Source organism: Tiliqua scincoides, chromosome 1 (genome assembly GCF_035046505.1).
Source record: "Tiliqua scincoides isolate rTilSci1 chromosome 1, rTilSci1.hap2, whole genome shotgun sequence".
NCBI classification, from domain to species: Eukaryota; Metazoa; Chordata; class Lepidosauria; order Squamata; family Scincidae; genus Tiliqua; species Tiliqua scincoides.
In genome coordinates, this window is record NC_089821.1 from 76,516,584 (window position 1) to 76,660,762 (window position 144,179).

General features: G+C 45.0%; 1 pseudogene; it reads left to right on the forward strand.

The window, feature by feature from the left end:
- The first annotated feature begins 111,080 nt into the window (after positions 1–111,080).
- On the forward strand, positions 111,081–111,202 carry LOC136637932 (5S ribosomal RNA; annotated as a pseudogene).
- Positions 111,203–144,179: the final 32,977 nt, after the last annotated feature.

Below are 144,179 nucleotides of genomic sequence, written 5' to 3' on the forward strand. Positions count from 1 at the left end.
GAGAGAGTTGGACTGTCAGCTGGGCTAAGTTTCATCCACCAGAAATGACTGCAACAGGAGAGAAATAGAGGATTAATGGGAGATTTAAACAAGCAATAGCAAATGGAGGAGTATACGTGTTACTCAGTGTTATTCAAGAAGACGGGTTTGCAGGCAAGATTATGCCAAGGTGAAGAGCTGAAATTTGCGAGACCTTGGAGGAAGGTGACACACAAACTATTCATGTTTGGAAAGCAAAGTAATTGGCAACAGGTTACTGACACTGACAGATAAACACCCATACCTTCATTTCAGAGTCTACCAGATTGCAAGGTTAACAACATAGAATAAATATCACCATCCTGTCTAGGTTGTGCATCTGCTTGAAACGTGCTTAGCTGCTATCAGAAGATGGGGCACTGATGGACCATGTGGTTTACCCAGCATGTCCTTATGTAGATGATATCCTTTACTCATTTCTTTGTCTTTTCACTGAGAATTCTACCTTGACAAAGATGTGTTTGCTGCTGGAAAGAGACTTTTTCAGTACATTGATCAGTATGACTGAACCATCGGTGCATACAGAGTTTATTCTAATTTATTTCACCCCATAATTATCTCTGTTCAGTCAGGTTTCTGAAACACTGCAAAAACCTATAAAGCTGTCTGAACAGGAGTGCTAGTGAGATAAGTATGCAGGTTATGGACAATGATATCTCTATCGGACTATAGCATACTTCAAAATGATGGTCTCCAGTCATGAGGTTGCCCAACTTCTAAGCCTGTCAAATATTCAGCTGTGTCAGTTTAATATCATGCAAATACTGAAATCCAGGACACCAATATACTGCATGGAGTTGCCAGTTTTGACTGAAGATATTCCTGGATATTCTCCCCCCCCCCCCAACATGGTGACATGTCATTGTGCTCCAATCCTAAACCCACCATCACCAGCATAACTAGAGCTGTGCCAGTGGAGGCTGATTTACAGAAGTTTAAAAGCAGCCTCCGCTGATGAGTACAGTGGGCCTGCTGGTTTGGAGGCTGGAGTGGCCTCCCACATGCCAGTGAACCCACAGAGACCTTACGGAGTAGCTAAGCCTGCCAAGGAGTTGGAGAGAGGCAGGAAGGGTGTGGAATGGGATAGGGATGAATGTGCAGAATGGGGTGGTGACAGGGCTGGGGAAGAGGACTAATCAGGTCTAGGAGGGGTGTGGGATCAGCAGCAGGGACAAATGTCCCCTTACCCTGAGGAGACCTCTAGCAGCTGAAAATCCCCTGTGGGATACAATGGTAGCCACACCATTGCGTCACCACGCAGGGATTTAGGTTGGACTGGGTTGTAAGTCAAGGAGACCATATAAAAATATCCAGGATCGCTTTCAGTAGTCATCTGCAGAAGATCACTGCTGATTCTTGAAGACTCCATGTGAATCCTGGAGGGCTAGCAACCTCACTTTTTAAAAGTGATTGATTCTGCTCTTTATCAAGTGCAATGCATTACAGTGTTAAATAGTTCTTTTGTTTCTTGCAGCAACCCTTTCCTCCCTATCCAGCTTAATATTGCTACTCAGTTTAGCAGGAGCACTGTGTTTCATTTGCTTGAATAAACTACCACAAAGTGCTCAATGACCTACAGTTCCATAATGTTCAATTACTCCCTTAGACTGAATGACAAAAGAAAGGTGACTATTAATGTCTCTAAAAGCATCAAATGAGATCAATAAACCATCAAAGCCTTGATCCCAGGGGACCTTTTAACATCTCTCTTGGCACACAGTCTCTTTTCAGAGAAGATTGTATTTGAAAATGAAATCCTCCATCTGTTAATGGCATTTCAGGCCCCTTTGTGAGCATTAAGTAAAGGATAATTAGCACCTGTGCATCTTGGAAGGTTTTGAAAACGGTGTTTGACAGACCTGCCACGCAATATTTCCTTGTCCACCTGCTGATCGAAGCTACAGCCTTTTGGCCTCAAGACCTTTTGCCGTAAAAACAAATAGTCTAAGGGAAGAAAAAAATGAATCAAACTATTAGGAACTACTGATGCATAGATTAGAGTTTCCAACAGCCCAAAGTACTGTCATTATTGTGTGCCTGCATGAGTGACGTCATGTGCACTGCTCCAAGGAATAAGATTGACATGTTAGCATTCTTCCATGCTCACACAACTTTTGACTTACTACATCAGACCCAGACCAACAGCCACAAATGATATAATACCAATCAACATCCTATTTTGTCTTCATGCCTCAGGGCCCAATCCTATTCAACTTTCCAGCACCAGTGCAGCTGAAATGCAGACTTGAGGTAAGGGAACAAATGTTCCCATACCTTGAGGAGGCTTCTGCAATTGTCCCACCACCCATTGGCACGGCTGCACTGGCATTGGAAAATTGGATAGGATTGGATCCTCAGCCTGGTGGGTTACATAGCTTCATACCTCATGCCTTGGCTGGTGGGTTACACAGCTTGGTAAGTTACAAATGGCGCAGGATCGGCATTTATTTGTATCTCTACTCTGAAAGATTCAGGACTGGAAGAGGTATAGAGGTTGTCTGGTCCTTTTTATGCAACCCAATCTAAAAATAAGCCTATATTGTCCAAATAGTAGCAAGTGTGAACAAAGAGAGGAGTGAACAAATGCATGACCCCTACCAGACAGGCCTCTGGGATGGATCTCTGTCAAAAACACTTAGCAAGGCAATTGCTCTAGTGATAGAGTGGAAGTTGGCCAAACAGAGTAAACATGAACATCCAGGGTGAATGGGGGAATTACTTCCTAATGATGTCAATGGCCAAGAGTGTCATTCTTCTTGCATCCTCCTGTTTTGAAAACTTGCAAATCAGTAAACATTTCATCCCAAGTTTTCAGCTGTTGTTGTTTAGTATAATGCTTAGCATAATGCTTAGGGGCAAGAGATCTGGTCTAGAGGGTAGGCCGCCATTAAGCCCAAAGATAACATCCAAAGGTTGCCAGTTCGAGATCACTGGAAGCTTCTGTGAGCAGCAAGATCTCAAGAAATGACTGACAAGCTGAACTGAGCTATTACAGCTGCTCTTTGGTGAGAGAGAAGAAGCCGTCTCTGCTGCCCATAGGTGAGAGAAAAGGAGCTGTTTGTCAGTCAGCATGGCAGCCAAACTTGCCTATGTGAACTGCCTTGGATTAAAGTCAAAGGAGTAATCCAGTGACCAAGAAAGGAGAACACCTACAATCTTTGGGGCAGGTTGATATTTTTAAAGAGAAAGGCAAGGCATTCATCAACTGGGTGTTGCTAGGGAAGAATTACTCGGTGAATATAAAGTTGTCTAAACTAGTATTTCAATAACAATAATTCAGTCATAATTTACTGAGTGTCTTTCCACTGTGGTTTCACTGTCGAGATCTGACAACTAGGGCACAATATTTCATTTCAATGGATAATATATTATTTGCTGAAGTTCTGGCTTCTCATCTATATACTCTTGGCTGGCATACACCACCATTTCTGGGTTAAAAGCATGAATAGATCAGGGGTGGTGTGTGTGTGAAAAGTGTTGTCTGCTTATATAATTAAGTCATAACAAACTGCTGGGAGAAATGTAATGTGCCTACTGGCTCCTTGGATGCTAATCAATGATTCATTCACTCAAACATGTCGGTCTGCTGTGGCGATACTCTCTCAATACCATGTCATGGAGACTAATGAAGTCAGAGCAATTGCATACCACATACAGAGGTGCTATTATTTATGGTGCCCATTCAGTCCACAAGGAACAGTGAGACTGCTGCTGGGAGAATCACTGAGCAGAATATTACACTATTGTTATTTGGATACTGGCCTGAGGGAGGCCGAGGCAGAACTAATCAACTTATTTCCTCTGATGATACTTCCTCACCCACATTGCTAAAAAGATATCCACACTAACTGCATGCACAAAGCCCGGCCCCTCCCCTCATACTGCCTAGACGCCTTTAAAAGGGGATTGGACATACATAACTTTCTGCCAATCCCCTTAATCACACTATGGGGAAGATGTAATTTTGGAGAAACCACCCTCTACGTATTCTGATAAACCTACTTTTCTATGCCATCATGGAATGTGATTGACTCGGAAAGGAGGCCAAGCTGGGACATGAGCATGTAGTGGGAGCATGCATGTCCTTTGGTGCATGTGGCTGGTCATGTGTTAAGACTATAATCTAAAGTGGCCCCAATTTTTTTTTTCTTTAGCTCAAATCTAGTGTAACTGTGCACAGAACTGCCTTGTTTGCTTAATATGTTTCACGCTGGCCAGAGAAATTTAGGTTCTTATTCTGATTTTTATCCTGATTTTCCATTATTAAAATAACATGCAAGGTGTCTTACAGAAGTTGAAACACAATACAACCACACAGGGAAATACAAGAGAAGACAGCAGTTAAAACAATCTAAAGTTCAACAGCAACTCAACATTCAGCATTCTGCCATTATATATCAAAACCCAACGCCTAATTATGCAGGGGATGGACAGAGTGGATAGGGAGATGCATTTTACACTCTCACGTAATACCAGAACCAGGGGATATCCACTAAAATTGAGTGTTGGGTGGGTTAGGACAGACAAAAGAAAATATTTCTTTACTCAGTGTGTGGTCGGTCTGTGGAACTCCTTGCCGCAGGATGTGGTACTGGTGTCTAGCCTAGACGCCTTTAAAAGGGGATTGGACAAGTTTCTGGAGGAAAAATCCATTACGGGGTACAAGCCATGATGTGTATGTACAACCTCCTGATTTTAGAAATGGGTTATGTCAGAATGCCAGATGCAAGGGAGGGCACCAGGATGAGGTCTCTTGTTATCTGGTGTGCTCCCTGGGGCATTTGGTGGGCCGCTGTAAGATACAGGAAGCTGGACTAGATGGGCCTATGGCCTGATCCAGTGGGGCTGTTCTTATGTTCTTAATGCCCCAGTTACTCCAAACTTTGGAAAATTCTTCCTTACAAGTCCTTGTTTGTACAACTTAATATGGCTAGTCTTTCTCCACTCCACTTCCAAATTTCATGATCACACATTTTGCGATAAACCTCACGTCACACAGATGCTTGTGACTTGAGTGGAGCTATTACTTACCAAAATCTTGTGACACATTTTTAAATTCAGACTTTTCACTCACAGGCTCATTCACTGTCAGGTTGAGTTCAATCATGTAGGCGACATATTGACAAAAAACCAAAAACAGAAAATAATAGTTATTGATCTAACAAATTAAGGCTGTGCATATAATGGTAACCAGGGTTCTTTGTTTCAAGACCCAGGAAAGAAGAATTTATTGATCATCCAGATGAATCCTCATGAAAACAGTACATGGTGTTTCATTTGTACTAAGACTGCTAATATTTAACAGACTGTGGGCACAATCCCAACCAGGTCTACTCAGGAGTAAGTCCTATTTTGTTCAATGGGGCTTACTCTCAGGAAAGTGTGGTTAGGATTGCAGACTGCTAGTATTTGACAGAGCTTTCAAATATAAGTTAGAGTGACTAGAATTCAGACCAGAGTCCTCCTGGCCTACATACTGATGCCCTTTTTGGAAAGCGAGGACACAGGGAACAATGCAGGAAGGGGAGGTTCATGTTTTCTTTGCACATCATTTCTCCCTCAGAAAAAAAATCAGCCCCCTAAAGTAGCAGTTTGCTCTAGAAGTGGCAATTGATGGGATGGATGGACGGATTGATAGCCTGTGTTTCCCATGCTGGAACACATGCCCAAGGTGGCTTACAATTCCCAACTAAAATATGCAATATATAAAAGCAATAAATAAAACCATAATAAAAATAATAAAAACCACTGGAGGAGGGCAAACTATTAATAACCAAGGCCCTGCTACAGAGGCACAGGAGGCAGACAAACCATCACCCAAACACAAGATGAAACAAAAAAGTTTTGAGCCCTCACCAAAAAACCATGAGGGAGGGGGTAGTTCTTAATTCCCCTGGTAGGAACTTCCATAATTGAAGAACCACTACAGAGAAGGCTTGCCCCTGCGCCACCATTTCCTAAACGTGGGATAGAGACAGCACTTGCAGGAAAGGCCCCATCAGATGACCTAAGATGGTGGGTTGGAATGTATGGGAAAAAGTGGTCCCTCAGATAGACTGAACCGAAACTGTGGAGGGTTTTAAAGGTCAATACTGTACCAGATTTGAGGAATTCACTGCTTCTGGAGCAAACTATTTCAGAGGAGTAATTCAGAGAGGCCAAAGGAAAATAGTGCACAGGTTAAAAATGAATTCCTCCTCCCCCAAATAACCAGGGGGGAAAAAAAACAATCAGCCCTGCTATTCCTCTGAGCTTTTAATCACTTTCTGAATGCAACTCGAGGCTAAACTGCTTCTTTCTGTTTGATTATTTTGGTTCTGGGGAAAAAAGAAAATTGTACTTGTTAAGACTTTAGAAGTACAGTGGATTCATGTTTGTTTGCCTCTCTCAGCTTAACAAGAAGAAAGCTTCCATCAGTATCCTTTCTAGAAGTGTACAGAATATATCTTCACAGAAAATGCATATTGCGTTTTTCATTTTCAGAGGGTTTTATTGAAAATCAGTCCCACATGCGGGAAACAATGAGGCGCAGGAAAGTAAATCTCAAAGAGCTGTTGATTTCGGTGTTCTTAGATGTTCTTCCGGTTCTCTTACATGCTTGTTTTTTGTTTGACACAAGCTGTACTTGTAGCAACAGGACACTCTCAAGCCTGCCAGCACCTGGTAGGCAAATGTCACTTGCCAAAGAATATCTAACACTTGTTTTTCTTTTTTCAAGAAATGAAAAGTTTAGAGAGATTATTCTAAATTTTTTCTTTCTTTCCTAAATAAGAGAAATGAACTCTTCAAGGGTATTTTATGGAAATCTGGTTGATTTACAAGCTGGGGCTGAAGGAAAGGAAAACAAGATGCAGAAACAGCCATATTTCAAGAATGACATCAAAATATGTAGTTTGCAGGACAGAAGGAGATTAAATAGATCTTTAAATGACCAGAGAGACTAGTTTATGTGACTGGTATAGATTAATAACAATGATGATGATCACTTCTTTATTAAAGCTGGGATGGACCTGTATCACTTTATATTTCAAATATTGAGAATAATTTTTCAGCTCTATTCCTATCAATTTTTTTTTTAATTATATTTTAGATTCCACATATTTCTGCCATATATGGTTCAGTCTGCATTGGCAAATTTGCTGACTTTCATGTCCACCTAATGTGCAATGATCTAAAGCCTATCTCACCTGTAGCACCTACATGGATCACACTTTGGAAGTGGCAGAGACCCCATCATGCTAAAGGGAGTCCCTAGTGCAAATACAATGACCTTTCATTGCCACTGAAGGTTCATGGATCAATCAGGCCAGACAGACCTTCTGATGGGTGTTGGTCCTTGTCCGTTGCCCCACTTGATCAACCTCTGAAGCCACATCTGATCATCACGACTGGCGCCACTGATGCATAAAATCCTGCTGGTAAAATTCTGCTGCTGAATTCTGAGGACCTCATTTGCTCCACTGGTACAGGAGAAGATGCCCTTATCCAAGTGAGTCTCCTATCTGGTGTTCTTTCCCTCCCTCCCTCATTCCCTCCCTCCACCCCCCCCCCCACACACACAGCGGCATGGGTCGTTTCTGCAATTATTTGTAGCATGTTGGATAACATACTGTAGTTCCATATTGTGGCAATGCTCAATCAAATACACAGCAGTGGGTCCAGATCATCAGATAGCGAAGCAAATGATATTCAAAATTAACACCAAACTATGCCTACCAGCTTCTTCTGCACAGTTAGACAAAGTGAGAACTTTAATCCATAAATGGTTTTAGGCTATATGAAATATGCATCAAGATATTCCAAAGCAGTGATAACAGCCTCCCTCTTTTATATTCTATACTAGAAAAAGGTGAAACTCTCTAAGGAAAATTGGTCTGTTTTCTATATCCAAACAGTATATATTCCTATATCAAAATAAAGGAAAACAAATCTTTCATTGTATGAGAGGTTTGTTTCCTCTCTTTCGATTTACTTATCTTCAGAACCAAATCTAGTGAGGAATTTAAAACAGGACATTTAAAGGCTAGAAGTAATCACTATGTCTGAATAAAATTTGCATTAAAGTACAGATGGCCAGCTTGTGGCGTGGATGTCCCAAGCTGCACAGGCACAGGGTTTAACGTACTCCTGCAGGACTGTCTATGACTTGGAGTCAACCCTACACTCCTGCCTGCTTCTCTTGCCTTGTGCAGCTTCCTTCCTGCTCCATAGCTCAGTGACCCAAAGGATAACCACCAAGTTATGGCAATGGCAGTGAGGGAGATGTATGTACCAGAGTGTACTATGACACTATGGGCACAATCCTAAGCCCTTATGCCAGTGCTTTTCAGCACTGACATAAGGACAATGCAGCTGTGAGGTAAGGGAACAACCATTCCCTTACTTTGAGGAGGCCTCTGTGACTGCCACCCAACTCTGCAGGATGCTGCACACATCCCATTGGCACCACTATGCCAGTGCTGGAAAGCACTGACATAAGGGCTTAGGATTGCGCCCTATCTTACACTGTCAACTTGATCTGTGTAACATGAGTCAAAAAGTTTCATTGAATGAAAATCACCACTGGGTAAGGGAACAATTGATCCATTACCCCGGGCTAAGGCTCCATGGCATGGGCAGGAGTGTCTGACCTGCACTAGCTAAATAGCTGGCACAGGTCCACGTGGACCTATGCCATGGAATTGGGTCCAGGAAGGGAGTTAGGATTCCAGATGGCCCAGGCAATAACAAACCAAAATATACAGTACAAAACAAATTTATAACCGAAGAAAAATTGGGTGCCTCAATCTCAGCCTATCCAGGGCTGCGTTTCCACTACAGCTTTAATCCATACTAAATGTATTTCTATTACTCCAATGCATTTAGAAAGGGGGGGGAAAGCAAACAAGCTCTTGCCCTGGGCCCTCAGTGGCACTGTAAATACCCCTTCCAGATGTAGAAGTGGCCGTGAGCCAGGAACAAGTTGCTGAGGTTGCCATCCCTGCCTTTTGTTTGTAAATGTGTGTGATGCACACATTGGCTAGTTTGACTTCAGCTTTCGAACACTGGTATATAATCCACTGCTTGTGACAACAACCTGCTTTGCTGTCGCATAGGTATTTTTGTCACCTTCACCTATGAAAACATACTGTTCCTTTTTTCCGGTAGAGAAAATGCTGCACATGTTGCAGCCCCCTAGCAAAGAATGCTTGACTGCTCTGTTCTAGCCCCAGTGCTCCATTTTTAAAGCTTTTACTTCCACAGTCTAAGAAGGATCTAATATACAGTTCTACATATTGGAATGCACTTGCTTATGTTGGAAGAAGATGAAAAGCGATCAGCTTGCAGGACAAGATGTGACATTCAGGCATGGGGAAAAGATGGCTAGGATATTGCAAGCTGACTCAAGTAGGCACAAAGCAAATTGGGTGTACTATAGAACAAAATTGTAGGCATCTATTGTCCTTGAAGGCATACAAGTGGTAATAGCTAAGCCTGCATTTGTCTGAAGCAGAGCACAGGTAATGGATGCCGTTATGTTTTCCAATATCTATGGAGTCCCTAAAGCATTTGTGTCATTTCTGGCAAAGAACATTTCTTATATACAGGTAGAAGCATGATCTGTGAGATTGTCTAGTGTTTAAGTAACAAATGACAATGTCTGCCTGTGCTACTGATCCTGTACAGTCTGACATGTTCAAACATGGTTTTAAGCAAGTTGGGGGCCCACAAGGACTCATGGGAGGGAGGAAGATAAACAATAGGGACCCCCTTGCTCTAGCATAATTGCTGCAGAGATTCAGGATAGGTCAACTGCAAGCAACTTATCTATATCTCACAGTGAGTGAAACAATGCAGGGTAGAGAGATATTTTTTACTTGACCATTCCTGCAGAAGGTGGGAGAGGATTTTGTGTTTTGTTGTTGTTGTTGTTGTTTTTGTACTGTATTGTCTGTGAGCTGAACAGGGTGGCAACAGGGGCAGGAAACAGGGCAGATCAGTCTGGGTAGGTGTTTCAGTATTTTGCCAGACAGTCAGTTAGTCCAGTGGTCAGTCAGCAGCTCCAGTAGTCCATCAGCCCATCCATTAGTTCATCAGTCTGGCAGTCAGCTAGTCTATCAGTCGGTCCTCTCTGTTCCAAGCTCCTTTGTTCTGCTCCCTCAGCCTCTCCAAGCTCCTTCCTTCTACACCCACTCTCACTGCTCCAGGTGCTGTATTTATCCCTGTAATGACCTGGCTGCCTCTAGAGGCAGCAGCTATGCAGCACACCCACTGCTCAAAGCCTAGGTTTTAACCCTATGCTTGCCTGCCAGAGCAAGGGGCCACAGCTGACACCACACCCTATCTCCTTGAGGGAACTTACGTATTTCCATTAGGGGGCAGGCTTGGTGGCAGCAGTGTTCACCAAATCCAAACCCCATTCCTAGACCCAGGTCCACCTGCACTTGTGCTAGTGAGAGCACAATCCTAATCCTTATGTCAGTGCTTTCCAGCACTGACATAAGGGCAATGCAGCTCTGATGTAAGGGAACAAACATTCCCTTACTTTGAGGAGGCCTCGGTGAGTGCCACCCAACTGCAGGATGCAGCACATGTCCCATTGGCACCGCTATGCCACTGCTGGGAAGCACTGACATAAGGGGTTAGGATTGCACCCTGATTTTGCTGGCACAAGTCTGAGTACACCGTTCTGGGCCCCAGAGGCTTACCCCTAGGGAAGAGAACAAATGTTATGTTACCCAGAGGAGATCTCCAGGACTGCCCCCCCCACAGGATGCAGCGCATGCTTCTGTAGCACAGGGCATCAATGGGGGGAGAGAGGAATAGCCTATGCAAGTGCTAGCCTATGCATGTTTTACTTAGAAGCAATTCCCACTGTGCTTAGCAGGATTTACACGAGGTGCTTAGGAGTGTAGTCCTAATGTAACATGAGTTACCTACTGTCTTTCAGGCAGGTCTTGGGGGAAGATGATGGCCTAGATCAGCAATTTTCAATGGCACACATTGGTGCACCGCAAATGGTCCACAGGTGAGCCGTGGGAGGGTCACCTATTTATCAGGGCAATGATAGGGGGATATGAGCCCCTGGCTGACAGTGTAGTGTGCCTTGTCAATTGTCAAAACACTGATCATGTGCTTTGATAATTTTAATGTCTTGTCAGTGTGCCATAAGAGGTAATAGTTTGAAAATTGCTGTCCCCAATATTAACAGATGGCCCTATGCAAATATCTCAGTTTGTTTCCAGCTCAGTTTGCAACCTGCTTCTTCTCAGGTCAGAACTTTTGAAAAACCTTTCAAGAACAACAGTCGAGTACTCTTGCAGGTGACATCACCACTTCTGTTCTAAGAGATGTCCCAAAACTCCACTCTCCCTCAACTGCATGCCTTGTGCATGCTGTATTCTGTGGCGGTAAGCAGGATGGAGCAGAACTAAACAGTCAAGTTAGCACTGCAAATATATTGGCAATGTTAAAACAGGAAAAATATATATTGCATTATACCTATTTTTAGTCAGAGATTTGAATGTAAATGACTTACCTACCCCCATCTTAGCTAGATTTTCTTTCCTCACAAACATTATTACCTACACAAGGTTTTTGAATTACTACTAGCCAAGTAAACACAGCAGGAAACTAGAAACATAGCTAACACTGAAGGTAATGAAAGCACACACCATCAATTTATCAGTTCCTATATTCAAATGAGGCCTAGTTGAAGGAAAACAAATCCTTCCCATTATAAAAACTGACCTTGAATCCAATGTAATTGAAAGAGGAAATACTGACATTTGTTTTTTGACAAAAAAAAATGTTTTTGAGAGTGTTGCGAGCCGGTTTTTATAATTAGGGGAGCCATTATGGTACTGCCCTTATGTAAGATATCAAACCTCATGTGCTTATTAGCCAGAAGAATATCTATTTCTGTTTATTAGGAGAAATAAACCTCCTGATTTCATATAACCCCAACGAACGGCCTGAAAATACATGGCTTTTTACCAATGTAATCTAGAATAAATCCAAGAGCAAGACTGTTGAATGTTGCTGTACGTCCCTCCCCCTCCCCAAATCTTTTCCCTCCTTCTCAAACTTGTAATGGGGCATCTGTCTAAAATCCATTTCAGAACAAAACTCCTTTCAATCAGGATGATAAATTTAACTTTGTCTGGAAGGTGATCAAAACAGAGTGACTTTTTTTTCTTTTTTCAACAAAAAGAATGTTAGGATTCTCAGCTGTGTTCATTATATTTTCATTTAAAAATAAGAATATATACTACATAGAGTTTAATGTAAACACCTTGATTTAAACAATGTTTTTTGTTGATAGCAGTCACAGTCTGATCTGACCTGCAGCCTGAATACCCGTGACGAGTCTTGGCATACTTGCCAGTCACCCAGTGCAGCTGGGATTGAATCCTTGTCAATCATTCTTCTACAAAAATAGAAATATTAACTTGCTTCTCCTCTGTAAAGCTATGGATGGGATCACAAATTACCAAAATATAAAAAATATATCTTTGTAGTCAGTTTGTCTTGACCCTTCAGTATACCATTTGAAATGGTGAACTCTAGATATCTTACATGAGATTTTCCAGCCAGAGTCACATTTAGCTTCTTTTTTTAAAAAAGAAAAGTCTCCTGACATAAGAACATAAGAACAGCCCCACTGGATCAGGCCATAGGCCCATCTAGTCCAGCTTCCTGTATCTCACAGCGGCCCACCAAATGCCCCAGGGAGCACACCAGATAACAAGAGACCTCATCCTGGTGCCCTCCCCTGCATCTGGCATTCTGACATAACCCATTTCTAAAATCAGGAGGTTGCGCATACACATCATGGCTTGTACCCCGTAATGGATTTTTCCTCCAGAAACTTGTCCAATCCCCTTTTAAAGGTGTCTAGGCTAGACGCCAGCACCACATCCTGTGGCAAGGAGTTCCACAGACTGACCACACGCTGAGTAAAGACATTTTCTAGCTCAGTCTAGGAAGTCCTCGGAGATCATTGCCAGTAGTACAGATGCATCTTCATTTTACTTGGAGAATCTCACAGCAGTCCAGAGTTCAGTTCAGACCATCAGGAGTGGACAGGATATGAGGACAGGGAATCAACAACTTTTTATTAGGCAATCTAGCGTTGCCCACAATGGTGTTCTTCAATACGTGCGTTTTTAAAAAAATTAGTTTATTAGGTTCACAGGCCACTCAAAAGGGGTGACCACCAGATATTTATGATGATGAAACTGAGATATTGGTGCCAACTCTAGAGTTATTCTTTACCGCTACAAAATGGCTACCCTAGATTGTTTTTCTTGATTAAATCTCCCTGGATTAATTTTCTGTTTATTTACAGAATATTGTCATATTCATTCCAGTCTCTGACCAGTCAGTGCACCTGCAAAACACTTATATCCATATCTCAGACAAGATGGAGTACCAGATTAATCCAAATAACCAGACAGAATTTTCTGGATGGAGACTAATTTATCTTTTATTGACAAAAATCAAAGGCATTTAAGCAATAAGCACGCAAAGCATTAGCAAAGTCACCAGCTTATTGAGAAGGATAGTCTGCAATGGCAAACTCCCATAAAATGAATTTCTTGACATAATTGAAAAAAATATATTTTTTATAATAAATCTCACCTATTAAATATTCATTTGTCTAAAATACCAAATGATATATTGGAGTAATTTTCATGAAGATATATGTAAAGCACTCAGCATCCTATTCTTGCAGATAATTGCACACATGACTCAAGGTGACAGTCCACACAATTCGGCAGCAAGCCCACATTTTCCCCCACTGAAGGGTCAGTCCACCTCAAGATCTGCCTTTCCAGAGATGTCTTCTTTTCTGGATTACCCTGTTCTATTATATGAAGTAAAAAAAAATCATCCAATTTTGTCTGGGGACCTGGACAAAAAAATGCCCAGGTGGTCATAGAACTATGGTCAGTTTCTGATATCACCTTTAAGTCATGGAACACTAGAATGTTATAGAAAGCACATCAGAGAAGGCTAGGCTAGAACCTGCAGCAACCAACTGTATGGAGCAGGGATGAGAAGACCCCCAGAACAGCAGTGGTAGAGATAAGTGCTTTACAATGGATCAGGATGCCATTTTGGGTCTATGAATCCAGCAACATGTAGTTTAGCCTACAGAGTTAACATTTAAAAAAGGTGTAAGGCTTGATAGGATTGTCTGAACACCCTGAGCCAGAGCATGTTGTATGGTGCCTCCTGTAGAAATTTCCTTACATATGGATAGTATGTCAAAGAGTGTTGAATCTCTCTCTCTCTCTCTCTCCCTCTCCCTCTCCCTCTCAACAGATGAGTGCCCACCTAGGGATTAGGGCTTCGTCACATGACTCTGCAACCAATCCTTTTCATGCATGCACTCAATCTGGAGATGAGTACAGTTGGAGATGAGATCTGTGGAATTCAACAAAGATCATAACACCCATTTTTGCTAGATGTTTGAACAAGCACTTTCTACAACCACTTGCGGGGCCCTATATTCAGCAAAATGGAACTTAATAGGTCAAGGATTTTAATTAGTTCTGCCAAACTGCACAGAGAGTCATAGTCTCCCCTCACCCTCCCCCAGTTATTCAAATTATCATAAGCCTGGACACCAGAATGTAGCAATGTCTTGTAATAGACACTTTTCCACCCCTTCAATAAAAATAAAATACAGACAACAATAATCTGCTTTTGCAGAACATTTTAAGATCCTTGGAGGGAAGGTACTAAGTGTAATCTATAAAACTTTATTAAGATTGTACTTCTTCTGCCTCTAAGGGACAATCAAAAGCTGGCTCATGTCTGCTGCACCCACTGAAACCCTTTTACAATCTCCAAAATGGAACTCCATTTTCTGGGTTATTATATTAGTGATGTATTTATACAATATGCAGGCTCTAACACAATCTTATAGAGCAGCGATTTTCAATCTCTTTCAGCACATGGCACACTGCCAAGGCACTAAAATTGTCAAGGCACACCATCAGCTTTTTGGACAATTGACAATTCACACCCGCTGACAGCAGGGGCTCGCACCCCCCAGTGGCCATACTAACAAATGACCCTCCCCCAAACTTTCACAGCACAGCTGCAAACCTTGTTGAAAATGCTGTTATAGGGGGTTGGCACACTTTTGAACCGGCATGCGTGCACACACACCATGAATCTTTATTTGGGGAACCGAAAAGTTTCAAAGTTAAGAAGATCCTGTCTGTACAATCGGTTTCCTTTACCCTTATTTTTATATGACACCCATTACTATATTAAGGCTCCAATTCAACGCATGCCACTTGCTGGTGGTGTGCCTCTTGCACTGGTCCTGACTGCCATAAAGCAGATAGTGCCTGTTGTAAAAAGTGCTCCAACAGTGTCACTCAGAGCACTGTCAGGAGCGCTGGCAGGAAGACCTTCCTGCCCATTCCATCACTTATTTAACCCATTCCCATCCTATCTAGGAAAGCCTGAATATGCAGTGAAGCATATCACTATAGGAATAACAAATTTTCCATAACAACAGTGGTGGCATCCAGGGTCAGCCTATCAAGGATCCATATCTATCAAAAGGTCCAGCCAGTCAGATCGACCCTGAACTTTCAATACCAGTGGCAGTGATAGCACCGAGTGCATTATCAGGAGGCAAGTGGGGAGTGCTACACTGAAAGCAGTGCAGTGCCCCCCCCAACCCTGAAACCTGGTGCCAGCACTATTTGCTTCTGCTCCAATTTATATCAGCAAGGTATATCAGTTCAGCATGTCAACAATATAAACATTAATGTTTTATCTCAGTAAGATAAATTCAGTCACAGGAAAAAGATAAGTTCAGTCACAGGAGCATCAGTCAAGACAGCAACTCCTTTTCAGGTGTCCTTATTTATGTTCTGCAAATGAGCCAGCGTTCCAAGGTCTTTGGCGCTGAGGGAAGACGGGAGAATAGTCAGTTTCATTTCCTTGGACCAGCTCTGTGATCTTTGTGCTTTTCTTTGCTTCACTGAGAAGGAGTGGAAAATCAGAGAGCCGGGTTCGCTCACAGTTTATCTATCAGAGTCACAAAGGCCATTCTGCCCTGCAAGCAACAGGGCGCTTTCGGTATGCAAAACACCAACCTTCTTTTCCTTCTGCATAATTTGAGCTGCAAGAAATGCATCTGACCCTGGGGGTAGCACAGGAAGGTGCTTCCATTGTTCTCGTGCCTTATCTTCTTCAGCAGGTGTCACATGAAATGGAACACGGCTGCTAATATATATTCATGTTCCTGTTGATAACTTTGACAGGGTGGATAAATAGAAGCACTGCAGTTTTGCTCCTGTTTGAGACAATGATCCCAAATGCATAGCAGTTGTTGAACAGCACTTTTGGAAGGTTGCGACTCAAGCCTTACATTCTATTTCATAGATCCACTTTTTTGGGATTATCCATTCAAGTGTCCCTTGATAGATTTCTAGGCAAGTTTTTTGTCGTACTGTAGGGATAAAGACATAAGTTATGTGAAGTAAGTTATATGCCTGCCCAATTTATGTCTCAGTCGTGTCCTCAGCTTTGATCCTATGGCTATTAGGCACAGCAGCTTTAGAACAGAGGGTAGCCAGCTCCAAGGTGAGCTTTCAGTCTTTGGCACTCACCATACTGCTAGTGATAAGGTCAGCTAATAAGTTAAGAGCCAAAATAAACCTTAGAGACCATCATAGCAAATGCACTCTCCCTACAGATTATTGGAAACTAGTTGTTCCAGAACCAGGCTGGATTTAGCTTACAATACACACACACACACACACACACACACACACACACGTTCAGTTTCACTGATATGTTTATCTATGTATGTATCTATTTGTTAGATAAGAAGAGCTAGAGAGAGAGAGAGAGAGAGAGTATAAAATACGGAACAGAACAAACACTCACATCATCAAAAGGGGCCCCACAGCAGACAACCCCTGAATGCAAGATGAACAAATAGTATTCAAGAGCCACTTGAATACTGGGCATGCAAGAGTGCCTGGAACTTTCGTGGAAAGGAGTTCCAAAGTTTGGGGTCCATTACAAAGAAGGCCCTGACATGTGTGGTCACCGGCTGAGTTTCAATCAGTGATCATGCACAGAGCACAGCTTCCCCAGTAGATTTCAATGGGAAGGTAAAATCATGCAGCAGTAGACAGTTCATAAGGCACTATGAAGCCCAAACCATACAGGAATTTAAAATTAACAACCAACATCAGAAAGAGATGGAAAACCAATATAATTATTGCAAGATTTGTAGGTGCATGTTTGAACTGCAGGGCCCCCAACAACAACCTGGCTGCAATATTTACCACCAATTGAAATTAATGAGTCTTTCAAGGGCAACCCCCAAAAAGTGTTACAGTACTTCATATGAGATGTGAGTAAGGCATGGAAGGCAATGGTTATATTTGCTTTCTCAAACTCTCACACAATCTGACACTTGGTTAGAGCTCTAATTGCTCTTTGATACAGTTCTTAACGCTTGCCTGTGACTGGTCTATGTGACTATGCTTGTTTTCTTAGCCTGAGTCATCTACTCCTCTTGACGATCATCTTGGATCCATCCAGACTAGTGGTTCCAAAACTTTTTAGCATTGGGATCCAACTAAGGTTTCACTTTACCAGCCGCTCAAGCCTCTGTAGCTATAATGGTGATTGCACAGCAGTGCACCCCCAAGTAGCAGGTAGTTTAACCCTTGATGCACATAGCCTAATCTGCCTTGTCAGTTTCACATCCTGGGTCATGACCTACTGATGGGCCACAAACCCATAGTTTAGGAACCACTGATCTAGATCAGTTTTCTACAACCAGCAGAGTCCTTAAGGTGGCTCTTATGTAATGAATAACAATTGTCTGTATGGAACCAAACAGAGTGCCAGCTATTTGCTCTAATGAGCAAAAAAAAAAAAAGTCTTTTAATTAATTCTTGATGATAAACACTCAATAATAACCCATTCTGGCCTTGAACAAAGTGTTAAAATGTTACAGCTCCAAAACTTTTAATTAAATCAAGTATAGAATGCATTGTCTGCTATGGTTTAAGAGGGCAGATAGCATGAGGTTCATTATGAACAGAAGAATTATAACTGTGAAACAGAAAGATTGCACACGTGCTACTATTTTTGTCTTCCTTGTGTGTGGATAAAATGTAAATGGTTATTGCTGGTTTTGAAAACTTTGGTGCAACACCTGCTACTCATTCTCCTGTCACATGTAATTGGGAATCTTTGAATAATAAAGCAGATATAGGTAGGGCTTTTGTTGTTCTTCAGTTTTTAAGTCATGCCCGACTCTTCGTGACCCCATGGACCACAGCATGCCAGGCCCCCCTGCCTACCACTAACTTCCGGAGTTTGTCCAAATTCATGTTTGTTGCCTAGGCGACACTATCTAACCATCCCACCCTCTGCAGTTCCCTTCTCCTTTTGCCTCCAATTTTTCCCAGCATCAGAGTCTTTTCTAAAGAGTCCTCCCTTCTCACGAGATGACCAAAGTATTTCAGCTTCAGTATCTGTCCTTCCAATGAACAGTCAGGGTTGATTTCTTGTAGAATTGACTGATTTGATCTCCTTGCAGTCCAGGGGACTCTCTTCTGCAACACCACAATTCAAAAGCATCTATTCTTTGACACTCAGCCCTCCTTATTGTCCAGCTCTCACAGCCATGCATTACTACTGGGAAAACCATAGCTTTGATTATACAAACCTTTGACAACAAGGTGATATCTTGGCTTTTCGTTGTCTAGGCTTACCATAGCTATCCTTCCAAGAAGCACGCATCTTAATTTCATGGCTTCAGTCTTTGTCTAGGAGCCCAAGAAGGTAAATTCTATCATGGTTTCCATTTCTTCCCCTTCTATTTGCCATGAGGTGATGGGACTGAATGCCATGATCTTAGTTTTTTTTTAATGTTAAGTTTCAAGCTACATACTGCACTTTCCTCTTTCACCCTCATCAAGAGGTTCTTTAGAACCTCCTCACTTTCTGCCATTAGAGTGGCATCGTCTACATATCTGAGGTTATTGATATTTCTCCTGGCGATTGTAATACCAGCTTTTGATTCATGCAGCCCAACCTTTTGCATGATATACTCTGCATATAAGTTAAATAAGCAGGGTAACAACATGCAGCCTTTTTGTACTACTTTCCCAATTTTGAATCAGTCAGTTTTTTCATATTCGGTTCTAATGGTTGCTTCTTAACCCGTATACAGATTTCTCAGGAGACAGATAAGGTTGTCTGGTACTCCTATCTCTTTGCCACAATTTATTATGATCCACACAGTCAAAGTCTTTAGCATAGCAGTATTTTAGGAGTGCTTTATATTTACATTGTCATTACATTTAGGTCAAATAGTCAGCAGATAATGGTTAATTGTTTATCCTGTGTATTCTTGCATAATCTTGTATATGAATTTTTTACTTTGATCTAATTGCTTAAACAGAAATCTTGGGTATTTATTTTTTTAAAACTGCATATCCCGTATCCCACCTTTCTCATGCAAATGCCCAAGGCAGCTCACAAAGCTCCATAAAACAACAAATTTACAATATACAAAACAGTGACTGAAACAATAAATGAAAAGCCATTAAAAACAATTGGGGGGTTGGCTACCCAGACCAGAGCAAAGAAGCAAAATGAAACACCACACCCAGAGGCCAGACACCAATCCCTCACCCAAATGCCCAACAAGAAAACAATATTTTGAGCCCTTGCTGAAAAGCCATGAGGTTCTTAATTCCCCTAGTAGGAAACGCCATCATTGTGGAGCCACTACAGAGAAGGCTGCCGTCCCTCTAACTTGGAACAGGGACAGCACTTGCAAGAAAGCCCCCCTCAGATGACCTAAGGGGGTGAGCCAGAATGCATGGGAAAAGGCAGTCTGTCAGCTAAGCTTTATGGTCCCAAACAATAAAGGGCTTTAAAAGTCAGTACCAGCACCCTGAATTGGACTTGGAAACGAATGGGCAGACAGTGTAGTCACCCAAGCAGAATCAAACCACGTAGCTCCAGTGACTACCTGGATCACCAATTCAGCACTAATTGCAGCTTCTAAACTGTATTCCAAGGCAGCATGGAAGCACCATAAAGCATGTTACAATAATTCAGTCTTGAAGTCACTAATGCATGGTAAGGTCCAATCAAGTTCAGCCACAGCTGGCACACCAGCCAAAGTTGGGCAAATGCATCCCTGGCACAGCTGCCATCTGGTTCCCCACTCCCCAGGGAGAGCTGTGAGTCCAGGAGCATTTCCAAACTGTGCACCCATTCCTGTTTGGGAAGTGTGACCCCATTCAGAGTGGACAGGTGACTCAATACCTGCATTAAGGATTTTTGTGACCAAGGGATCCTCTGTCTTCTCTAGATTTATTCTCAACCTGCTGGCCATCATCCAGACTGCAACTGGCTTTAGACAGGTCCACTTTTCCCCATAGTGACTGCTGGGGCTTAGCCATGGGCTAGGGGACAAATGTCCCTCAGGGAGACCTCCAGCAGCCAAAAGTCCCCTGAAGGATGCAGCATAGCATTAGATCTCTCTGGACAGGAAGGATAATTAAGAGACTACCTGTCTTAGCAGGATGCTTACCCGAGCAATAAAATCTCCTTGCCTGGTACCTCCTCTGACATCAGGCTTGGTGTTATGATTTGACTCCTGGCTTGTTCCTGACCCTCATCTCTGACCTTCAGTGGTCACTACCCACGGCCCAGGTTTCAAAAGTAGATTCCATGTCGTATATTCTGCAAAGTGCCTTCCTGAATATTGCCAAGGCAAATTGCCACATTATTCAGAATTTTCCAACAGTGTTAATTCAGATCTCAAAAGAAATAAATGCTCCAATTAAATCTGCCTATTTGCAATTGTAATGGGCTTGCTTGTTATTTTTATATGCATCTATTTCAAGCAATTACCCAAACAATAACCAACTCAACTTGTTATTATTATAATCTTTGTTATCTGTTTATAATAAATACATTTCTTCTCTTATTAGGAAGATAGTATTTCATTTGAAATGCAGAAAAATGAAGCATTAAAACACGCTGAGACTTAGGCATAGGTAACAATGCTTAATTACACCAACTTTATCTGATCAAACACAAGATTCCTTGTAATGCAATCTACTCTGAAATCAAATGTTTTACTTGGCCTCAGTAACCTAGAATAATTCCTGAAAAGGTAACATTGTTATGCTAGGACAGGGGTGCCCAAACCCCGGCCCTGGGGCCACATGCAGCCCTTAAGGCTTCTCAATGCGGCCCTCAGGGAGCCCCCAGTCTTCAATGAGCCTCTGGCCCTCTGGAGATTTGTAGGAGCCCACACTGGCCCAACGCAACTGCTCTCAGCATGAGGGCAACTGTTTGACCTCTCACATGAGCTGTGGGATGAGGGCTCCCTCCACTGCTTGCTGTTTCATGTCTGTAATGCAGCAGAGGCAGAAAAGGAAAGGCCAGCCTTGCTTGGTGCAAGACCTTTTATAGGCCTTAAGCTACTGCAAGACCTTCATTCATTCATATAAGTTCATCTTTAATGTATTCATTTATGTAAACTTATGCAAATTTATTCACATTTTAAAGGTAAATTAATTCTTCCCCCCCCCCCAGCCCCTGACACAGTGTCAGAGAGATGATGTGGCCCTCCAGCCAAAAACTTTGGACACCCCTGAGCTAGGATAATGGTTCTAAATTTGGACCAGGAAGAGCCAGGTTCAAATCCCTGCTTAGCCATGAAGCTTCCAAGATTACCTTGAGCCAGTCACTCAAAGATACTAAAAAGTCAAATAAGCCAGTGACAATTGGTTCCACAAAAATATATTGTGGTGCTGCAACCCTAATCATCAGCTATTTCTTCTGCTCACTTTCAGGTGTGTGAGACTGGATGTATCTGCAGGCAAAGGGGCTAATGCTCTTCCAATTACATTACCCAGCACCCCCCAATAAAGACACAGGCAAGGGCATATGGTACAAAGGGCCACTTTATTAACTATTTAAATATACTTCAGATTACAACAGGGCCTAACAAATAAGTCATGCGGGTTCTACATGGGGGAAACGGAGCTGCCCGTCTACTTCCCCCTATATTGATTTGGGCAACCACACCAGACTCTGGGCAGTGTCAGTACAAGCCTGCCGCCCCCTTCATTGTCACCCCGAAGGGACAGGGTGGCAAGCTAGCTCAGGCCACCCGAGCGAACCCGCGGTACGCCTTTACCACCAGGCCGAGGTTCATCCAGCCTGCGTCACCCAGCCGGGAATGCCAGCATGACCAAGCGTGGAGTCCACCCGGCCCTTGCCACCCTGCGGTGTACACCAATATGACCTTACCTACCCAAAACCCGCACGACACCTGCCACCCGGGGGGTCAGCTTAGTGCTTGGCCCCACCGCCCCACACGGAAAGAAATTTCCGCAGGCCCTGTTGCAAATCACGAAGAAAAACATCATTGCCAAACACCAAAAGGTGTACTCCATCGCTTCTGAACAATTGGGGCACATCATAGCTGATGCCTGGGTGAGAAATGACACCGCCTCCGTGACGGAGCACCGCCCGCCTCACATACGAATTTACTTTCTTCCTAGCCAGTTCGATCTTTTTAACATTAGAGGCATAACGCCAAACCCTGCAAGGCAAGAGGTCAGACCATAAGATGACCATCCCGCAAAAACGCTGACTAATGTGGAGAATATCGCTGCAGGCCTGAAGCCTCAAGGACAGAGTCGTCCTCTGGCCCAGGTCGTTCTCCCCCAAATGAATAACAATGATGTGAGGCGGGGCATGGGCATGCACAAACTCATAAAAAGCGGGAAGAAGCTGATCCCACAGCATTCCCCGCCATGCAACCCAATGCACAGTAGCCAATGAACCGAGCTGCAGCTGCGTGCCAAAGCTACTGGAGGCCGCCCTCTTCCTTGCCCAGAAAACAATGGAGTGGCCACAGATAAGGACCCAAACAGCTCCCGCCCTGGAACCTGTGGACAGGAAAAAACAGGAATCACAATTCCAGAAACATGCATCACTTGACTATATAGCACCTGGCAAAGCCAGAGCAAGAGAGCGCCCAACCGCTGTCACGGGACAAACCCGGAAATATAGCATGCAACACAGGAACATGTGGCAGTGCCACTATAAACACCTGGCAATGCCAGAACAAAGAGCGCCCAACCGCTGTCACGGGCCATGCCCGGAAATTTGTTGTGGTATCTGCATCACCCCTCGCCCCTACCACCAGGGCGAGGGGGAAATAGCGGAGCCCATCCCGCTCAGCGCTCGTCAGGCTCTCTGACATAATATTTAAATGCCCAGGAGCGCCAACGGCCAATCCTCTGAATGTCCCGAGCTGGGAGGCCGATATCAGCTGCAGCCGATGCAGCCCCAATCCTGAAAGAGTGCAGGCCGTAATCTTCCGCCCGAAACCCAAGGTCCGCCACTGCCCTGCGAAAAAGGACCCTAAACTGAAAAAACGTAACAGGTGAGGCATCAACATGGCAGAACAAGGCACCCCGAACCGCAGGACGTGCAGCCAAATAAGACCTTACTGGGCACAAGGCTAGGTTCTGTGCCAGGCCCAGTTGCACTTTAAAACCCACCCCCCACTGGTCGGTTTTCGAACGACGGAGAGTGATAATGACCACATCAGCCTTAATAAGTACATCCTGCAGCTGTAGGGCTCTCCCAGACTCGTCGCCCGCTGAGGCATATAAAACCTCACTGGGGCGGAAGGCACCAAAAAACATAATGATACTGATGGTTCTAAACAACAAAGACTCATAAGGAGTCGAACACAGCACCGCAAAACGATTAATCAACCTGACTAAAATCCCAGGGGTAATGGGCTTACGCTGGTCAGGCGTTGGGGGACAGATCCTCTTCAAACCCTCGACCAACTTGCATACCCTAAAGTCTGCAGTAGCATCAGCAAAGCCTGAGGCCTTGGCACAAAATGCCAATGCCGCCAAGTACACTGATAAAGACCTACAAGCTACATTAATGCTATGCAGGTATAACAGGAACCGCATCAGGTGTTCCGGAGGAATGGGCCAGACTTGGGGTAAGGCCAGGGCTGCCCGAAAGGCCTCAAATTCCCTTGCCTTACTTTGATAGCTGTGACGGGTAGAAGGCGCGAGCGCAGACCAAATTACATGTTGCGCTCTGCACAGCCAAGGGTCCAAAGCCAAAGGGGCATCGGGTCGGGCTCCCCCAGCACCCCCGGTGCCAGCTGACGGAAACGCTCCACCTGAAAACGAGATAGGGCGTCGGCTATGCCGTTGTCAAGACCCGGGACATGCTTAGCCAAAAACAAGATGTTATTTTTAAGGCAGTGCAAAACGAACACCCTCACCAGCCTCATAACCCGTGGGGACCAGGACGTCTGCTGGTTAACGACAAACACCACAGCTTGGTTGTCGCACCAGAAACACACGGTGGAGTTGGCAAATTCCTCTGCCCATAAATGAACTGCCACCACAAGGGGGAACAGCTCCAAAAAAGTCATGTCCGCTGTAACCCCCTCTGAAACCCATGCATCCGGCCAAGGGGCGGAACACCATCTCCCTCTAAAATAAACTCCAAACCCAAAACCACCCGCAGCATCAGAGTGAACCTGCAGCTCCGCCTCAAGTAAACACTCCTGCCGCCAAAAGGATACACCATTATAAAGTTCCAAAAACTGTAACCAGGTTACCAAATCTGCCTTCATGTCCTGGGTGATCCGCAGGCGGTGGTGAGGTTTCTTGATACCCGCCATGCAATCACACAGCCTCCTCAAAAAGGCTCGACCAGGGGCAACTACCCTGCAGGCGAAATTCAAATGCCCCACCAGAACCTGCAAATGCCTCAAGGACAATTTCCGAGCCTGGAGGCCAGCAAGAATTAACTGCTGCATCCTTATCCAACTTATCACCAGGCAGTCTTCTGCACTGCTGTACAGTGTCCAATTCAATACCCAAAAATGTAAGGGTAGTCGAGGGGCCCTCAGTCTTTTCATGGGCAAGGGGAACCCCCAACTCCTTGCACACAGCCACAAAGGTATGTAGCAGGTGCAGGCACTGATCAGATCCACCTGCGCCCACGAAAAGAAAATCATCAAGATAATGGACCACTGAGGCGAGTCGTGCCCTGCTCACCACTACCCACTCCAAAAAGGAGCTAAATTTCTCAAGAAGGGCACAGGAGATTGCACATCCCATTGGCAGCGCTTTATCCAGGTACAGGGAACCATTAAACTGAAAACCAAGCAAACAAAAATCATCGGGGTGGACGGGCAGGAGTCTGAATGCAGACTCAATATCTGCCTTGGCCATGAGGGCACCACAGCCACAGCCACGTACCACCCCGATAGCTTGGTCCAAAGAAGTGTAGCGCACTGAACAAAGGTGCGCAGGGATCCTATCATTAACTGAGTCCCCGTAAGGATAGGACAGATGGTGAATGAGACAGAAGGTCCCAGGGACCTTCTTGGGGACTACACCTAAAGGGGACACCTGAACTTTGTGAAATGGAGGAGACTTAAAGGGGCCCGCCAAACGGCCGGCTCCCAATTCCTTATCTACCTTAGCTTGAACTATCCCCTCCATTCCCTTGACAGATGGGAGATTCCTGGTCAGGTAGAACTGGAGGGAGGGGGCGCAGGAATCCGAAATCCTTTAGAAAAACCTTCCAATAATATTTGAGCATCTTGAAACTTCGGATACCCCTTCAAAAATGAAGCCAACACCTCTACTCTAATCGGGGTGGGCCCCCTTTCCAGCTTGAGGGGGCTGACCGCCCCCTCTCTTGGCCTGCCCAGCTTGGGGCCTGGGACCCCTCCTAAAACCTGCCAACTTGGGGCACACAGACACTGAGTGCTGACCGTTGCACTGCCCACAGACATGTGCAAAATTGCAGCCTCCCTTACTGCACCGCCCTGTGGTGTTAAACTCATAGCAGGAGCGGGGGGGTTGAACCCAACGCACTCCTGACATCCCTGCCACCGGCCCGGTGGTGCTCCGAGCAATCAAATGCCCGCTATCAGATCGGTCACCCAAATTGGACTGGGCCGGCAGGACAATTTGGACCCACAATTCCCACTGTGGAACCCGCCAGTCAAGGGCGGGGTCGTGTGAAGCACGTAAACGAAAATGTTCATCATATGCAAGCCAGGCCGCGCCCGCATATTCGCAGAAAGCCCTGTGGATAATATCCAGGTACTTAAAAAGCGCAGTTGCCCGTGCTGGCTGCATCTGAACAACAACTGCAGTATAAATAATGTATCCATTTAACCAGTTATTCCAATTCTTATCAATTTTCCGCCTTCGTGCCACTTGGGGATCAGGCGCTGGGTCACCCACCTTCAGGGCTGGCTCAGGTTCCTTATGCAATAAACTAAAAACATCAACAAACTCGCCCCTCCAAATTTTCTCTTTAACTGCCAAGGCAAGGTGACCACCCAAAGGCAGGGCCACATCCGCATAAGCCACTCACGGACGCTCACCTGACCCTTCTGTGGCTCCCTGAGAAAAAACCCCATATGGGACATTGGCATAAGGGGCAAGGCCATACGGGACACCAGAGACAGGGGAAACCCCCGTAAACGGCAGAGCGGCAGCCACCGTCTGCCCCACTTGGGATGCCGGCGCCCCTGGGGAGATCCCAGGTTGCTGCCATATTCCTGGTGAATATGGAAAGGGGGGGGCTTGCGGCACCTGAGAATAACCCCAAGTCGGCCAATATGGCAACGGAGTCGCAGCTGCCAACACTGGGGAAGTCACACCTTCACGCTCATCCCATACACCAGCCCAGGCTGAGCTATCCATCTGCCCGCTCTCACCCGATGAAGGCATGGGTACTGCCTGGCAAGATGCTCCTTGCGAATGCTGCTGCTCCTCAGGGTCTGATGCCTGCACCTGAACAACAGGAGGTCCAGGCGGAGCGTGCCGCTCAACGGGTTTCTCCAAAGCAGTTAACCTGGAAGAGAGGATTTCCATGAGCTTTGCACCACGCCCTTTTCTGGTAGACCTTTGACTGGGGGGGGAAGCACCTGATGTGCTACCACCATCTCCCAACCCAGCATCACGCATTGCTTTCTCCTTCTCAAGAGCCTCCACCCATGCAACCAGGGCCCGCAGCTCAGCTGTATCATTCTCCTCATCCAAGGAGGAAGCTGGTGCGGGATTGGGGGGGGCGCTTTGGGGCCTTCCCCCCGGATTTCTTGTTTCTCTTAGGCATAGTGACGATTGAACTGTGGGGGGGAAGCAGTGATAACTAACCAATCAACCTTATAATACTTACCACTAAGCTACTCTAATGATCCCACTCCCTTGATCTTATTTTTATTCAATTTTAATTTCAAAATTCCTTTTTTTTGTTATTAATTTATATTTTAACTACAACTTCCTTAATTATGGAATTTGTTTTTTTAATTAAATTATTTATTTATTTATTATTTTTATTAATATTATTATTATTATTATTATTAATCTCACCTCTTTATTTATCCAATCAACTTCTTGTTTTCTTTCCTCTCCCCCCCCTTTTTTTTTAATCTAGCATGCAAATGACACAGCAAAACAGCTATCAACTTGTGGTCTCCCATCCAATTCTGAACCACAGTTGACTCTGCTTAGCTTTACTCAATGTTGAGTGTAAAACACCACTCAGCCACCAAGCCTTACAGGCAAGTGAAGGGAGCAAACTACTAGCAAAATGCCCTTCCCAGCTATGTGCTGGGGAGGAGGCTGGTGATGCCCTGAAAGCCCCAAACACATGGAGGAAGGCGCGGAGAAAAGCTCCTGGTGCCTCTGCCAGCAGGCTCAACAAGCAGCCGGGCAGGAGGCAGAGCAACCCCAAGGGTGGCAGGCACCAGCTGCAGCCAGGCACGCGCCCAAACAACGCTCCCACGGGGCGCCTGCACACCAAGCAGGCGACCCGTTCCACACAGGCACCCCAAACGACCAGCAGGCTCAAACACGGACCCGCGCAGAGCCGCCAGGCGCCCAAGCGCTGGCCACCCAAACTGCCCTGGGGAGGTGGGGGGGTTGGGCACTCAGCGAGGGACGTGGGTGGGAGGTCGGGCGCTCAGCGGCTCCCGCTGAGCGCAGCCAGCAGCCTGGAGGAGAGCAGCCAAGCGAGCAGCCAAGCACCAGCCCCAAGGCACACCAAGCCCACTGGAGGCTTGGGCACACCAGCCGCACACACGCGGCCAAAGAGGGGCGCAGCTGGACCACCGCCCTTGCAAGGCAGCCCACCGCAACCCAGCCAAGAAGCCCAACCCAGGCAACACCACCAGCAACCGCTCGCTGCCCACAGGTAAGCCAGGCGGGCAGGCGGGCTCCCGCAGCAAAGTCTGCTGGGCTCAAGGCCCCAGCAACGTGGCCTGAGTCGGGGAGCAGCGTGAAGGAGGTCCTTCCCTGACCGCTGCCTGGTCCCAACTGTGCGGGCTTCTCTGAGCAGCCTGCACGTGGCCCCAGACCAATTAGCCCCCAGCCAGTCGGCTGCGAGGCTGGCCCGTCCTGTGTCTCGTGAGGGGGCAGGGTAAATGCTGGTGGCGCGCTAATACACGTGCCACCAGAATTCTTGAAATATCTATCTACTTTCCCAACCCTGTTTAATTGATAAGCCAAATTCTGTGGGTCAAAAGAAATTTAACTGTAACCCGATGCCCTTGAATTTGCTCTCCCTTGCAATCCAGTTCATTTCTACTCCCAGAGCCTGCCTGAGAGCATGTTAAAATGTAAAGCTATACTCCACTTACTCCACCCACTATTCACCGATTCCTCTCTACAAATGACTGCTAGTACCTGAATTCCTTACCTGAGCAAATTCCATGTTTATCTGATGAGATCTAGTTTGGTCCCAAGGTCTAGTTTGGTCCTAAGGTCACAGTCTTCAATTCATTCACCTAGAAAAAAGGTCCCCATGAAATCAGACGACCATACTTTTCAGTAGTACACTGAACCCTGGCTCCACACAAAGTGGGGAAGAAACAGGAAGGAGAGGCTATTTCTTGAACTTGAGGAAGTGCAAAGTAAGTTTCTGATGAATCCACTGAAATGTACTCAAATTGCCGAAAGGCATGTGCATCTCATAAAGATCTGCACTTTATCTAATAAAAATACCTCCTGGGCCATGCCCCTGGCCATGCCAGTGCTTTGAAAGAGTTGGGTCCTGAAAACATCTCATGCATATTCCTATCTTCAGAAAGGGCTTGGAAGACTCTGCAGTTCGATAATGATTTCAAGTGGAGGAGGTCCACCTGCGGTGTATAAAGGAGCTCAGTCCTTGACACTTAAAAGGAGAAGCTCCTTCTGTGTCTCAGCATTATGTCAAAGAGACGAGACATGGGATTTCTGAAAGAAACTGTGTTAAGAATTCCACCAACTGATTCGCCTTTCTTTCTCATTTTCGTAACAACATCAATTATTTTCTGATAAAACAGAAACATCTTGTTTCAAAATCCATGTGTGCTCTCTCTGGGTGTGCATCCCTCAGCCTCACTGTAGCTCTTTTATTGAATATGGTTTGTTTAGTTGTTTTTGTTTTTTTTTTACTGTTAGAAGTTTTGGTTACTGTACTTTTAACAGTCCATTGAGTAGACAGTTGCAGGTTAAAGCGCAACACTTACTCTATCTGAATGAGGGAAAAGTCATCTCCAGTTTGCCATTTTGCCCAGGATACAGCTGTTCCCACAATCCACAAATCCCTGCTGAAACCAGGACTTTGCACAGCTCCTGAAATATCTTCCAGTTACAACTTTTAGCACACATCCAGAGAAATACAGCTCCAGAAATCTGGGCATGAAGTATGGAAGTAGAATTGAAAAGGGTTGGGAAGCTAAGCTCAGCCCAAGAAGGGATCTCCTCTTTTATGATTCTAGGAAGAACGAACAAGAAGAATCAGCCCAAGGCATCCCTTTTCTATACTTGTTTGTGCATACAAGCTTCTAGGGGCTTGTGCAGCAACAAACATCACTCACTGATACTGATGTCTCTTGTGCTGTGGAGAACTGATCAAAACAGGCTTTCCTCCGCAGTGATCACCTTCTCCCAACCTTCAAATTCACTGGCAGGTAGGGGCAAGCTATGCTTCTCTGCAGCAACCACAGAGCCTGCGTTACAACATAAAGAACCATCCCCCAGGTCAGAAGGTGGCAACCCTGAATGAAGAAAGTGGTAAAGCCAATAGGCTTGATCAGAATGACAGGTGAAAGTGGAATTGGAGAACTGAGTGGAGAGAAAAATAGTTGACAGTTTTGCAGGAACTGGGTTCAGTGAATAGACAAAGAGGAAGGAAGTCAGGTCTGGGCCTTGGAGATAAATCCCCACATTCTCCCGTGTATGGACAAATGCAAAGTGCCCATCTGAGACTGAGCTGGTGATACCGTTAAATTCTCCAATGCATTGAGCAGGATGCCGTTGTAATGTCTTCATCTGATCTGCACATTCTACTTCTATCTCTTACAGGACAAATCTGAATGCTGTTAGAAATATCCAGTTAGAAAGGAGAAGCAAGCAGCTTCTGAGGCAGCGGTGTAATAACTGTAATAACTTTCTTGATGCCTCAATTCTTTGCCTCAGTATGGAAAGAGTCCTCCAAAAGGGTCTAAGAAAGCAATTCTTACAGTTGTCAGTATACTGTGTGCTGGTTCAACATCCATAAGAGGTGATCCAACAAACAAGCTCTTTCTACTTCCCTTTCCTTCTCCTCTTATGTGTGCTTTTCTCTCTCTGTCTCTCTTTCTCCGTCTCTGTGTATGTCCTAGCTTTTTTTTTTTTTTTTTTTTTTGCCATGCCAAGGCATGGCTTGTGCCATAACGTGTTTCTCAGAATAACACAGAGTCAAAAATGACTCTATGATGAGTTGCAACAACCACCTGTTATGCCTCTTGAGTCGACTTGAGTCAGGGGGTCAGAGACTGGCTTGACTCAACTCATGACTCCTTCTAGTGACTCCTGTGCACACACTGAAGTGTTGGCTGTAGCTGTAGGTAGTCCATTTGCCATCTCTGGTTGTCCAGCACTTGCTGAAGTGCCACCTGTAAGAGACTCCATTCTCCATCCTTTCTGGTGGTCTGTGGAGGAGTGTTCACTCAGCGAGATACTTCCCCATTAATCACCAGAGAGGGTGGAGAATGGACCCACTGCAGCTGGCATTTCCATTGACTCGCCAAGCACTCCCCCATGGACTACCAAATTGAGTTGCATTTTTTGTGTGGTGACAATGGAAGGGGTTGCATGAGGTCCATGCCAATTCCAATTTTTGCCTCAGTGGTCCAACTGCTCCTAAAGGTTGGGAGCCACTCATGTTGAGATTTGTAAGATAGCTGCCAGTGGTACTGCAGTTTGTGGCTCTGGGGCAGGCCATGTTATACAGAAAACAAGTAGATTGGTTTCCTCCCTAAGATGCAAGTGTCTGTCCTTCTGGAAGCTAAGTGTTGGACATTTCTCAGAGAGCTTTTGGATGCCACAGTACACTTGGCCAACAGTCTGAGGCTAAGAGGCAAAGAAGGAAGGCCCATAGCCAGGGATACAGACCAGGGACAGACTGCACTTGCTCCCGGTGTGGAAGGGACTGTCACTCCCGAATCGGCCTTTTCAGCCACACTAGACACTGTTCCAGAACCACCTTTCAGAGCGCGATACCAGAGTCTTTCGAGACTGAAGGTTGCCAACTAGGTATGTCAAAGAAGGCTAAGCCACCTGTTTTTGACTCCACTGGGCCATTAATACAACATAATTTTTGTGGACTAGCAACTATGCAGATGTGTTTTGTAAATGGCTCTGTTCCCTATGAAGCTTTGGACAAGTATCAAAGAATGAATGGCACAGTCAGATCAAATTCAAGTAATTGATATGGGCTATTTACTTACAGCTCAATCCTAATTTAGGGCCCAATCCTATCCAATTTTCAAGGGCCGGTGCAGCTGTGCCAATGGGGTATGCACTGCATCCTGTGGTGGGGAAACAGTCACAGAAGCCTCCTCAAGATATGGGAACCCCCTGACCTCGGGGCTGCATTTTGGCTGCATTGGTACTGGAAGGTTGGATAGGATTGGGCCCTAAATCTCCACCCGATGATGCAGCCGAACCAATGGAACATGTTTTGTTCTGAGGGGTGTGGCCTCCTCAGAAAGGGTTCAGAGGCCTCCTCAAGGTAAAGGCCTCCTCAAGGTAAAGCCTCCATTACCCCAATGGGTCTCCTTGGATCTGCATCAGCTATTTTGTTAATGCAAGTCCAAGGAGAGTAAGGGAGAGGGAAGGGGTCAGCGAACATAGTTAGGATCTGGTGCACAATGGTGCCACTGAGATCCATCCCTCTCTCTCTCATTCCACCTCCCACCCACCTCCTCTGCCCAGAAATTCACCTATTCCCCCCCACCCTGCCCACTCCTGCCACTTCCCACCCTGCCACCAGCTTCCCTGTGCTGCCAGATGCAATTGGCAGTGATGGATCCAAAGTGGCTGCCGGCAGCACACAGAGTGCATCATCATATGGCTATTTACAACAGCAGAACCATGTTCCTCTGTCATAAAGGGCAGTCTAGTTAGTACTGAGCTGCCCTTATGTTTATCTAGCAGGGAAGGCACTTCTGAGAATCACTTGTCTCTGCAACTGGAATGTTTGAATCAGCCCTCACTCTGTTTATGACATAGCAGTCACCAAATTATGTTGATGGGTCAGATTCCTATGCACATGGCTGCAAATTGATTCATATATCTTTTTTGATGACATACCCTACTGTGGCAGGTAGATTTAATTAAAATACTAAAAATGACGCATTTAAGAAGCAGCCCCATTCTACAACACTTCTAGCACAGGAGTGGGCAATGCACAGATTCAGATATGCCCTTGAATTATTTTTATATGACGTGGGCATGTATGTGTTAGCATCTTGAACTTTTCAGCTTTTCACCTCTATTTTTGTTTTAAAGTAAGTGTCTATCATGACTGATGAACGAAACGTAGAGGCAAGATGGGAAATGCAGAAAGGTTAAAAAAGTCAGATGACAAGTATGGAAAAAAAGAACCCAAGCTAATAGTTTTAGAACTGACATCTAATAAATAAATATACTCCAATGGTAGGCAGCAAAATCCTACCTAACTTCCCCTGCACTACTGCAGACTTGCCAACAGGGCACAGCTGTATCCCACAGGGGAGTTTCAGGCCCCAGAGGTGTCCTCCAGGTAAAGGAATGTTTGTTGCTATGCCCAGAGGTAAATCCTTGCTGCCCTGCTGAGTCTTCTCAGATATGCACCAGCCATGCACAAGTCCAAGTGAATCTGGAAAGGCAAATTAAAGCCAGGAATGGAGATAGGACATTAGCAGCACCACTGCTGCCAGTACAAGCCCCCCCCCCCCCCACGCCCACTGTGATTATCCTAAGAACACAAGAACAGCCCTGCTGGATCAGGCCATGGTCCCATCTAGTCCAGCTTCCTGTATCTCACAGCGGCCCACCAAATGCCCCAGGGAGCACACAAGACAACAAAAGACCTGCATTCTGGTGCCCGCCCTTGCATCTGACATAGCCCATTTCTACAATCAGGAGGTTGCACATACACATCATGGCTTGTAACCCGTAATGGATTTTTCCTCCAGAAATTTGTCCAATCCCCTTTTAAAGGCATCTAGGCCAGATGCCATCACTATTTCCTGTGGCAAGAAGTTCCACAGACCAACTACACACTGAGTAAAGAAATATTTTCTTTTGTCTGTCCTAACTCTCCCAACACTCAATTTTAGTGGATGTCCCCTGGTTCTGGTGTTGTGTGAGAGGGAAAAGAGCATCTCCCTATCAACTTTGGGTCGACACTTTCATAGAGCCGTCCACCACCACACCAAGATCCCTCTCCTGTTCTGACAGCTCAGAACCCATTAGCCTATATGTGAAGTTTTGATTTTTTGCCCCAGTGTGCATGACTTTACACTTGCTGACATTGAAGCGCATCTGCCATTTTGCTGCCCATTCTCCTAGTTTGGAGAGATCTTTCTGGAGCTCATCACAATTGCTTCTGGTCCTTATCATTCAGAAAAGTTTGGTGTGGTCTGCAAACAAAGCCACCTCGCTGCTCACCCCTGTCTCCAGGTCATTTATGAAGAGGTTGAAGAGCACCGGTCCCAGGACAGATCATTGGGGCACATCGCTTTTCACCTCTCTCCATTGTGAGAATTGCCTGTTGACACCTACTCCCTGCTTCCTGGTCCTCAACAGCTCCTAATCCAGGAGAGGACCTGCCCTCTAATTCCCTGACTGTGGAGTTTCCCCAGCAGCCTTTGGTGAGGGACCGTGTCAAACACCTTCTGAAAGTCCAGGCATACAATCGCCACAGAAGGTTGACAAGAATGCATCTTACTCAGTGCATTTCAGCAATAGCCCTACAGCATTTCTGCAGTGATCTTCACTGCTCCCAACAAGTAACTCATGTTTTAGTATACTGCTTGTGATCTGTTGGACAGAGATCTTGGTGTTTCACATGCACATCTTACAGTCATTTCTTGGAAGGTAAATAAAGGCAGGAAAGTTCAACGTGAAATCCTGGAATCTCAAAGCATTGACTGCCAACCAGATTCCAGTCCCTTATACTAAAAGAACCAGAGAGGAAGGGTGGAGAAAAGAGATGCTCTAGTCCCCCACTCTCTTCTCTTCTGCACTTCCTCTCCATCCTACTCTTCCTTTTTCAACCGAGGAAATGGGAGGAAGAAGGGGAAGAGCAATGAAGGCAATGGGACAAAAGAAGGTGTTCCACCCTACCAATCTGCTGCCCATGATCAAGCTGGCCAGACACTGTATCTCCCAATATTCTATTGCTAAGCTCAGGCTCATATTGTAGGAAAGGGATTGGTTGATAATTCTAAGATGCACTTTTGTTGCCTAAACTATGCCTTTGAGGGGATAAAAACATTAACAACTGAAGGAACAAGGTGTGCTGTCCTTGATTCAGACTACATTCTCTTCTCTAGCTTTTGATCTATGGCTGCAGCTTATGCATTTGTGGCGAGGCCATGCTGAAGCGGAACATGAAATTAAAAAGTGCTGAAACACCAATCAATCAGAGAGCAGCGGCAAATAAAAGCCCTCGACCCTCTTGCAGTCACCTTACATCAGCCTTTTCTGTTGTAATTCAAAGCTCCACATCATTTTCTTCCTCCAAGAAAAAAAAAAATTATAGCATCTCAAAAACATAAGGAGGGCAGCTGAGTTATTGGAAAATCATTAGCTCGTGATTTGTTTGCTTTAACACTGTTGGTTTCAGGCATGACTGCCTCTGGTTGGTGGCATACGGGCTCCAATCAATAGCATGCAAATATTGCCCTAACGCACACACACATATTTTAAGAACAACACATCCACGGGAGAACTAATGGCATCGGAGGAGGAAGGCAAGAAGCCGGAATGGTATCAAAAGGCACATTTACAAAAGAAATGCTACAGAAGGACTTAAGCGTCCAGGAATTTTCCATTACCACCAAATGTGAGGTGCTAAAATGGCTCCCTTGAGCCACGTAGTCAGAAGCAATAAACGAAACCTGCAGACTTTGGCTCTCCCGAGTTCAGCCGTTCCTTTGAAAAGGGTGCTTTCACATCCTTTGGTGAGCCAGACCTCAATGGCTAATGAATTTAAGATTCCCATTCCCTTGCATAGCTGAGCATCTTCTGCTCCCAACACCGTTACACAACAGGCCTATACATTCGAGAATACAGTTGCAAGCCTAGGTCTATTTTATTTTCCACCTACCAGGGGCAAATATATACTTTTTCAAAATAAATCTATTCCCAGGAAATGTCAGAAACCTGCCAGTTATCTGGATTGCTCCTCATAGTTGTATCACTATGTATCAGAGAGGAGACTTAACACTTATAAGAAGAACCCCCTGGATCAGGCCACAGACCCATCTAGTCCGATATCTCACAATGACCCACCAGATGTCTCAGGGAGCACAAAAGACAGCAAGAGACCTGCATCCTGGTGCCAGAGCCCAAGTGTATTCTCCTCCTCCCCCCACCACACATACACTGATGCAGCAGCAACAAAACGGCTAACACTACACCCTGCAGTGGCGGGGGGGGGGATTGTGGAGGTCTCCGCTGGGCAAGGGGACAGTCATTCCCTTACCCAAGAGTAAACCTCTGTAGCACCAGTGGGAGGGCCCTACTCGGAGCTGAGTTAGCTAAATAGCTGATGCAGGTCTGTGTGGACCTGTGCTATGGGTTTGGGTCTGGGAAGGGGGTAAGGATTCAGCAGCAGCCGCTGCCACCAAACCAACCACCTTCTTGAACCCAATCTGCTCATTCCCATCCCCACCCAGTTTTGCCCCTGTCCCGCCATCACCCCAACCCTCCCACTTCTCCCACTGACTTACCTGCTCCAGCAGGAGAACAGACCACGCAGGTAGGAAGGCTGCAGCCTTCCCACCAGCATCCCTGGCAGTGAACAGCTAAGTGTGCTGCCGCATCTTCTTTTATGATGGCGCTGACTGCTTTACAGCACTCAAGGCCAAGGGAAGAGACACGACAACAACAGCCAGTAAGTATAGGATTGGACTGTCACATCTTAAGTCAAACAGATTTCATTCTGGATGTGGTCCTCCCTGCCCCAGCTAACAAGCCCACCCTTCCATCCATCACCCTTCCATCTGGGTGGCTGAGGGATTCTGTTTTATATGTTGTTTTTATCACCTTGTTATAATTTTTTTCCTTCTCTGTTATTAGCCCCTTCAAGCACCCCTGTTTGCAGAGGGAGAAAAGTGAAATACACACTTTATATATGAATACATGGTCACTGACAGCGAGATGTCAGTTAGTATGGGTTTATATACAACTTCCTTGCTAATCTTGTAGCACAGCGGTTAAGAGTGTAAGATATGAGCTGGGACTCTTGGGTTCACAGTTTCATTTCTGCTATGAACTAATGATATTTAGGCTAACAACATTCAGCATTCAGCATCTACATCTACAATATAATAATAATAGTGGATGATAATACCACCTTATTTAAGGATTACTGTAGTCCTAGATAGAAAGCATGTTGAGCACAAGAGAAGGTAGACTTTAGAAATGCTAAATACAACAAGCAAATATACTAAATATTTTGGTTTTAACTATTATTATTATTCTTCAACTTGGTCAGTCAGGTTATTATTAGTGGCTAGCTTGGATGTTATTTTCCCCATCCAAATATTCCATGCATTGAAAGATGGGGGGAAAGTATCACCTGAACTGGCTCTAGGTTTCAGCAAACAGACATTGCTTGGGATTGTTTTAGGATCACTGAATAATAAAGGCACAAGCCACAAAGCTGCAGCATTTATAATTAGTCCAGAGAGAGAAAGGCCTTTCTCCACAGCCTAGAAAAGATATTGCCAGCAGGGTGTGCTCACAACGCCAAAGGGATAAGAACATAAGATACTTTGATCCTCCCCAACAAGAGAAATGCATGTTAGCAACTTGTTAACCAAATCAAAAATTGTGCCATGATAATTGGTTCAGGTGCTTCTGACAAGAAAGCTAAATGCATTTCAAAGACAAGATAGAGATGGGGTGATACCATCAGTGTAAGTTCAACAACAACCTGATACTAGTTTTGTGCTTTGTAGGTTTCTAATGAATGATAGTTACCAAGATTAATACCCCAAGAGTTTAGACAGATGCACATGACGACCAGGAAACACTGGTTTAGGCTGCAATTCTGTGGGAGTAAGGCCCATTGAATAGAATGCAACTTACTTCTGAGTAAACATGCATAGGATTGCACTGTTAGTGAGCAATTGTTAATACACCATGCTTTAGATTAAGTCTATTAGAAGAGCCCCGCTGGATCAGTGCAGCTTCCTGTAGCTCACAGTGGCCCACCACATGACTCTGGGAGCACTCAAATATTTATAACCCCTTGCCATTTCCTTGCATCTGGCATTCAGAGACAAGCCACCTCTATAACCCAGATGTTGCATACAGTCATTATAGCTCGTAACCTGCAGTAGTGTAGCTAGAGTGCTGCAAAATGATAAGTAGTGCAGGCTCCCGAACGCAAACAGCCCCTTCCACTTGCCCCGGAGTCACTCAGGCAGCAACAGCAATGCTCAGCTGTTGCTGCCTGAATGGCTCCAAGGGCAAGTGGGAGGGGCTGCTTATAATCACACTTGGAAGCCTGCACTACTTACCATTTTGCACCGTTCTGGCTACACTACTGGCAACATGTGATGGAATTTTCCTCCATAAATCTGTCCATTCCTCTTTTAAAGGCATCTAAGCCAGGTGCTGTTATTTATAGCCTTGAGCATTGATGGCTAATGAGATATCAGAGCCTTCCTTAGAAGCAATAACACATTACACCCCCCCTGCTGTGGTTCTCATCTTGCTCATTCTCATCTTGCTCATTCTCTATTCCAGTCTCTGGTTGTGTCTCACCCAGATCAGATCTGCCTGTATGTTCCTTCCCAGAAGCTATTAGCCAAAGCTTTCTTTGTCCTTCCCACACAAAACCACCTTCTGGTTTGCAGGAAGCACAGTTTATAGCACCGGGGAACTTCACAGAGGTTTCCCTGGCGTGGGAGGAGGTCGTGCGAGGCTCCGTGAGCCTCTGGTGAGTAGGGGTGATGGATTTCTGTAGGGGGGGTAGTGATAGCCTGCTGGGGGCGCCATTGCGGAGCTTTGCCCCGGGCATGGGGCTGCAGAGGTCTGCAGCTGCTAAGTTCAACACCAGAACCATGACACCATCCTGGCTCTTATTTAAACCTAGAATAAGTATTGCCAGCAAACCACACTCTTGCTCCAGCATATGACACAGAGTTTTTCTGTGATCACCCAGCTTTTGGAGGAAGCCTGGAATTGAAGAGCAATGTTTCAGACCACCAGTTTCACACTCTTTAATCCCTGGCTAAACCCTTTTTAACTTTCTCATCCGCTGGGATTGCCAATCAGCTCCAGCAGCCATTCTGAGGAAAGAGCACACAGGATGACACACAGGAGAGATTTCCTACAGGTGCCATTGCTTTCTTCCTAGCAAGCAAATCTAATCAGGAGGAGGCTGAAAAAAGTAGAAGGCATTACCTGCCACCTGATTCTACAACCAGTTTTAGGAACAATCATGAGGATCATCTTATTAATAAATAAATCAGTCAATCCCATTTGTTACTGTGCCAGGAAATCTCTCATGAAGAAAAGTCTCCCTTTTCGCTTTAGCTGTCACTCCATAGATTGCAATTGTAATTCCAAGTTCTGCCTTCCTTTTTTCTACTGCTCAATACTGTTAAGTACATCAACTTCATTCCCTTTCAGTAACTTACCCATCAGTCTACCCTAGGGATTTCTGTGTGTGTGCGCGCACACACTTACTTCAGCTAAGGTCACCTTCTTCTTCCATGTACCTGTCCGCAGTATTTATTTGGCCTTTTATTCATCTTCCTTCAGTGTTTATTTGAAAGTGTGATTGTGCATATTTTATTTCCTGATTCTTATGTTGTTACTAACACCATGGCAACAGAACCCATAGGTGTTTCAATTCATTTTAAAAGCTGAGATTAACCTCTTGCAGAAGTTACCCAGGCTGCTGCACTCACTGACAGCATGGAAGAGGTGAGGGGGGCTCTGCTAGACAGCCACTTACTCTACACCAGTGGTTTTCAAACTTTCAGCACTGGGACCCATTTTTTAGGATGAGAATCTAAATATTCTAAATCTAAATCTAACATTGAAATGAATAGGTACCTGCCTGAAACCAGCTCGCAATCCACCTAGTGGATCCCAATGCACAGTTTGTGAAACACTGCTCTATGCCAATGTGGCCACTGGCCATGCCTCCCCAACATGAGTCCATAAGATCAGCATTTAGGCAGCACTACCTTTTACAGACAAAGAGAAGTTTCATTTCCATGATTTAGAAAGCTTGAATTGCTCAATGCATCAGGAAGAAAAGGAAGAGAGAAAGAGTGTGTGTGTGTTTGAAAGCCACTCTGAAATATTTGTATTCTATCAAAGATTATGGCCAAATAACCAGAAAAGGAAAACAACTCCCCTCTCCTTAGTTAGCAAGATGGAGTGTAGAGGAGTTCCACAGGTGAATATGGAATAGCCTTACAAGGTTTTTTTTAAGCCAAGCCTGATATTTATGTGGTTGTTCACACCATGGAAATAAAACCCATAGGAACAAAGAAACTATTGGTTGTTCACTGCCCATTTTTCAAAAATTGGGGGCCCAATCCTATCCAACTTTCCAGAGTCAATGTAGCCACAATGAAGCTCAAACGTTTGTTCCGTTACCTTAAAGAGGCCTCTGTGTCTCCTCCCATATGGCAGGATGCAGCACATGCCCGGTTAGCACGGCTGCAACTGCACTGGAAAGTTGGATAGCGTCGGACTCAGCAGTGGCGTAGGTAATGAACATGTAGCCCAATGCAGAAATGATGTTCCAGAAATGGTGTCACAACCAGAAGTGACATCACACCTGGGCTTTTTAAAAAGTGCAAATTGAGGGAAACGTGCCTCCTCCTCCTCCTCCCCCCAGCAGTTCAGCACCCACTTGGTCTGCCACCTCCCCCCAGCCAGTGGCATAACTATCTGCTACCTGGGATCAAAGAAGATTTTGTAGCCCCCCTTCACAACAAAATCAAATTTAATTAAGTAAATAAATAAAACATGTGCCCCTTATTGATTAGAGACACTGGGGGGGGGGTGAAGAGGAACAGTTATTCTCTACATGCTAAATATAAGAGGAACCCCACTTGAAAAAGTGCCTCTCTACCAGTTAGCAGGAGTAGCTGTATTATGATACATAGAAACAAGAGCTGACTCATATTAACACCTTATTGGTTCCACACTGTGCCATAATAATTTCTCATTGGCTCTCTGAACAGTCAACCTCATAGGTCAGTTTTGAGTTAAAGAAATCCACTTTTTGTTCCATAAGGCAGTTGCATTTTTGTTTTTGGTTAATTGGCCATAACTTTTGATAGAACACAGATGTTCCAATGAGGTTTGTTTCATTGCACTCTGCATTAAATCACCTTTCCAATGATATATAACATGATGGTATTATTCTACATACCAATTTTTTCACAATTTTGGCCGCTAGTGTCAAGCTAAACTTGTTGTCTCCCTAAAGCTTGTTTCCCAGTGCAACTGCTACCCCATGCAGCCCCTTAGCTACGCCACTAAGACCCAGAAAGGTTAGCAGTAATCCTGTTCTGTGTCCAGCACTGCTCAGAGCACAGGCCCCTTATAAGTCAGAGAACAGAAGCAAAAGAGAAATGTGATAGTCTTTACATTGTGTGGTTATTTATATAAATCCAATTATCTATTCTATTGCAAGAGATAGCATTTTGCTTTCAAAAATAGGAGATTTTTGTAGGAAGAATTTTCTGTTCCTGATCTTCATAGGCTGCACTCCTATACACACTTACCTAGAAGTAAGGAAACATGAACACAATGGTATTCACCTCTGAGTAGACATGCCAAGAATTGTGTTGTTAATTTGTTGTTCCCTCTCACCACACCAATTTCCAATTTTCTGTGTTATTTTAGTCTTCATTGGTTCCATGACAGGAATCCTTTAAAGTATTCCTAGCCATTCCTATCTGAATTCCTAGCCATTCCTATCTGAGAAGAATTCAGTCATATGAAATTGCCCTAATAGTGTCTACCATCCACACCAGGAGAACGAACAATCAATGCTCATTGGAAAAGGAGGGGGGGTAGTGTGTTTTAATGCTGGTCTGCTTCATAATGATTCCCTCATGATGGAAATCAATTGATTCAGTAAATGAATACACTTGTGTAAAATGGAAGAGCCAAGCAGCTTAACTATTCAGGGCCTGTACTGATCTGGTGGCCTCCAGTAAAGATATTTACAAAGCCCATCCTTGCCCTGGTTTTTAACTCCTAAAAGATGCTGCACCCAGCTGCTCTCCCCTTTCTGCAAAAGCCTTTTCAAATTCTGCAAGTGAGGCATTGGAAGACCTGCCTCTAACATAGTCTGCTTCATAGTTGACTTTTTGAAACCATCTTGAAATAGGGAGTGGGAGGTGTCTGGTTTTAACAAGGCTATGTTCTGTTGCAAATTCAAAAGCAGATTTTAAGCTATCAAGTTTTGCATATGAAATTTGGCTTTGGGAACTCAGGCTGCAATCCTATCCACACTTATCTGGGAGTAAGCCCCACTGACTATAACAGGACTTACTTCTGAGTAGACATGCATAGGATTGGGATGTCAATCACATTACAATACTGTTGTTTTGTCTTAATTTGGTTTTCTTTGTAGATTTTTTTAATTTCACTTTTCTGTGATGCCATATTCAAAGCAGTACACAAAACACAACATTATACTTATGGACAGCCCTGTCCTATGTGACTTGGGGCAACAGTATCTGAGACACTGCCTTCTGGCTCTTCCCTGTGACATCACTAGGGTTTGCATCACCCTCATGATGGACCTCCTACCATGCAGTGGGTGGGGCAATGCCCTAGGCGGTGGGCACGGTGATACACCATCACCCTGCCCCTGCTGTTTTTTTTTACTACAACTTTTAATATAATACAGATATTTTAACATGGTGTGTTTCATTACAGTCTGCATGAAATTGCACGTCAAATGATATGCATGATGGAATTATCAAGATTTAAAAAATGTTGGTCGGTAGTGGTGACACGCCCCTGTGAGCATCACCTAGTGAGGTCCTCAATGCTTCTGCACCCCCTAGCGATGCCACTGGATCATCTGGAGCCGTCACCATCACCAGTTGGGAGGGGCTGCAGCAAGAAGCAGGGCCTTCTCAGTACTGGCACTAACCTTATGGAACCTCCTCTCCCTAAGTTTACAAACAGGTGTCTCCTTGCAGGCTTTCCAATGGGGTCTAGAGATACTGAGCAATTGCACACAAGAGTTTGTGTGTGTGTGTGTGTGTGTGTGTGTGTGTGTGTGAGAGAGAGAGAGAGAGAGAGAGAGAGAGAGAAAAGGGGGGCAGGAAGGCAACAATTCTGGGCTGGCTCAGGCACCAGCTAAGCCTGATCAGTTCCCCACTCAGTCTCCAACACAATCTAAGTATTAAATTTGTATAACTTGCAGAAACAGAGATGGACCAATTAAAATATAAAGTCTATCTATTTCCTTCCTTGTTGCTTTTACTATTCTTATCCCAAAAGAAACCTGTTTGTTAGATGACCATACACTTCAGGGAACAAGTTAGCTACTTAGCAAATTTAATAAGCAAATTATTACTTTACAGTGAAATCCTTTGTCCACATGCAAGACCAGCTGTGCGCAGTGAGGCTTACTTTCAGGTAAGTGGGCACAGAGCTGCAGCCTTCTCTGCTTCATGGCATTTGCAAGAAATAAGGTTCATTTAAAAATCCCCATTACATGCTACTCAAGTTCTCCTACATGATTGATTCAAAATGAAACTAATCTGAAAGGGGAAGGAGGGCTTATGGTCTGTGTTTTGTAGCCATTGCAGAGCTCTCGGGATTGTTCTCAGACAATTACAGGCTTTCTGCAATCTATAGACTAACTGTTCCCAAAATGTCCAGAAGTTTGGGTGCCTCTGTAAGTCTTTGCAGGGGAGGGGGAGAATGCAGTGGGATGATTGCGCCACTGCTGGGGCTTTCAGGGGCATTTTCACACATTTTTACGTACCAACGCAAGCTCAGGTAAGTATTAAAATGCCCCTGAAAGCCCTGACAGCTGTGTGATCATTCCAATCACATCACTGTGTCCCCAGAGCTCCTCTGGCTGGGTGATCGTGACGCCCCAGTTTGAGAAGCTTTGCTATAGACACTTTCCTGAGAGTAAATCCCATTGAACACAATGGAATTTACTTCTGAGTAAACCTGGCTAGGATTGCGCTGTGAGATTACAGGCCCCTGCCCCAATGCACTTACAATTTAGATATTGACACAAGGAAGACAAAGGGAAAGCAGAGACAAGGGATAAATAGGAAGAAGTACACATGCTTTGGCTGAGACATTGCTCTGAGAAACAATTATAATGTAGCCTTTAATCAAGAAGTCTTTAATGGGTAAGGGATTTCTAGCTTTATGAATTAATGATTTATTTAGAAGATTTATATTTCACCCTCCAATAGGGTGTGGAATATAACATTGGGGGTACCCAGGGTGGCTTGCACTCATAAATTAAAATGACATTAAAATTTAGTTATAATAAATTTGCATTAAAAATAAAATAAAATAAAACATTAAAAGAACCACAAGAAACCCAGAGCAAAGTATCCATCAAACAAAAGAACAAGAAAAGCAACAGAAACTAAGGCAGGAAGGCTTAACTAAATAATTTTTTTAAGTGTTTAATCCTCATTAGAAGGATACTAGAGAGGTTATAGATTTCAATTCAACTGGGAGTGGGTTCCATAATATCTGTGCAACCACAGAGAAGGCTCCCCCCTTGTCATTGATCTAGCCTCAGCCATAGGAGGCTCCACCATATGACCTCAGAAACAAGTCAGTTCATACGAGAAAAGGCAGTTCCTTGGGGTCCTCTGTTCTTGAACTCTTGCTCACAACAAAATCACCTTGAATTCCTCCAGAGTGTGATTGGAACTTATCACACAAGGTTGATATGGGAAGAGAGGAAGGACTTTTGGCTGCCTGTTCCCTGTGAGATTGAACCTGCGTGATGTGGATGATATTGAATGTGGCAGCATTTGTGTACTGGAGACAAAGAAAAGGAAGTCAACGGTGTGGACTCAAGTTAGCAGCACCTAACCTTACTCACCTAGTGAGTAGCACTCCCTACTACACAATGGTGGGGCAACCTGAAATGCTGTTCGATGCCACTTCTGCAGGATTACAGAAAAAGCAGTGGTTTCCCACACTCATGATTTCTTCAGTTGTGCAAGTGCAGAACATCTGGTCTGATCAAAAGGGACATCTTGAATGGACTTCTGATTCCCTCATCCACGGGATTCCTGTAAATAAAATCAGAAGTTTTGCATTTGAAGAAACCGCACCTGGAGCAAAGTAAGGATACCAAACCTTTAGTGGGCAGAAAGTGCATCATGGCATTGGGGGGGGGGGGGAGAGAGTGGAAGCAGCAGACTCAGGTTGAGGTTCACCCCGAATCTGCGGCTCTCTCATTCCCCTCCCCTGCTGTCGGCTGCTAATCACACAAGGTTGATGTGACCTGCACCATCTCACCTAATTGATGGGCTGTGACTGTCACTACATAAAACAGGGTGAAGACATTATCAGGTTCAGCAATTGCAGATGTAGTCTGTGATTTGACACTGATACAGAGGCAGGGAAGAATTAATTCCAAAGACTGGAATTTAACAGCAACTACTATTTATTGGCAATAATTTCCAATTCATGTTATTAATATAATGTGTTATAGGATATGTTCTATACCTAAGAGGCTATTAAAGGTCTCACTAAAATCTATGTTCTATATTTAACTGCTACTCAGACATAAATAAGTGAACAGGTGGGAACTGGATACTTGTGTGGCTTTTTTGGAAGGGATCTCTGCCATTAGAGATTCAGTATGTTCAATATAGGTTCTTTATATCCAGTGAAATGTTATCCAGAGGTATCTTTTAATATATCTACATCCAAAATAATGGTTTTCTAAGCACTTGGTTGTTGACACCACCACACTTCTTAAGTCTTCAGTTCTGGGAAGTGAATAATTTTCAGTCCCAACTTTTTTTTTTCCGTAAGAGATCTAGCTATCCAGTTAGTTTATATGCATTAAACTGATGCATATTTACTTAGAACTAAGTGCCACTGAGTTTATTTCTCACTGTTTTTTATAAGCAGATGTCCCCAACCCTTTATCTTTGGGGGATACATTCCTGCTGCTACTGTGGATACCTAAAACCACATGTCTATGTCCTTTTTCAAAGCAGTATGAAGAAAAAGCTTCCTTTCTCAATGCATTTGTAAATGAAGAGGGGTGGATCGTAAGTGCAATGGGGGGACCTAAGAACCGCAAATATGTGAAACCATGAATATGGGACTACTGGCTACTGCACCATCTTTCTTTCTCAGTCAACTCAAAATGGTTTACATTGGCAGGCCGAATATAAATCCATTTTTCAAATGTCCCCGTACCCTGAGGAGATTGCCAGCAGTCAAAAATGCTTTTTGGGATACACTGTAGCCGCAGCTGCACTGCTGCACCACATGCGGATTTAGGCAGGATGGGGCTGTCTGAAATCCACTGAATAGGTAAGCACCAAAATATAGTATACAGGTGGAGCCTATTTATCCATGTTAGTTCCGTTCTGTGACTCTGCGCGATTAACAAAAACGTGTTGTGCTAAATTCCATAGAGTTACGCAAATACACTCTAGCATGACACTTCTGGATGGACGGAAACTAAGGCAGCTGATATCAATCCCCTCCCTTCCTGCCTCCCCCTCAGTTCTCAGCCCTCCCCGTTGCCAGCTGCCCGGCTTCTTTCACATGGGATGCTGATCTTTTAAGACTCCAGCCCTATGTGTTTCTACTCAGATGTAAGCCTCACTGTAGTCAATGGGGCTTACTCCCAGGAAAGTGTGGAGAGGATTGTAGGCTATATCTCATGCTTTGCTTGGTGGGAAGGCTTGCTTGTGTTCGTGATAGCCTGCACCATGGGGGGTGTGTGTGCTTGTGTAAGTGATTGCCTGCATCATCTCAAGGGGGGGAGAATTTGGCAAACACTCCCTGGGTTTTTTAAAGCAATCATCTCTGTTGCTACCACACCTGCCCCTGTGTGAGTAAGAGAGAGTAAGCTCCACCTTGCTGCATGTGTTCTGGCTACAGAGATTTTCAGCCCCCCCCCCCCCCAGCCTCTTTGCTGGCTCAGGGGCTCCAAGAGTGTTACTGTTCCTTTGCAAGGGGAACCTCTTCCAGGGCTATTTCCCTGCCTGTGTGAGGCAGAGCCTTTTTGTAGTGTTTTGGGCTGCTGGAAATGGAGCAAGATGCCAGCACAGGGCAAAGGAGGCAAAGATGTGTGTGACTTTCTGTTCCCCCACCTCATTTGCATTGAGACAAATCTGCAGATAAAAAATCTGTGGATAAATAGGCTGCACCTGTAGTTGAATCTGTGTCAATGATGGCAGCATGTGGTACCTGAGGATATCCTCATTCACCATGATCTCAGCAACTGGAACTTATGTCTGAATAAACTTGCATAGTTTAGGACATCTCCTTCTCAATCATTCTATTTTTTGTGACTTTCTTCTTAATTGCAGATTTTATCTTATGAATGCTTCACTGATTTCCAGTGGTTGGAGCCCTTCAACAAGACCAAAAAGATAAAAAGCTACTAGACCTACTCTCATGATTCAGCTAATAATTATTTGATCAATATTTATTTCATTCCTTTGACTGTAATAAACATTTTTGTCCCACTTTTCTAGCACATAGCATCCCAAAGCAGCTTACATCTTAAGAACATCAAACAAGATGTTATAGCAATTAAAAATAATCTAACAACAATAAACACAAGAGACATTGTGGCAAATAAATTTGTATTTAAACAGAGCACTATAATCAAACTTCTGATAATCCACAGCCTGTCAGTTATAAGAAAATAAGAGTTTTGCCTTTAATCTTTTCTTCTCCTTCAAGAAAATGTTGAACTTTATCCATCTGCATATACTTATATAAGTCTGCCTATGTTATCGGCAACTGTTTAGTACAACTGGAGATTCCTGCACAAATGCAAAAGAAATGGAATGATGCTACCTGTTATTTATTAGGCAGTACATGTGTAGCTACCTCCAGGGAAAGCTACCTTATACTGAGTCTGATCTTTGGTGTAGCTGTCCAAGTACTATTCACAATGACTGGCAGCAATTGTCTAGTTTCTTTCTCAGCCCTTTGATCAGAGATCATTTTCACCTAATACACCTGTGTTTAAACGTAATGCCTTCTCTCTAGTATGAATGTACAGGCCCTCCCCAGTCCAAAGCAGCTTGAGTGGGCATACTATGCAATGCTAAGCATGTCTACTCAAAGGTAAATCCCAATGAGTTCAATGGGAATTACTCTCATGTAACTGTGTAGGATTGCAGCCATATTGTGTACCAGTCCCAAAACACATTGGGCAGATTCTAAACAGCCATGGATAATAATTCCATGGGAGGTCTGCAAGGGATGATACCATATCTCTAAATTCCAGTTTCAGCAAAGGGATGATGGGAGAGATATGACTTCATCTCCTGCCTGGGGGTTACCCAGAGGCAAACGGGTGGGCTACTGTGGGAAACAGAACTAGATAGGCCTTTGGCCTGATCCAGCTGGATTCTTGTTATGTTCTTATGAGCACTGGATTTTGTGCATCCCTTCTTTCATGCTCCAGTCCCCAAGGTCCCAAATCTACTACAGAAGGTTGGGAACTACTCAAAATGGCATTGAATGCAGGACAAACACCTGCAATTGGGAGAGAAAATTTGAACATTGGGTCGACACTTTCGGTGGACAAGTCAATGAAAGTGTCGACCCAATGGGCGGCGGCAGTAAAGAAGGCCAATTCTATGCTTGGGATCATTAGAAAAGGTATTGAGAACAAAACGGCTAATATTATAATGCTGTTGTACAAATCAATGGTAAGGCCACACCTGGAGTATTGTGTCCAGTTCTGGTCGCCACATCTCAAAAAGGACATAGTGGAAATGGAAAAGGTGCAAAAGAGAGCGACTAAGATGATTACTGGGCTGGGGCACCTTCCTTATGAGGAAAGGCTATGGCATTAGGGCCTCTTCAGTCTAGAAAAGAGGCGCCTGAGGGGGGACATGATTGAGACATACAAAATTATGCAGGGGATGGACAGAGTGGATAGGGAGATGCTCTTTACACTCTCACATAACACCAGAACCAGGGGACATCCACTAAAATTGAGTGTTGGGAGACTTAGAACAGACAAAAGAAAATATTTCTTTACTCGGCGTGTGGTTGGTCTGTGGAACTCCTTGCCACAGGATGTGGTGATGTCATCTGGCCTGGACGCCTTTAAAAGGGGATTGGACAAGTTTCTGGAGGAAAAATCCATTATGGGTTACAAGCCATGATGTGTATGTGCAACCTCCTGATTTTAGAAATGGGCTATGCCAGATGCAAGGGCGGGCACCAGAATGCAGGTCTTTTGTTGTCTTGTGTGCTCCCTGGGGCATTTGGTGGGCTGCTGTGAGATACAGGAAGCTGGACTAGATGGGCCTATGGCCTGATCCAGTGGGGCTGTTCTTATGTTCTTATGAACATCCTGAATGCTCATGTGGAAATGCTTAGGTGTCTTAGGGGAACAGCCTTATAGCTCTTTGCAACCTCCCACTATTTCCAGGAAGTGCAATAAGATATGCCCAAGGACAGTGTGAATTTCTAAAAACACCTGGCACACCTAGATGTTCAAGTTTGCAAGGCAGTTGTATCCCAGCAGAACAACACTGAGCAAGAGAAAGCAAGGACTGCCACAAGGAGCAATACTACAGAGACTAGATAACTTCATCCATTGTAAGCCTGAAAAACAAGGCCAGTCTGATGCAATCAAGCTTCAAGGTCAGAAGGACATTCCTTAATGTTACACAGCAGGCTTACAGACTTTCTAGAAATGACTTAGAGAGTAATGGAAGATTGCTGTAAAGTCACTGAGTTTTGCGAAGACATCTCTGCTTGCTCAGAAAAGGTTCAGATGTGTCTTCCAGTGCAAGACCTAACATTGCACATTTTATAAGATGCTGCAGACCCGAATGAGGAATTATTACATAGCTGAGAGACTGGCTTCTCAGCTAGACACATTTGTGAGTGTGTGTGTGAACAACATTGTGTTTATTTCCCCCCGCAAACATTTCAGCAAAAACCATCTTTCATTTATACTCAAGACATGTTATGTGTCTAAAACCCACAGTCAAGTGACTGTGCACCTCAATTGTTTCCTGTGAGGAAGATAAAGGAGAGGAAAAGGTAAATCATTACTAATAACTACTACAACCAAGAAGTGATAACTCATTTTAACAAGTCTAGTTACTTCTGTGGAGTTTCATGGTTTCAAAGAATTCCACAAGAGTCATAAATCCATTACATCTCATCATTACACAACTAGGAAGACATTTGCCAACCAGAAGGATTATAAGGTTTTGCCAAATATTTCACTAGTTCATACTAACTGAATAGCTGTGAGGCATGGCTCACATCTGGGAACCCACCCAGAAAGAAACAGTCTTAAGAAACACAGTTTCCCCAATTGCACCTTGTACAGCCAATTTAGTAGTCAATGATGTCAAAGGTTACAACAGGTCCAGGAGAATTAAGAACATAAGAAGAGCCCAGCTGGATCAGCCATAGGCCCATCTACTCCAGCTTCCTGTATCTCACAGTTGCCCACCAAATGCCCCAGGGAGCACGCCAGATAACAAGAGACCTGCATCCTGGTGCCCTCCCCTGCATCTGGCATTCTGACGTAACCCATTTCTAAAATCAGGAGGTTGCACATACACATCATGGCTTATAACCTTGTAAATTAACAGGCTTCCACGTCCCCATTGTTTCTTCCAGCACAGATCATACATTAGGGTGATGAATGTCATTTTGATGCCAAATCCAGGTGGAAGCCAGATTGAAATTGATCTCTATATCGCTTCATCTCAAAGTCTCTGGAGTCAAATAGCAATAATATTTGTGTCCAAATTTCAAACCCCATATTTCTGACAGTTGGTCATCAGTGCTGAGTTTTCTAAATTCCCCCAATTTTTTTTCCCAAGCCATGAAAGAAAGTATAATACAGGGTGACCCAAAAAACAAAAACAAAACCAGAACCCACAAATCTTTGAATAAAACTGTTAATTTTAATTTTTCTTCTTTTTTCTTTCAGGGTATACAAGTCGACTTTCTGCATGAAATATTGGAACAATAATCTTCCTCAAACTCAATAAGTTTGAGTCCAGTAAGTTTCTTGAAATTTACTGGACCTTTGTAGGATTTAATAAAATTTTTATGGGTTCTGGTTTTTTTTGGGGGGGGGGGTCACCCTGTAATACCCCTCATTACATAGTCAAAATCCAAATTTCATAAAACATAGGTTTCCTGGTATGTACTGAGAGGGGGTAATGAATTCAATTCACATCTAATTTTCTTCTGAACAGAGACATAAATAAAACTAAAAAAAATGTGATTGTCACTTAAATGCAAGACATTAATCTCTGCCATGTCAAAATACCATTTTCCTATTATTCCAACCACATTCTTCTACAATAAAATTAGAGGGACTTGGACACCTTCAAGGGAATTGTGGAATAGGACCATTTTCCATTGCCCCTTTTCCTTTAAGTAAAAAGAAAAAAACTTCATTTTGAATGAAAAGTTGACTTGCCTGAAGAAGTAATTGCACTGAGGAATGTGGAAAAAGTTTTAGAGGAAAGCTTTGGATTTACCATTTGAAAAGCGTCTGGATATAACCTGCTAATGAAATGCAACTGATGGTATGACAGCCTTTGAAATAACAAAAAAAAAGACTATAAAGAAATATGTTAGGATAGGCAATTTAGAAGCAATTCCTCCATGAAAATCAGTTCTTTCTGAGACTTAAGAAAGATATACAGAGTCTGTTTCTTTAGAAGAGAAAAGTGTGCGATTTTCTGTCTACCTCAATGAATTTTTGTTAACATGTATCTTGGAAGCAATTAGCATAACACTGATCATTTGCAGAAGAACAAAGGATTCACTAATAATAAGTAAAACACACACACGCCCCATGCATAGCTCTCACTGTTTTTTTTCCAGAAACAAGCCAGTTCTGAGATGTCCATCAAGTTTTTGGAGAACATTTTTCTTAGAATCACATTCTCTCTCTCTCTCTCTCTCTCTCTCTCTCTCTCTCTCTCTCTCTCTCTCTCAAGTTTAAAAAAACCTCTGTGAATATTTTGATGATTAAAGGCTTAGGCAGGTCTAGAGATTCTTTTGACCACATCTGCTCCTTTCATCTTTGTCTAAAGTCTGAAATCAAACAAGGATGCTCTGGCAGACTGACGGACTCGATTTTTTCCTCCCTTTTTCTCCCCTCAGCTCCTAGAAGATTGTTCATAGCGCCTTGGTGGAAAGAAACACATGACACAAATTACAATATATACATATACATATATATGTGTGTGTATATATATACATACACACACACACGTGTGTGTGTGTGTGTGTGTGTGTGTGTGTGTGTGTGTGTGTGTGTGCGTGTGCCTGCCCACTGTAGGTAGCATGACTGACTTACTCAAAGAACTTCATAAGCCTGTAATGGTACTGCTGAGTGTAGAACTACCATTCCCAATAGCCCCACTTCTTTACCATGACCTGGAGTTGCCCATCTTCATAGTGAAGAAGAGAGATGCTTGAAGATAGAGGCCAGAGAAAGAAAAAGATACAGGCAGTAACTGACAGAGAGAGGACAGTCGGCAACCTGGGAGTTGGTCTGTGAGGCCAGCAGAGTGTCAGACTGATCGCTGGAGTGGAAAATCAACATTAATGAATTGAAACCAAAAAGGTAGCTCTGGGATTGTCACACAGATGTACTGTGCTGGCAAAACCCTGGCACATAAGAGGACTGAAATTCTGCTGAACCCGTGCAGTTCTACTGCTGAGCAGGCACCCACAGATGTCTTTGGATTCACACCTTGAATTGTCCTGTTTTGGATTCAGTAATGTGCCGATTACTCCCCTGGGGGCTGGGGATAAGAATAGGCCCTCAGTTTGGCTGTACTTGTCGTAAGAGGCGACTAAACAGCCGCCGGGTAGATGGGGCTCGTCAGCCTGGGAAGGCAGCTCATCTGAGAGAAGGAAAACTCTGATCCCAAACCTCCACTGCCTTGTGGCTACATCCAGTTAAGGAAAAGGCTTCAGGAGTCAACCTAAAGGCAAAATCCAGAGCCGGAGTCCCTGAGGCAGTTCATGGCTGAACACAGTCATGTTCTGGCAACTCCTGCGACACCGCTGGAACCAACCATATTGGCTTCTGCCTTTCCATTGGACCATTTCAGCAACGTGGAGAGGGGGGATTTGCTGCATGGGTAACAGCCTATCCTCCATACCTACTTTACCCAGGCTTCGCATACTGGAGAGGACACTGTTCCAGAACCACCATTCAGAGCGCGATACCATAGTCTTCTGAGACTAAAGGATGCCAACATCTAATGTGCCGATCTCTAAGTGACTGCAAGCTCCTTGGGTTTCCCCTGCATAACAAACCCTCCTTTTATTTGTTCAGCTGCGCGTCAGTGTGATTGCTGGAAGGTTTCAGAGCTGGCACAAAGGTTGCTAATTGTGGAGTCCAGAGCTTGCTTCAAGTCTTGGTTGCACAAGCACGCTACCAGGCCTGCTTTTATTACAAGCCAAGTAGTCCTCTTGGAACTCAATCCTTTGAGTCGCTGCTCTGAAGACAGATGGACAGGATCATGCACAACAGTACCAAGCCATACTCAGAAAAAGCAGCAGAAGTGTCATGGGCTCACTGAGACAACTTTCTGTCTATCCCCAGCTGCATCAGAGTATTTTTCTGAAGCTGCCAGGTGTGAGGGCACTGTCCATGTGAATAGGCTGCTCAGTAAGAAGGCTGAAAAGCCATACAGTATGCCACTTTTGCACTATGGGTAGCCACTAAGAGACTGTGGGCTCAATTCTATCCAACTTTCCAGTGCTGATACAACTGTGCCAATGGGGTGTGCGCTGCATCCTGCAATGGGGAGGCAGTGATGGAGGCTTCCTCAAGGTGTGGGAATATTTGTTCCCTTACCTCAGGGCAGCAATGCTGCATTGCAGCTGTATCGGTGCTGGAAAGTTGAATAGGATTGGGCCCTAAGAGCCCAATCCTATCCCCTGCCATGCTATAGCACGCAGCTACGCCGACAGAGCATGTGCTGCATGCTATAGTGGAGGGGCAACCAGACGGCCAACAAGAGGTAAGTAAAGACAGTAGAACTTCTGGTAGCCTATGGGTCTCCCCATACCTACCACAGATGTCCAAATAGAGAAAGGGGATGGGGCACCTGGGAAATCAAGCATAGGATCCCAGCACAATTGCTGCCACACTTTTTGGTGACACAGTTGCATTTATTGCAGTGGAAGGTGACTTCTGCTGCCCTAATAATAGCATAGGATTAGGCCAAGGGTGCCCAAACCCTGGCCCTGGGGCCACTTGTGGCCCTTGAGGCCTCTCAATGCGGCCCTCAGGGAGCCCCCAGTCTCCAATGAGCCTCTGGCCCTCTGGAGATTTGTTGGAGCCCACACTGGCCCAACACAACTGCTCTCAGCATGAGGGCAACTGTTTGATCTCTCGCGTGAGCTGTGGGATGAGGGCTCCCTCCACTGCTTGCTGTTTGACCTCTGTTGTGCTTTGTGCAAGGCCTTTTTTGGGCCTTGAGCTATTGCAAGACCTTCATTCATTCATATAAGTTCATCATTAATATTTTCATTTATGAAAACTTATGTAAATTTATTCAAATTTTAAAAGTAAATTAATTCTTTTTTCCCCCGGCCCCTGACACAGTGTCAGAGAGACGATGTGGGCCTCCTGCCAAAAACCTTGGTTACCCCTGGATTAGGCTGTAAGCTATGACCCAGCAAGTCTCCAACTCTATCTTGCTGCTGCCATGAACTCAAGAGGTGCCTTTAGGCAGACAGCTAAAGTCACATGAAACATGAAATTGTGTTCTCAAACACAACTACAGTGGGAGAGCAGGTTTTTCTCTTGCATGTTAGATAGCATCCTTCAGTCTTGGAAGACCACAGTATGTGCTCTGATTGGTGGTTCTGGAACAGAGTGTCCTGTCCAGTGTGCAAAGCCTGGGTAAAGTAGATATGGAGGATAGACTGTTTCCCATGCAGCAAATCCCCCCTCTCCACGTTGCTGAAATGGTCCAATGGAAAGGCAGAGGCCAATACGGTTGGTTCCAGCGGCGTCGCAGGAGTTGCCAGAACGTGACTGTATTCAGCCATGAACTGCCTCAGGGACTCCGGCTCTGGATTTTGCCTTGAGGTTGACTCCTGAAGCCTTTTCCATAACTGGATGTAGCCACAAGGCAGTGGAGGTTTGGGATCAGAGTCTTCCTTCTCTCAGATGAGCTGCCTTCCCAGGCTAACGAGTCCCATCTACCTGGTGGGCAGATGTCGTGTTAGATAGCATGTTAGATACCATGTGCACAGATCTGCATATAGGCATATAACAGAGATGCAAACAAAAGTGTGCATAATTTGCATAACAGGCAGGCAGTTTCCTGTAATGAAAAAGCCCAACACATGTTCAGTGAACCCGTGTTGGAATAGTCCACACATATAAGAAGGACTGCTAATTAGGGTGCAATCCTAACCAACTTTCCAGCACTGGCACAGCTGTTCCAGTGGGGCATGTGCTGCATCCTGCAGTTGGGGGGCAGCCAGGGAGGTCTCCTCAAGTTATGGCAATGTTTGTTCCCTCACCCATATGTTGCACTGCCCTTATGTTGGTGCTGGAAAGTGGGTTAGGATTGCGCCCTTTGTCTCTGTTCTCTATCTGTTATACCAAGATAATGTTTCTACCCACATGTGGTAAGGGTTACTAAAACGATGTATGCACAGCACTTGGATCCTTGCAAAGGATGTTGATTATGCTGGTGTTGCCCTGAGGTTGACACGTGGTCCTCTTATGTAGGCAAGAAGGGATAACGTGTAACCAACCACACTCTACCATTGGAACTGAACCCATGTGCAAATGTTGATATAGGAGTAAAGGCTACCAGTCCCATGTAGCACTATTTCCTTCATAACACAAAAATGTTTCTGCTGTGAGCATGTTTCTCTCTAGCACAGACAGTAAACGATTGCAATAGCCTAGTAAGAAGGGCAAAGGCAGTGGTTCATTGGCTTGGGAGATATCACTGTTGTCACTGCTATGGAAATGCGCCATTCACTTTCATGGAAAATGTCTACCAGAGCATCTAAACAGCAGCCTGCTATAAACATATATGGCAGATGGGAAAGGACGTCTTACATGATGACACAGCAAAAGCTCACATAGGACAAGAGACAGCTTAGCTGAATAAATGAGTCTTTCCTTCTGCCATTTTGTAAAAGTCTGCCAATAGTTCACTGAGTTTTTAATTGTTTTCATTATTCTGATGCTACCTATCAAGTAGAGTGCTCTGTCCCCTTTATTCCACATTTTAAACGATTGCAGTTATGCCATTTGCTATTGGGGTTTGGCTTTATATTTTATTCATAGCTAATGTATACCTATAAATATGTGCAAGGAGGAAAAAAATACCCATTTACCTTGGCATTAACGACATCTGTTTGCAAAAGATAATTTCACAAGTGGGACTACATCCTCTTTCGGCTCTAAGTGGGCAGGCTCTAATGGTTGCCTGTAAAAACAAATTTCTGTTACTATTGCTGTAGTAAAAACAGGAACAATTGGTTATGATGAGTAGTCACTTAGATTGAATATGATTTCCATTAAATCATATGACACTCTTTATGTATTGATGCCACTGTTGCGAGGGAAATTCTGTCAGTCTGTATAAAGCTGAACCAGAAAAATGCAAGCAGTAGGGGATGAGAAACGGCAGAAATGGATTTCTGTCTGGAGATGGGACTAGAAGACTTTTAGTTAGATTTTCTCCTCCTAAACAACTAATGAGGAAGCTTACAAGGCAGAAAATGCATGTGTAGCTAATTAAGATGCTGGCAGTTAGAAGCCCTTGACAATGGGATTCGTTACATTTTAACCAATCTAATTAAAAGAAAAGCAAGGCACAGATTATTCAAAGTCACCATCGCTCAAAACCCACAGCATATGACTTTATGATGCGGCAACGAAGCGCTTGGACTGCAGAAGTGTTTGGACTGTTGTCCTCAATATTTACAAAGTAGACATTATTTAAACTCTGGGCTAGGAATAAATTGGGAGAGACTTCTTGCTGACTTTGAAGTAACTATGGATCAGTTAAGAAATCTAAGAAAGAGGACGGCATAATTTGCAAACTAAGCTTTGGACCAGCTTCCTGATGTGGAAAGATGGAACAAAAACACAGGCCAACCAATGGTTCAGTGGTATGGGAAAATGTAGATGAGGAAAGACTTCATAGTTTATATGCTGAGTGCTCCTTTAGTGGCATGATGCCATCATTGAGATGCCTCCCAATGGTCAGTAATGGCACCAGATTGCTGCAGAGCCCAGCACCTGTCCCCAATGGTACTCACTCTCCTACTGATGGTGCATTGAGTGCCACCAGTTCTCAGGGTTGAGATGTTGGTCTGATCAGGTGAGTTAGTGGTTCCCAAACTTACCTGGATCACAATGCCCCTGTAGCCTCTTCTTCCTGGATCTCATGAGATCCAAGATGGTGGTGCCCAAATCTCACAATATTTTGCTAGATTCAAGATGGTGGTGCCTGGGGAATAAGTAGGAGGGGTCATCAGAGACATCCTGCAGCGCCCCTGTGAGTTTGCCTCAATACTGTAAGATGTCACAACACACACTCTGGGAACCCCTGGCATAGACTCTTGGCCAATGCTCAACCCAGCCAATCTGTGATGCCACCCCTACTGATGTTTCATGCAGTTTGTATATATGAAAGCAAAAGTTTTCTTCAAGCTACTCCCCTGTCCCCACTTCTTTCTCCTTTTTCCTTCTTTCTATCCTCATTTTCCTTGGTCCTTAACAACTTGAACCTTAAACATTGCAGTCTGTTGGACTTCAGTGACATTCACCTTCATTTTTAAAAGGCAACGTTGGTCTGAAAATATTAGTGAAGGTTACAAGATAGATGAATGCATAAATATTTACATGCTGACACGTAATTTGAGAAAATATTGGGAGAGTTTAATCAGAAGAACTAGGTTATTACTTTCTTTGCAGAGGTTCCGCAGAATTCAAAATAGCTTTCTGTTACTGTGCAGCCAATACATTATCTAAGATTACTAATTTTTGTTGTTCGACTTGCAGCACAATCCTGAGTGCGCTTGGGCTGGTGCAAGTCCCTTGTGCCGGCCCAGGAGGGACGCAAATGTGCCATAAGGCATGTTTGTGCCTCCTCATGAGTTGGCTAGGCCAGCACACAGAGGCCTGCTGGCTGTAGAGGCTGGAATAAGCCTCTACGCCGATGGAGGCTCTGAGTCTTGCGTCGGCCAAGTTCGGTCGATGCAAAACTCTGGGGTGGGCAGGCAGAAGGTGGGGAGGAGGTGGAAGGGAGGCATTCTTGGGCCGCGTGAGGGCAGGCGGTGGGTGGCCCCAGAGGCAGGAGCAGGATCAGTTATGCTGGATCCCAACCCACGTTCCTGGGGAGTCCGGAGCAGCTTCAAGCCATTCCGTTCTCCTTGGACTTGTGCCACCTCAGGACATGGCACAAGTCCAAGGAGACCCATAGGTGCAAGGGTGGCTCACCTGGAGGTAAGGGGGAAAGTTTCCCTTTACCTCTGGCTGAGCCACTTTGGGCACCTATCCTGCATTGGATACAGCGCAAGCCTCTTGGCTTGCCTGTTCTAGTATAGGATAGTATTGCGCCATTACTCTTTTTTTTCCCTTTAGCTTTTCTAAAAACTTTGTTGTGCACATACTGTATATTTCTGTTTGTTTCTTAATCTGCCCTGTTTTTTATAAAGGTGAATTGCAAAGAAATTATTCAGGGCAGGACAGGGCACTGCTTCAATAAGTGGGTTGGGGAAGGTGGTGAACTGGCAAGGAGGCTCCTGATACCTTCCCTGGCCTGCTGCCTTCTTGACTGCTCCACCCAGAGGCTAAAGGAGTAACTTACCTTTAAAGCCCTCTATGGCCTCTAATCAGAGACCATCATATGGCCTGTAATCAGAGACCATCATCTTCTTCCGTATAATTCGGATTATCAGAGAGGTAATCAGCAAGGGCCCTTCATAAGCAGATACCACCACTTATGAACATGACAGGGGCAGCAGCAAAAAAAACAGGGCCTTCTTGGTAGCTGCCCCAACTTTATGGAAACTCCAGAGGTTTGCAAAGATTCAGAACTTAAAACAAAAAACGTTAAAGAAACAAATAAATCCCCACAGGCAGCTAAGGGTTAAATATAGAATGTGGATTCCTAGAGGGGCATCACTATGCTTTGGAATACTCATCTCCTGCACTGGAACAGAGCCAGTGACACAGACCAAATGTACAGCTATTCCATTTGTGAATACATTTGTGAACCACATCTGTGGATTTCAACTCTTGTAAGCTTTGCAGCCACATGTTCACTACAATCCAGGACTTTCTTTATGCCCCATTAGTCCCTCCTCTGTTGCTGCCAATCATCCTTCAGCAGACTTCCTGTGTCTACATGTATCCCTGCATGTACATGTGTGTACATGTGTCTACATGCATCCCTGTGTCTGCATATATCCATGGCTTGCCACCAGAAAGGGTTGTGAGCTTCACCCTGAGTGCAGTGAATGTCATGCTCTTGCTAATGACAAGAGGATGCACATGCTGCTTGTTTTCCATGCCTTCTGAGTAGGCACTATGCAACAACAATGTGTCAACAATCCTTTTTTCTGCATGAGGATGTAAAAGTGCAGTGCCTTCTCTTGCTGGGTGGAAGAGGTGGAATCTTGGCACAGAGAGAGGAAGCCTCCATCATTACCCTTTGGAACAGATGGAGCAAGAAGAGGTCATGGCAGCTCCCTTTTGCTCTGAACTACAGCTCTCCCCTCTAAATGCATGTTTATGTGTATGTGCGTAAGATAGGGTTCCTTTCCAGTTCTGGCTGCACAGGCTTCTGATCTGATCAAAACACGCATTCCACTCCAGAGAGACAAGATGATCAGCACTGAGCTGCAGCTATACACACCTCCCTTCTGAATACACTCAGGCGCACTCAAAACCCAAGTTTGTGGCATGTCAAAGAGATCAGTGTGAAACTCTTGGGAGGAGAAGCCAAACAAGCTCCAGGCAAGACAGCAAAACATATATCTGTGTGACCTCACCCATCGCACACTGAGTGGTGTCAGTGAGTACGTTCCTGGCACATGGTTTTGCTTCACAATAGTTCAGGGGATGGTTCATCCAACCTGTCCCTCATACACAATTTAACATTTCTTTCTCTTAAAATATTTATATTCCACTTTTTCCTCCCAATTGAGAGGTGCCAGTGCAGATCACATAAAAGTGGGGGGGAAAAACACACGCCACGTTCTGATAATTGATGATGAATACCGCTCAACAATGCTACTGTAATACAGTGTTTAAATCAAGTGTGTGAGGAGAGGAGGAGAGAGATATACATACACCTGTCAAAATCTGGTAGGCTGGGATGGTTGGAGATATCGTCCAAACCAGCATAAGGACCGCAACTGTTTTCCTTACACAAATGCACTTATCAGGGTAGGCAAGACATATATAATCACTATTCTTTCAAACATTACCTAGAACAAGGCTTCATACAATTAGAAAAACACAAATGTCAAAGCCCCAGTAGAACCATTCACAATATGAGTCATGTAGTTGGACTATGAGACAGAAGAGGGGCAATAAAATACAGCATTGTACACTAAGGAAATACTCCCAGTTGACCCAAGGGAGTGGGCAATGTCAGGATGGAGAAAGCCAAAGCAAAAAGAACACCCAGATCATTAGCCAATCTAATCAGAAGATTTCCTTTTGCAATGAGAGAAACCTGAAGTGTGGCTAAAAATAATCAGTTTCCCCAAAGGGAATTTTATTGGGCACATTTTCTCAAACAGCCTGTCTCAGGCTGTGTGGTTTGGAAATAACAGCGCAAAATCAAAATACCCCTGAGGATGGTTTGTTCATTTTTTGCTTTATTATTTTCAGAAGGATGTGTTAGTGCGTAGCAATATACAGACAGTCTGTGCAATACACTTTAGCCGCCTTCCAGATCTTGTAACAGGCAGAAGATGAGGATTTGAGCTAGTCCAGGTATACTGTTCTTACATTGTTTCATTATTTTATTTTATGTTTTTCTTTTTTTTTCTTTTTTTGCCACCAGCTGTCAAAATTGCCTCCAGGTATTTTTACTCTTGGTGACAGTAACCATGAGTAGCACACCAAGGATTTCAGCCTCCACGGGCATTTACATTTTAAATCCTGCCTGCCACTGTTTGGTTATAAAAGAATAATTAGTCTCAGACTGTGGAGTGGCCGCAATTAGGAGCCTGTGCACAGGATATCCATTTCTCACTAGTTTATCCTTTGGTTAACACCTACAGCTCTCACTTGCTTAGCATCTGTGAAAAGTATTAAAAACCTCTTGTACAGCAAGAAGGACATTTTAAAATCAAACGTGTGACCTTTTAATTTCAGGTGGTTTTTTTTTTTTTGCACTCTTTTACTTTGTTGTAACTAAAACAAGGCAAGAACACAACAATTAATGATATCCTTCCAGATGGGGTAGCTGTTCAAAATGCAGCAAACCTGTCAATCTGGATCAAGCCGAGTGTCTTTTGCACCAGTGCCTTCTTTCTTACTAGCTGCCTTATTTCTGGTTTGGGTAATCATCTGTTGCATTGAAGAGCCCTGGATCAGATGCACTGCAGATAAAATAGGTGGCAGAAAGAGATGGGCAAATCCAGCACGGCTTGACTCAAGTCAAAAACGAGTCCTAATGGGCAGACTTTTTGAGTTTCCCAGAGCGTTTTGGGGACTCTAAAAGACTTGAGTCCTATGACTTTTCCATAAAAAAGTCAGCCGTGGCTCTGTGGAAAAAAGAACCTGCTACCTGGGTGTGTGTGTGTGTGTGTGTGCGTGTGTGTGTGTGTGTGTGAGAGAGAGAGAGAGAGAGAGAGAGTTCTCTTTAAACACTCCCCTGATGTCCCTACCCATCCCATCAATAAAAAAAGCCTCCCCCTGTCTTCCACCACCTGCTCCTGCTCCTCCCTGCTTGCAAAAACCCACTTGTCCCTATGGCCAAAACCCACTTCCCCATCCGTGAGGCTCCTCCTCTCCCCCTCCCTCTCCCAGAGACACAAAATCAGGACACATCATCTGTCGAATGGATAGTTCAGGGGACAAGAAGCACCTCCCTCCCCTGTGTTCTGGATACATGCAGCACCCAGCTAGTTACTTCTGCAACCCTTAAACAACCAAAAAACAAATTAACCATTTCTGTCCACCCCCAGCTTCTGCCTCTGCCTCCTGACTGAACGTAACATACCCTGCTACTGGTTGCTCCTTTTCACACTTTCAGATCACCATACGAGGTCTTTTGGGCAACATGGAATCGACGCAACATTAGAGTACGTAGGCAGCACCCCCAAGCAGTGTGCGGGCGACTCAAGTCATCCAAATTCATGGTGCTTTCCAGGTCAGTAGCCCCAGCCTTGAGTGTTTGCCGAATCTTTAAACACACGTGGCTAGAGTCCACACGAGTCAGCGAAAAATGTGTGTTTTCGCAACTGATTAGAATCACTTAAGATCCCATACCTGGTGGCAGAATTTGCAAGACTGTTATGACCGTGTTATGTTTCCAACACACCAGCTGGTTGAATTCACTTACTTTCTGTGCCCACCTTCATCCACACTGTGAATGAGCCATGTCTGCTATTAGCCCTGTCCTCAATAGCTAGCCTGGTTGGGGTTATGCCGTACAACCACAAGTAAGGCAGGAATTGATTCCAGATTAAAACAAGATTAAGGGCAGTGTGTACTCAAAAAGTCTCACAGCACAAACTTGTGCATGTCTACTCAGAAGCAAGTACCACTGGGTTCAATAGGACTTACTCCCAAGAAAGTGTACATAGGATTGCAGCATCAGCATAGTAAAGTCATACATAAAGTCCATTAATGATGAAAAAAATTATTTAATGTCAGCTGATTCACACCGGAGCTGGACCTGCGAGACCACATGCACACCAACCAATGGTCCAATTATGGTTGGCTTATTTTTGCTTAACTTCTCTTAGTTCCTTAGATTGCTCCTGCACCCAGAGTGGGGCACAGAGAAAAGCAAAGAAAAAATAACTGTGTTGCTACCATGCTACAATAGCATGGTGACAACGCAGGAAATGGTTTCTGAAATGGAAAGATGTTCTCATACTGACACCCATTTGAGAATGACTTTGCTATGCATATGTAGATACGTTGGCCTCAAGAAGGGTTGTGAGTTGTAAGCCACTGCCTTTGATTAGTTGGTGGGGGCAAGTATCTCTTGGCTCAGTTTGGAATACTATTTATCAACTTTCTCAGCAAGTGTTTGGGGAAAGCATCTCTATGTCCCTTTCCAATTAATAATGCTGATGCATGAACTCTGATTGTGCCACATGTTTGAGCATCACCAGCTTCCCTGGTAGGAACTGCAGTTTGGTTTCATCTGTTCTGCTCCAACCTCTCAGCACTGGCCGTGGCAGAAAACCACTTGGAAACTCAACCCCTCGAATCATTCAAACACATCCAGCCACAAGATCGAGATCAGGGACGTCAAACTCATTTCATACAGGGGGCGAAGTCAAAATTCACGCTGCCTGCTGAGGATAGGAAGTAGCATCATTAAGCAGGCAGTGACATCATTAAGCAGATGATGGCCAGAAATAAGCACTTCGTTCTCACATAGAAACTTGTTAGCTGCAAATGACAGAAGAGAAAATGTGCAAATCTTGGTCCTGTTTTTTAAGATATGGGCGAGCCCAATTATCAAGCTGGGAGAACCCAATTATAACAGGGGCCAGATAAATTGCTTCTGGGGGCCACATCCAGCCCATGGGCCTTATGTTTGACACCCCTGATCTAGATAGAAACCACATCCAGCATATTCAGAATCGTTGCAGAAGGCAAAGGCCTTCTGTCTATTATAGGCATAGAAATGAAATTAAGTCAGCATTTGACTTTATTCCACTTAAATATACAAGCTTATAAAGGTGCTGTACTCTTTATAAACCACTGTACTCTTCATGTTATGGAAATCCTAGACAGAGTGTTCTGGTGCACTCAGTAATCTTTATGAGTGTATGAAAGTGAAAGGCACCTTTTCTGCCAGGGTTACCCTTTCAGTTCTTCTTTCAGTTACCCATTTTCCTGCAGTGTATTGGGGAAGGGGGAAATATTGGAATGTAAGAAAAGCTAGTGAAATATGGAAAATACATTATCAAATCAATCACCGACTGAGCTGTCTCAAGGAATACAATTTCTGGCGTATAGAAGTGCACAATGTGCATTGTTGCAAAGCAGCGGATACAAGATTTAGCCAATGGCATGAAGCTTTCAGAGACCATGCGCGCATCATATCCTTTTTGGAAAGTATTACTCATGCAAATAGTTGCATCGTTTTTGCACACAAAGAAATATTTTACATTGTGCCCTTTTTATTTCTTGAAGCATTTCTAGGAATTTAATCTCGTATTCCGCATCGGTAAAAATGCAGAGTCAGAAATACTTCCACTGTGCAAGTGGCTGTAGCTGAAATGTGCAGTTTCTTTATGTGCCTACAAGTCAAGCCTCACATCTGAAATTCTAAAGCAGAATTGCAAATGAGTCCACAAAAGTTACTATCCCTCAAACATGTTTAAATACCTGACTGTCATTGAGTAGCAATTTAAGTCACCCACCATTTGAAATCAGAGAGGTCCTGCCAGCATCCCTGAGAAACCTCTGATGATGGGTCCTGGGCCCCTATAAAAGCCAACGGTGTCACAAAGCAGCCTGTAAGTTCAATCCTGAAACAATTAAATTGTGGCTGTAGTCCTGACCTATTTCTATAGGTCACGTTTGTGAAGAGAAGGAAAGCATTTTTCACTGCTTCCCTTACATGCGATTCCCAACTCAGCGTGCATGTGAATCCTTCACTGACTAGAACAGAGTGATCTGATACTTAATGCTATAGGGGCTGCAAGACCTGGGCATTATCCCCCCTGACTGTGTCAATGTGGAAGTAATTGGCTGTGACGCAACGACATCACCACCAAATACTTCCAGGTTCTGAGCCGCCAAAGTCATTCAGCAGGCTCAGGTGGCAGGGGAGGGAGGCAGAAGTGGAGGAGGCAGTGGGTACTGTGGGACTTTTCAATCTCCGTGCCATGGCAAGGAAATTGAAAAGCCCCAAAGCAGGTGGAGGCGGTGGGTGCAGTGGAGCTTTTTGGGGGCTGCCAAGACAGAACTCACAGGCCGCATGTAGCCAGCAGGCCACAGGTTTGACCATCCTGAACTAGAAGAATGGAAAGCAGGAGCAAAAGTGGAGAAGGCAGTGGGCTTGCAGCTGTCAGTGGTGGCAGGATCTCCTCAAGGAACAACTGCACAGAATAATGCCTGCATGTTTTGGCTTCTACCTCCGCTTTCAGAGCTCCTAGAAACCTGCTCTTGGTTTTTTTTAAAAAAGCCTGTAATGGCAAAACACCACTGTTTACATGGGGAGACTAAAATCCATGAAATGCCCTCAGATCTGGGTTATATGGCAACAATTATATGAATAGCATTGAATGCAAAACAGACATGACAGCAAGTGTGGAGCTGGACAATGCTACCCTGCAGTGGCAGCACCTGGTGCAAGGTAGCAAACCCTTTTTGACCACTAAGTAGAGGTATATGTGGCTCTACTTTATCCATATAGCTGATTGCTTGCTAACAGTCAGAAATGGTTGGTTGAACTTCCTTCAGCCTGCACTTATGGTTGTGAAATGTCCTCCAGAATGGGGAAGCTACGCACAGGGGTCTGGGTTCTGCATTCTGCAGTGGTGTGTCCAAAGAGAGAGGAAAACGGTTGTAATTTGAATCTGGAGAACAGAAAACTGAGGAAGGGAGGGAAGAGAGAGCTTAGCCGGAGGGCTCTAAGCCTTTGGAGAGGGAGGAATTCTTCAGGAGCAACTCTCAGACGGTCTGACACAGGTGTTCATGGATTTGCTGCCAGCTTACAGAAGTTTACTTGCTTGCACTGGGCTCTGATTGCATATTTTTTTTAATAAAATAAGTATTACAAAGGCACTGTGTCCCGTAGTCTCATCTAAAGGAAACAAAAGCACCTGAAATTTGTCTCCTCTTGGAGAAGTAGGTTGAGCATGAAACAACACACACATGCACTGCAAAGATATTTGTATTCACGCAATAATTGCACAGATCCCAAATGATGTCATGCAACTTCCCACTAATTGCCTGTTGTCATAGAAAACAATTATCAGTCATCTCAGAGAATTGCCTTTCTATCAAGTCCGACAATTAGTCAATAATCCAAGCTAGATGATGAGAAGCCAATCTTGCACTGATGGTTATTTATTGCATATTCCTTAAATTGAACCTGTGAACACACCCTGAAATAAAGGTAGTGCGAACAGAGAGAGAGAGAGAGAGAGAGAGAGAGAGAGAGAGAGAGAGAGAGAGAGAGAGAGCAATAGCATACAGAATGGGAAGATGTTAGCAAAGCTCTTTGCAGTGCAGTGTAGAGCAATTTTAATCAGGTCAATATACCTAACAGAGGTTGCTGCAATTTATCAGAAGTATTCTATGTAATTGTACAAGAACTGGCAAACAGATGATGTATGGATGTACTGTGTTCTGATTAAGGTCTTGGATAGTTCTTTGCTGTGCATTTATTCAATATATACAGAAGGTTTTCTGTATTCCTTGGGGAGGTCAAAGGTATTAAAAACATCTGAAGGATTGTGCGTGTGTGAGAGAAGGTACCAGAAGATGCAGGTTGACTGAGGAGTGTAGTTCCTAGTGGGTAGAGCTGACACAACACTTCCTGCTCTCTGCTTTCCCTTATTACTAGGACAGCTAGTAAACTGGGGAGAAACTACTATCTGCTGTCGACATCCCAAGCTACAGAGATCAGACCTGGGGGGGGGGGGTGTCATCTGGTAAACCCTTCTCCCAGGATTGTACAGAGCCCAAGACATTCTTAATTAAAATCCAAATTGCAGTAGCACCACAGGATGCCTGTGAGGGTAATGTGTTCTAACCTCCTAGGAAGAAGGGCAAGATACAAATGAAATGCATAAATTATAGCAGGTCTTTGAGCTTGCTTTGAAGCAATGGCACCTGAAATGGCATCTCGGCAGCAATAAAAGTCTTGTTGCTAGTACAGTCGGCCATTCTCCTATGACAAGAAAAACCCATGTAGCAAGAAACCGGGCAGCCCAATCCTAACCTGCGCTGGAATAGGGAGGCCAACTGACCTGCGCCATATCCAGCACAGGGTTGGGGGTGGCTGTGGCACAAAGGGAATTTTTTTCCCTTATCCCAAGCAATGCCCCAGCTACCACATTGGGGCAACTTGAATCTGCACCAGCTAAATTGCTGGTGCATATCCAAGCATCCCGGTGTAAGGCTGGGCTGCTTGGGAGGGGGGTTAGGATTCGACCTAAGTGCCGGAGGCCGGCCCCACCCCCCTACTGGACCTGATCTGTCCACTGGCCCACATGCCATCCTCCCTTCCTCACCTGAAATGCCTCAGCAACACTCTTTCCAAACCCGCACACCTTGCGCCAGTCTCCCCAACTCCCATGGTTGCGTGAACATGCTTTACGACATGTTCATGACATGTGGAAGTGGGCGCAAGGAACTTGCGCTGGCTTGAGTGCAACTCTGGATTGTGCTGTCAGAGGAACAGCATATGACCTAGTGCAGTGGTTCTCAAACTGCAGGTCTGGGATCTGCAAATGTGTCACTATCCAATTTTGGGTTGTTCATGAAACTGACAGCTCAGATTTGGTTATGTTCATCAAGGGTTAAACAAGCTGCTACATGGCAGGGGGAGCACTGCTGCCCAATCATCAGCCACATCCTTTGGCATTCAGAAATTAGGCAGCAGCCTTTAAGGCAGTGATTTTCAACCTGTGTGCCACAGCACATTGGTGTGCCATGAATGATCTGCAGGTTGAGGGAATTTGGGGGAGGGTCATTTAATAGGGGGCCATAGGGGGCCATAGGGGGATATGAGCCGCCCTCCAACAGCACAGTGTGCCTTGTGTCTTGTCAATGGTCAAAAAAAAAAAAAGATGGTGTGACTTGCCATGAAATGAAAAGGGTTAAAAATTGCTGCTCTAAGTCCTCTAAAAAGTTTGAGAACCACTGACCTAGTGTCTTTTCCTTCCAATGGCAGCGTTCTCAATTATAAATTAACCCAGTGATCCTCATCCTTTCTGAAGGCATGCACATCCAGTTTTCTTCATTCCAATTTACTGCTTAGATGTTGCATGCAAGCCATAAAATCTTCTTTTTAAAAAAGATTAAAAACAACAATAATCCATAATGATCTTTGCTTTGAGACAGAAGCAGCCTCTGGAACACATTCTGTTGTACAAAATTAGACCCAAAATGGACAACATGAAATTATAACAAGCTCTTGACCTTCCCGGGACCCTTGATGCATTTTCATGAGATGATGTAATTCATTATTTCTACTGATAGTGTGTGGAGTGATGGGCCAACTTGCTTGGTATGCATTTATTCAATACTGAGTAATCTGTGTTTAATAGAGTGCTGGAGCGTGTCAGAATGAACAATTAAACCTGATTGTTGTATTAGACAACTTGCCATTACAGCCAGCCGTGCTCGTGTGTGCTTTTCTTTTTTTTAATAAAATAGGAATGTCAGAGGGCTTGCGATATATACTCAGTATTAAACCCATGCACTTTCTCAGGATGGAAATAGCTTGGGTTGCTTGGTGGCATGAGGCCTGCTCGCTTGGGATCTGAATGGGATTTTTTTTTTTTTTTTTGGAGGGGGGGGTGGGTAGACCAGAAACTGATAGATGATATGGCTTGTGATTATTTGGCATCTCTGGTGCAGCAGCCAGTTCAGAAGGGATGAGCCGTAATAAGGATGGATGCAAAGCCAAAATGAATGATCTCCTAAGGAAACTGTGGAACCGTGGAAAAGAAAGCTCTTATTTACAGAGCGCAACACCAACCATTTGTTGTTTCCCCAGATTTTTGTTAAGACAATATTTTAAGGGATATTAGGTTTCAAAAACCCTTGGGGGAAGAAGGAAATATAGTGTGAAAGTAGGTCACCGAGTTGCAAAAGTATCCAGGGATGCTTGGGAGTGAAGAAAAAGGAAGATCGGGGGGGGGGGGGATGAACTCTCAAATGCAGTGTGAAGTTTGCTTAGCACTGAGGCTACATTTTCAAAAACCAAGGAGAAATGTCTCATTTGCTAATCCTCATTGCATGTACTTAACATCGATTGCATATAAAAAAGCATGAACCTAACACTTGGCATCATCCCGACATATCGTGAAATTGGGTTGAGAATTAAGTGACTTGAAAATGCACACCAGTGCAATTCATTTTTGGTTTTGGCTTCTGGGGTTTGCTTTTGAGCCTTAGGCATGTTTTCTCAGATAGTTCTGCAATCATGACCGCTAGGAAATTGGTTCTTGCTTCTTTACTGAACTATCAGAAAACTATCAGTAAAGTAGAGTTACCAGGATATTCCCCCTCCAAATGCACCAGAGATGACATGTGACCTTCAGCCTTCATCTCTCTCTTTCCTACCCCCCACCAAACCTCCCACATCTGTGCTTCAGGGGTCAAACTACGTTTCATGTTTAACATTTTTAGACTTGACGAACTGTATTGCACTCAGTGAATAGCAATCACGGGGACATGAAATTCAACCCTCGGCTCCAGCCACAGTCTTGATTTGGATCAGGGTCAGGGCATAAATCCTGAGAATCAATCAGAGAAATCTGGTTTGAGCGTCTTGATGGAAAAGATATAATAAATAAATTCCAGACTGCATCTTCCCAAATTTCGTATTCGATTAAAGGTATAAGCACACTGTCCTCCATTACACAAGGTCACTCCATCAGATGATAAGGAGAAAGATGGTCATTCAGCCAGTGTTAAAGATTTATCCCTCCCCCCTTTTTTTTGTAAATTCAGCCTTAATGTAAGAAATTGAGATGTTAAATTTGCATCTATTTAGCAATATATCACTTGCAAATGAGATAATGAGATGGCATCTTCTATGGGTGATGACAACTCTAGTGAAATTTAGGAGTCCCAGAGGTGAGCTTTCTCTCCTCATATAGAAGTTGATTAAGAAAAAGCCTGTACCACTTTGTGACAAGAAGTATTTCCACCCTCAGGTACTAGGATGGGGGGAGATGTTGCACCCAGTACCAAGTAAACACATGGTTTCTGTGTAGATGGTCACCTTGATACAGGGTGCTGACATCAGCAAACGTGACTAGCCATGACATTCCAGTCAACCTCCATGTACTTGCACAGTGCTGGCTGCAACATGCCCCTCAATCTTCCATCACCTGCAGATAATGGTGGGAATTCACCTTCTCCTTGATTACTACACAGCAGCAGGCAACGACTTTGCCTAGTCACCCATTTCATCCACCGTACTGAATATGTCTGTCAACAGTGCATGCTTGGGCTTGCCAGAAAGTGATACTGGGAAAGTTGCTCTTCTCCTTGGCCTTTGGCCTATGATGTATCTGGTCCCCCATTTTATGCTTTTGGGGAAAGTCATCAGGGCATTGGATGCCAGCCATATATGACACCCCATGGTAGATCAACACTCCTTCTAATCTCAGGGTGGCTGTAGAAGTTATGAATTGTTGTCTGGAATTGGTTAGGGACTGGATGAAGGAAAACGAGATCTTGTGGTGCAAGTGAAGGATTGTCAGCCTAGATAGGATGGCAGTCCCCTTAAAGGCGCAAGCGTAAATTTTGGGAATTATCCCGAGTTCAGTGCTGCTTCTGGATCTCCAGGTGACCGTGGTGGCTCAGGAAGTCTTTGTCCATCTTGAACTTGGTGCATCAGCTGCATCCATACCCAAGTCAGTCAAACCTGACCACAGTGACCCATGCATGGGTCACATCAAGATTGGATTATTGTAATGTGCTCTTTGTGTGGCTACCACAAAGCGTTTAGAACCTTCAGCTGGTGCAAAATGCAGCATCATGTATGGTATTCAGGACCAGGCAGTTTTATTCAGTCATGCCTCTGCTTTACCAGTTGCACTTGTTGGTGATTACCTTTAAAACACTACATAGCTTAGGTTGAGGGTACCTGAAAGACCACCTTCCCCTATATGAAATGTCCTATTCTGTAAGGTCATCAGGGAGGGCCCAGTGCTGCCAAATTATCAGAATCTTGGTACTTCATACGTGATATTCCCTCCTCCTACTTACTGTAGGTTGCCCCCTTTTCCAGCAGGTGTTTCAGGAGCTCTTGAAATCCTTTTTGCTGACTTTTGTCTTTTCTGAATTGGGGTGATCTCCTCCCCTTTTTGTTTCATGAATTTTGTTCTCTTGACTGGTGCTGCAACCCCCCCTTTTTTTCTTATTATTCTGGTTGCTGTTATGATGACTCTTTTGTATGTTTTGCAAATTTTACTGTTTTTGTTATAGTTTTACGCACCTTTGGACAACACCATTGGAATGGGAAATATAGGCTTTAAATAAATACATAAACACTATCATTGACAGTAAGGCAATATATAAAGGGTAGGTTCTAAAGTCAAGACATCAAGTCACTTTGGGAATATTTATGGTAACACATTATCCCATACAAAGTGGGATAGCAAGAAAGACGCTTTGAAGTTGTCTAGGTCAGTGTTTCTCAAACTGTGGTTTGGGACCCACTAGGTGGGTCATAAGCCAATTTCAGGTGGGTCTTCATTCATTTCAATATTTTATTCTTAATATATTAAACTTGATGCTACCATGGCATGTGACTGCATTGTGGAAATGTTATAATCTGTACTTTTTAACAGGCTACTCTGTATACGCTTTGCATAATGATAGTCAATGGGACTTACTCCTGGGTAACTGTGGGTAGGATTGCAGCCTAGGATTGTTTAAAATTTTCCTGCTTGGTGATGTCACTTCTGGTCATGACATCACTTCTGGTGGGTCCTGACAGATTCTCATTCTAAAAAGTGGCTCCCGGTGCTAAAAGTTTGAGAACCACTAGTCTAGATCTAGTACGTAGTGGCTGAATGTGCTTGCAGTTTGGGTGGCTAGGAAAGCCCACTAGACATAACCACTGAAGAATTAATGAGGATTGTGTATTGCTCCCACTGGATTTTTCTTAGTGGATTAGCTCAGGTGCTCTGAGCAGGTGTTTTGTTAACTGTGAGGCATTGAGGAAAAATATGTAGTAAAGACCCACTTCCACCTGCAAAACATGTGGGTTTGTTGTTCAATTGCCTGTGGCTGTTAAATTACACAGAGAAAGACTGCAATCCCTGGCTCACAAGCAACCCATCTGTCATCTGTCTTTTTTCCCCCCATGCTGTGGCTTTGGCCTTCTTGCTGTGTGGTCTTCAGGCACATTCATGAGAGGTATTTTGTTCTTTCATGATCACAAGTTCTGCTGCACAATGTAGACTAATTAAAGTGACTTCATCAGGAATGGAGTGGGGAGAGAGGATTCTCTTTCAGGTATTTACTGGATTTGAAGCCTTTTTTGAGGCTACTGTGGGAAGGATATGAATTGGCGTCTCAAAGGAAAAGGCGTCTCAAAGGGTTTCGGTGGCAGACCTCCCCAGCCCCGAACCCCTGGGCAAAGGTCTGTGATAGCGCCTCCCTGCGGGCTGTTGCCATCCCCCTGTGCAGAAATCGCCCCCCCCCATTCACCTGAGGCTCATGGAGCCTTGCGCAACCCAAACCTTACCTGATGTTATAAACTGTGCTTCCAAGAAACTGGAAGCGCAGTTTCCGACCCTGTTGGAAGCCTCAGAGAGGCTTCCATGGGTTCCTACAGCTCGTACCCAGGGCATTTGCCCCATCAGACATAATGCGAGGTCTGCAACTGAAAAGTTTAGCTCCTTCTACAAAGTCTGTTCAGAGTGCCCCATGGGTTAGTTCACACGTCTCCATTCCTGTCCATCATGTTTTTATTAGGACACGTGGGCAAATGATATTTTCAAAAAACAAAACTCCCAGAGACATGGCAGATGCCAAACTTTTGCTTACATTATTCTAGAAATGAAAATGCTGTATGTCTGGTATCTGTAAATAACATACTAGCTTTATAATATACTAGCTTTATCTCAGAAGATGGTGGCAATGAGAAAATGGTGGCTGCTGGGAAAAGACAAGTGGGGTTATGGAAACATGTCATGAGGTGGGCTCATGCACTATGGCTCATCAGGAAAAAAAAGGTTTTAACACCAAACTAAACCATACTAAACCTTTCTTGCTGCCTTTCTTTCTGGAAGCGATAGCAATTACAGAGTGACACACCAAGCCTTACCTTTGAGTCTTTTTTCCACCTCCAAACTTTCTCAGACTGATCTTCCTGACATCAACACTATGGAGATTGACAGAATGGAGATGGATCGGCAAGAGAAAAACTCTAATCTCTCTACATTTATCCTGCTGCATAAGCAATTGACCAGTTTTGTTACAGAATGTTTATGGAAGCAGCACCTGTCAATGTGAAATCAATGCTATCAAAACCAACAACACGTGGACCCCTCATTCTGTTCCATAGGGTACTTGGAACATGTCAGAAAGCTTGCTCAGAATTGGGCCAATGCAGAAACACATGGGCTAATGAGGCTATAATATATCTCCAAAACTAGATGTGTGCCCAATCTCGTCTGATCTTGGAAGCTAAGCAGGGTCAGGCCTGGTTAGTACTTGGATGGGAGACCGCATGGGAATACCGGGTGCTGTAGGCTTATACCATAATCTTTTGAGACCGAAGGTTGGCAACCATCCAAAGATCAGATTACCTACTGGATATTCAGTATTCCGTATTAGTCTTTTTTATGTGACATTTAATATTTGACCTGACGTTAAGTGTGTGGCACCTAGTAGATTGCTTATTTTTGATAACCAATCATATATCATATTTGTCAGTATTTGAGGTTCTATGTATAATATTAAGTAGTAACTGTTATGCAGTATTTGATACTCAGCATCTGATAATCATCTATATTTATATGCATCAAATTAGTATTTAATAGTTTATCTTGAATACGGATATGAACATAAGAACATAAGAGGAGCCCTGCTGGATCAGGCCATAGGCCCATCTAGTCCAGCTTCCTGTATCTCACAGTGGCCCACTAAATGCTTCAGGGAACAAGCAAGACAGCAAAATACAACCTGTGTCCTGGTGCCCTCCCCTGCATCTGGCATTCTGAGGTAGTTCAGCTCAAAAATCAGGAGGTTGCAGATACCCGTCATGGCTTGTAACTCATTATGGACTTTTCCTGCATAAATTTGTCCAATCCCCTCCTAAAGACATCTAGGCAAGATGCCATCACCACATCCTGTGGCAAGGAGTTCCACAGACTAGCTACACGCTGAGTAAAGAAATATTTTCTTTTGTCTGTCTTAACTCTCCCAATACTCAATTTCAGTGGAAGTCCCCTGCCATATATGCCATATTTCAAATCCAATTTGGTGTTTTAATGTCAGTGGTTAAAATCCTGCTTACCTTGCTAAAACTGTTTAAAAATGAAGAAACAAGTTTTAATCCAGCACATTCATCACTGCCTTTATTCCTGGGTACATGTCCAATGAAACAGCAGTCCCAAGTAAATTTGACTGATGTCAGAGAATCCCAGTGTCTCTTGAATGGTAGAACACCTGATCCTCATTCATTCCAGCCTCACTTGTTTCTTAGAGGTTGGTCCATCCCTTTTGTTTCAGCAATATATTGTGTGAACTGTGCTCTTCAATTCTGCCTAATGGAGATGGATGGCTCTTTTTCAGGTTCTTTAGATAGATAGATAGATAGATAGATAGATAGATAGATAGATAGATAGATAGATAGATAGATAGATAGATAGATAGATAGATAGATAGATAGATAGATAGTGCTTGCTTGCTTGCTTGCTTGTTTGCTTGCTTCAGGTTCTTATATATAGCTTCTTGTCTAGCTAGTGGTGGTGGTGGTGCTGTAGGCTCCTTAATAAGTGTATCACAGTTCTTAAATATTGATAAACATACTAAGGATTTCTCGGCTGGTCTCCATACTAGACTATGATAGTTTTTCAGGATAATGCCATGGTCTAAACTAGAGGTCATAGTTCTTAAATTTTGCTACCGGGTTAATATGTCATTGCGTGTTTGGGCAGAGCATACTACCATGTATGTGGCTGTGACCATTTTAGTGAGACCAAAATACATGATCTCCCTGATATGAATTGTCTTCATGCTCATTTTGTCATTGGAAGTCACAGAGCCATTGTTCACAGAGACAATATTGCAAAGGGTTACCTTGGCTAAAGCTTTGTGGCTATGCTTAGAGAAGTTGAATGAATCCTACACATTTGTTTTAAGTGGCAGCAAAGGAATCACCCCCAGAAAGGATTCTTGGTCTGATGTTTGTGTATGGATGAAATAGCATGTATGGGTGAATAAAAGATTTTGCCCATCCCAGCACAGTGAAGGCAACTCGTCTGGAAAATGAATAAACAACTTAGAGATCAGTAGACAGAAAACACTTTACAGTTCACAGACTCCATCAATCTGTTTGTGAAGCAAACAAGAAATTTACAGCATGGACCTATGCATTTCTACTCAAAAGTGGATTCCCAGGAATGTGTATGTGTGTGTATGCAGTTTAGCAGTGCAAGCCTTTGCATGTTTACTCAGAAGTAAGTCTCAGTGAGGTCCATTGGACTTACTCCCAGCTAGATATGCAGGACTGCAGCCTAAATGAATTTCCCACTGTTATCCCGATCGTCCAATTAAGGGGCGATCGGAGTTTGTTTAGCCTGGCCTGGAACACAAGAGTCTCCTCCCAGTGAGGGAGTGGAGGAGGGCTGGAACTGGGTGGCTACAGAGGCCTTTAAAGAGGCCCAGCACTCAACCCTCTTCCTCCTTTGCACGTGGGCGCTGTGTGGACATGGTACACAGCCCCGTGTCCAGGTCACATCTGCACACTTGGGGAGCAATCTGATCCTGCTTGAGGGGCAAGGCCATGCAGGACTGGTACGTGGTTGGGGGTGAACAGAGGTATTCCCCTGGGGACTGGTGTTTTTTCTGTTAGGATGGGGGCCTCAGCACCTTCCTTTGGCCCTTTCCTAGCATGCAGGGCTCTCTGGGGGCAACTTTGGTCCCCTTACCTCCCCATCCCCCCTGCTCTCTCCTGCACACACCTGGCGCAGCCCGTTCGGTCCCCCCCGGCCGCCTGCTCACCCGCCTGCAGCCCCTCACCTTAGACAGGACCCGCCCCCCCCGCCCGGCCATTGCACGAGCCTCTCTTCTGCACTTCCCTGGCGTGGCCTGTGCGGGTGATGGTGGCCATGAGGGCAGATATGGCCATCTGGCTCCGATTCCTGGAAGAGTTTAATAGGATTTCCTTTTGGCGTTCAGAGCAGCTCCTGAGGGCTGACCTACAGGTGCATTCGGATGCAGCTGGGGGTCAGGGGTTTGGCATCTTCTTTCGGGGTCACTGGTGTGCTGCACCGTGGCCGCAGAGCTGGGTGCAGGGCTGCATTACGGCTGACCTTACTTTCTTGGAGCTGTTCCCGATAGTGGTGGCGGTGCACATCTGGGCACAGGAGTTCCAGAATGCCACGGTGCACTTCTGGTGCAACAACCAGACGGTCATGGCAGTGGTGAACTCCATGTCTTCCAAATCCCCCAGGGTCATGACACCTGTGCGGCAATTTGTCCTGCAGTGCCTACACATCAGTGCTTTGTTCATTGCTCAGCACATTCCTGGGGTTAAGAATTGCATCACTTTGTCTTGATTTCAGGAGGAACACTTCCGGGAACTCGCCCCTGGGGCGGCGCCATCCCCGGACTGCATACCTCCCTGGCTCTGGGAGGTGCCCGGAGGTGTTTCATTTTCTCTCAGGAGGTCTAAGACGGACCAAAGGGGCCTGGGTTTTGCGGTATTTCTTAAGGAGGTAGTGGGGTTGCCCTTGTGCCCGGTTAAAGCCATTACAGGAATACTTAGCAACCTTGGGGGCAAGCATGGGAGCCCTGTTCCAGCATATGGATGGCTCTACTCTGACCTTATTCCAGTTTGGGACAGTTTTCTCACACGCCTTGGGGGCCTTAGGGTTGTAGCCGAAGGAATTCAGCCTGCACTCCCTCCGTATTGGGGCGGCCTCTGCGGCTGCGGCGTTGGGTTTTTCCGGGGAGGACATTCAAAGAATAGGCCGTTGGTGTTCGTCGGCTTATAAGCACTATGTGCGTGCTTAACAGTGGCTGGCCCACTCAGCGCATCCCCCAGGCTGGGGGGGAGCAGCGTCAAGAAGGGGCTGTATTGCAATAACCTCTTCTTTCACCCTGCAGGATGCTGTGGTAGCCCAGTTCGCGTGTTCCTCTGTGGCCACTCCATTGTTTTTTGGGCCCGCAAGAGGGCGGTCGTGAGCTCTCTTGGATCACACCTGGGCCTTGGCCCCGCAGTGCAAGTTACCTGGTTGGCCAGGCGGGGGATGCGATGGGGCCAGCTGCTGCCCGCAATGGTGGAGTTCCCTGCCTGATGTGTCGGTGCTTCACCTGGGCGAAAATGAACTGTGTAGGATGTCCAGTCTGTCTCTAAAGATCAGAGCATGTGAGGACATCGCTACCCTTCAGGATTGGCTGCCCGGCACCACTCTGGTCTGGTCAGACTTTCTGCAATGTCCGGTATGGCATGGGGCCAGCTGCTGCACTAAGGTTGAAAGGATGCGCAGGAAGGTCACCAGGGAGATTGGCCTGTTTGTGTCCCGCACTGGTGGCTGGGTTGTATTGCATCCTGCAATAGTCTTTTCACTACCTTACCTGTACAGGGGCGATGGTGTGCAATTGTCAGAAGAGGGGGCAGACATCTTTCTGAGGGACCTGCAGGATGGCCTTAGGGCGCTTCTCCCCCTGGTTGGGAGCAGGGGGGTCAAGCGCTAGGCTGACCCCTCCTGGTTGCAGGTGGTGCGGGTTAGGAGGCGTGAAATGGACTTTGGGCATGCACCTTCAGGCGGCATAGGCAGGGCAGAACCCAATTGCAGTCCTCAGGGGCTCGGCGGCACGAGGACATAGACGGGGCCCTGGCTGGGACCGCGGGGTCCGCCTCAGAGGCTCAGTGGCTCGAGGCGGCACAGTCCGCGGTCCGGCTGCCTTCCTGAAGGGACAGACCTGGATGAGCTGCGCCGCCTAACAACAGGGCGTGGCTTGGAGTCGGGTGCATGCCAGCCTGGGGGCAGATGTGTTCTGGTACCGCCCAGTGGTCCCGCCTCCACACCACAGGGGGCTTCGCTGCCTTGGACGCTGCAGGTTTCAGCCTCCTCTTCTGTTGTAACTGCTAATAAAGTGCCCCTTTCTCCCATATCTGTTGTCTCGAGTGTTCATTGGACGGTGCGAAAACAAACAGAGGATGCTCTCCTTTTTCAGAAATTGTGAGTGGGTCTGCATTATAAGTGGATTATCTACATTTAATAATATCTTATTTTGCAAAATTGTATGTGCTAGGTTTTCATTCATTTTCTTTCTTTGTCTATGAAAAAAAATTGGTTTATGACTTAGCAACGTAAGTGGAACACTGCTAATTATGGGGAGGGACCTGTTGACATGTCATTTTTTTAAAAAGCCCAACAACAACATACACAAATGAGCATCATTCAGTATGCTGCCTGTTCATAACAAAGGTGAAGCAGGTCACATGATTGTCCATGTGACCAGAAATTATTTCCTATCTGTGGTCTTGTGAATGTCTCACTTTCGCTTTCTCATGGGTTACATTGACCTTTTATGGTGTACTGTTTACCCTTTTCAGTTTCATAGCAGTGGTATGTTGGGCTCTTAGAGATGGTTCAAATGTGTGCCATGGAGGCTACTTTTCCTCCAAGGGTTGATTTGGTGCTAGAAGCACCCATCTATGGATGGGCTCTAGTCAGCCTTCCAACAACATGGGGCCACCCTTTATGCTATCCAGTGGGGCTTCCAAAAAAGTCAATTTACTGTTGGTAGTTTCTTTATAACCAACAGAAACTTCTATATCTCTTTCACAAGCTTTCAGCGTCTGTAAATTATTAGCATCAGAAATGTATACACTGAACAGGAGCAGCTATTTTTAAGTTCAGAAGCTCTCACCTTTTTATAATGAACCACCTTCCTTAAATAAATAAACACCTCGTGTTAAAGAGATAGATTACAGGACGAGCGCAGGTTATGTGGAAGCTGAGTATAACAGAAAATTAATTACAAACACCTTGAAGTAAATTACTTGTATCTATATTTTTGTTTCAAACGGTCTAAAGATGCTAATAGTACATAATGAAGATGGGGGACCAAAAGGTGTAAAAAATAAATAAAATAGTCATTAGGAAGTGAGATATAATTAGGAAGTAAACTCTAGAAAATGAAATATAGGAAGTGTAGGAAATGGTGCGTGAAATAGAATTAGGAATGAGTTAGCTTTGGGTGGTTGTTTGTTTTTCCACTAGGGGTGACCCAAAAATTCCCCACCAAGACCTTTCAGTTGAATTTGGAGGTGGACAGTTCAGAGGTGAAGGAGGAGGAAAACCACTTTATGTAATTTTGTGAGGAAAGCCACAGTTTGGGGGTTCCAGGGTGAAACTCACAGGCACCTCCTGGCCCCTTTGGCTGGCAGAATGTCCCATGGGGATGTAATGATCCCTAATGCCTGGTCCAACAATGCAGGCACCATCAGAAGAATGGTTTGACAGGAATCAAATTATTTGTCAGGAAATGATGCTGTGTCAGGCCTCATTGCTGGAATGTGTAAACTGAAAATAGAGACGACAAAACCTTAGGGTAGTGTTTCTCAATGGGTGCTCCTCAGAGCCCTGTTAGGAGTGGAAAGGGCTCCAGAGACCAAAATGTTTGAGAACCATTGTCCAACCTAGGGTGTTCAGAAGCACCACCACCACATTCACACATATGGGATAAGGGGACAGACTCTCAGGTGAGACAATGAGCCCATACGGCCATTCAAAACTGCCCAGTGTAATCTCACTTCAGTGTAGCATAGCTTGTTGATATGTATCATTCTGGCAAGTAGTAAAAAATGTATAATCACACATCAGGTGTAGAGATGCATGATTAGTGATCTGCATGCAAGTCCTGGGTCCTTCCCTCCCTGCCCATTTAGTTTTTATAATCACATGATAGGGTGGCCTTCATGTAAACCACCCCTCCAAGTGCACTACTGAACCAACTTTCAAAGGACAACTCCCACGTGATTAAAAAATGGAACATGGAAAGAAGAGGTGGGGCCAGGATGGGAGCACAACCCTTCGCTCATTGCATGGGGCTGGTTCAAGCGCTACAAGCCAGTTAGTGATCTTTGGATAGTAAAGTTAGCCACTTCCCTTTACATTCACAAATTCCTGATCTTCTCACTTAGAGTTTTGTTTCTAGAACATAGAAATCTCTAGTTGTACAAAAGAAAGATCACTATGTGGATAACGGAGAGTTTATATCTGTTGCATGGTTCTGAAAGCAATTCATGCGGAAAATAAGTCAACAACTCAGAGCAATGGACAGCAAACATTTTACAGTTCAAAGATTCTAACTAAATGTGAAGGGAATAGGAGAGTCATAGGTATTGCACTTTTCCATTGTTCATGGTCTGGAAGTACTTAGTACAACGTGAACGCCTTGATCATCAAATCAAGTTTGCATCTTGCTTGCGATGGATGGAAAATCTTAAAAGGTGAGGTCATGAATACAAAATTTGGGAAAGGTTTTTTGGAACATCATTCTTCACAAAAAGAAAACCCCATTGGCAGGCATCATGAAACATCAAGGCAGAATTATCTCGGTAACCCATTGCAATAAAGGGGAAGTGGGAAGTCACCATTTAAAAATAAGGACATTTCAGTATTTTGTATTTAGGATGCAGAAAATGCTAGCAAATTCTGAAGTTTCCAAAGTGGGATTTTCTGTTGTTGTTTTGTAATTTGAAACGGCATAAAAAGGAGTCAGAGCGGGAACTTTGAGAGCAGAAGGCATGATCCAGCCAAAGTAAGCCACTTTTAATCCCATTCATTTTGGTGGGAGAGATTTAAGCCATCTGCTCGACTCTCTCATTGAGAGAAATAAAAGTGTTTGACTTGGCTGGACTATGTCCAGAACAGTGACTAGCAAACAACTCTGAATTTTGAATGGAGTTGTTTGTGTCGACTGCTAAAGGGCAATTCTTTATTATTTGTTTAGCCCTGTAATACAACCTGTCCCTGAAAAGGTGAGCAAGATTTTCCAGAATGGTAATTCAAAAAGTCATCCATTTAAAAATAGGACAAAACTGACTGGTAAAGGGAGTCCTACTGAATCCTTGTCAAAATGGAAGGTCCAGTATTGATTTTTCAAGGTGTTCAGATCAGAGTCATAGAGCTGGGGAGTACCTAGCAAGCAAGTATCCCTATATACCTTCAATCTCTGCAATTTCGAAAGAGATGCTACACAGCCATCTTTCTCTGACCATAGAGCTCCTGACAAGATAGTGAAAAAACAAAGGCCATCTTCAAAATTTGTGTTCATTTTGTAAGACCCAAACACTTTCTCATTATACTGTACTCTGCACCTCACTCATCAGTTCCAAAACAACATTCCAGCTTTACCATTCTAGTGCTTAAATGGATAGATAGATCATTGGATAAGATTTTAGGCCGTTTATTATGACTCCTACCTGCCTTGATCTTAATAAAATAGCATAAAGCATCCTGCTAGACTGGTGTTTCCCAAACATTTCAGCATTGGGATCTACTTTAAAAAAAACAATTTGTTGTGACCCACTAGACAAAAAAAGAGATCTAGAAAGAAACAATATTTTATTTATTAATAAATCATTATAAATTAATAATTGGGGTCCTCTGCTCCCGAGGCTGCTAGAGCTTACATTTAATATGTGGTGTGCAGACATTTGCTAGACTCTCCCAAGAAATAGAGTGCAAGGACTGTTCCCATAAACCTTTACAATCATTCCAGAGCAGTGTTTCTCAAACTGTGGGTCAGGACCCACTAGGTGGGTCGTGAGCCAATTTCAGGTGGGTCCCCATTTCAATATTTTATTTTTAATATATTAGACTTGATGCCACCATGATATGTGACTGCATTTGGGGAAATGTTACAGACCTGTACTTTTAACAAGCTACTATGTATATTCTTGTAACAATAATAGTAAATGGGACTTACTCCTGGGTAAGTGTGGGTAGGATTGCAACCTAGGATTATTAAAAATTTTCCTGCTTGATGATGTCAGTTCTGGTCATGACATCACTTTGGGTGGGTCCTGACAGAGTCTCATTCTAAAAAGTGGGTCCCGGTGCTAAATGTGTGAGAACCACTGTTCCAGAGTATCCAGAAGGCTGAAGTGGAGAGCAAGATGTGGATAGGGACTTCCAGGTCAGACAAAATTCTGAAATTGGGTTCACATGTGATCTATTGCACTCCAGTTTGTAGAGAAAATTGGAAAGTGTGACTTTTTAATTTGGGGATATGAAGATTACCTCATACCAGCTAACGATTTTATTCTACAAACTGAGCAACAGTGCTTGCAAAGTTGTTTTTTTTAAAAATATTTCATAAATGTTTCACAACCCACCAAATCAGCTTGCAACCCACTGGTGGGTTCTGAACCACAGTTTGGGAAACATTGTGTTAGACAAAGAAGAAACCCTGGTATGGTTGTTTCATTGATTACATCCCCCCCCCCTTCTAAACAGCACAGCTGAAACAGGAATGGCAATAAAGCCACCAGATTGTAAATCTCCTCTATATTTTTGACTTTCATTAGATTTAGCAGAGTGACAGTTACCACACTACAAAATACAATATTTTCTTGGGAAAGTATAACACATACCATGCTCAAGCGTGTTTATTGTGCAGAGCCAGTCAGCTGTCACACTAAATCTTGACTGGGAATTGACGAGGATTGTTGGTGAAATCAGATCTTTCTCTAAAGTGCCTGGTAGCTCAGGCTTTCATTCTTCAACACAGATGCTTGTTAGAGGGCATCCGTCACACTCATTGCACTGGTGATCATTAACAGCAATACAGTGTATGAGATCTGTGATCTCACACATACTTTCTTCAGGTGAAAGCTTTCTCCATTGAAAGTTAACAAGCTGCCAGTCCTCTGCCAGAGCAGGTGCTGATGTTGCCAGTGTCTCTGGGTGAGCAGCAGGCACAACTCATCGGTAGACCTGATGGAGTGACAAAACAAGGGTTTTGTTGGCGCTATAACCAATGGAGTCAAATACAAACATGTGAGACACAAAATAATGTGTGTCACTTTCTTGCTATAGTTTCTGTACCCTGTCTAGTAGAAGACATCAGCAGATCATCTAATCCCCCCCCCCCGAATTACCCACAAGGCAGGAAAATTCTACAGTGAAGAGCTTCCAGGAGACTTTGAAATACAGCATTCACATTACACTGAAGGATATGGGGGCACATTAGCCATTTCTCTTATAGCCCAAATGGAGGCATAAAAAAATGCATTGGGATAGGCTAGAGTTGAACTTCCAGTGGTTTTAGAAATTAACCATTTGGTCTCATTGGACGCCACCCAAAACTATTGAAGAGATAGTGCTAAGAGGGCAAAGACCCAGTGGTGAACCTGCCATTAAGGGAAAGGGGCAAATACCCCAGGCATGGAGCCTTGCACGCCTCTAGGACTGCATGGAAGCCTCTCTGAGGCAAACGACACAGTTGGAAACTGTGCTTCTAGTTTGCTGGAAGCACAGTTTAAGAGTGCAGGGAAGCCCCAGGAAGCTTCCCCAGTGCGTCCTAGAGTCGTGTGAAGCTCTGGAACATTGTGGTGAGTCGGGGGGGGTAGATTTGCACGTGGGAGGGCTGCGGCATCCCTCAGGGAGCGCCATCCCAGACCTTTGCCCCAGGGTGTGAGGCTGAGGAGGTCCGCCACTGCACAGGCCATTGCTAGAATACATACTTTGCATACAGAAAGTTCCAAGTTCAACTCCTACCATTATCCATCAGAGTAAACATAAAGCTACATGGGCCAATAGTCTGTACATAAAGCAGATTCATAGGCTCAAATATGAAATAGTGAAATTGACTTTTTTAAGTCCATTTTTGTATCAAGTTGAGATGGGGGGGGGAGTTCAAAAGGCACACCTGAAATGCATCCATTTAAAAATGAGATAGTGGTGGTGGTGGTGGTTTGGATTCAAAGAACTGTGCATGAAAGGCAATGTACAGCTAGCACTGTTCTGTGAAAGTTGCTGGAGAATGAAACACTGTAGTAAAAGAGGTGGCTTCTGTGGCAGTTCTCATGCTTCTGTTTGTACACAAGATCACACCACCTCTTGTGCAAAGGGAAGAACCTCTTTAGATCAAGTTCCACATTTCACATCAATGCTCAGTGTGTGGTGGAATGCAACCCTTCAGTGTGTGGAGAACACCTTTGGATTCAACCCAGTGTGTTCAAAGTTTGAAGCACTAATTTGAAAGTAAGCCCGCTACCTTTTATGCTCTTGCAAGGAAATGCTTTTACACTGGCACCCCCCAAAGACTACGTGAGACATAGGCTTGGAATGGTTAAATTTTATTAGTAAACAACAAACCTGCAGCAGGGAAAATTTTTAACTAAAATCCCCCAGTGTACTGGCATCTAATTGCTTGGGGGAAAATGGCGCTGGCCATCTACCTCCCCCTGACCCCAGTCGGGCGTCACATCCTGACTCAAGGCATCACTCAGTCGAGGACTGAGTTATCATATCACGACCAACCCCGAATGGTCGAGGCAGCCAGCCAGCACAGACCCACACCGGAAAACCTTGTGTAAGCCTTTGCTCGAACCAGCCAAGGGGCTCACCAGCCAGTCTCATCAACCCGGACAAGTGTTGTCAGAGCGGTTCTGGCTTACCCCTTGGCCTTGCTAACCTCAGTATGTACGCTGGCCCCCACTCCTGGCTACCCAGCCAGCATGTCACCTGCCAGACGGGGGGGGTGGGGGGTGAGCCTAGTGCTTAACCCCCACCGCCCCACGGAAAACCCAAAAGGCTCCGCAGGCCCTGCTGCAGCTCAAACAAGAAAATATCGGCCCAAGTCGTTGACTGGTGCACTCCATCACCTCTAAATAAAGCTGGTGAGGAGAACATGATCCCAGGGTGGGAGATGAAGTTCCCACCTTGCTGGCACACAACCTGCCTCAGGTACACATTAATCTTACGCCTGGAGATATCAACCGCAAGGGGTTGATAGCACCACACCAGACCCTCCTGGGGAGCATGTCAGACCAGATGATGACAATCCCTGGTAGCCAGCTCTGAATTAGGGCGAGATCCCTATGGACCTGAAGCCTTAAGGACAATGAGGTCCTCTGGCACAGGTCATTCTCACCCAAGTGTATTAACAGTACCTGAGGGGGTGGCCTGGAATCCAAAAACTCATGCAGCAGAGGAAGCAGCTGGCCCCAGAGCATACCCCTCTTGCCAGCCCACCATGCCCTCACCACATCGCTCAAGCCAAGCTGGGTGCCAAAGTTTGAGGCCGCTGCTCTCTTCCTCGCCCAAAATACAATGGAGTGTCCAATGATGAGGACACAGACGGGGAATGACCAGCAGCGACCTGAAATAGAAAAGGAAAGTAAGTAACACAAACCTGAAACCTAAAACACCTGCAACAGTGCAACTTCAACTGCCCCTCACACTGGGCAAAATAACTAGGACCTATCACACCAGGTCCTGAAGAACCTGACCAGGCTACAGCCATGGCCCCAATATGGTACACCCATCACACCGGGTGGCCAACACTCACTCAGTGGCACCTATCACACCAGGTGCTGTTCATCCAAACAGGCCAGGCCAACACTAGCCTATCGGCCTAACACTTACATAAGCAGAACTTATAAGCAGCAGATCTCCATCGTCCAATACGTTGAATATCCATTGGAGAAAGACCTAATGCTGCTGCCACAGAGACAGCCCCAATTCGGAATGAATGCAACCCATAGTCCCTGGGAGAAAGACCCAGGTACTGAAGGCCACACTGGAAAAGGACCCTGTATTGGTACAGTGTCACTGGTGAGCCACCCTCATGGCAAAAAAGGGGGCTAAGTACCTGTGGCCTTCTCTGGAGATAAACCTCCAGGGCCAGGACTGGGCACAAGGCAAGCCCTGCCACTCTGCCCAAGTGCACCCTCTAGCCCTCTGATCTGTTTTTGACCACCACAGCACCAAAATAGCTGCATCCAGTGTCATACCAAGGTCCTTCACCTGCAAAGCCCTGCCTAAGGCATCGGATTTAGCTGAACAAAGGACCTTACTGGGGCAAAAGGCCCCCCAAAAAACATGACCAGGTATATAGCCCTGAATAGCTGGGCCTCAAAAGTTGAGGAGCAAAGAGTGCCAAATGAAATACCTAGACCATACAAGATAACAGGGGAAATAGGGCGGTGGGAATCCGGCAGGCTTGGGGAAGCCCGCCGAAAACCCTCCATCATTTTAGGAATTCGAAAAGCTGCTGTAAAATCAGACCACCTGGCTGCCTTGGAACAGAAAGCCAAAGCAGCAAGGTAAATACTAATTGATCTAACTGCATAACCAGAGTCCCTGAGGTGCAATAGAAAGCACATCAGGTGCTCAGGAGGGATGGGCCAGATTTCTGGCAAGGCACCAGCCTGTCAAAACAGGCAAAACTCCTTAACCTTACCGAAATAGCTGGCCCTCGTCCTGGGGGCTAGTGACGCCCAGATGGCATCTGTGGCTCTGGCAAGCCAAGCACCCAAAGCCACATTGGCATAGGATTAGCTTCCTGGTGCGCTAAATGCACCAACTCCTGAAAACGCTCTTCCTGAAAATGAGAAAGAGCATCAGCGATTCAATTCTACAGGCCAAGGGCATGCCTGGCTGCAAACAGGGCATTAATCTGCAAGCACCTCAGGACGAAGGCCCTCACCAGGCACATAACTCTCTTAGACTTGGATGTCTGCTGGTTGTCAACAAAGACCACTGCTTCGTTGTCACACCAAAAATGCACCGTCGAATTGGAGAACTTCTCACCCCAAATGTACACAGCCAGCAAGAGAGGGAAGAGCTCCAAAAATGTCAAATCCACTGTAATACCTGCTGCTATCCATTCAACGGGCCAGGGTCCTGCACACCATCACTCCCTGAAGTAGACGCCAAAGCCTGAGCTACCAGCTGCATCAGAGTGCACCTGGAGCTCTGCTTTGAGTAGCAGTTCCTCCCTCCAAAAGGAAACCCCATTAAAATTGTTTAAGAATTCCGACCACATGCGTAAATCCTCTCGCATGCTGTCAGTAACCTGAACCCTGTGATGAGGGCATTCCAGCCCTTTCAAGGCATCACACAAGCACCTCAAAAAGGCACGACCCAGGGCCACGACCCTGCAAGCAAAGTTCAGGTAACCAATGATCACCTGAAGCTCATGCAGAGTCAGCTTAGATGCTGTTCTGGCCTCCTGTAGCAGGCTGGCCAGTAATAATAATAAATAATAATAACTTTATTTCTACCCCGCCTTTCTCCCCGAAGGGACTCAAGGCGGCTTACAACATATTAAAAACAATTTAAAAACAAATAAAAACATATTAACACATACTAAAAACAGCAGTCAGAGTAAAAAAAATAGGTAAAAAGAGCATAGAGCAGCAGCAAGTCATAAAAGAATCAGGCCTGTAAAAAATATTAAAAGATGTTAAAAAGATGTTAAAAGGCCAAGAACTCAGAAGGCCTGTTTAAACAGAAGGGTCTTCAGGCCTTGCCGAAAGGTCTCAAGAGAGGGAGCCATTCTTAAGTCAAGGGGAAGGGAGTTCCATAGCATTGGTGCCACTACTGAGAAGGCCCTATTTCTTGCAGCCGCCCCAAGTACCTCCCTAGGTGGCGGCACTTGTAAAAAGGCCTTCTCTGATGACCTGAGAGGGCGAGCCGGATTGTACGGGAGCAGGCAATCTCTAAGATACCCTGGTCCAGAGCAGTATAGGGCTTTAAAGGTCAATACCAGCACCTTGAATTGGGCCCGGAAACGAATGGGCAGCCAGTGCAGCCGCTGGAGAAGCGGACTGACAGAGTCGAACCGCCTACCTCCAGTAACCACACGGGCCGCCGCATTCTGCACTAGTTGCAGTTTCCGAACCGTCTTCAAGGGCAGCCCCACATAGAGCGCGTTACAGTAATCTAATCTCAATGTCACCGAGGCATGGATCACCGTGGCCAGGTCTGCACGATCCAAGTACGGCTGCAGCTGGCGCACCAGCCGAAGCTGAGCGAAGGCCCCCCTTGCCACAGCCGCCACCTGGGAATCCAGGAACAGCTGCGAGTCCAGGTGGACCCCCAAGCTGCGGACCTGCTCCTTCAGAGGGAGTGCAACCCCATTCAGCGCAAGCCGATAGTCCAGCACCTGCATCGAGGATTTCTGAACCAGGAGAGCCTCTGTCTTATCCGGATTTAATTTCAGCTTGTTAGCCCCCATCCAGATCCTCACTGCCTCCAGACAGCGCTCCAGGTCCTCAGCTGCCACCCTGGAGTCTGGAGGAAAGGCGAGATAGAGCTGGGTGTCATCAGCATATTGATGGCACCCCACTCCAAACCCCCAGATGACCTCTCCCAGCGGTTTCATGTAGATGTTAAATAGCATGGGGGACAGAATTGAGCCCTGTGGCACCCCGCATCTCAAGGGCCAGGGTGTCGAACAGGCATCCCCCAGCACCACCATCTGGGACCGACCCTCCAAGTAGGAGCGGAACCACCGCAAAACAGTGCCTCCAGCTCCCAACTCGGCCAATCGGCCCAGAAGGATACCATGGTCGATGGTATCGAAAGCCGCTGAGAGGTCCAGCAGGACCAACAGGGACGCACTCCCCCTGTCCAGTCCCCGGCATAGGTCATCCACCAAGGCGACCAAGGCGGTTTCTGTCCCAAAGCCCGGCCTGAAGCCAGATTGAAAAGGATCCAGATAATTCGCTTCATCCAAGACCCTCTGGAGTTGGGACGCCACCACCCGCTCAATTACCTTGCCCAGAAACGGGATGTTGGAGACTGGCCGGTAGTTATCCAACACAGTGGAATCCAGGGAGGGGTTCTTCAGGAGGGGGCGAACCACCGCCCGTTTCAAAGTGAGTGGTAACGTCCTCTCCATCAAGGAAGAGTTGACCACCCTCCCTGTCCACTCAGCCAGCCCACCCCGGGCAGCTCTTATCAACCAAGCTGGGCAAGGGTCGAGCAGGCAGGCAGATGGCCTCACACTCCAAAGGAGTCTGTCCACATCCTCAGGCTGTACAAGCTGAAAAGAATCCCACAACACAGGACAAGCAGTTGCCAAGGGGACATCGTCAGACACTGTCAATGTGGCATCCAAGTTGTGACGAATACGATCAATTTTATCTGCAAAATGTTGCGCAAACACGTCACAGCGGCTGACCGTGTATTCCTCCTGGTCTACTGGGGGGGCTGATGGAGGAGGCCCCGCACCACATGGAACAGCTCTGCCGGACGGTTGTCAGCAGACGCAATGGTAGCAGAGAAGAACGATCTCTTCGCTGCTACCACCGCCACGGAATAGGCTCTGTAATGGGCTCTACTCCGTGTCCGGTTGGATTCATCCCGAGTTTTCTGCCACCGTCGCTCTAGACGCCTGCCCTGCCGCTTCATCCTTTGCAGCTCCTCAGTGAACCAAGGAGCCGCTCCGAGTCTGCGACGTGGCAGAGGTCGCTCCGGAGCAATCTCATCCACTGCCCTGGTCATTTCCCTATTCCAGAGGTCAACCAGGGCCTCAGATGAGACGCCAGTCTTGGCAGTGGGGAAATCCCCCAGAGCCCTCAGGAAACCTTCAGGATCCATTAGCCTCCGGGGGCAGACCATAGAAAACGGTCCCCCGCCTCTGCGGAGGTAGGAAGTCGCAACAAGCCTAAACCTTACCAGGAAGTGATCTGTCCATGACAACGGATGATCTTGATCTCCTCTACGTCCAGATCACTGCCCCCGTGCCCAGCTGTAAACACCAGGTCCAGCACGTGTCCTGCAGTATGTGTTGGGGCCAAGATCTTCTGGGACAGGCCCATGGTTGTCATGGCGGCCATGAAATCCTGAGCTGCACCTGACGCAGGGGCCTCGGCATGCACATTGAAGTCCCCCAGCACTAATAGGCAGGGGGCCTCCAATGCCACCCCCGAGATCACCCCAGTCAGCTCAGGCAGGGAGACTGTTGGGCAGCAGGGCGGGCGGTACACCAACAGAATCCCAATCCTGTCCGGTCCTCTCAACACAACATGCAGGCACTCGAACCCAGCAAACTGCTGGACAGGGCACCTGGTAAGGGAGATGGACTCACGATAGACCATTGCAACTCCCCCTCCCCGTCCCTGCAATCTTGGCTGCTGCAACACCTGGAAACCTGGAGGACAGAGTTCAGAGAGACTAACTCCTCCTGCCATGTCCAACCAGGTCTCCGTAATACATACCAGGTCGGCTTTCTCATCCAGGATTAAATCCCGGATGATGCAGGTTTTATTATTCACCGACCAGTACATCTAATTTGTCCTGTGGCAGTCTGCTACGGGCTACAACCGTGTCAAGCTCTATGCCCAGAAAGGCAAGGGTTGAAGAGGGCCCTCTGTCTTGGCATGAGCCAATGGAACCCCCAATTCCTCACAGATGGCTGTGAACACTTTGAGGAGAAACCTGCATTCCCCTGTACCTGCTCTACCCATAAAAAGAAAATCATCTAGGTAATGGGCTGCGGTGGCCAAGCCAGACCACACCCTGGCTGCCCATTCCAAAAAAAGTACTGAATGCTTCAAAGGCAGAACATGAAATCAAACACCCCATTGGGAGAGCACGGTCAAAATAGAAGGAACCCTTGAACTGGAATCCCAGCAGACAGAAATCATCCAGATGCACTGGGAGAAGCCTGAAGGCCGATTCGATGTCCGCCTTGGCCAACAGTGCTCCCTTCCCACAGGTGCGCAAAATGGCAACAGCCAAATCAAGAGAGGTGTACCGGACAGAACACAAGTGTGCTGGGATGCCATCGTTAACCGAGGACCCTTTGGGGAAGGACAAATGGTGAATCAAACGAAATTCACTAGGCACCTTCTTGGGCACAACACCAAGGGGTGAAATGCAAAGATTGGGCAGAGGGAGGGAAGGGAAGCGTCCAGCAACCCTACCTGCCCCAATTTCCTTAGCCAATTTTCATTGGACCACCTCCTCCATACCCCTCACTGAGCAAAGATTAATCGCCCATGAAGGGCCCAGAGGAGCTGGCGAGGGAATTCTAAAACCCCATCTAAAACCCTCAGCAAGGCAAGTTGCTGCCTTGCTATCAAGATGTCCTTTCAACAAATCCAAAAGGGGAGGGAGTTTAATTGGTATGGGAGACCTTTCCTTAAGAAGTTGGAGGCTGGGATCCTCCACCCTTCTTTCCAGCTCCGAACTGCCCTCTGGCACCCCGTCTGCCCCCCACCATTCGGGGACAGGCAGACAGCGCATGCCATGCTCCGCAGAGTGCACAGCTATGTGTGTACGTACAGCCCTGTCTGCTACATCTTCCGGCAGTGTTAAATTCATAGCAGATGCTGGGGGGGGGGGTTGAACCCAAGCCGCACCTGCACCCCCCCCTTACCATAACTAGAAGGGTTCCTAATAATGATATGCCCACTATCAGCCCTGTCTTCCATCACTGGCTTGGAATGAGTCACAATCTGATTCCACAGTTCCCATTGAGGAATCCTCCAATCCAACGCTGCCCTAAGGCGGAAATGGTCATCATAGGCCATCCAAGCATGACCAGGGTAGTCCCTGGATGCCCTATGAATCAGGTCAAGGTACTTGACCAAAGCTTCTGATTTCTTAGGGTGCATCTGCATGACCACTGCCATATAGATGCAATAGCCACATAACCAGTTGGACCAGTTGCGGTCTGCTTTCCATTTACGGACAGTCTCTTGGTCCTTAAGAGGGTCCCCTACTTTCTGGACAGTTTGAGGCTTCATTTGCAGGAGACTAAAGATGCCTCCATATTCCCCCTTCCAAATCTTCTCTTTAACTGAGAGATCCAAGTGGCCTCCCAAGGGCAGCACAATATCCCCATAAGATCTTTTGGGGGGATCAAACATACAGCAACTGTTACCCTGCACATGCCCGATCTTGTCTGATCTCAGAAGCTAAGCAGGGTCAGGCCTGGTTAGTACTTGGATGGGAGACTGCTTGGGTCTACTGGGTGCTGTAGGCTTATACCATAGTCTTTCGAGACTGAAGGTTGCCAACCAAACTGAACATCTGATCCAGCTGGGGTTGGACCCCCATAAGGTGAAAACCCCCAACCAGGGTACCAGCCAGCTAAACCAGCTTGGCCTGAAGGGAAACACCAGTATGACCAAGCAACTTGGGGGTTTTCCCCTGCCAGAAATCCCGCCCCCCAACCTGAAAAACCATGTAGAGCATCTTGTGAGGCCACAGGAGGAGCTACAGACCCCTGACCCCAGCATGGCCAAGTATTAAGGGGAGGAAACCCCCCCCCCAAAATGGAAAGCCTGCAGCTGCACCACCCCCTTTTTCACTCCACACATCAACAAGGGACCCAGTTACAGACTCACCTGAAACTTCTGGGTTAATATTGATGATTGGTGCTGACACTGCAGGGGCAGGATCTGCTGAGGCCACTGGAGGAGCTTGCATGACTGATGCTTTCAAGACCTTCTCCATTGTAGCCAGCCTGGCAGCAAAAGAAACAAATTGGATCAGGTCAGACTTATCTGCTTTACTTTTTTTAAGAAGCTGTAGTCTCACCTGAGGGTCCACCCCATCTCCTAACTCTGCTATGCGTGCTGCATGCTCCTTTTCCAGGGCCTCCAGGCGAGGCAGCATGCTCCTCCAGTCCTCAGGCTCTTCTGCATCAGATGATGAAGAAGAAAGAGGAGCTGGTTGAGGTGGGGAACGCTTTGGGGCCTTGCCCCTGACTTATTAGCCTTCTTAGGCACGCTACAACAAAACTGGCAGCAAGGAATAGAACCCAACCTAAGCCTGAGTCCCCTTCAGAAATACTGCTGACTTACCAGAGAGGAGAGTCAAACTCCCAACCCCTAACACTTAAAGCTGTTATTTAGCACACTGGGCTAAGTTAGCCCTTAATAAGAATATGGAAATAAGCTTCAAAGTATGGAACACAGCCCTGAATTTGAGTCACTCAAAAACTATTGTTTTGCCCCAGCCAGAATTCAAACCCAGAACCTCAGGCACCAAAGCTGATTTCTCAACACAATGAGCTACCTGGTATCCTCCTGATAACCAGCAAGGGGTAGATGAGAGCCCTCAAACTGTGCCCCCTTTAAAATACTGCTGGTTACCCAAGCAAAATTCCAAAACTACAAACTCTGACACTGAAAGGAATTGCTTGGCCAACTGATCTACTACAGTTCTCAAGGAGAGCCAGCAAAGAAAATGCTTTAGTCTAGTCACAGCAAGCCCCCAGCCCACACAGCTATCCAGCTGAAAGACAGGGACTGACCTGCCAAATGCACACCTCAGGCTCCAATAGCAGGAAGCCCTGAAGCTGAGGGAGACACCAGAAAGCCCTGTGGCAATCAAAATGGCGGTCACAAGAGACAAGCCTCAAAGTGGAGCCCCTGAGGGCGCAACATCAAACCGCCACCCAGCTACCCCTTGTTCCCCCCCGTGTTCTTGCTTGCACCAAAAAAGGATATCGCGCAGAGGAAAGTCTATATATAGACTTTCTTGCACCTATAAAAGTCTATATAGAAAGTCTATATATAGACTTGCTTGCACCTATAAAAGGATATAGCGCAGAGGCAGGCAGAAGCGGGGCTGCAAGCGCCCCACCAGAGTTCCTCTTCTACATGCCTCCAAACCCTGTCTTGCTTCCCCACTCAGTTTTCAAAGTCGTTAATAAACATGCAAGTATTTAAAGAACTGCAGCTTCTTCAAAGGCCTGGCTGAGATGAAAACACAAGATAAATAAAAGGCGGCAGATTTCAAGATTAGTAGTGTGTGGTCTTAATTGTCAAGGTGATACTGAATATAGACACACTTAATTGTTATGTTTACACTGTGCTGAATCATTGTCGCCTTGTGTTGTTGGTAATTTGCCTTCTACTGTAATTTATGAAACGTGCATCACTGCCGTTAAGGTGAGTCCCTCTGAAGTTGCATCTGGCTTGCCGATTCCCTTTCTTCAAATTAGATTGATGTACTGTTATGTATTCATTCGAATCTAATGACTTTCCCAGCGCCCCAGAGTAAAGAAAATGGGTTTCATTAATTTCCCTAATAGCATCACTGAAAGACATGTAATGTGTGAAGCTCAAAAGTTCTTTTGTTTTTAATCTCCTAATGATCTCTTTTTCCCTTTGTTCAGAATAACCTTTGCTTTGCAAAGTATAGTGGAATGTGAATATGTCTCGCTGGATTTGTTGAGGAAGCAAGACTTCAACCATTTTGGTGGAACTGCTTCATGATGCTTTTATGGTCACTATAATGTTTACTTTTGTATTTTGACCATTTATTGCTCTATAAATTCAAGGGATATAGAGTTTCATTCTCTTATCTTACCATATCACAATGAAAATGAAAACCAAATTGGTGAGCCACATCTTGCTTCTTCTTTTTTTTAGTATGTGTCTGTCCAAATAAAAAAGCAAGTGTCCATGAACAACCCAGTTCGAAGCTGACAAAGACCTCTTTCTTACTGATTTATTTTAAAGCATCCTGTGATTGAACTGTGCCATTTCAGTTTGCTGCTGGAGAGTCAAATGATCTGAATGCTTTGCACAAAAAAATCCCCACATATAGAAAACTCGACAGCCTAGTCTTTTTCCTGACATGATAGTTTACTTGTATCTTCTGCAAGAACATTTCAGCCTGTGAGATCCTGCTGGTAGACTAAAATGAGACAGACCAATCACAAGGTTACCTATGACCATAGTGAAAACAGTCAGATAATCAACCCTGTTTGAAGATGGTCTTTTCCCACATATGTTTTCCACACATAGTTCCCACCTGATATATTTTAACTTCAAGGTAAATACACAAGGCAAATTTTGGATTAAAACTGGGTCACATTTATTGAAATTAATTAATGAATTTAATAAAGAAACAAGATACTGCAAACCCTGCAGAGTCCTATCTCCATAGAATCCTCCTCTCTTTAGCGCAGGCACCTACCTTGAAGTTAAAAGCCTGTTACTGTCTTTTCACTCTTGAAGTACTCCTACCCTTACTCAGTGGCATACCTAGGGAGGGGGGCAAATGCCCTGGACGCCATGCCTGCAGGGGTGGCGCCAACACCCTTGGCCCCCCCCTCCATCTCCACTGCTGCTGCCCTTATCCTACTGCCATCACTGCCACTTTCCTATCCATTCAGAGACATTTGGAGGGCCAGGAAAGTCCTCAATAGGTCCCCAGAGGGCCTTAAAACACCAGGGCTTTAAATGGAGGGCTTTAAAGGTTTTCTGGAGTCCTCAAAAGCCCTTCAGAGGGCCAGAGGAGGCTGTGGGGGCACACAATTGGGAGGGTGGCATTCTGTGGACTTGGCCCCGGGAGGCACAGGTGCCAGGATTGCCATTGCCTCACTCAGTGTTTCAGATTGTCTGCTGATGATCCCAGCTTCTCTACACCAACTTCTGGGGAGGAGGGATTGAGAGAGTCAAATTGCACTGCCTCTCCCAGGCCAAGAAGCCTTTGAGGTCAAGTTTGCAATCAAAGCCCAAAGAGTTACCACTGAGTTGGACAGCTTCCTAAGATCAGTTCTGATTCTTCCTCTGATTCTTGCTTACCTGAGATGCACATCAAATTCCTATTCGTACTCCAGTCCTTTACTATACCTTCCATTTGTGACCTACCTGATTAAATACAAAACCACCACCAAGTCCTCAACATCAGCTAATCAGGTGAGAGGTTAAACAAATAATAGCTAATCAGGTGATAGGTAAAACGTTCCTAGATAGCAACCAGCTAGCCTCAGAGTATCCCACTGGCTGGGTGGGAATAGGCCATCGACAGGTTCAGGGCACACTGAACCAAAGGAGAGGGCTCAAGCTAATTGCTATTCCCATCAGCAGTATGGAGATAGTATGGTGCCAAGATAGTGATCAGAACTATGGTCTGATTTACACCATCTGTTTTATGAACAGACCTAATTTTCTTCAGGCATGTATTAAAATGGACGAATGTGTGGAAGAAGTCAAGTCACAAACATATAGTGAGCAGCTACATTGGTCATGGCAATTGGTTGAAAGATTACATAATTTATTGTAATTAGAGAAACTGAGGTAAAAAAAAATACCCATCATAAAATATGATGGTTCATGAGTAAAAAATGTCCATCTGCATGCATGCTCAAGGAAGGTTGAAACTGCTAATGCGGAGGGGGAAAAATTAATTGTGTGACCCCCCAGCCTAGAATGTCGGTTCAATGACATTTATTAAATGGCATCAAAATCTAATTTAGAACTTTAGGTCAGGGGAAGGAAAGTAGAATTTTAGAGGTGTCATTTTAAAGTAGTCATCTGATCAGTCCAATTTCTGAACTCTGTTATAATTTGTACACTGTGCCCTCATAACAGGTAATAAACCTCAAAGTTCATCTCTTATATACCGTTAGGTCTAGAGAGAAGGATGAGTCTACCCATTCTTCAGGAAAAAAAAGTCCTGCTCATCTTCCAGTGGTTAATAGTGGATTCAGATAGACATGTTCTCTCCATGTAAGGACTGCAAGCGTGGCATGCAACTTGTTCACTTGAATCTTTTATCTCATAGAACACACAAATCTGTTCATGGCAACTAACCACATCAATCTCACCATGTGTGTATGGGAAACAGGGCTTCTCACACTGGTATATAACCTTTGATTAATTTGAAACAGTCTTAAATTTAGCTCAGTTCTATAACTTGACACCTCATCTGCAACTGGTTAATGTATATACCAAATAGTCTACATTAAAGGCTAAATAGTCTGTAAAACATTGCCCTGTTGCAACAAAGCCCTGTTCATGTTGATTACTTCCTGCGCCTTGAGTTTTTTTTTTTTGTTCATTGCTAAGTGACTTTTCAAGCAGTGGTTGAGACATACAGTTGTAAGTAGTGTGTCAAATATTAGATATATCGCTAACTAATGCACTAAATAGGCTTATCAAATATCATTGGATAGAAGATATTGGTGTCCCATATCAAATTTCTGAAGACATTGTGTAACAAGTTGTAGAGAATAATGTTGCAGCCACAGCCATGTGGATTTTCTGCAGCCACCTGATGCAGAAGAGATGACAGAATCTCACAAGACTTGGTGCAAGACACAGTAGCTTAGCCAGAGGGTTGCAAAATTGTAAGTTGTTCAGGCTCTCACTCACCCTCCGAGTGTGTGCTGCTGTTGCTGCCTGAATGGCTCTGAAGATGAGTGGGAGGGGTTGCTTATACTCGTGTTTGGGAGCCTATGCTATTTACAATTTTGCACCACTCCAGCTATGCTACTAGCAAGACATGAGATTTTGGCATACCAAGTCTTGCAAGAACCAATGGGGTCAGGGCCATTTGGGGAGATGGAGCAACACAAAATGAGGGGGGTTTAATGGGGAAAGGGAATGATATGAGGAGGAGGTGACAGAAAGGAGAAAGTGGAAAGAGGTGGAGCCTGAAGATTGAGAGAGGGGTAGACGAAGTGGAGCTTGAAACCAACCGGTGAACAGGCAGACAGGACAGAGGGAGCGAGCAAAGCGAGATTGCCAGGAGGCAAGGAGCAGAATGGAAAAAAGGATCAGAAGCTGACCGGAAGAGAATAAGAGGCTTCTGTAACATTCCCTTCCACCCACCCACCCCCACAGGATGGTGTGCACACCCCATTGGCACAGCTACATCAGCAGAGGAAAGTTGAATAGGATTGGACCTTTGTAGTTTTTTAACTGATTTACCTGCCTGAACCAAGTTCAATCAGGAGGAAGCCGGTTGCTACACCTAAGAGATCACTTAAGTTCCATTAGTTTGGGTTTCAACCGGGATTCCTTGAATTGAGGGCTCCTTGATAACCTGGGAAAGGGGCTTTCCTAATGTGTCCTCTTTCTGCCTGGGTTTCCCAGTCTTGGGGTGGTGGCATCAGGAAGTCAATCTGCTGGTAAACCCATCCTGATAACTACATAGTTTGAAATGAACAGCAAGGGAGGAAGGGCCATTATTAACTATGAAGCATTGTGCCTGTTCTGTCCTCTGCCCCGTTACTTTGCAACCCATAAGAATAAAGTTCATTTATCAAGTCTGCTGAGGTTCATTCCATTTTTCAGCACTGTTGATTCCTCCAAGTGGTTCTGGGAAAGTATGGAGATACAGATAATCATTTCTAAACCCTTATTTCAAATACACAGTATTTTAATCTCTGCCTTGCAGTACTTAGGTTCAGGAGGAGATTACTTCAATGAATGAAAACTGAATGGATTATAAAAAGAGATGGAGATGATATAAATGATCTGCAATACATTTTATATGAGATTTTCACTTTTCAATAAACCTTCAGAAAAACATGCCCGTCTGTCAGAGGAAGAAATATATTATGGCAATGGAGGTGATTTCAATAAGTCCAGCCATTCACAAAAGTATTATTTAGACATTTATGACTGCAGGAAAATGCTCTTTGTCAAAATAGCCGACAACATGTTTAGCAGGATATTTCTCTGCAGATTGTTATGAAATAGTCAGGAAACGCTTGTGGAAGCAGCATTTATGAACTAATCATATGACCACCAAGAGAACATGTAATGTGCTTACATTAATCTTGAACTTTAAAACTCTGCAGCATTTGAAATGAGAAGAAGCACATGCCTGTCTTGGGTGCTGTATCTCTTGAATCAGCCTCCCTGCCCAATCTGTTTGCTTCCCTGAGAAAGCATGTAACACTCACCAGTTGTTAGCATGAGATTTTGTAAGATTTTTAAGTCGTTTAATTCCTTTAACATGATGTAAATAGGAGATAATTGTTCAAATGCAAATCCACAGGGAAAGGAGCTCATTTTTGCAGCTGGGCTACACAGCCAAAACCATGGGAGTTCTCTCTTCGATCTTTCTTAGGCTGCAACCTTATACACACTGGGAGGAACTCTTATCGAACGTATAGCCCAATTCTATTGGGCCCAGCTGCCAGTGGAATGTGCATTCCACTTGCAATTACTGCTGCAAAGCAACTGTAATGATTACTCCCACATTGCACAGAATAGCAAGCTGCCCGAGCTCTGGTGGGAAGGCCAGAACATTCCCATGCGTATCAGGGAATCACTGGCCACTCTGCAGAGCAGGTAAGGCAGCAGGAGAGGCAGGAGGAAGGAGGGTGGAACAAGGTAGGGGTGAAACTGGGTGGGGAGGAGGCCGACGTGGCTGTCCAACGGCAGATCCAGAGGTGGTGTTGGCTCCTGTGTGCTGAGACAGCTATCTGTTCCTTCCGGCCTCCTCCGGTAGCTGCCCAGTTCCATTTGAAGCAAGCGGCCACAGTGCCCAGCCGTGCCTCTACTGGGCTGCTGCTGTAATCTCCCAGCAATGAGAGCTCTCTCAAGAGCTTGGGCAAAACCAAAACTTGGACATTGTTTGAAATGATGAGAGGTCTTTGCATGACTAAAGAGGCCATATTTATAACTCCCCACCATCTGGTTTCATTCCCATCACCCTATCCAGCGACTTTGGGGTTTGCTTTGTTTCAGAAGTTCTCTCTCAAGTAGCAAACCTCAAATATGTGTATATATATCTCTTTGTTTATCTATCTATATCTATCTTTCCATATCTTCAACCTGTCAGTAATGCTTTCACTTCTCATTTTGAAGGAGAAGGCTGGAGCACTATGTGGAATAACATGGATAAATATTCTTGACAGTCGACTTGCTGTCAATCAAATCCAGATTTTATTATGCTGGGTCTTGAGAAAATGTTCATGACCTTATGTGATGCAATTACATTTTATAAGATGAAGCCCACCCCACCCCAGGATTTCTGTTATCCCTAGAGAAAGCCCAGACTGTTCTTCTCTGATGAAACTGACAAGCTGGCTCATAACTTAGTCATTTTGTGCAGCTCTTTATGTGAAGAGTGTTCTCATTTGGGGGCAATGTGTATTTGACAATTAAAATGCATTCCATAAACTCTCTTTATATTTTATTAGTACTTAGGAGGGGTTGTGTGATTTTGTTTAAGGATATTGAAACAATTCATTCTAAGGCTGTATTTTCACTAGCAGGGGGAAAAAAACACTCTCTGTGTCTGTCTGAGAACATCTTATTGCCATTTATATGGAGATATTTACAGAGAAGGATAGCTAAATATCTCAGAAGCAGCAAATTTCAGAGGTTCCACTGTCTTGCAGATTGCTTTGGGAATGCAGCTGGGAGGGGGCATCTCAAAGGCAATAAAATGTGCTTTTCATTTCTATCTTTGCTAGCTTATCAGTAGAAAAAAGGAGGGAGGAGCTCTAAAAGACATGGGGTGATTCTTTGCGAATGTGCTTCTTTCCGTCACCCGCTATGAAATGCACCATATTTCTCTATTCCCCTTGCAGTGTACAAATAAACAGAGAAAGTGTCAGATGCTGAAAATTAGGATCCATTGAGTACAACTGGAGTATCAATCCTTTGTGACCTTGGCTTAAGGTGCAATCTAGCCCTTGACTTGGGCTGGCTCAAGTCCCTTGCGCCGGCCCAGGAAGAGCACAAACGTGCCGTAATGCATGTTTGCACCTCCTCAGGAGTCGGTTAGGCCATTAGCACTCCGCCTGCTATAGTGGGGGGGGGGGGAGATTTTCCAGAAGAGGTAAGTAAAAATAGTTTTTACTTGCCTCCCCATAGACCACCTGGCCTCCAATGGGTGTCCTCCAACATACACCACTATTTAGTTGTCCAATAAGCCCAAGGGAAGTCAGGGATGTGTTGGGTTGGGAAAAGGATAGGATCTCAGCTGCCGAACCCACCCCCCTCCCAGGCCCTCTCTCGTTCTGCCTCTCTAGATGACCAGGTAGGAAATCTCTTATAGATTTAAGAAAACTGATTTGTCTTAAAATTTTAACCTGTTAATGTGTGCACGTGTACATACTCATGGACACATACAGAGAGAGACATATGGGGCATGAGATACATAGTACAGTGTACTTTTTATTGGCAAGTGGCTCCATCCAGCCTCTTTGTCAAAGTAACAATGCAAACAATATCCATAATTGTGGCCATTGTGAATGAAAAATGGCTGGAATAGTGGAATGCTTCTTCGTGTTGTTCATCACGCAGAATGGCCAACCTTTCAAATGTCCTACTGAATTCTGTGATTCACGTTGGAGAGAAAAGTAAGTCTGCTGCAAAACAATCTCATAAGCAATGAGAAAAAACAATAATCCAAAGAATGTGGAATGATCTCATTTCCAAATGACCAGCCCAGTTTAAATGGATGCATGCATTACTGAGCAATTTACATCTGATGCTGTATAATGACACAAAATTAGTCTTGACTTCGATTCAGTCAGCTTCCACTTCCCTTATTCTCATTACCATCATTCTGAATACCTTTTTATAGCATTTCTCAACCATGTGTGATGAAGTACTTGGCATTAGAGCTTCCATTGATTATTGTGCAGCATCTGAGATTGGAGACTGGAAGTTATTTAGGATTGACTCGGAGCAAACATAAAGGAAGGAAACATCGGATCATTGTTTTGACTTTTTTTTTTTTGCTAACAGTGACAGAAATGGATCAACTGAAAAGTGCAAAGCGGTCCACATTGTGTGGCCTCAAGCAGTGATAAACCTAAAATGAGGTTTTATTTAATGGTGGATATTGTAGTTGGCAACCTTCAGTCTCGAAAGACTATGGTATCGCGCTCTGAAAGGTGGTTCTGGAACAGCGTCTAGTGTGGCTGAAAAGGCCGATTCGGGAATGACAATCCCTTCCACACCGGGAGCAAGTGCAGTCTGTCCCTGGTCTGTCTCCCTGGCTATGAGCCTTCCTTCTTTGCCTCTTTGTCTCAGACTGTTGGCAAAGTGTCTCTTCAAACTGCGAAAGGCCATGTTGCACAGCCTGCCTCCAAGTGGGCCGCTCAGAGGCCAGGGTTTCCCACTTGTTGAGGTCCACTCCTAAGGCCTTCAGATCCCTCTTGCAGATGTCCTTGTATCGCAGCTGTGGTCTACCTGTAGGGCGCTTTCCTTGCACGAGTTCTCCATAGAGGAGATCCTTTGGGATCCAGCCATCATCCATTCTCACAACATGACCGAGCCAACGCAGGCGTCTCTGTTTCAGTAGTGCATACATGCTAGGGATTCCAGCACATTCCAGGACTGTGTTGTTTGGAACTTTGTCCTGCCAGGTGATGCCGAGAATACATCGGAAGCAGCGCATGTGGAAAGCATTCAGTTTCCTCTCCTGTTGTGAGTGAAGAGTCCATGACTCGCTGCAGTACAGAAGTGTACTCAGGACGCAAGCTCTGTAGACCTGGATCTTGGTATGTTCCTTGGTATGACCTGGATCTTGGTATGTAAAAATGGTGGATATTACACCATTTTTAAAAGTCACCATAGATGCAGAAACAACACAGAAACAGGCTGATATGAAGTTATCAACCAGGACAAAAATAGCAGAGGTTGTAAAATTGTGCAATGTTACTCAATCTTGTGTTGATGCAATCAGTATGTCCAAGTCATGCACCGTATGATTAGTGGCAGGATCATAAATGTTTCCAGCCCATAGTATACAGTAACGTTTACTCTGCAGATACCTGATCTCAGAAGCTAAGCAGGGTCAGGCCTGGTTAGTACTTGGATGGGAGACCAAGTGGGAATACCAGGTGCTGTAGGCTTCTACCATATTCTTTCGACACTGAAGGTTGCCAATAACATGGGGAAGGTTTATCCAAATTGACTCTCCCTTCCGTGGTTATGAGAAAGGAACTGTGTGCCAAAAGAAGGAGTAGGAGATTTCTGATTCCACTTTAAATTGCATGGTATGCAGACTGGCTCAGGAAGCCTCATCTGAAGGGAGCCCCTGATTCAATACCAGAAACATTAAGAGCAGACCTAGGTCTTTGAAACAAGGCTCTAAACAGCTGTGCTAAAACACTAATATTTGTTCCAGAAAATAGATTGTAGAATTTACTAAGGGGGGGACAGGAGACCCTGAAAACTAGAAAGCTTAAGAAATAAGAATTAATTCTATGAGAAGGAAATAAGACAGACTGAATTTGTTGTTTAAAAGTGTTCATACTGAAAAACAGACTTTTCTGTTGTGTCAAACACAAGCTTCAGAGAGAGGGTCTCTTCATCAGTCTCTGGCCTGGTAGTCTCATGAGTTGAGAAGCACAAGAGTTGCTTCATTTGCACTTATTCCCATACTGCCAGGGTAACACGATAGGTCCCAGGCACATCAGAGAAGCCTGTCAGCCCAATGCAACCACAATGCAGCCCCAAGGTCAGGGAACAAATGTTCCCTGACCTTAAGGAGGCCTCTGTGACTGCCCCCCACACAGGATGCAGCATGTACCCCATTGGCACGGCTGCATTGGTGCTGGGAATTTGGTTAGGGTTGGGGTGAGTGCTGCAGTTCTTCTCTATGAGAGTGTTAACCTGATTACTGAAGGGTTGATACTGGAATGGGAAAGAATCAAAGTATGGTCTCCTGCCACTTAGTCTGGGTTGTTTTTTTTTTCCTTACTCTATAATGCAGTTTGGAGGAGCACTGTAATAGCCCTGGGACACTTGAGGTAATGTGAGAACCAGAACTCTGAGGTTTGTGCTTCATTTCTGGCAGAGACTAGTTAGAATCTCTAAGGGAAAATTTGACCTGATTGGGTGATATGCAATTTGGAATTTGATGCCTAGTGTATAGCCTGCTTCAGGGCAGGTTATTCAGTGTGATGAATGATGTATGTAAAGTGTCCAGAATTGATTTTCTTTTACATTGTCATTTTTTTTAGACATGAAAGGTACAGAAAACTGAATGGAAAACAAGGAGACTCTACGTTAAGAGACACTAATGAAATTTAAGGGAACTTAAAATTTTTGTAGACTTTAAAAAGCTATTTAATATCCAAAATTTCCTCAACAAAATTTCCTCAACAAGTGGGAAACCCTGGCCTCTGAGCGGCCGCTTGGAGGCAGGCTGTGCAGCATGGCCTTTCCCAGTTTGAAGAGACACTTGGCCAACAGTCTGAGGCTAAGAGGCAAAGAAGGAAGGCCCATAGCCAGGGAGACAGGCCAGGGACAGACTGCACTTGCTCCCAGTGTGGAAGGGATTGTCACTCCCGAATCAGCCTTTTCAGCCACACTAGATGCTGTTCCAGAACCACCTTTCAGAGCGCGATACCAGAGTCTTTCGAGACTGAAGGTTGCCAAAAACTATCCAAAACTATATACAAACGTGGTCCAAACACAACAGAGTACACCCAGTAGCCAGGACCCAACATGTAGACCAACAAAAGATGCTGATTAGGCTTGCGCCAATGCAATATCTGGTGGCAAAGAGACACTGAAACTGAATCTTCCTTCTTTGACCAGTTTGGATGGTATGTTGATATCTGAACTGGCCCCATGCAATTAAGAACATGTGCATTCATAGTGCATACACTTCCCGGCTCTTCTCCTTGCTTAAGAGTGAGTTTGTGTAATCACAAAGTGCCATGTGGGCAGTTTACCCACATGGCCCCACTCCATGTGTTGCCAATGCTTTCAAAGTAGTATTAGCAGAACATGCCAAGGGAAGATTAAACAAACCAAGAAATGAGGGAAGGGGCAGGGGAGGATTGAAGAGGCACACTCTTAATTGCATGGGCCTGGTTCAAACATCAAACATCTAAACTGGAACACAGAACTTTAATTCTCTTAGAATGGGGAACTTCATATGCAAGTGGGTTCTCCACGAATTATTTTCCAGGATCATTTGGAATCTAAGCTGGAGATACAGCCCTGGATCTGGATCAAAATTACTGCTGTTGAAGACAATCGGATTCCAGAAAGCCAGTGTGGTGGGGTAGTTACAGTGTTGGACTACAACTGAGGAGACCTAGTTCCTTCAAGTCTTCATTCAATCATGATGTTCACTGAGTGACTCTGGGCTAGTCACTTTTAGCCTAACCTTCTTCCAAAGAGGTGGCTAGAATCTCTGAGTTTCTCAGAGGACACAAATGTCATTAACATATTAACAGCCCAATCCTGAGCTGCCCAGAGCTGTGGGACCCGGTGGCTCCCTGGCCAGCTCCCGCCAGATCCAGAGCTTCCCGTGCTACCGCATTCGTCCCCTTCCCCCGGGTAAAGGAAGCAGCCCTGCAATGGGACTACTCACTTTAGCGGCGACTGATTGCCACTAAAGTGAAGGCGCTTGAGTAGGGCACACAGCCCTCCACAAGTGCCTTGGATCCTGCGGAGCTCAGCTCCGTGGATCCGTGTCTCCCCTGCCCCCCAACCACGCCTCCCCCACGCCCCCCAACCACACCCCTATTCCCCGTTCCGCAGCCTGGCGTTCACAGGCACTGCCGAGCTGCGGAACACGGGCACCCACCGGGTGGTGGCTGGAACCAACTTTCCAGCACTGGCACAGTGGTGCCAATGGGACATGTGCTGTACCTTGCAGTTGGGTGGTACTCATGGAGGCCTCCTCAAAGTAAAGGAATGCTTATTCTCTTATCTCGGAGCTGCATTGCCCTTACGTCAGTGCTGGAAAGTGGGTTAGGATTGTGTAGCTCCGGATTCTGGATTGTGTTGCAAGATGACAAGGTGCAAGGGGTGGGCAGATGCATGGTGGGCAGCTGCTAATTAGAATATTGATTCTACCATTGCCAGAGACATATGTATATCCACGTAAGGGGAGTGGAGTCAACCCACCCAGCAGCTGCTGGTTGTGGGCTAGACTCAACCTTTCCCAGGGCAGGCATGAGCAGTGGGAGTGCTTGAGTCTCAGCAACTGCCTGACAGTCCCATGCGCTGATGCCTCTCCTGACTGGAGTGGTGCACCAGCTGTCCTTGCCACTTCCAGCCTAGCCAGCTGCAGCAGGGAGAGAGACTGTGCAGCCCCAGAGAATGCAGCATCTTCCATCTGCGAATTAGTCCTGATTGTGCTAAATGGCTGAGCGTGGAACTAATCAGGACAAGGGATGAGATGTGCAAACCGTGCAAACTGGAATAGCAAAGAGCTGGGGCAGATATTCCCTGCCACCGAATGGCGACCATGGGAGATGTGGCGTTCTGATCATCACCTTGAACCTCTCTCAAATTATAGCTGGAACTACTAAAATGGGTTGACAAAAATAATAATAAATAAAGTAAAAAAAAATTCCAGCTGCAGAAACACAAGGCGGAGAATTTATATTTAACTGAACTGAAAAAAGAGCTTAATTTTAGACTGCAGGAAAGCAGTAATTTGCTAGCCATTATGAGCAATCAGTACAGAATGTGGAGCTCTACAAACCTGAACATGTAATCAGGTATCTACCTAAATCTGAATTGCAGAATTCTTCCACCTCTGTTATTTCTGAGTGATCAGGGCTGCTTCCACACTTGAGCCCTTTAGCACTTCTGAAGGACTGCTTTCCCATAATTCGCAAAAACAGAATGAAAACAGAAGCCTTCCATAGCATTTTGGTGTAGTAGTATATTATCCAGCAATGCCCTTCCTCATGGCCAAGACCCTCCTGTAATGTTTATGCATAAGTTCAGCAAAACCAACTCCAATTAAAAACTGATTGCTTGCAGTTTCAGCCCATGCCACTGCTTCCTGTTGATCCTGGCTGGAAGATTAGACCCAGGTTTAGAGGAAATGGAGCCTGAAGAACCCCAACATTTCCCCCCCATTGGTGCTGCTACGGCCCTGCCACCTCCTCCCCTTCAATTTAGCAGAGGCAGCAACAGGCCAAGGATGCCTGCACCTCAGCCTTCTTCCCAGGCCACTGTGCAGACCGTGCCACTTAATTGTTTCGCTTTACTTTGTTATTGGAACCAAAAATGCTTCTTGTGAAGTTGCTTCTTCAGTACATATGTACCTAATGGCAAAGAGCCAGTTTTTGCTTTAGGAGTGGAAAAATTGCATATGTTTTTCTGTATTCCTAAACTGAGGCATCTCCAAGGAGTGGTCATGTCGGCACCAAGCTTATTTTATTTTATTTACTTAATAAATTTATATCCTGCCTTTTGCCCATTTATTTGGGCACTCACGGTTGTTGGGGACCTTGGAGCAAAGTTCTGCTTTGGGTTCCCATGACACCCACCTGCCCCAATGGTGTATTATGATTACCATTGCCATTGGTACAGAGAGTTCCAGGGTCAGCCTAGCCAAGTGGTTGTCTGATAGGCAAGGGACTCAGGGCCCAATCCTATCCAACTTTCCAGCACCAGTGCAACTGCAATGGAGTCCTGAGGTAAGGGGACAAATGTTCCCATACCTTGAGGAGGCCACTGTTACTGCCTCTCCACCACAAGACACAGCGCATGCCGCATTGGCACAGTTGCACCGAGACTGGAAAATTTGATAGGATTTGGCCCTCACAGCCCAATCCTATGCAGGTCTACTCAGAAATAAGTCCCATTGTGTTCAGTGGGGTCTACTCCCAGGAAAATGTGCATAGGATTGCAGTATGTGTTTGAGTGACTGACCCGTCATGAGAGGACACATACAATGATCTTAGTTTGTTTGCCTTCCACCGTCTGATTTGGATAGCAATGTCTCTGTCATTTCAGTTCAGCGGAGTTGCCTTGAACAGATGTCATTGTTCAAAAATATTTTTGCTAGACTTCGAGCCCTGCCAAAAATGATAATTGACTTCTGTGATGATGTCCATTTCCCTTTGTTCCCAAAGCATCTATTTATGTCCAAATCACTTCTGTCAAAGTTCTTCTGTATCTAATTCAAAGGTAATTGCTATGTCTTAGAGGCAGGAAGGGGTATTCTATCAAAAAAAAATCATTGAGATGGACTGACAGCATTGGACAGCCTCCAAACTATACCTTCAAAGGAGAATTGGAGACAAAGCAGCTCTTGCAGAAACTTGCATCTTCCTTTGGTATCTGTGCTTGGAGAGCATTGGCATGTCCTATGCACTTCACACTCTGACCTAACCCTTTGTACCTTGTGTAATATGCTCTTCAACTTGTTTAGTAACCTCCCTGTGCACTACACATCACTCCAAGTGAGAAGGGGCCACTCCACATAGGATGCAGGAGAAAATGATCACCCACCAATTCTTTAAAGATGTTTCAATCAGACCAGTTCTACTGCTGATAATTATTGATGTCCAATAGCTGTGAAGGTAGCAAACGTATCTTAGGGTGCAATCTTAAAGTGTCCTTGGGCTGGCGCAAGTCCCTTGCACCAGCCCAGGAGGGTTGCAAATGTGCCGTAAAGCATGTTCACACCTCCTCAAAAGCAAGCTGCGCCAGCGCACGGAGGTGTGCTGGAGCACGGAGGCTGTATCCAGCCTCCAGGGCGGCTTGCCCCAGTTAGGTTGCATCGGCCAAGCTCGGCCAATGCAGGGATCGGGGAGGTTGGGGAGAAGCCATACCCAGGTGTACAGGGAAGAGTTTCCTTGCCTCCGGCTGAGCCACTTTGGGCCCCTATCTTGTGCTGGATACAACGCAGGCTTCCTGGCCTGCCTGTTCCAGTGCAAGATAGGATTGTACTGCATGGTTAATTATGAAGAACTTCGCTTTCTTCCCCATTATCGCACCAAGGTTAGAATAAGAAGTACCATTTTTAACGGATCAGAATAAGAAGTACAATTTCTAAAAGGTGAGTAGTTGTGAGGTGGGACTGCTCAAACAGCATGTCCATCTGCCAGCACATCAATATCAATGTACGACATTTCTCTTTGCAAATGGTGCTGGCACTGTCTCCCAGCAACTGCAGATTTGTTGTCATTAGACCATGAGCGATAGCATTTCCCGTCAATACTGATGAAAAAATATTCTAGCTCCATGACTTATTCATGATGAATTATGATGTGTCAGTGGGACTTCAAGCACATGCTTATTGCCTTATGAGGGAAGTTAACAGAACTCACGCACACAGTAATCCCTACCTGGAAAAGATTGCAGGTAAACCTTAAAAAACACTAAGTGTATGTGTTTCACTTCTAATCCTGATCCACAAGTTATTTCCAGCAATCAAGAAGAAACCTAGAGAGTCTGACTTCACATTATATATACTAGTCTTCTTATGATGTCATCATAAGCATGAAAAATATCCTCTTGCCCCAAGGAAACCTCCAGTCAGTGGTGTCACTAGGGGGGTATAGGGAATGCAGGCTGCATTGGGTGACGCACACTGGGGGTGACATCATTACTCATCAAAATTTTAAAAATTTTGGTAATTTTGAATAATTCTATCATATATATCAATCTATATGTGATTTAAAGCAGAATGCAATGAAACAAACCATGGTGAAATATCTCTATTCTATCAAAAGTTATAGCCACAAAACCAGCAGGGGTGGTGTAATGGTACATCACCATGCCCACTTCCAGGGCATTCACCCCCCCCCCCCAAAGCTTGAGATGAGGTCCATCATAGGGGTGACACCCTGGTCTCCTGCACTGGATGACATGAATCCTAGTGACTCCACTGCCTCCAGTCTTCTCCTAACTGGGGCTGGACACAGCAGAGGCCATGCAACCTCACTGCACCAGCACAGGTTAGGATTGGGCTGACCAGTTCTGAATCTTCTGGTGTCTCAATCCTTCTCCATTTCCATGAAGTATTTTGAGTATTTTGCTAGTGGTCAGCTCAGCACACTGCTTTGAAAACCCATGCTTTGTATGCAGTCATGCCATCAAAGTTGCTTGCTCAGAAGTTCTAAATAGTAAAAGAAGTATTTGATGTCAGAGTTGCTTTTTTGGGGGGGTCAGTCATTTCCTTAATGCTGTCCTCACATATTCAGAAACATTTATGGTAATGATGTCAAAAAGGGATCAAGCTATTTTCATTAATTTCTACCCTGTGGATAGTTGAATAGTTCAGCTGAATTTCATTATAGCTTATTTAATTATGGAAAAGAGTCATATCAGGGATTTCAGTGTTAATCCACAAGATGGTCCTTTGCACAGACCAGCAGAAATAACAGGACATTTTTATTGGGGGAGTGTGGGCGGGATTGGATTGGTACAGAAGCTTTTCTTTTAAGTCCAAGAAATTATTGAGGGGCCAATAGCGAAAGGTTGCTTCCATCTTCTAATAGAATAAAAGAACAGGAAAAAGCATGGAGTGATAAGATTCTTATGCATGACTCTGTTGCCATGAGCTAACTTCACATTACTCATTCACACAATGAGAGTGTTAAATCTTTCCATCAGCATCCCCTAAAGCTTCCTAAAAGTTGCATGAGGACACCTGGCATGCAGGTAGTTCAGGAGACCTGCTGGGAATGAATGCAAGTATCAAAGCTTGGTGAGTTGCTCAAAATTCCTCTGACTGATAATCTTGATTTCAATAAAATTTGCCATGACTCAAAGGATTTTGGATGATGGAGAGGAACTGGGAGAATGCACCATGCCTTTTGTTATTATTTTTCCAAGTTTACATAAAGGCAAAGGTTGGGAGACCAGTATAAACCCTAACCCTTAGAAGCAGCATTTGAACTCACAATTTTCAGAATGTGCCTTTAAAAAAAAAATTGAAGTTCATGGCATCTGTAGTTCATAGACAGCTTCACAGGATCCTCATGATCATAGTGTGAGCAGACAAAGATTAACAGGTCTACTGTTTGTGTTTTAGCCCAGTGCTGTGCATCCGTGTACCAAATTACCTCATGAATTTATGCATGGTCCTTAACTAATGTGTGGGTGTTGTATGTGTTACAGAGTGAGGGCCCAATCCTATCCAACTTTCTAGCATTGATGCAGGAGTGCTATATGCTGAAAAGCATTGCAAATGTGGGCAGGGTGTGGAAACAATATCACATATGCTTTTAGACTGTTCATTTTATGAGGAGATGCGCACAAAGCTTTTAGGCTCGATCTGGGCCAACATGGGTGGTTGGTCTGACCAGGAAAAGGTCTGATTTGTTCTTTCCACAAAGGCTGGCTGATGTAGTGGAGAGAACAGCAGCCTTTCTAAGGGAGCTTCTAAAGAGCCGGGTTAATGAACAACAATGATGCCAAAATCGGGGTATTTGTGGATTTTATGTAGTTCTTTATACCATGATGCCAATAAAAGTTCCTTATTCAAAAAAAAAATCATTGGCTCAGCAGCAATGCAGCCCTGGGGTAAGGAAACAACCATTCCCTTACCTTGAGGAGGCTTTCGTGAATATTAGCATTGGCGTAGTGCTAGAAAGTTGGACTGGGTCCTCAGAGAAGCTGTTCACATATTACAGTGTACAGAAGTATAGGCATCTATATACATTTAAGTGTCAAGAAATGTAAAATCCAAATCACATGTACTGCTTGCTCAGCAACTGTTACCCTGCACATGCCCAATCTAGTCTGATCTCGGAAGCTAAGCAGGGTCAGGCCTGGTTAGTACTTGGATGGGAGACCGCCTGGGAATACCAGGTGCTGTAGGCTTATATACCATAGTCTTTCGAGACTGAAGGTTGCCAACCATGTACTGCTTGCTGTACATACACTGAATATCAGGTGAATAACTGCATGTATGTACAGATCAACAATAATGTGTACACTGTACACAGACTGTACACATGTTGATTATGACATGTGAATAGGACAAGGAGGAGTAATAAGAAATCCACCATTGGATTTATTTCAGTCTTGCCATTACTGCAGCAAATCTATCTGCATTTTAATAGGTAAAGAAAAAGTTTCTCTTGTGTGAGTATTAGCAAAGTCTTAGACCACTGAGATTCCTTTGAAGTCAGTTCCACTGAATTCAGTACAGCTGACTTCCATATAGTTTTTTTTTTTTTTTTTTTTTTTTTAAGAACAGGTTGTTCATGTAATTAAGAAGAGACAAAAAGATATGTCCGTGTATTGGTGGTTAAAGCTGGTACCAGGGCTGACTGAAAGTCTCATTTTCCTTTGCTTCATGGACTCTCAGTCATGTTGAATCTGTTGCACTGCTACTTTTTGAAGGTTGCCTTGTGCTGACCATCAGGGCTTAGAAAGATGAGACAGAAATGCTTTTAATTAAATCAATTGTGCTTTTTGGATCCGTGCTGCACAAGGAGCTTTCATATCTTTCATTTTTCCATAGATATCCATGGATTCAAATGGTCTTCAAAACGCCATGTTGACGAGCAATCTGTATTCATGGACAGTGTCTTAACCTTTATTTCCAACGTCTGAGTTGGCATGAAATGGAAAATAACTAATTAATAGAATTCACATATTTCATAGGCCACTATTGACTAATCACCTTTTTTCCATCCTTCCAGCCTAAGTTCTGCTGCAGACTAAAAATAATAATAAAGTGCTAATTTTGAGGACTGTGTTACAAACCACAGAGATCTTGTAAAATCTTGCACCATCAAGGGAAATGGTTCTTTGAGCAATGGATAATATGTTCGCAGTACAGATCTAATTCATCCCATCAATTTAGAGAGACTAATTTTTAACTGAAAAAAGGGCTCTGCCTGTTGGATGATACAGGCTTTCTAAGAATTTTTCTGGAAACACAATGATTGCAATCAAGTTGCCTGTAAATATCTTTATGCTGAATTCACAGTGCCTGGCAACTGAGCAATCGCCAGTCAGCGCTTCATGCACCTAAATTAATTAATAAATAAAGCTTCTCTGTGGTAGATGAATGCCATAGTGTATGTATAGGGCTTGGTTAGAGAGACATTTATAGATTGGAGAAGGAAGGATGTTGCCAGTAAACTGAATAGTAATTCCTGAATTGCTTTGACGACCCAGCCTCTCATGGTATTTGATTTACTTCACTTCCCTCTTAGTGATACCAATGAAGTAGAGTAAAAATAGCAACGTGTACCTTGTCCCGTTCACAGTATTTCTTCCTATTAGTACAGGAAAATCTGACAATCTAATGGAAAATGATCTGAGGTTGCCCTATGGCTCTGGGATGGGACAGCTGGAGGACAGAACAAGGTAATGCAGAGATTGAATTGATGGCCATCCAGAAATGGTGACAGGCAACACACTATAAAGGCATCAAAGCCGTTGGCACTTATTGAAGAGTAACCTAGCAATAAATGGCCAGTGAGTAGAATACACAACTGTGATTCAAATCAACAGGAAATTTACCTCTGTATTCCCAGCAGCCATTCTACTCTCTAGAGCAGCAGTCTCCAAAGTGGAGACCACTGTACCCTGGGAAAGCTGTCCCCAGTGTGACCAGTGCTTAATGTTCTCAAGGGAGCCTTCCTTCTCCACTGCTGATGTTCCCCAAACTGCACCCCGGCCAGCTGTGTCTGCCCAGAAATCCAGGCACAGTGGCTGCTGGGGAGACAGAACCCAGAAGCGGAGGGCTGGAGAGCAGTTTGGGGGGAAATGGCAACATGGAATAAAGGTTCCCCCACAAAACAGTAAATGCCATTCATAGGCGGGGGAGGAAAAAGGCAGCATGCTGAATCCAGCCCAAGGGCTGGAGAATGGAGAGATTCCAGACTCAGGGGGTATAGTGGTATTTCTCATACATTGAGGAGAGTGATGTCCACATGCCCTTTTGGACCCTCTAGGGCCCTTTAAGGGTTAAAAGCCTGCTGTAGCCAGCATGCTCTGGAATTTTTCTGCTGCTTGGTGGAGGCTTCTGAAGAACACTTGTATCCCTTAATGGGCTGCATCTTCTAAGCCTTGTTAGTGTTCCCAGGCAAAGTTCCCAGGCAAGGATTGGCCACCTGGAAGTGACTGCATAGTTTGCCAAGTCTCCTTCCTACCAATTCTCATCTCATCTTGGAAAGCACTGGGTATTGCTTCAAGCTCCAACACCAACAACTGAAAGGTCCAGCCTGTTTGATGGTATCTTCCCTAACATGTTTCCCTTTCTTACTAATGAACATGGGAATTAATATGTTAATGACTATTCTTAGGCATAGCAGGCACATCTCAGAAAGTCTTGAGCCTATTATCAGTAAGCATCAGTGTGTAGACCTGTCCTAAAAGGTGCTACACACACACACACACACTCCATGACCATCAGGAGTCACTCACTGCTGAATATGATGCTCCAGGCAGCATCAGTGCAGGCCTTTTGCAGAGGCACTACACACTTCAGCCGCTGGAGTTACTCTGCCTTTGTCTTGGTGCTGATGTCCATGGCAGAAGTGCTATCATCTACCTGTATTACAGACCAATCCTAACTAACTTTCCAGTGCTGATGTAGCAGCGCCAATGGGTGCACGCTGCATCCTGCGGTTGGGGAGGCAGTCACAAAGGCCTACTCAACATAAGGGAACATTTGGGTAAGGGCTTCATGGTTATGACGCGTGTGCTCTCAGGTGGTATGAGCGGATTGATTGGGGAATTGATGTGCATCCTGGGCATACTGTCAACCTTAGTTCTTTGCCTTCGCAGGATGTGCAAGGGACAGCAAGAAAAGCGAGGGCGCCCTGTTTTGGTTGCATCATGACCGGTAGGACCTCTGAAATGGCTCCAGGAGCCATGAATTGGCCATCCCTGATCAGTAATAAGAAATATATTTTGGTCACAAAAATGGTGCTGGCTGAGAGTTTTTCACATGTTCATTGGGATTATTCTCCAGTTCCAGTGAACACAGGCAGTTAATTATATGACATTTCTTTTCTCTACTTTCTGTTCCGGGGGACGGGGAAGGGAACGCCTGCACTTTTATTTCTGTTCACATTCTCCCCTTCCTTTGATCATTCATTCTTGCCATCTCTGCTTTGATCCTATTTTAATGGCACTATATTGTCAGCGTTCTAAAACCTACCCATAACATTAGTGTGTTTTTTGACAATGGGTCTTAACCCCACCAGATATCTGCATCTCTACTGGGATATAACTTCTAGGGGTTTTAGCCAGCAAATTATTTGCAGATCTGTATAAAAAGATTGAGACTTTTGCTCCCTAGATCCCTAATCACTAAACTAGCATCCTTTTAACTCTACCTCTTAGGAAATTACTCAGTCCCTTAGAGTCAGGGGAACTATGCAAGTTCTCTGATGTCATTTTTTTTTAAAGTCATAAACCTTTCAATGCTTTCAAGTGGATATAATATCAAATGGAAACAACTCCCACTTCCTCAAACACTCTTACACATGTTGAAAAATACTTCCATAGTATGATCCGGGACAGAATATTTGAGCAACACCCCCCCCCCCCCCGCCCATGCAGGATTGGAGCTGTGGGTAGCAGGTACAATGTATCTGCAAACTGAAACTATCAGCCACTTTATCTAATCAACACAATCAAGCGGTAAGACTTTTGCTAGGGAATTAGCTACCCCAGGCTGCAGGGGTGAATGGTCCCTCATAAAATGTTATCTTACAGCCCAATCCAAATGAGGGCCTGAACCAGCAGAACGCATATTCCGCCAGCACATACTGTCACTAAAGCACCGTAAAGTGCTTTGCAACAGTGCAAGGCCCAGGCAGACCAGCAAGAAGGCTGGAGCCTTCATGTTGATGTTAGTGGAGTAGCAGAGCCTGTTTCAGCAGGTAAGTCCCGTGCAAGGGCAGGGAAGGTGGGGAGGGGGAGAAATGGGACAGTGACAAGGGAGGGGAGTGGGCAGATTGGGTCTAATATGGGGTGGGATTGGCAGTGCCAGTGCATGCCATAACCAAACAACAACAACAACAGTATTTATATACTGCTTTTCAACTAAATGTTCACAAAGCGGTTTACAGAGAAAAATCAAATAACTAAATGGCTCCCTGTCCCAAAAGGGCTCACAATCTAAAAAGATGCAAAGATGCAGACCCCCTTCTTGGGCCTGGTCCTCCTGCATGGATCGATGATGACTTGTGCCAGCATTATTGCTGGTGCAGGTAAAAATTGACTCACTGCAGCTGCTGGGACTTACCCAGGGGCAAGGGAACAAATGTCGTCTTACCCTAAGGCAGTTGTGGTCCTGGCCAATGTGGCAACCAGGGGTATGTCCAAAGGTGCTGTCCCCCTTCTAAGGCCTCTGGAAGGCCTAAGCTGAAAACTGGATGTTTAAAAGCCCACCAGAGGCCTTAGAAGGGAGGGGCGGCACCTTTGGGGCTATGCGTGGCCTCTCCGGCCCTTAGAACACCCTCTGGAGGGGAGGCGGCTGGCATGGGCAGCCTTTGGGGTGGCATGGCTGGTGTGGTGGTGGCAGCCCCTCCAGCCATGGCACCCAGGGTCACTTGTACCCATGGACCCTTTTAGGTAGCCTCTGCCCTGAGGAGACGTACAACAACCAAAAATCCCTTACGGGATGCAGTGGCCTGCGCCAGCACCATTGCATCACTGCGCAGGCATTGAATGGACTGCTTCATGCACAAAAGTAGTATGTCAGAGAAACAAGCAGGTTTTTGTTTTTTTTACTACGTGCAGTGAGTGTTTCCCCTCCAACACAGAAGCAATCAGATGTGGAACACCCTCCCCTGACACACATACCAGCAGTCTGGAGCAAAATGAAGCAGGAAGAGCTTTCTCACTTGAATCCCCTGATTTTATGAACTGAACCTGAGACATTTTCCAGTCTGCTTGCACTATTCTCTCCGGAAAGTATGAAGTGCTAAATCATGGTTTAACAAAGTGAGGAAAGTAAGACACTTGAATTTTTTAGAAAGATTGAAGAAGCTGGAGATAAGGATGTTGAGAAATGGTGATGGACCAGTATAGCTAGCCAAACAGGCAAGAAAGAAGAGGATCCAACCCACCCCTGTGTTTTGCCATTGTTATCATATTATAAAGAATTGTTCCACTAACAAAAAAAAGTAGCCACTAGATACAATTAACATTGATTGGTTGGAAGGTGTTCCTTGCTGCATTGATCTAAAGTCAAAACAGTAGCTTACGCCTTATTAACGTGACTGATCAACCTTATTATGAGCTAGCTGGAGTATTTAATCATTTACATTTTAATTAGAATTGGCAGGTGGCTCTTTTTGTATTTTCCCCTTTTGCAAAAAAAGATCAGGAAGGGTATTCAGATTCCTTAACATGACTTTCTAGTTACAGGTCTGGCTGTAGGCATCTGGGCTCCTTCATTAGTCCTTCACAACCAAGGTGAAAGGAACTTGAGAATTAACTTGTGCAGCTGTGTGAAATGTTTTCCCTTAGTTTGTGATATTCAAAAAAGGCTGAAGTAAAGTTTTCATTCATTCATTTGATTGATTGACTGATTAAAATATTTATGTACTGCCTTCCTATGTTCATGGTGATTCACAGCAAAAAACTTAAAATATAAGAAATAAAAAATAAATGAAGAAACATTAAAAAATTTTTTTAAAAAAATGCAGTTAAACAATATGGATAACTCAAACTGAAAGTCTTGCCCCGTCCTGGTACTCAGAAGTCTAATACCTAAAGTGATGCTTATATTCTGCTGCTTCTCCCCATCCATTGCTGCTGCTCCATGTCATCCCCCCACATCATCTTATGCCTGACATGTCTTCAAAACCGGCCAGGGAGAGAGAATCCTGAGAGCAGAAGAGGTCCAGTTCCCCAGTATAAGAACCAGAAGCTTGCATTCTAGTTTAAAAAACAAAGCAATTCTATTGTACTTGGAGCTAATCTTTTGAAATAAAATTTCTTCTGAAATCAATCCTGTGCATGCTTTCCTGAGAGTAAGACTCATTGAAGACAATGGGACTGACTTCTGAGTAGACAAGCATAGACCTGTGCTCTAAATCGGTTGCATACAACTGTCTTCCAGAAGTTCAATAAATGGCCTTATTTTTGTAATCTCTGCAAAGACAGGGTGTTTCCAAGTACCTGGCAACAGGACTGGCCCAGGCATATGGCTTTCATCAGTGATAGGTGTTCTGCCAAATCCCAATCCAATGGGCCTTGTGCCCGCTTAAGGGTGATTAGTTTCCCTGGTGAAACTCACCAGTGCAGCAAGCAAAAGTCAGAGTCCAATTCCAGTCCACAGATGCCAAGTAAACCAGTCCAATCAATTAGAGTTGCCAAATCAGAGTCCAGAGCCAATAAGCCAAGTTACATTCCAAGGTCAGGTTCCAGGTAGGTCAGTCAAATCCATCAGGGTATCCAAGTCCAAGGCCAAAGTCCAGTCACAATCCACAGTCAGATTCCAAATTCAATAAGCCAAGTCAGTCTCCTCTCCAACCTACACTCCTTCAAAACCCACCAACCCTTTCTGCCTCAGGTGCTCCTTATAACCCTGAGGGCCCTATTGCCTTTCAGTGGCTGCAACTGTGCAGCACACTCTGCTGGATGCCCAGGCCTTACCCTTAAAGGGGCCACTGCTGACACCACATCTATCTCCTTGCCAGTACGTCCTCAATTCCAATACAATAGGTTGCAAGGGGGAAGCAAGCAGGTAGGAAGGGGGGGGGGAAGAGTAGCTGATGTCAGGTGGCCTCCACCCTGAGTCTGCTTCCACCTTCCTCTGGTCTGCTTCCCACTTTCTTAGTGTGGGAAATGTGGGAAGTGTGGGAAATGATCATCTTCTTCACTGCACCCTCTCCTCATTACTTCCAAGCACAGTCCCTTTAATATTAAAGGGCCCATAATAGCAAGAAGCAGCCACTTACCTGGCACCTTCCTTGCCATCCCTTTAAGAGTGGTACAGGCTGGGAATGCTCAGTTTGATTCACACTTCCTGTTTTGTCAAGAGGATCACATGGGAAGGAGCCAAAGTAAGTACTGGGGGGGGATGTTGGAAGAGCAACATCAGGGAGAGGCATCAAGCAGCAGAGTGATTCTGCCATCGCTGCCTAGCAAGCTAGAAATCATGGTCAGTGGGCTTGCTTTGGCTTGATGGGTCACAAACTGTGCAGGACTGACTCAGATTCAAAGCTTTCACATTTCTTAACTGAATTTTGCATCAGGCTGCACACAGGGAATATATTGTATTGTCCATAGGATGTATTTTTTAGCACAAGTACAGACAGAAATGAATCAGAGGCACTATAGCATAATAGGGCTGGAGAACAAAGCTGGCGTGTCCCTGTATTTATTTTGGGTTACACACACACACACATTTTTTGATCTGTTTGTCCATGTGGAGCCTGACAGTTAATTATGACTCTCAGCTTCCCTCTGGCAAACAAGAAGCACACTGGGATTAAGCTGTTTGCTTTTGGTTTACAAGGAATTACAGAATGTGTGCTGCAAATTTGCCCACATAAAGGTCTTTCCTGTGGTTTCCAGATCTGGGAAATGATATTAGCAGCTCAATCTAAGGCTTAATGAGGAAAATGTCACTTGGTTCCCCCCCCCCTCAATACTTTGCTTATTAAAACTGAAAAGACTAGAGACTGCTGTGTTGCTTGATCAGTCTTTTTTATTTCTTTTTGATTCTGAGGCATGTAGAGAACATGCATGTTGACACATGTGCATGATGTTGAGTCCCTGCCTACCAGAAGAGCATGGCCCAGGCTAGGACTGTGGTGCTAATGTGGTGAAAACAGAACTAAGGGCAAGCCTCAGATTCACAGGCCAAGAGGAAGGCCAAACTGTAATGATCAGAGCAATCACACCCCTCCCCAGACCCCTCTCTATCAGACTGCCTTGGATGCAGACTTGCCTGCTCCAAAATACCATGAATAACCAGTTGGCTAGTGCAGTAAGTTTGACTTCTCCTAGGAATCACCTGACCCAGAAAACAGGTTGTTGTTGAAGCACAACAGAGATCCCCAACCCTACCTGTCCTCACCAACTCTACTGCTAAACAGAATCAAGGAGCCACCTCAGTGGAGCAAATGGCCTCCAGAGTTAGTAACCACACCTTTGCCATGTTCAAGAACAAGAGGACCATCCATTTACGTCCAAGGAAAAGCCTTCAAGGATCATTACCAATGATGTCCTTCCCCAGTGCTGGAACCCAGAAGTAAACAGCAATGACACAAAATGTGTCACATGATGACATCACTGGCAACTTACTTCCAGAATGCAAGGTCAAACGGAGTCTAAAAAGAGTGGTAAGGAGGCCAGGGCAAGTGAGAAAATGATATAAAAAGTAGTGTCATAGTAGCCTTCATGTCTTATTATTATTTTTAGTGGTATTTCTATACTGATTTTCAATAACAAGTTCACAAAGCGGTTTACAGACAAAATCAAATAACTAAATGGCTCCCTGTCCCAAAATGGCTCACAATCTACAAGATGCAAAGAACACCAGCAGACAGCCACTAGAAAAGACACTGCTGGGGTGAGGTGGGCCAGTTACTTTCCCCCTGCTAAATAAAAGAGGAGCACCCACTTGAGAAAGTGCCTCTTAACCAGGTAGCAGGGGTTCATTCTTCATTTCTTATTTTCATTCTGCCTTGCTATCAACATTTTATTTGTTGACCTACTGATGTGATGTTATGCCTCTCCATTCCAGCTTCAATTCAAGGACTCCCATGCCTAGCCAGCACCCAGCATCAGTGATGCCCACTCTCTTTCCACCCTTTCTCCCTGCTTCTTGTCCTGAGCACAACCAAGGCCACTGTGCCAGCACAGGCTCGACAGTCATCCTCAAGGGCTATCTTGCAGCATGTTCCTCCTTGGCAAAGCCACTCCAGCTCTCTTGGCCTGCTTCGTCCCTCAAACTAATTAAGGCTACAGCAGAGATTTTTGTTCAAAGCCCTCTTTCTGCCAAACCCTGCCTTCAATCAGGAAATTTTTCTGCTCCTTTTCACTGATCCTGCAGCGCATCACACTCCAACAAGCATAAATTGGTTGCTACCAATAATCTTGTTGCAGCCTTGCCATTGACCCTCAAACTCTTTGTGGCAGGGTGGTGTATGTAACATTTTGCTTTATTTTTTTCACAAGTTTTAGGGGAAGCCTAGGATCAGCCCCAGGCCACCATTAGGTTGACTTCTTCGACCGGCACAATAATTGCACCATTCTAGACTGCTCAGTTGAGTAGCATGAGCCGCTTCAAGCAGCAGCAGTGATGGTTAGTAGTGTTGATCCAGTGAGAAAGACTAACTCCTACACTGCAAGTGGGTGAAATTGTTTCACAGACTGACAAAGTGTTCAGGCTACAGAGAACTGCTCTCCAGCCATGGCCTTTTGCCATGCTCCAAACCAGGGGCGTCCAAAGTTTTTGGCAGGAGGGCCACATCATCTCTCTGACACTGTGTTGGGGGCCGGAGGAAAAAATAATTGATTTACATTTAAAAATTGAATAAATTTACAGAAGTTTACATAAATCAATATACTAGAGGTGGAACTTGTATGAATGAATGAAGGTCTTGCAATAGCTCAAGGCCTATAAAAGGCCTTGCACAAATCAAGGCTGGTCTTTTCTTTGCGGCTGCTACTGCATCACAGACGTGAAACAGAAAGTGGTGGAGGGAGCCCTCATCCCACAGCTAACGCAAGAGGTCAAACAGTCGCCCTCACGCTGAGAGCAGTTGCGTCAGGCCAGTGCGGGTTCCAGCAAGTTTCTGGAGGGCCAGAGGCTCATTGGAGGCTGGGGTCTCCCTGATGTCTGCATTGGGAGTCTTCAAGGGAGCACCCCTGCTCCAAACCAGAGGCCTTTCTCCCTTCTTTCCCTCGCTTCCCATATTTCCTCCTTCCCCATGTATGTTTTTCTTCTCCCTATTTTCTCTCTTTCTCTGCATGTGTGTATGTTTTTGCCATGACATTCTCCTTGCCTCTCTTCTCCATGCCTCTTCTCATCTTGTTTACTCTCTCTGCTGTATAGCAACCACTGAAATTTAGGATCTAGCTCTGAGGGAATGGAGAAGAAACACAATTCTTTTATTTTGGTTCCCTTTCCCTATTTCTGTTAAATTATCCCCACAGTAAAAGTTTGTTTGTTGTACCAGTTACCTTCACTTCCCTCTTCATTCCCCGCTGAACCACTGAGTTGAGCCATTGGTCACTACACAGGGTCGCAGCACATGAGATCATATTTGCCCCATGTGTGCACATCACATATGTTAAAAAAAACACATCCTGGTAACAGCAGTGAATTCCTTCCCATGGAATTTGATTAGAAACATGCAGCCACCCCATGCAGTACTCTCCTGGTCAGTCACCGCAAGGCAGCCTGCGCATGCAACTGAGTGCTTGGCTTTCCACATTGAGAATGTGTGCTGGAGACTCAACGTAATATGCCCATCCCAAAAGCTAAATCCCTCTTTTTACTCCATGTGTATTGTGAGAAAAAAAAAATGAGCAAATACTCCTCCATGACATTTAAATAGTGCTTTGGAGGGTTGGAAGGCTCAGAGTGCCTCAGATATTATCATCTCAGAAATCCTCATGACAACAACCTGTAGCATAGGGCAGCATTATTATCCCCATCATGCAGAATGGCTAAGAGAAAGTGAGTGGTTTGTGTAAGCCTGCCTGAGTTTATAGCAGAGCTGGGATTTCAACTGGGAACTTCCTGGCTTACAGCTCAGTCCCTTGGTGACTGCACTACAAAGGACAATGAGCAGATGTCAGGACCCCTGCACCCTGCCTTACCAATGGCATCAGAAATTCAGCGGATGCATTGAATTTCATCTCATGGGACTGCAATAGTAGGAAAAGTGGATGCACCTGTTTAATTTTTTTCCTTGTCATTCAGCAGTTAAAGGCATAGCATTTCTGTCAGGATAAAACACAGCAACCTTTTGAATAATTACACGTGAAGAATGTCAGGGCAAGAGAAGGAACCAAAAGGAAGGGGGCAGGGAGTGTTAAGGGGGGAATGAAAAGGATTAAAAAGCAGAAGGTGGCAACTAAGAAAGCAAAAGGGAAGTGATAAAATCAAGAAAGAAAATCTAAGACTTTACAACCTAGGACTGAGCATTTTTTGAGTACTGTGGCTGACTGTGGGAGAAGGGGGGGTAAACAGTGTCGTTACAGCAGCAGCATTGACACTACAGATAGCCAAAAGGCTAGTGGCCACTATTTTTTTCCCAGCATCCCAGCATGCCCTAGAGTCAGGACAGTGCTTCCTGCTCTCATTCTAGGTCTTGCTGGAAAAAAATGGTGCGTTCTAGCAGCCATGGCTCTGAAACACACCATCATAGGACCACAGAACAAAACATGGTAGCAAGTATGATTGAAGAAGGGTACTTTGGCAAAACCACTGGTTTAGCAAAACCAGCCAGTAGCATCAGTGGGAAGGCTTCTGCCTCCCCTCTGGTGTGCCTGGCCTTTGTGCTGCAGCAAAGTGCTTTATGACGCTTTTGCGAGAGCACATGCCGGCAGAACATGCATTCCACCAGCGCTACTAGAGGTTAGGATTGGGCCATGAGTCCCATCCCATACCTACTTACCTTCCATATAGCTTCTAGTTTGTGTGCCTTCATGCCATGCTGTGGGACCTACCATAATTACTTCCTAAAATCAACAGTTATATGAGACTGAGTTTTCCTATTCCACTAATGAGGAAAATGTATTCTACAAGCAGTTGACCCTAGGAGGGGAAAAAAATGTATCACTTTGCATTCTGAACTAGAGGAATCCAAAATTTCTCATCTCTGCAATATAGGAGGAACTAGTTTAAGTGCATACTGTTTCACTTTGCTGTTTCAATCTTTGGCATGAGAATTGTGGTTTCTGAGTAGCACAATTTTCTGTTATCTCAGCTCCTGAGAGATAGCAGGATGTTAATGCTGAATACATCCTGGGAAATAACATCCGATGCTTTGAAGCTTTTTAGTAATGCATCTTCAACTGTTCCTACTTAAATATTTCTATTCCTTCTCCACGAGTTAAGTGAGGCTGATAAAATGGAGTGGAAGGCCCATCTATCCAAAATATAGCCTACAGAAAAGGTCAACTCTACAGAGTGGGTTTCTATAATTCATGAGTGACACAAGGCAGTAAGAAATACTGCCTCATTCACGTTAGAAAGATTGTGTCAAGAAAATAAAATAGCACAATATTTATCCATTCTTACAATTACGTACATCAAAAGACAAGAATAAGGCATCTAGGAAAGCCATTCCTCTTACAGCAGGAAGTCTTTTTTTTTCCCTCTCTCTCTTTCTTTGTCCTATTAGGTTGCAAGATATTTGGGGCATATCTACAACTCAGGATTAAATGCTGGGGCTGTCACTCATTGGAAGAGTCTGTGCTTTACGCAGAGAATATTCCAGGTTCCGTTCCCAACATCTCCAGTTAGGGTGGGGAAAGACGGACAGTCCAATTCAGCGCAAATTCCCATTGCAGCGGAGCGAGCGCAAGATGCGCTACATCCTGTGAGGGAAATTTTGCAGGCTGCCAGTCTCCACCAAATAAGGGGACATTCATCCCTTTGCCCTGACAAAAGCCCTAGCCTGCGCAACAGGTCTACTCAGACCCGTGCGAGCTACATAGCTGGCACAAGTCCTCATGTACCTGTGTCAGTGGATTGAGCCGGGGACAGGGTGTGGCATGTGCCACTGCCCCTGATCCCATTCCCCTTCTGAGTACATGAAGTACATTGAAGAGAGAAAATGATGGGTACCTGCAATGGCCAAAACTTATGCAGGGGATGGACAGAGTGGATAGGGAGATGCTCTTTACACTCTCACATAACACCAGAACCAGGGGACAGCCACTAAAATTGAGTGTTGGGAGAGTTAGGACAGACAAAAGAAAATATTTCTTTACTCAGTGTGTGGTCGGTCTGTGGAACTCCTTGCCACAGGATGTGGTGATGGCGTCTGGCCTGGACACCTTTAAAAGAGGATTGGAGAAGTTTCTGGAGGAAAAATCCATTACGGGGGTACAAGCCATGATGTGTATGCGCAACCTCCTGATTTTAGAAATGGGCTATGTCAGAATGCAAGGGAGGGCACCAGGATGTGGTCTCTTGTTATCAGGTGTGCTCTCTGGGGCATTTGGTGGGCCGCTGTGAGATACAGGAAGCTGGACTAGATGGGCCTATGGCCTGATCCAGCGGGACTGCTCTTATGTTCTTATGTTCTTATGACTGCTAAGCCCCAACCCAATAGGGTATGAGTTAATTTCCCTGACCCATGTTATGGTGGGGCAGGGCAAAAACACTCCTGCCACCAAGAAGGGGGCAGGAATGGCATTCCTTCTCCACAGGATATCCTGAAATCTATAAGAGTTGGCTACTGTTGGTAACTGAATGCTGAACTAGATGAATCTTTGATCTGATCTAATATAGGTAGTTGCTTTGTCTTTTGTTTTTTTTCTGAGTGGTGCTTATCTTCACCTCAATTTCTGAGCATCATGTGGGTTGGATTTGGGAACAGTTGTTGACCTGTTCCATTCAATGAAGGTTCAGTCTATGTACAAAGTATACAGATTGCTGATCCATAAAAATGAACACAAGTACAGTTGTTCACACAGAAGTGTGCACGCATATACAAGTATGTGCACCTTGATAGATACCTGAGTACAACACAGTATGTAAACAGCACTGCATTCTGTAAGTAGGACTGGAGCAATCTACCCGAGTACTGCAAGGGAGGGTCTTTCATTTGTCAGATGGTAAGACTGTTGTGATATTTTTGTTTATCAGAAAATGTTCAGTATTTGTGAAGTGTTACAGATAATCAGTAGTGATGATGATGATCATGAATTATTACTGGAATTCATAACCATATTCATAAATTATTATGATTGTGGCATCTGACACAACATTCTCCAACAAATCACTTCCAGGTTAGACACTGTATGGTCGAGAATTGCCTAACCAGCAATTGGAACCATCTGCAACCAGCTTTGGAAATGGCATGGATCTGTCAAAAGCATGATATCAACAATATGACCTTTTTGAAACATGTTGTCGTTTTCCTCAGACAAAATATTTTGATTGCCTCTAAACTCCAGGTAAGGGAGCAAAATAATAACATGTCCATTTCCCAAAATTTGTACGAGCAGTAGAGATATCCTGACGCTGGTATAGGAACAAAGTGGATTGGGGAAAATTGGCTAATTTATTCTGCCTGCCGTCTAGTGGGGACACTTTCTAGAATAATCACACAGTGCAGGTAAATATCTGACTTAAATAACTTACTTAAATAGTGACTTTTCCCCCTCAAATTATAGCTTTGTGTCACTTCAGAGGGGTAAAAAACAATTACTTCCTAATCACAATGATTAATATCACTTAGCACTTTTACCAAGCTTTTCATCCTCAAAGCTCTTTGCTAATTAATCTTCACAACTGGATCGGGATAAATTACACAGTGTGAATAAATTATCTGACAAAATAACCCTCCCTTTGTTCATGAATAATTGGAAACAGATCAGGATTTTGTGAGTATGTGAAAGTTTTAATTATGTTTTGGCTCAATTTTCATTTCCATTCAGTGAGCTATTGACAAATTTATCCCCCCCCCCCGCCACTGTCCCATAGATTAGGAGACCTCATGTTCTAACTCTTTTGTGGATTTTGAATATTGGGATGAGCCTGATAGTTGCTTCTAAGCTGTTTCATTTATTTTATAAAAACTTATTTTTGTCCCTTGAATATTGCATATTTCACCTTGGGCAGAACATGAATTTCACTTTGCATTAAGTTTTGGTGGCAACTGTCTGTGCAGAACCTGCTGAGAAATTTGTGCTGTTTTTCAGAACATAGTTTCGCTTCCCTTGAAAATTCTCAGATACTGCTTCTTAATACGCTACATTTGATACAACTTCAGTGTTTCATAAAAGCCACTTGAAGTAGCAAAGAGAGTTCCTGGGCCGCACTGCAAGCTGAAATGTCCACTGTAAATTTTGACCAGACTCTACCATATGAAATGGGATGGGAAACGGAATGCAAATATCCAGGAGTCAAACTCTCCCAATTTCATAGTACATCTGAACTAAACCCCATCCTAAACACTCAAACTAAACCGCATTGTGCTTGAACCAGTGGCGTGACTAGGATTTGTGTCACCCAGTGCAGGAGGCCTTCGTGTCACCCCATGTAGTGGGCGGGGCAGTGCCCCAGGTGGTGGGTGTGGTGATGTACCATTGCCCTGCCCCCACTGGTTTTTGGTTGTACCTTTTGTTAGAACACAGTTATTTCAATGTGATTTGTTTCATTGTATTCTGCATGAAATTACACATTGATTGATATATAACATGATGGGATTATTCCTCCAAACTCTGATTTTAGTGATTTTGAAAACCTGTAGAGTCTCTCTCTCTCTCTCACACACACACACACCCCGTGGCAACTTACTAACATCTTATTGCAGCAATTCTCAAACTTTTAGCACCGGGACCCACTTTTTAGAATGACAATCTGTCCAGGACCCATTGAAAGTGATGTCATGGCCAGAAGTGACATCATCAAGCAAATTAAAATAAATAGTTATAAATAATGAAATTAAAATATAATAAATAATTAAATAAGGGGGAACCAGTCCTGTTCCACCAAGTGAATTTTCTCTGTAGTCTGCCTGCAGTAACAACCCCCCAAAAAGAATCAGTGAGATTTCCAGCCCTCCCCAGTGCCCAGTTTAAAGTTCTTCTATTTCAAGCAGATCAGAATAAAGGCTCATCTGGCTCTGCAAGTGCAAAATAGAAAACATTCCCCTTACCAGTTCAAGCCTCTTTTTTTTTTGTCCTTTTTAGTGGGGGGGGGGGGAGACTGCCTTCTGGAGCATTTGTTGCGTTCCAGTTCCATGGAATCGGGACCATTCTGGTGTCCTCACATTACCCTTTGCCTGGCCTGACCACCAGCCAAGGCACGTCTGCCTACTCGCGAGTAAACATGACCGTGAGGCTGCTTAGCTTTCCAAAGGGCTCAATAGACTTGTAGCAGGGAGGGACGGACATCTTTCTCGGGTGTTTTTGGGGGCTGCATTCGTTGGATCAGGACCATTCTGACGTTGTTGGAGTCCGCTCAGCCTACCCTTTCCGATGGACTAAGGCAAGTTCACCTACTCATGAGTAAATGCGGCCACGTGACTTTGTTTCGCTTTCCTTAGGGCTGAATACACTCGCAGCTGGGATGGAGGGAGGGACCTCCTTCTTGGATGTTTTTTGGGGGCTGCATTCATTGGATCGAGACCATTCTTGTGTCGTTGGATTCCTCTTAGCCTGTCCTTTCTGATGGACTATGGCAAGTATGCCTACTCGCGAGGAAATGCGCGATATGGCTCACTTTCTCTTTCCATAGGGCTCCATGCATTTTTTTCTTTCTGGTTTTTTGGCCATAACTTTTGAAGGAAAGGGGTTATTTCACTTGGTTTTTTTACATTGCATTCTGCTGGACATTCCACATCCAACAGTGTATGGCATGATAGGGTAGCTCCTAAAGCCACAATTTTAGTGCGTCACCCCCCCGGTGCATCACCTGGTGCGGCCCGCACCCCCCACACCTCCTAGCAACACCACTGGCTTGAACCACAGCTGCATCAGTCATTGATACTTCCAACTTGCAAATTAACTTTTACGAGATACATTATGAACAGCCTATTAACAGGGTCACTGAGAAAAACTATAATAATGAGTATCTTGTCTCATTTATATTATTTTAATTACTAAACAACAGAGCAGAAAAAAACAAGTCACTAATTTTTTCGTAGCTCTTTATTATTATCTTACACCACATTTTTAGAGTTCAGAAGGGGCTGTGACAAAATAGTTTCACATGCTATGTTTCGACAAAGTGGCATACATTCTCATTAGCATTTTGTAAATGGCATACATTTTCTGTTGCAGTTTGCTGCCTCAAGATACTTCTTTTTCCCCTTAATTTTTTTTAACAGACTGTATGACTGATCAAAGTGTGTCTGGTCACACAGTTCTGGGTGCACAAACGTATTGGCCACCTCTCAGCTGGGGGGGCGGGGGGGGGCTTTGCTCCTCCTGGCATTTTTTCCAGACTTGTCATGTAAATGTGGTTGAATGTCCTCCAACTTAGCTTCTGTTCCTTGAGATCTCAGCCCCTCCCTGCAGGCAGCCTCCTCCAATTGGCTCAGGCTGCTGTTGCTCAGTAACTCACCTTAGGGGACAACCATAGCAATCTGCTGATAGTCACAGGACACCAGAGAGGCAGGCATGAAAAAGCCTGGAGGGAATGTGTTCAGTGCCTTCCATTTCCCTCCTGTGAGCTGAGTGGCTGTGCAAGGATCCTGAAGGCTGCAGCTGACTCTGGTGTCATTTGGGGGTGAGCAGGCAGGAGATTTTGGATGCACCATTTCAGCTGTTTTGGCCAGGAAGGGCCTTTCGGGGTGGGGGGGAGAGGAAACCATGGGTCTGGCCTCTGAGATTTTGGATGCACCATTTCAGCTGTTTGGGCTGGGAAGGGCCTTTCTCGGGGAGGGGGGTGGAGAGGAAACCAGGGGTCTGACCTCTGAGATTTTAGATGGACCATTTCTGCTGTTTGGGCCTGTCCTCTTTCTATCTAGTGTGGCTTTAGTTGGGGGTCATTTGATGCCCTTTTTGCAACTTTTTTTGTGCGCAGGAGGAAAGAAGGCTTGGTGCTTCTGGCAGGGATGGGGTGCGAGAGAGAGAAAGAGAGAGAGAGTGCATGTAGAGTGAGCAAAACAGGGTCCTGGAGGGCTCCTTGGAATTTATGACCTCTGGTCACCCTGCCCTCATCCAGAGCACATGGAGAGCGGGGCTGGTCAAGAGAAGCTACAAGGAAGATCGGGAGAGTTTTCTACTTGTACTGGCAGAGGGGGTGGGGAGGGTGTTATTCTACTGTAAAACATGCTAATTACTACAAAGGTATTGCTGTGGGGGACAGAGAGAAATGTTTCTGTTTGGTAAAATCATGGTGGGGTTTTTGCCTTTCAGACATATTTTTAAAATTAATGGCTGGTGTTTGGGGCTGGGGAGACCCTTTTTCTGGTGGAGAAAGCATGGAAAACATTTGAGCTAAAGAGAACCAAGAACTTAAGTGTGGAAAAGGTTCTAAGCAGGGGCAAATCCAGGGGAGGCCATGGGTGCATACCCCCACCCCAACTGTCCTGCCAGCAGGGAAGGGCACCCAATGGGATGGAGAGCAAAATCGGGTGTCAGAGAAACACCCACTGGGTGGGTGCTAAGGAGATTGGTTGGAATGGGAGCCCAGGTCTACCCACCCAACAAATAGCCACAGAGGCTATAAACTCAATTTGGAGCCCAGGTCTACCCAAGCAGGTAGACCTGGGCTCCAAGTCCAGCAAATAGCCACAGAGGCCTGAGGGAGGACATGACTGAGACATACAAAATTATGCATGGGATGGATGGAGTGGATAGAGAGAGATACCCTTTTCCCTGTCACATAACACCAGAACCAGGGGACATCTACTAAAATTGAGTGTTGAGAGAGTTAGGACAGATAAAAGAAAATATTTCTTTACCCAGCGAGTTAATTAGTCTGTGGAACTTTGTTCCAATAGGAAGTGGTGATGGCATTTTACCTAAGTGACTTTAAGAGGGGTTGGTTGGTTGGCAACCTTCAGTCTCGAAAGACTATGGTATAAGCCTACAGCACTGGGTATTTCCAAGCGGTCTCCCATCCAAGTAGTAACCAGGCCTGACCCTGCTTAGCTTCCAAGATCAGACAGATTTCTGGAGGAAAAGTCCATCATGGGTTATGAGTCATGAAAGGTATGTGCAAGCTCCTGATTTTAGAAGTAGACTACCTCGGAATGCCAGATGCACAGGAGGGCACCAGGACACAGGTTTCGTCTTGCTGTCTTTTGTGCTCCCTGAAGCATTTGATGGGCTACTGTGAGATACAGGAAGCTGGACTAGATGGGCCTTTGGCCTGATCCAGCAGTGCTCTTCCTATGTCCTATGTTCCTAGTTCTATGTAGGCTATAAGCTCAATCGGGAGCCCCGGTCTACCCAAGCAGGTAGACCTGGACTCCAAGTCCAAGTGGGAGCCCAGCTCTACCTGCCCAGCAAATAGCCACAGAGGCTATAAACTCAATTGGGAACCCATGTTATGTGAAAATCCCCTTTTGCCTTTTAGCTGTGATTTTTTATATATCTGGTTATAATATCATGCAAGCTAAACTGTTCTCCCAGCATACAGGCCACATTTCCAGGACTGTAGTCAAGCCACAAGCTCATGGTTATGCAACCACCACCTCCCATAGTCACACATTATGCAAGGAAGTCTTGTTTCTTAATCCAATCACTGTTTGTTTCTTAATCCAATCACTGTTTACTGTAGGGTGATGGGATGTGATAGACGGTTTGGCACAATGAGAGGATGCGGGGACAAAGGAGCGAATAAGCAGCCCATCCTGGGGCATTCCGTGTATAAATGCTTTTATGCGAATGCCCGAAGTCTACGAGCAAAGGTGGGAGAACTGGAATGTCTGGTGACAAGGGAAAATATTGACATAGTGGGCGTAACGGAAACCTGGTGGAATGCGGAGAATCAGTGGGATACCGCAATCCTGGGCTATAAACTCTACAGGAGGGACAGGCAGGGGCGTGTTGGAGGTGGGGTGGCCCTCTATGTTAAGGAAGGGATAGAATCCAGCAAAGTAGAGATTGAAGGTGGGTCCGACTCCACCGTAGAATCTCTGTGGGTTAAATTACCAAGCTTGTGCAGCGATGTAATACTGGGGGCGTGCTATCGTCCTCCAGACCAGAAATCTGATGGGGACCTTGAAATGAGGAAACAGATCAGGGAGGTGACAAGGAAGGACAGGGTTGTAATCATGGGGGACTTCAATTATCCTCATATTGACTGGGTCAATTTGTGTTCTGGTCACGATAAGGAAACCGGATTTCTTGACGTGCTAAATGACTGTGGCTTAGATCAGCTAGTCACGGAGCCCACCAGAGGACAGGTGACTCTGGATTTAATTTTGTGCGGTACGCAGGACCTGGTTAGAGATGTAAACGTTACTGAGCCATTGGGGAACAGTGATCATGCTGCAATCCGTTTTGACGTGCACGTTGGGGGAAAAATACCAGGCAAATCTCTAACAAAAACCCTTGACTTCCGACGGGCGGACTTCCCTCAAATGAGGAGGCTGGTTAGAAGGAGGTTGAAAGGGAGGGTAAAAAGAGTCCAGTCTCTCCAGAGTGCATGGAGGCTGCTTAAAACAACAGTAATAGAGGCCCAGCAGAGGTGTATACCGCAAAGAAAGAAGGGTTCCACTAAATCCAGGAGAGTGCCCGCATGGCTAACCAGCCAAGTTAGAGAGGCTGTGAAGGGCAAGGAAGCTTCCTTCCGTAAATGGAAGTCTTGCCCTAATGAAGAGAATAAAAAGGAACATAAACTGTGGCAAAAGAAATGTAAGAAGGTGATAGGGAAGGCCAAGCGAGACTATGAGGAACGCATGGCCAGCAACATTAAGGGGAATAATAAAAGCTTCTTCAAATATGTTAGAAGCAGGAAACCCGCCAGAGAAGCGGTTGGCCCTCTGGATGGTGAGGGAGGGAAAGGGGAGATAAAAGGAGACTTAGAGATGGCAGAGAAATTAAATGAGTTCTTTGCATCTGTCTTCACGGCAGAAGACCTCGGGCAGATACCGCTGCCCGAACGGCCCCTCCTGACCGAGGAGTTAAGTCAGATAGAGGTTAAAAGAGAAGATGTTTCAGACCACATTGATAAATTAAAGATCAATAAGTCACCGGGCCCTGATGGCATACACCCAAGGGTTATTAAGGAATTGAAGAATGAAGTTGCAGATCTCTTGACTAAGGTATGCAACTTGTCCCTCAAAACGGCCACGGTGCCAGAAGATTGGAGGATAGCAAATGTCACGCGTATTTTTAAAAAGGGAAAGAGGGGGGACCCGGGAAACTATAGGCCGGTCAGCCTAACATCCATACCGGGTAAGATGGTGGAATGCCTCATCAAAGATAGGATCTCAAAACACATAGACGAACAGGCCTTGCTGAGGGAGAGTCAGCATGGCTTCTGTAAGGGTAAGTCTTGCCTCACGAACCTTATAGAATTCTTTGAAAAGGTCAACAGGCATGTGGATGCGGGAGAACCCGTGGACATTATATATCTGGACTTTCAGAAGGCGTTTGACACGGTCCCTCACCAAAGGCTACTGAAAAAACTCCACAGTCAGGGAATTAGAGGACAGGTCCTCTCGTGGATTGAGAACTGGTTGGAGGCCAGGAAGCAGAGAGTGGGTGTCAATGGGCAATTTTCACAATGGAGAGAGGTGAAAAGCGGTGTGCCCCAAGGATCTGTCCTGGGACCGGTGCTTTTCAACCTCTTCATAAATGACCTGGAGACAGGGTTGAGCAGTGAAGTGGCTAAGTTTGCAGACGACACCAAACTTTTCCGAGTGGTAAAGACCAGAAGTGATTGTGAGGAGCTCCAGAAGGATCTCTCCAGACTGGCAGAATGGGCAGCAAAATGGCAGATGCGCTTCAATGTCAGTAAGTGTAAAGTCATGCACATTGGGGCAAAAAATCAAAACTTTCGATATAGGCTGATGGGTTCTGAGCTGTCTGTGACAGATCAGGAGAGAGATCTTGGGGTGGTGGTGGACAGGTCGATGAAAGTGTCGACCCAATGTGCGGCGGCAGTGAAGAAGGCCAATTCTATGCTTGGGATCATTAGGAAGGGTATTGAGAACAAAACGGTTAGTATTATAATGCCATTGTACAAATCGATGGTAAGGCCACACCTGGAGTATTGTGTCCAGTTCTGGTCGCCGCATCTCAAGAAAGACATAGTGGAAATGGAAAAGGTGCAAAAGAGAGCGACTAAGATGATTACGGGGCTGGGGCACCTTCCTTATGAGGAAAGGCTACGGCGTTTGGGCCTCTTCAGCCTAGAAAAGAGACGCTTGAGGGGGGACATGATTGAGACATACAAAATTATGCAGGGGATGGACAGAGTGGATAGGGAGATGCTCTTTACACTCTCACATAATACCAGAACCAGGGGACATCCACTAAAATTGAGTGTTGGGCGGGTTAGGACAGACAAAAGAAAATATTTCTTTACTCAGCGCGTGGTCGGTCTGTGGAACTCCTTGCCACAGGATGTGGTGCTGGCGTCTAGCCTAGATGCCTTTAAAAGGGGATTGGACGAGTTTCTGGAGGAAAAATCCATTATGGGGTACAAGCCATGATGTGTATGCGCAACCTCCTGATTTTAGAAATGGGTTAAGTCAGAATGCCAGATGTAGGGGAGGGCACCAGGATGAGGTCTCTTGTTATCTGGTGTGCTCCCTGGGGCATTTGATGGGCCGCTGTGAGATACAGGAAGCTGGACTAGATGGGCCTATGGCCTGATCCAGTGGGGCTGTTCTTATGTTCTTATGTTCTTATGCAAATGATTTTGGTGTTACCGATTCGTTGTATTGTACCTACACAGAAGCCCATGGTTACACCCCCCCAGTCACACATTATGGGAGGAAGTCTTGTGTTTTAATCCAATCACTGTTTAAGCATCTCCTACATTACTGTATGCAAACTTGAACTGCCTTGTGTTGGTATTGTTTCCACTCAGTCTTTGTAAGTTCCCCCTTCTAGGAAGCCAGCCATTGGCCTCATTGGATAACTGAGATCCTGATCCCCATTCAAATGTATACATACTCCAAGCACCCAGCCTTGTGTTAGCAACCAAGCTACCATCCAGCTCAGTCTGTCTCCCAACCCCTTATAAGAGAGAGCTTCCTCTCACATACTCTCTCTCTCTCTCCAAGACCCAACACATCTGTGTTGTGTCAGAGGATCCTCTCCACAGGACTCCCCCCCCCAACTGCTCTACAGGACAGGTAACTATCTTGTGCCTAGAACTCTTTCCTTTCTTCTCTCTCCTTTTTTCTCCCCTTCTCTCCCCATCTTTAGTTAGCAGCTGGGGTTGGCAGAGCAGGGACCCCTAAAATCCTTCCCTACAACCTTCCTTTTTCTGATTTGCTCAGATGCACCAAATACCCTTCACACGCAACCGCCATGAAAGCTAGGTACATTGGATTCAAGCATTAGGACAAAGAAACATCATTTCTCCATGTGCATTATTTTTACCTTTGTTCTTTTGTAATAGACCATAATCTTTTGTTGAAAGTTATCTTTCTCACAGTCTCCTCTTTAAGCAAAAGGGAATTTCTCTGCATCACGCCATCTTGTTATCCAGCCTACGATCCTAATGTTCCAACAAGGGCTGCATTTTCCCTTTCATTTTGCACACCACTATAGATACCCAACATAATTGCCCCCCCTGAAAAAATAGTCGCCCTCCCATCTCTAGAATCGTGGTTATGGGCCTGCCACCCCTGCCAGTTTCTGGAGTGGCACAGATATCACCCTAAAAGTGTGCCACTGCATCAGAAAGCTTGGGCCATGGACCTGTTGTGATTTACTCAATGCTTCCTTCAGAAGAAGCATGTGCTGTGCGTGGCAAAGTGGAGTGCTTCCAGCAGTTGCTCCTTGCAATTTAATATTGTAATTCTCTTGCCTTGTCAAACTTAGATATGAAGAGAGCATGGGCAAGCACACAACTCTGGACGTCTCCCAGCATGCCAGCCTACGGGTTCCATAGACTGTAGATTTTTCCCAAGAGCTGATTCACAGATTCTTAAATTGATTCTGTGCACATCACTGTTTCCGCAAGTAATTTACTTGCATGAGCAGCATACTGTCAAGAAGTATTCCCAGGGAAGATGTGGCACTAACTTCCCTGAGCAGAAACCTCTGCACTCCTAGTGTATCATATTCACCATCAGGTCTGGTGCTGCATCACCATCCAGGAGTATGCTTCTCCAACATTACCTCTCATGAACATTTATTAGTGCATAACAGAGCAGTTGGTAGGAATGATTCTAAATCCTTGACAAGCAGCCCAGTTGAGAGTGTAAGGCCATGCTATGGTTCATGGGAGAATGTTATGCTTCCATGCTAGGCTTCAACTCATCTTAGTTGGAGCTAGTTGTCATTGATGCTTATAAAGACCCCTGAAAACATCCAGAGTGAGCTCTTTTGCTGTTGTTTATGAGATCAGTTACTATGTTGAAGAGCAAAGAAGTCCCATTTTGGAGGTATTGGTTAATAATATTTTATTAGCTCAGGTCCCAAATGGAAAGATTATATGAAAGCAGGAGCTATGGGATTTTATCCTCCATCATAATCATGTTTTTAGTACAAAAGGTCTGACTGCAAATGGCTCTCATTTCTTTTATGTCAACTAAAAATTACACTGGCAGTTGAGCTGCACAGAAAGGGAAAAGCTAACGTGAAGAAAATGCACATATACTAGAGATAATTGGAAACATTACCAGAGGCCTTGGATTTGGAAATATGTGTTTAAAAAGCAATAAGAGCTTTTCCCATCAATTGCTTTTAAATTCTTGCCCCGCAAAGAATAACAGCGACAAAACACAAAACAAGGAACATGAAGGTTTCCTTAAGACGTCTTTAAAGAATATGGGTACCAAACACTGCTGCATACCTCACAAAGCTTCTGAGGCAGGGAAACAAACTCACTTTCTCTAGGCCGCTCACCACTTCAGCTTGGAGATGCCAGGCGGAGCTGGTCTTGCTATGGGGCTGACTGAAGCTGTCACTTTGAAGAGCAGGCTGGGGGGAGCCCCACACCCTGCTCCTGCCTGCCGCTCTCCTCTGGTCTGTGGCCCATAGAGCTGTTTTAATCAATCACTTACTGAGCAGCAGGTTTCTTTTGGGTCCCATCCCAAAGGGGGAAGGGAGAGGATGAAACAGAATGGGGGACGGTGGTGACAAAGGTGGGCAGATCGGGGGTGGGGAGGGGGCAAAACAGGGGAGGGGAGGGTAGCGACAGTAAAGGGCATATGACATTTGGCAAATGGCATATGACATTTGCTATGGTAAGTGATAATGACAAATGGCATATGAATGACTTTCATATGAGTCCAGGTGAGACAGGAAAATAGAAATTGCTGAGCCCCCTTCTTTGGCTTCTGGGCTCCCTCTTTGATACTGGGCCCAGACAAAACGTACCCCCTTTGCCTCCCTCTCATAGGTACTGCTGAGCAGGAAGAGAATCAGAACAATGGCAGTGCCCCTTTTCCTCCAGCACCACTGCTGGGAGCAGTCTTAGCAGTGGGGTTGCAAGAAGCGCTAGCAGAGTGATTGCGCTCTGAGCACTTGGTTTTGTGACTGATCAGAACAGGATTGCTCAGCCCCACCTCCTCCTTTTTCCTGCCTGCCCAGCAAGAAGGCCACATAGGCAAGGAGAAAAAAGTGGCACCCCAAAGCCTCCTTACTTGTATTTGCAGCTCTAGTGCTGCCTCCTCCCTCATGCTCCACCTGGCCCTGTTTGAAACAAACATGACGAGTGGACCATGCTGGGATGAGCGCTTTGCCTATCCTCTTTTTTCCAAACAGGTCTAGCAGATGTAAATGGAAGGAGGTGATGTCAGAGCTGCAGGCAAGAGGAAGAGGAGGAGTCTGGATTTCCTTGCCTCGCTTACCTGCTTGCTTCCCTAAGCAGCTGGATGGGTCAGTGAAGAGGAAGTGGAGATAGCAACAGCAGTGGCAGGGTGTTCACATGCTAACACACAAGAGATTCATTTTTTTTAGAAATGGGAAAGGAAAATTAGCAGAGGGAGACCTGCCCCAATGCACGTGGCAGATCAACTTGAGCCCAAATCCTAACCAGTTTTCCAGCACTGACATAACTGTGCCAGTGGGGCATGTGCTGCATCTTGCAGTTGTGTGGCAGTGATGGAAGCCTCTCAAGGTAAGGGAATATTTGTTCCCCTACCACAGAGCTACATTGCTCTTACCTCGGTGCTGGAATGTTGGCTAGGATTGTGCCCTTAGGCTTCTCATATCATGCACCAAGAGACCAACAGAAGCCGGAGAATAGAGGCGGTATCACCAAACAGTTCTGCTTCTTTGGGAGGAGCAGGGGGAAAGGAAGGACCAGTGAGCTGTGTTCACTTTTTGCACATTTTGTCAACATATCTGAAGTGGAATTCAGGTCTATTTCAGTGAGTAAACAACCAATAGTTCAATTTGAACCTGCCCTAGGAATTTCAGAAAAGGGATATGTGGAAGCCCAATCATATCCCTGTTGGTGCCACCAGGTGCAGTGGCTCTAAAATGGCTACTGCTGCATCTGATGGCACCACCAGGACCACTAGAGGTCTCCTTTGTCCCCTTCTCCTGGGGAAAGCCTCAAGCCCCGCAATGGGCTTCTGTGCTGGCTATGGCAGATTACAGCAGAGCAGGGAGAAACTGCCACCCTGAAAATGCCCTCCATTCACCAATGGAGAGGGTGGTTGGAGCCATCTCTTGCCACCACCTGTTGCCTCTTTCCTCTAGCAACCATGGTGCATGGTGGCCCAATGCATGTTGGGGGACCTAACACCAGGCTTTGTCGCAGAGCTGCCAGTAAACTGGCAGTAATCTGGCCTGGTCTTAAGAGAAGTCCAAGCAATGCACAGAACCTTCCAGCCAAATATGGGCCTGCTGTGTGCTTGATGCCCTTCCCCCATTTTTTCTATCTGCCCGGATAGCATAAAAACCACATGTGTGGGGGGCACCGATTATGCAGCCAACTTCATGACATCAAATGGCTGGGCAAAGAAGGAACAATCATTGAAGATTCAAGGGTCGGGCAGGAACAAAGCTGATGAGTATTTTAAGGTTAATATTTTTTAAGGTTGCATTCAGTTGTGCCAACACTGTTTCAGTGCTTTCTTATGCACATATGTGCCCCCCCCCCCCCAAATCTGGGTTGATTTGTTTCCTCAACAGAAAGGATCAGCAGGCCAAGCTGAAACTTGGAGGATCCCTGTGTTACCATTGCAACAACAAGAAAGATTATTATTATAATCAATCTCTATTTTTTTCTGTCACAGTGCACAGTGGTGTCTGTGAGATTTAATAGCTCAATTGTCATTCAGCAGAAACTTATCAGAAGAAAACCACACATTTCTACTCTCAGCCACTCATCCTAAATGTGCAACTTAAGTTCAGTTGCCAAGGTGATTAAAAAAAACAAAACAACCCTGCTCTGTGTAAGGTCTTATGAACAGGGGTGATCAGCACTGAAGGCTGAGACTGCACCAAGATATCTCCCCCACCCCACCATCCTCCACCACCACCACTAATGTTTGAGAAGGATTGACTGACTGGTGGTAACATACAAAAACAAAAATCGAGTTTGGTCATCCTTATTGCTTGCCTGCAAAGGGTCCGATGACTAAACAATGAAGGGACAAACAAGAAAATGAAAATGCCCATATAAAAGAATTCATTTTTTTTCATTCCTTTTATCAAGCTGAGAGAAATGCTTTTCTGTATGAAATCCATCCTCCAGATTCCCACACTTTCAATTTACAGTGGCAATCCTTAAAGATTATTAATTGCTCATTAGAGTTGAAAGCCCTTGATTATACTGGACGTGCGTGTTTAATTTACAAATGTAAATTCATTCAAATATAGAGTCTTAAAACTAATCAGAAGCCTTATAGCTACATAAGAAATTAGATGTTCCTACGCAAGGGAGTTTTGGTTGGGGTTGCACTGCAGCTTGGGCGTCATTTGAGTGCTTAACAGCCCAATCCCACCAGGCAGCTCAGTCCTACCCTGGTGGGGCCAATGGGTGTGTTAGTGACAAAATGGCCATCGCTGTACCCCGCAGAGGCTGCCGGAGGTCTCCTCTGGAGGAAGGGGACATTCATCCTCCTAAGTAAGGGCGCAGGCCCTGCAGTGGGGCTATTTGAGTCTGCACTGGTTTTTTCTAGCACAAACTGGAGAACCTCTGTGTCAAACAACATGGGGAATGTCCCCCCTCCTGGGCTGGTTCCTTCCTTCCCCCACTCTAGAATGCCTCCCGTGCCCCAAAAACCTGCAATGCCACTCGGTGGTGTGACTTATCCCTGGGCACTCTCTCAGTCTCTTGTCTCAGCGCTGAGGCCCAGTGCTAGCGGTTCTTTCTCCCCCAGTGCCACGGATATGCCTTACAATGCATTTGCAACACTCAGAGCCAAGGCTGGGGCTAGGGGAGGTTAAGATTGGGGCCTATGTCCCCATGCTGCGATGCAGTAGTGCCAATGTGATATCTGCTGTATCCCTCATTGGAGGGGGGGGGGTGTTTCAGCCTCAAGAGGCCTCCTAAGGGTAAGGGAATATTTGTTCCCAAGGCCTCTGTGATAACTTTTTCAGGGGGTACAAAAGTTTTGGCGGTTCCTGTTGGGGGTACAAACATTCTTTTGAGCCCTTGCTCTTCTCCATTGGATCATAATTTCATTAGATCATTGCATCATAACTGAATCACAATCTATAAAACTATGTGGGCTTACCCAAAATGTGAATGCTAGTGTTCGTATAATATATGCCAGCATTTTCTGAGGTTCCGGGAAATTTCCATTTCCTCTCCACTGGCTCCCAGGCCCCTTTGTGACCCCAGGCCCAGGTTTGATGTGCCTCCTGCACCCTCCCATGGGCCCTGGTGTGATCAGAAAATGTAAAATCCCATGAAATTTTTTGGCCGTTTCCTTTGTTTCCTGGGTTCCCTTTTTGACTTTGGAACCAGGTACGAATTACCCGCTTCACCCCTCTCTCATGGACCTTGTGAGCCAAATAATACAAATGCAACTTCTACAGTAGATACTTGCCTCTAAGTCAAAAATGTATTCCTAAAAATTGACCCTGAAAACCCAGGTCTACTTATACACGGGTCAGCACAGTGAGGGTGCAATCCTTAGCCCTTATGTCAGTGCTTTCCAGCACTGGCATAGCGGTGCCAATGGGACATGTGCTGCATCCTGCAGTTGGGTGTCACTCACGGAGGCCTCCTCAAAGTAAGCGAATGTTTGTTCTCTTACCTCAGAGCTGCACTGCCCTTATGTCAGTGCTGGAAAGCACTGACATAAGGGGTTAGGATTGCACCCTAAATTAGACAGGAACTTCTGAGAAGCTTATGGGAAGCTTAGCAGCTATCTATTGAGTTGGGAGTGGGACTGGGCTGAGAAGCAGGGCACAGGAGGGTGGAGGAAAAAGGAGAAATTACAGTATTCAGAGGCAGCCATTTTAGCTTCTTCTCCAAACAGGAAGAGAATTGAAGGCATTTATGGAAATTGTAGTCTGTATGAGGGTTGCCTCTGGCTCAACATACCAGGCACCTTAAAGAAGGGTTGGATTAATGGTTCTGTTGGTATGTTGCTTATAGTGCACTTACTCAGATGGTGCACTTACTCTGATGGTGCTTACACTTACTCTGACCTCTCATAAAAAGGTTGTGAAGACCAGAATTTAAAAAGTTAATGAATAAAAATATATCCTATGATCTTTTACTATACTTTTAATAGAGACTATACAGTTCTTTGGCAACAGTTTTAGTAGGTTATTTCTCAGGATCTGGCCTCAGGTAAAATCAGACAAAATTATAATCAGACACCCTCCTAAGTTAACCCACTCCCCGACTTATCTGTGACGACATACTTGAGTGTTTATGGTAAGTACTTACTTTCCACTTGCAGGCTATCTGATCATCTCCCAGAGGCTGCAGTTCTTGCCTTTTTGGTGCAGCTACATCAGGGGTGGATCCAAGGGGAGCCCTAGGTGCGTGCCCCCCCCAACTGTCACACCACCAGGAAGGGCACCCACCAGGGAGCAGCCCAGTACAGCTAGGAGCCCAAGTCTACCCAATAGCTAGATCTGGGCTCCAAGTCTGGGCAAGAGACCAGGTCTACCTGCCCAGCAAACCTCAGCCATGAATGTCAGTAGATCTGGGCTCCAAGTCCAGGTGGAGAGCCTAGGTCTAACCTCCCAACAACCCACAGCCACAAAGTTCAAAGGGGAGCCCAGGTCTACCCGCCTGGTTGACCTAGGCTCTGGAGTTAAGGTAGTGTTCATTCCCCACCCCCAGCACAAACACTGGATCTGCCCTGGGCTGCACCAGCATTGATGGTGGGGGATAGGATTGGGAACCTCCAACACTATGCTGCATCATTTCTCTGGTATATATCTCTCATGATGTGAGATGGCTTCTCATGAATAGGTTAAGAACCTTATGAAATCGAGACACATGAGATTACTGCACACCAAGAGTTTGTTGCTATGGTGCTGAAAACAATACAGCATTTTTGGAGAAACACACAGTAAATTGAGCAAAAAGTTATGCAAATTTTGGCAAATTTGTGGGCAGTTTTAGAACACTATTCTGCTTTGATGGAGCCCTACATTTAGAATCAAAATTCCATAGTCAGCTGCACATCTTGAACCAGCTTTCATCTCATAAGATTATGACTGGATGCAATTTCTCTCAAAATTACAGAAATATCCTTTACTTTTTTAAAAAGTCACACAGTATACAAACTATGAATATATATTCTGTGTGTGAGAGACTCCTTGATTGCATATATGCAACTGCATATATGCAGATTAAGCCTTGATTTATGGAAATTAGGACAATTTCCCCCCTTGAATAACCACCTCCTGAAGATTGCTGTGTTTACTGGATGACTAAGCAAAGCCTTTGGAAAGGAAACTCAACATACATAATCAATAACCTTGCAAGAGGTTTAAGCATAAATTTGTCAAGGGAGAGTTTCCTTCTTTCAAACCAGACCGATCCACATGTTTTGCCTCCCTGAGATAAATCCCTTTTGTCAGTACTGCAAGTAATACTGGCCTCTGCTGCACTTGTTTTCATAATGTTAGTCCGGTGTGACAGTTCCGTGTCATGCAGCAACCCTAATCCATCTCAAGGATAGAATCTATTTTGTGTTTCAGAAATCTCTCAAATCTCTGACCACTTTAGTTTAAGGAGGATTACCATAAGCACCCGAAGCCAGAAAGAAGCAACAAAAGCCAAGATTAGGCTTTGATCTTCTCATGTGTACATTTGCTGAATTCGCATAATGCGAGCAGTGAGGAATAGGGAAATGCTGATGCCTGTGTCATGGCTTTTTGCACTGAATGCCATATGGACACATGCTGTTGGGTGCACATTGATTTGGGCTTGCAGTGTTTTATGTGAAACTGACATCCCAATCCTAACTAAATCCCCACATGGTGATGCAGTGGCACCACCATAGGCTGTGCTGCATCTCACAGGGGATTTTAGGCAGATGGAGGTCTTCTTGTGATAAGGGGACATTTGTCTCCTTGTCCCAGGGTAAGCCCCCCGCGGCCACTATGGGTCAACTCAGACTTGCACCAGCAATATCACTTCCGCAAAGTCCAAGTTGATCTGTACAGTCAAATCAGGTTTCGGAAGGGGCTTAGGATTCAGTGTGTGCTACCACTGCTGAACCACCTCTCTTCCAGACCTGGTCCATCCACCTCTACCCCAACTCCTCCCCATTCTGCTCTCCCACACCCCGTTCCACTCCCTGCACCCTATCTTTCTCGCTGGTGCGCCAGCATTACAGCACTTTTGCAGCAGCCTCTGCCAGTGGAATGTGCATTTGGGTCATGATTGTAGGGAAAGCGAGGGCTTTGGTAACTCCAGTGTCTTTGTAGATAATAATAATATAATAATATACAGTATTTATATACCTCCTTTCTTGGTCTTTATTCAAGACTTTATTCAAGGCGGTTTACACAGGCAGGCTTATTAAATCCACGCAGGGATTTTTACAAATTGAAAGAAGGTTCTCTCTTTCAAGAACCACCACATTCAAGGTGTTACACTCCGATCTGGTTTAACATTCTGGCCTCCATCCTCCCACGCTCCGAGCAGATGGAACAGCTCAGCTGCAGCTTGCCAGCTGCTTCAAGGTTGCACGGTGCCGGTGGCCTCGAACTGGCGACCTTGTGGATGTTAATCTTCAGGCAAATGGAGGCTCTACCCTCTAGACCAGACCTCCTGACCTCCATTAGATCAGAATGCTAATGTCAGCATTCCCTGTCAGAGATTGATTATCCTACTTACAGTTTTGCAAACAGTTGGGCTGACACAACTTGGGCCACTCTTCAAAGAAACCCCTACGTGCTTGATGGGACATCAGGGCTTTCTCCACAGTCTGATGGAAACAGGAAAAAGAGTTTGAGGATTCCATGCTAACTGTGCAGGAGAGAGGAATACTGACTGGGTTGGGGAAGTGCACTGCTGGGTGAGATGAGGAATACAGAGAAGTACACCTCTGGATTACCCAGTAGTTTGACCACTAGTGAAAGCAAGAAGGCTGCAATCCTAACCTCATTTTCCTGGGAGTAAGTTGATCACAATAGGACTTACTTCTGAGTAGGCCTGCTTAGGCTTGCACCTGAAATTATCTGGATTATTAAAACTTTATTGAATTAGCGCAATACCATAGTCTTTCGAGACTGAAGGTTGCCAACTACTATTGAATTAGAGTACGTACATATGTACACATGTATGTATTTAATCAATTTTCTTACATCACCTTTCCCCAAGTAAAGGGGAATAAGTTTTGAAGGATACATAAACTGCACCCCCAGTATTACCACAAGAAGCAGTTTCACACCAACCTCTGTTTATAATCAAGCTCCTAATGAGAGAAGACATCTTCTGGTGCTGGCCTGGTGCTATTATGGAAGTGTCTCTGGTGGCACCATGGGGAAGGCAATATAAGTTTGTTCCAAAACTATGATCCATCGTAGATGGCTTCTTATAATTCAAACTCAGGTGGCTTCTGGCCTTCAGAAACGATCAAAAAGTAGGATCATTCACAAGATTGTTTTCCTCTTTTCCCCCAACAGACAAATCCAGGAGTCCACTCCACAACCTCACCTGACT